Raw genomic sequence first — 144,179 nt, 5'->3', positions numbered from 1 at the left:
TAGCAAAACAAGGGTTAGCTATGAAATATTAATTGTACTTTGATAATATACATTCAGCTGATACTCTGAAGGCTATTGTAACCCCCTTGACACTTAAGCTGCTGCTGCACTGAAATGGGATTCCAAGAGACGAATGGAGAAGGAAGGAGGAATAAAACAGGTTTAATCTAAAAAGAAATAAATCATATCGGCAGGGGGAAAAATGTCAAATGTAGCTGCAAACTTCTGACTATGGTTTAGAACTTCTAAAGTCATTACTGGTATAATGACTCCTTAAAAACCCAGCATGACATCTATGATACACACAGTTTCTCAGACATTTGGCATAATTATTTTGGTACAAACGTTGCTAAAAAAATTGATTCTTGTTATTTGCTGCTTATTGGACACCAGAATGTAAAAAATTACACTGGGATTTATTTATTTTTTACACATCACATGGTGATAAATGGGATATATTCCTTAAAAGTTTTGGTACTTTTTATTTTAAATTTTTTATTTTAAATTACTTTTCTTACCTTTTTTTTTTATTATGATTTGTTTTCACAGTGTCAGATAGTCAATTGACTGTGTCATTTTTAGCTTATTGCTGCTGGTAAAAGGGGGGCGGCAGTGGCTCAGGTGGTAGAGCGCTTGTGGTCTGCAGTTCGAGTCCTGATGGGGACACAATTGTTCTATGAAGGCGGATCTCAAGCCCAAATAAATGCAGAGGGTTGGCTCAGGAAGGGCATCTGGTATAAAACATGCCATTCCACTGTGCAATGATTTGCTGTTGTGACCCCTCCAGAGGGACGAGCCAAAGGGACAACAACAACATGAAGTTGGTAAAAGTGTTTCTAACAGCAGTTTTTAGAGGAAAGGGGTAGTTTGACAGTCTGAACAAGAGCCTGTGATCTTAAAAAAATAAATAAAGAAGCAACTGTAAGTGTTTGGTTATCCATCATTTCTCACCCCGATCTAAAATCTGAAGACAGCCTTGCAGTGTGATTCCTTTTTTAGGGAGTCTTGATGTGATGAAATTCACGTCTGTCTGCCTTTGAAAAGCAAAGATGATTAATTTTCTTGGTTAGTGAGCTTACATCCTTCGCTCTGCTTTTAAGTTCAAACTGTCTGGAGTATTACCATGAGTGGCAGGTAGTCGAAGCAAGCCGCAGCCATTAGTAAGTGATAATGAAGGATAATAGTAGTAATCACGTTAGAGATATTAATCCTGCATTACACAACTGCTGCAGGATAAAACTGCGGGTCAGACTGAGGCTGGAAGCTCCACTTACTGTCAGCAGCTATGAGGACCAGATGCAATGTAAAATTAGATGTACTTAATGTGATTTAAGATCACAATTTGGTCACATTTTTGAACAACTGCAAGCTAAATTTTCATGAATTTAATTTAGTTGATTCCTGCTGATGGTAAAAGGAGCCGAAAAAAAGAAATGTGCAGCTGTGGAGCATCTCTACCTATGATCTATATTCCAGACTCCAGTAATGCTCCAAACCACAGAGCCAGATGTGATAGTGGGATGTGGCGGGGATGTATACAAGCTTTATATAAGCTGTAGAAAATGAGGAAATATCAAAATACAGCTTTGACAGAGAAACAGTTTTCATATAAAACCTTGTTATTGTGTTACTTCTCACAAGTCGTAGCCGCTTCCTCTGCAGAGGTGAGGGGAGACGAACCATGACTGCAGCCTGAGCGCTGCTGTGAATTGAAGATGAAAACCAGCTCTCTCATTTTACATGTAAAACACAGCTCAGATGACTGGACATTTGTTTTTCCTCCAGGATAAGTTGTGTGAAGTACTGATGAGTAGTCAGTGTGTGACCTGCCCCAGACGGTCAGAGCAATCTTAGCTTTGAAAATCAAAGGTTTCCTGACAGGTTAGTTCAGCTAAAAGCTTCTGAATATGAAGCCATGAGAAGAGGGAAGTTTTCACTATGTAATAAAAGAAATACAACTTTTGAGAATTGGTTTGGTGGTGTGAAGAAAGCTACATGGCCTTTCTTCACACCAACATTTCCTTTCCATTTATATGCAGTGCATTGTTTACTCTATCTAGATTCATTATATCTGTTGTGGGGGGAAAAAAAAAAAGTTAATTGTGAGTCTCCATGAGAAAATCAACCCAAAATTTATTCAGACTTATGCGTAAGGAGAGCTGTCACACCGATGCATAAGGCATCATGATGAGGACTCCACAGCAGAGGAGCTCACCCTTTTATAGATTACAGATGTGGATTAGTTACAGAGGTCTTTTGCATACTCACAGGCACAAACAAAGGTCCAGACAAGAAGGAAAATTAATCTAAGAGCTGTCTTGCAGATTTTTTACGTATTCCTGCTCCAACACACCTGACTCAATGGATGTAACAGTCTGTGAACTTCTGCACGACCACCCAGTAATTTAAGTCAGGTGTGGGACGCATCGAAAACCTGCAGAATTGTGATCCTCGAGGACCAGAGCAGGACACCCCTGATGTAAAGACAAAGAATGCTTCAGGTGTGAGGATGCAAATGTGTCTGGGGTCTGCCACATAGTAGCAGCTCCTAGACTGTGGAACAGCCTTCCACTCTCTGTTACGGCCTCAGGCTCCCTAGAGCAGTCCACTACTTCTCCCTGGCATTTAAAACTTAGCTAACATGATATTTTGGCTTTTTTTATTTTTTATTTTTATTTTGTATTTAAATCTCTACTGACTTCTTTTTTTTTTTTCTCTTACTTGGGTTTAATTGTTGTTCTTACCTGTTTTACTGTAATTTATCTGTTGTCCTCATTGTATTTTCTTTTAAACCAAAGATAGTTTTTATTGGTATCATTGGTATGCATACTTTTAACATTATTTTAATTTTGTTCAGCACTTTGGTCAACAGAGGTTGTGTTAAATGTGCTATATAAATAAAATTTGAATTGAATTGAATTGGTGTCTTCGACAACTCTGAGTTGTAAATTAATTTTTGCAGAAACAATGGCTTAAGTTGGTTTTCTCAGACAAAAGCACTTCTCTAAACTGAATACATGTTTCTAATGAAAATTTGAATGAAAGAATTACATTTCCTTCACAATATCTCAGGGGTTTTCACTTGTTTTTGTATTGATATTGCACCACAACACCACAGTAAGTAGGTAACCTTACATGTACAAACACACTTTGGAAATATAGAGAATTCTGACAAACATGATTCTGATTCAAAAGCAGCTCAGTGTGCAAATTCATGAAGAAACTTTTGCTTGAGTCACTGTGATATTTTAGAGGTTTGATTAATAGGTGGTAAAAACATTGTTCTCTTATCTCTAGCTTCAATCCTAAGTCACTTTTCCCTTTGCTCAGATGTGAGGACAAATGTCTGCTTCTCAAAACTTGGAGCATTGTCACTGCTGTCGACTGGAGGTAAAATGCTGACTTCTCTTGAGTACCTCACACAAAAATTCCCCTGAGATGTGGTCAAGTTATTACCACAAAAACCAAAAGTGAAAGGCTAACTGTGAATCTAAAGGCATTTTAAAAAGAGCCAAAGCTTATTGGAATTGAGGGACATCAGGCAGTGTTGGAAATGCACCTTGTAAATTCCTAAATCTCCATTGCTCTTTAAATCCTGCAGCGTTTCATCGTGCTCCACTTTAACAGCCACCGGGGTTGTTGTTATTCATTGTCACAAACCTTTCTAAGGTCATCAAGAAGTCCTTAATATTCAGTTATGTTGGTATTGTAGGTAATTGCTACATAAACAAAATGCATATGTTTCAGGGTACAGTACAAGCTGTGCTGAGCTACACAGTTGTTTCCAGTAAAAAAAAGCTCAGCTTTCACTTTGATTAGCTTCAGAGGCAACAGGAAATTATTTTCTCGAACATTTTAACAGTTTTTGAAATTGAAAACCAGAGTTGCGGCTTCATGGAGAAGAAAAAAAAATAAGAAATTGGTTATCACAATGTTTCCTGCAAACAGTGAGGTTGTAAATATAGCCGGCTCAATCCTAAACTCTAACAGCTGTTTTTTTCTCTCTTCCTTCTAGTAGATCTGTGCAGCTTCTTTGCAGAGTTAAAAACAAAAAGTAAAGACTGATTCTGTCACAAAGGGAGTTTTAATTACATTGATGTTCCTCTGGTTAAGTGGTATGAACTCTTACTGAGATGTAATTAGCTTTCTAGTGGGAGGAGTTGATCATTTCATACATGTCTGTTAACTCAACAGGTGTGCATTACAGTGTAAAACATTTTAGGAATTTTTCAAAAAGCACATCACAACAACAGTTTTCAGAGGTCTTCTCTTTGTTTGACAAGCAGCTCAACATCCAAATGATCATTTTACTCTCAGAGGACGGAAGAAACTGGAAAATGTAAATATTTGCATAACTAGAAGCAGGCAGGCAATTTAGCATCCTCACATAAAAGCATCAGTTGGTTAAATGTTTGCAGATTAATTCAGGTTTTAGCATAATTAAGTTTGCATACGCGGTGTGTGTCGGCATACGCGGTGTGTGTCGGCATGCACAGTGTGTGTTGACTCGCAGCCTGATGTGACAATGGATCATGAAAAGTGCAGCTGCTGAATGTTAATCCACCAGACCAACAGTGTGATACTGTATCACAACTCTGACATGTCACTTTTTAAACTGGGAGAAAAATCTTTAGCTAAATTTTGAAAATTGCTTATAAAACACCAGATATGATTTAATTCATTGTAATGTTGTAGACTTTGATATTTTGGGAGGTCTGACATTGTATTCTGGTGCAGTTTCATTTATACTATATATACCGTATAGCAATGGAGGTTTAACATTTTGTAGTATTTATTTGTTTATTAGATAAGTGAACTCCATGCTTTACATAAACTTAACAGGTTTATCATGAATAACCTTCTGATAGTAAAGGTTTTAGGCACCGAACTGAGGGTTTTTGCTAAAATGAAGGATCTTAATAGAACAGATGAGGAAAAGTACACATACTTTACAGCCTTGCATTTGTATACTTTTCTAATTGCTTCACAGAGATGTTTTGTTCTCAAGTAGTGGATTTAATATCCTGAATGACTGAATTTCTATGTGTTTGTCCCTGAGAATCGTAAATAAGGCGATTCCAGTTTTCACAGTGTTGCTGAAGAAACAAACCTCTGTAAGACTGAACACATTTCACCTCGTTAGTTTAAAGTTTAATTACTTCCCAGTGTATTTTATTTCCACAGCAGTTTAGTTCCATCCATCCATCCATCCATCTTCTGCCGCTTATCCGGGGTCGGGTCGCGGGGGCAGCAGCCTAAGCAGGGAAGCCCAGACTTCCCTCTCCCCAGCCACATTTGCCAACTCTGCGGGGGGGATCCCGAGGCGTTCCCAGGCCAGCCGAGAGATGTAATCCCTCCAGCGTGTCCTGGGTCTTCCCCGGGGTCTCCTCCCCGAGGGACGTGCCTGGAACACCTCACCAGGGAGGCGTCCAGGAGGCATCCTGACCAGATGCCCGAGCCACCTCAACTGGTTCCTCTCGATGCGAAGGAGCAGCGGCTCTACTCTGAGCCCCTCCCGGATGACCAAGCTCCTCACCCTATCTCTAAGGGAGAGCCCGGCCACCCTGCGGAGGAAACTCATTTCAGCCGCCTGTATACGAGATCTCGTTCTTTCGGTCACGACCCACAGCTCATGACCATAGGTGAGGGTAGGAACGTAGATCGACTGATAAATCGAGAGCTTCGCCTTCTGGCTCAGCTCCTTCTTCACCACGACGGACCGGCGCAGAGCCCGCATTACTGCAGACGCCGCACCGATCCGTCTGTCGATCTCACGCTCCATCCTTCCCTCACTCGTGAACAAGACCCCGAGATATTTAAACTCCTCCACTTGAGGCAGGACCTGACTCCCGACCCGGAGAGGGCAATCCACCCTATTCCGGCTGAGGACCATGGTCTCAGATTTTGAGGTGCTGATTCTCATCCCAGCCGCTTCACACTCGGCCGCGAATCGCTCAAGCGAGAGCTGGAGATCACGACCAGACGAAGCCAACAGGACCACGTCATCCGCAAAAAGCAGGGACCCAATCCTGAGGCCACCAAGTCGGATCCCCTCAACCCCTCGGCTGCGCCTAGAAATTCTGTCCATATAAGTTATGAACAGAATCGGTGATAAAGGGCAGCCTTGGCGGAGTCCAACCCTCACCGGAAACGAATCCGACTTACTACCGGCAATACGGACCAAGCTCTGACACCTGTCGTACAGGGACCGGACAGCTCGTACAAGGGGGTCCGGTACCCCATACTCCCGGAGTACCCCCCACAGGAGCCCCCGGGGGACACGGTCGAATGCCTTCTCCAGGTCCACAAAGCACATGTAGACTGGTTGGGCAAACTCCCATGCCCCCTCCAGGACCCCAGAGAGGGTATAGAGCTGGTCCACTGTTCCGCGACCAGGACGAAAACCACACTGCTCCTCCTCAATCCGGGATTCGACTATCCGGCGGACCCTCCTCTCCAGGACCCCTGAATAGACCTTACCAGGGAGGCTGAGGAGTGTGATTCCCCTGTAATTGGAACACACCCTCCGGTCCCCCTTCTTAAAAAGGGGAACCACCACCCCAGTCTGCCAATCCAGCGGTACTGCCCCCGATGTCCACGCGATGCTGCAGAGGCGTGTCAGCCAGGACAGCCCCACAGCATCCAGAGCCTTAAGGAACTCCGGGCGGATCTCATCCACCCCCGGGGCCTTGCCGCCAAGGAGCTTTTTGACCACCTCAGCGACTTCAGCCCCAGAGATAGGAGAGTCCACCCCTGAGTCCACCAGCTCTGCTCCCTCATGGGAAGCCGTGTTGGTAGGATTGAGGAGGTCTTCGAAGTATTCCCTCCACCGACCCACAACGTCCCGAGTTGAGGTCAGCAGCTCCCCATCTCCACTGTACACAGTATTGATGGAGCACTGCTTCCCCCCCCTGAGCCGCCGGATGGTGGACCAGAATCTCCTCGAAGCCGTCCGGAAGTCTTTCTCCATGGCCTCGCCGAACTCCTCCCATGCCCGAGTTTTTGCCTCGGCAACGGCCGAAGCTGCATGCCGCTTAGCCCGTCGGTACCCATCAGCTGCCTCCAGAGTCCCACAGGCCAAAAAGGCCCGATAGGACTCCTTCTTCAGCTTGACAGCATCCCTCACTGCTGGTGTCCACCAACGAGTCCTGGGATTACCGCCACGACAGGCACCAACGACCTTGCAGCCACAGCTCCGGCTGGCCGCCTCAGCAATAGAGGCACGGAACACAGCCCATTCGGACTCAATGTCCCCCGCCTCACCCGGGACATGTTCGAAGCTCTGCTGAAGGTGGGAGTTGAAGCTCGCTCTGACAGGGGACTCAGCCAGACGTTCCCAGCAGACCCTCACAACACGTTTGGGCCTGCCAGCTCTGACCGGCTTCCTCCCCCACCATCTGAGCCAACTCACCACCAGGTGGTGATCAGTTGACAGCTCCGCCCCCCTCTTCACCCGAGTGTCCAAGGCATGTGGCCGCAGGTCCGACGATACGACTACAAAGTCGATCATTGAACTGCGGCCCAGGGAATCCTGATGCCAGGTGTACATATGGACACTCTTATGCTGGAACATGGTGTTCGTTATAGACAATCCATGACGAGCACAGAAGTCCAATAACAAAACACCATTTGGGTTCAGAGGGGGGGGACCATGCCTCCCAATCACTCCCCTCCAGGTCTCACTGTCATTGCCCACGTGAGCATTGAAGTCCCCCAGCAGAATAATGGAGTCCCCAGAAGGAGCACCCTCCAGCACTCCCTCCAAGGACCCCAGAAAGGGTGGGTACTCTGAACTGCTGTTCGGCGCATAATCACAGACAACAGTCAGGACCCGTCCCCCCACCCGGAGGCGGAGGGAAACTACCCTTTCATCCACCGGGGTAAACCCCAACGTGCAGGCACCAAGCTGGGGGCTGATGAGAATGCCCACACCTGCTCGGCGCCTCTCACCATGAGCAACTCCAGAGTGGAAGAAGGTCCAGCCCCTCTCGGGGGTACTGGTTCCAGAGCCCAAGCCATGCGTCGAGGTGAGTCCAACTATATCTAGTCGGAACCGCTCAGGCTCCTTCCCCACCAGAGAGGTGACGTTCCACGTCCCTAGAGCCAGCTTCTGCAGCCGGGGATCGGACCGCCAGGGTCCCCGCCCCTTGCTGCCGCCCAGCTCACATTGCACCCGACCCCTACGGCTCCTCCCGCAGATGGTGAGCCCACGGGAGGTGGGGCCCATGTAACCCTTTCGGGCTGAGCCCGACCGGGCCCCATGGGCGAAGGCCCGGCCACCAGACGCTCGCTCTCGTACCCCACCTCCAGGCCTGGCTCCAGAGGGGGGTCCCGGTAACCCGCGTCCGGGCAAGGGAACATTTATGCCCAGGTTTGTCGTCGTCATAGGGGTCTATGAGCCGTGCTTGGTCTGGTCCCTCCCCTAGACACCTGTTTGCCATGGGTGACCCTACCAGGGGCATAAAGCCCCCGACAACATAGCTGCTAGGATCTTCGGGACGCACAAACCCCTCCACCACGATAAGGTGACGGCTCAGGGAGAGGGCAGTTTAGTTCCACGCGTTATATTTGAACTCTTTGCACTGGTGCACCTTGCTTCTTTGACTTTGATGACCCAGTATACCCATTTTCACAGAGATACTCTTGGAAAATCTTTTTTTTTTTTTTTTTTTTTTTCATTTTAAGAGATGCTTTTTGATCATTACCTTCAGACATTTATGGTTATTTAACCCTTTCATGCATTGTGTTCCTGTAGTGGACACCTATTTACAACCTTTTTTCTCTTGCATATTCATGAACGAGGATGGTATTTTTTGTAAATAAACCACTTCAGTGAATGATAGTGAGTCATCCAATACGTTTCCACTTACTGGAAAATAAATAAATATATGATATAATTGAACATAATGTAAGTACGCAAGTTTGCCTTTGTGATAAATAGGAAAAGAAAATGATACAGCTATATTTTATAGAAGATTTACATAATATTTTTTAAAAATATTTTATAGATTAGATATTAAAATAAATCATAAATCATGATAAATTGTAAATATCACTAATAAACAGGAAAAGTACCATTGCATATGTCTCTAGATACTGTATTTTTAAAATTGTTGCATTGTTTTTTTGTTTTTTTGTTTTTTTTTAATCAATTTATGCATGAAAGGGTTAATGTACAACAATGAACAAGAATGAAGTACAGGAAAATGTTTGTCTTTATTTAAAGCGTGAAGTAGAAAGGTAAACATTGAGCTTGTACTCTCTCCTCTTCTTTTCTCTCCTGCAGGTAAGCCCTGGATGCAAAGCCCACCTCTGTAGAGAACTCATGGTCAGCACGCCAGTAAGTCTCCATAAAGGCGTGCTCTGCACACCAGTCAGGTTGGCTTTAGGAAGAGTGATCAAGGCAGAGATGGGCAGTCGTCTGTGTTGTTGAATAAAACAGAAACTGGGATCAGATTGTTTGCACCACCATGCTGTAATTCTTTCAATCTTAGTTGCCATAACAGAGAATTTTTCCTGTATTAGTAGACCAGGTCGGCACGGTCCAGTCTCTTCAGGCTGGTTGCACCGGGAAAGACTCGAATGCATGCAATGAACATGTGTAACTGCTACAACCTGTTTAACATGTGATTGACTCATCTCAGGGATTTTTGTATGTTTTCCTGTTAGGCTGAACTGGTTTAAGGTTTGTTGCATGTTTATCTTTGTTAATGGTGATGCAGTTTACAGCCTGAGTATCAGTCTACTACTGTGATACTTTATATGAGCAGAAATAAATGTTACTATTACGTGATTAAATGTTGCACTTCTGTGTCACCAAAGTGCTCTACTTCGGTGGATTGGGGTGGAGGGCGGGAGGTGGAGTTGGAGTTCGAGAGGGTGGGCTGCATACTTTGTAATAGAAAGGAATAAAAAAAAAATTGTTTAAACTACAAACCTTGGTCAGTGCTGACTTTGCTGAACTAAAGGAAACAAAACTTTTGAAACTCTGAAGTGGATTTGCTGCTTCTGGTAAATTTCCCTCCTCCAGATTTAAATTTAACATTCTTCATAATAATTATCTACTTGGACATAGATTTTGTGACAAGCAGCTCCTTTTTGGTTATATTATTTGCCATATTTATGACTGACTAAATATCTTTTTTTATTTTCTAAATACAAAGCAGCCTCTTCCATCAGTAGTTCAGTAGACTAGCATTAGATTTTCTCCACTGATCTTCTGCAGGGCAACCTTCAGGTGCAGCTCAAACACAGCTTGTTGAATGCTCTGGCGATTTTTGTCGGCCAGTATAACCTCCGTCTGATGTTTTACCACAAACAAATGCAGCTTGTTCATTTTTTTCAAGACTGCATAGAACAGAATTTGGTCATTTTTCTGCAGACCATTTCTGTGTTTCTGTAGGCCTCTTATCCACTGCAGAACCTGTGGAGGAGACCTGATCCCCAGCTCAGGAGATGTCACACACAGGTATACATTTATTCAACATCCTTCCACCTTTTCTTGTTCATTCGGTTCAGGCACTGTGAAGCCCACTCAGGGGTCCACAGTGGTTCAGATCTGCATTTATATATTCTCATATATTCCATTTCATTTATGCATGGTTGTGCCCGTGCAAAGCTGTGAAACAAATCTAATAGGCCTTCTAGCTTTCGGCAAAAACCACTGCACGCACAAAAGACCTGCTACTTTCCACCACTTGCATTTTCAAATGCAGGCTGTAGTCATGTTTAGCTGGAGGCTACCCCATTCAGCTAGGTGAGAGGAAGGGTCCTTTAGAAGTTACAAGTGCAGAAAGATGGAAAGCCACTCACATGCACTCCTATGGTGAATTTAAAAACAACAATTAATGTTTAAAAGCCGGATTCTGTACTGTGGGCGTACCTGAAGAGAGCACATGCGTGCACTGGGAAAACATGTAAATTCTCCACAGAAAGGCACCAACTGAGCCACAAAAGGCGTGATGAGGAAAACCCACATCTACAAAATAGCTGCAGAAAATATACAATTCTATGCAACTTTAATAGTGCTTGGAGGATGACTATGGGTGAACGATGAGTCTTCATCTGCTTCATTGATCCGTGAATTCAGCCGTTTCCTATTAAAGCATGATGATGCAAAGCTGAATTTTCTTGTTTGAACTACAGGTAATGACCACACAGCACAGCTCTCCGCTTCATGCTCTGCAGAATGGGTCTAATCAGAAGCTCATTCAGAGCCACGTTGGACTTATTCTGACACAAACTCATTGTGTCTTTGCAGGATTACTCCTGTTCTGTGCGTCATTGACAAACTAAATGGCTGCATTTTCTTTAAAAATATTTCAGTTTCTTACAAACTTTGGTTCTGCACCAGAAGCCTCATAGCCTGAGCGCTGTTCTGGATAATGGTAGTCAGGAAATCTATAGACCTGATGCTTTGATTTGTGGGTTAGCAATTCTGCATTGGTGCTGTCACTGTACAAGAGATGGCACATGATTGTTGGTTGGTGACTTTGATAGCAAAAGTAGAGTAAAGAACTGAAGTTACTGCAGTTCATTTAGTCTTCTGTTACTGCTGTAAAATGTGAAAGAAAAGTTAGAGACAATGGCAAAGCAGCCCCAGTGTAATGCTGATATTACTGTGATGGGTAAAATAGTGGAGAGATATAGAGCTACTTGGTAATTTTAGGGGAAAAAATAGTGTTTGGAAAGGAGCAAGAAGTATGCGCTGGATAAAAAAGCACATGGTGTAATAAATCTTACTGAGTAAACGCAGTACTTTGATAAAGCAACTAATATGAGGTGAATATAAAGTGATCACTGTGATGAAACATGTGCAGCTTGAAGGAACATATCCAGCCCAAGAACTAATCAAGCAGGAATTTACATTTTTAATTCATATTCCTGCTACTTATTGCCAGTATTTGCTTTGCATTTTCCTCCAGCACACAGTTGTAAATTACAGATTATGAGTGCAACAGTTTTCAAAATAAACCTCATGCATATCCTGTATATGACTGACACATTAATAGCACATATGATGTGAAATATGATATGTAGTGAAGAGCAGCTCTTTCTTTTGACAAAGTTTTTGGAAACTTGCCAAACTCCTGGAAGATGGGAGTTTGATGAAAATGTTTTACATTTCTATTTTTGAATTATTCATTTCCTTGTCAATAATCTGTTGGCATGGAAACCTTGCTATAAGGGAAAGGACTCCCATGGGAGAGCTCTGTGTGTGTGGCTTCTAAAGTCTCTGGTGGTAAATTCAGCAGTCAGGATGACATGTTTAACAGAAAGAAATAAAGCAAAGTTCATTTGCATGGACAAAACACAAACTGCGTCATGCATAAAAGTTGCTTCCTCCTGGTCTCCACCAGCTACTAAAATAGATACATGTTTTTCTTTGGGCCTCTCGCCATTCAGGCTCTAAACGCTCTGGAAACTGTGCTGCTGCTACTTTGGACCCGTATTTATTTATTTTTTAACTTTACTGTGCACTTTGTTTTAAATGATTTAGACTGAGCATTTTGCACATCTGCCTATACTTTTATTTCTGCTTTATATCCTATGTTTTATATGACATGAATTTTTCTGTCTGCTGCAAACCAAATTGCCATTTTGAGGCATAAATCAATAAAGTGCAGTGACATAGATTTTATTGAATTTTATTGCTATTTCAGTCTCTTCTGCCAACTGATTAGTTGATTGCTGCATTTCATGACCTGCTGGCAACTTGCAGTTAGTGTGTGAGCTGGAGGACATTCAGACAATACTATGAGTACTGATTTCACTCCAGTTAGATTTTCATTGTTAGTACTGACTAGTATCCAGGAGCCCCAGCCTATGCTGCTTTTGACCACTCCATTCATGGTGCCTGGCCAAGGCTTTTATGCCATATATGTTATGGCTCCACAGGGTATTTTGTTTTATTTCATTTCATTGATTTTTTTTTCCATTTATATATAGATGAGGGGTGTCCAGGTCCGGTCCGAGAGTCCCACAATCTTGCAGGTTTTCCATGTATCCCTGTTCCAACACACCTGACTCAAACTAATCACTTATTTTGCAAGCCCTCATGAGTTCTTGGATCCATTTAATGGAAACCAGGTGTGCTGAAACCAGGGCCGGATTATAAGTGTGCAGGCAAATGGGCCCAGAATGTTCCGGATGCCCCCTTCCGCACCACAACATTGTGAAAATTGTGAAGGATACACTGTGAAACAACATTTCTAACATCTCTAAGCCAGTGGTACCAATAGCAATACACTGAACACTGTGGTGTAACTATCTGGCTTTTATGTACATTTTATTTCATGTCCAAAATGCTGGTGTCTGCCCGACATGAGCCCCAAGTGGGCGTGGGCCCCTGGGCCTGTGCCCATGTTGTCCACTGGATAATCCAGCTTTGGCTGGATAGATTGAACACCTGCAGGACATCGGTCATCGAGGACCGACTTTGGGCACCCCTGATATAGACTCTCCAGTGTATTAGTTTTCCCGATGCACAGGTGGGAGTTAGGACAGCGTTTTGAGACATCTTTTTATGTACATGGGCTTGTAAGGGTGTCTGCGTGTGTCTGTTGCATTTGTCCAGGCCTGTTTATGTCCATGTGTGTCTATATAACTATGTTTATGTATATGTTTCAATGATAAATTTATGATCATGTAGATTTGACGATTTTAACGAAAAGCACTTTGAGTTGCTTTTATGTAAGATAAAGTGCTCTATACATAAAGTTTGATTTGATTTTGATTTGACAGCAAATTTGTTGACATTTTTTTCTGTTACTAAGTGTGTGTGTGTGTGTGTGTGTGTGTGTGTGTGTGTGTGTGTGTGTGTGTAAGCATTCTTATTATGATTTGTCTGTGTGTAGTTGTGACCTGATCTGTACCAGGCCATAATTTACTGTCACACTTACATGCATATAATCTTATTCTCACATACATATATTCTTGTATGTATGTGAGAGAAAAACAATATGTACGTAAGAGAAATAATATCTGTATGCGTACGAAGCATCAGTAGCTCTAAATAAATAACAATCACATAACTCTAGATCCTGTTACTTTCTTAGGAACTTTGATTGAGACCATGCAACGTTTCCCCTGCATTATAAATCACAATAAAAAAACAATTTGCTGTTCTGATCAGCGTTTTAGCAACTCAAATCATTCAGAATAAAATCGGTCAATAAGAAAACATGGTTGGCTGGTTGGAGCACACTAAACTTAAACTCAGTATGTATTCAGCCACCGATGAGCCTGAAAACAGCATGGCTGCTGGATTTAAATGTACATATTTGTTTTTGGCTTCTTTGTCAAGCTGTGTTACTTTTGTATCATTGAAGAAACATTTCAAATTGAAATCCATGCAACTCCTGAAAGTTTTTATCATGCATGCTTTGCTAAGCACAAAACAAACTTGTAAACAAGTAGCGAGCACAGTCTATGACTGGATGACAGGGCTAAACTGATGAGTCACTTGTTATCAGACAATTAAATCCAGCAAATAAAGATTAAGCTTTGGTGTTAAAATCAAAATCACTTGATTTGAGTCATATCAGCACAACAGTTACAACCTTTCCAACTTATTATATAGGACTGAAGAAGGTGAAATCCTGCCTGGGTGATTGCATGATTATAGATTTTCTTTTGTTTGATTATTGGCAAAAAATAATTATGATTCAATGATTATCAAAATTATTGTGTGCCAATTGCACAAAACTTATAACATCCTTTATAGGCCTCTAATTTACTTATTTCTGTTGTTTGATGCCAACATGACAAATAAAAACAAAGAGCCAAGAAGTCTCAATGCAACTAAATCCCCTCCATTCTGTGGACAAAAAATAAATCCTACATATTAACTCTGGATTTCTCTCAGAAAAGGTTAAATGCTGGAAGAGTAAAAATAAAGAAACAAAATTGCTGATCTGACATTGAATGCAGTTTCCTCTTCAGACTATAATGTTATGTTTGAGCAGTGAAATCATCTGTTGAAGATGCATTTCAGTTTTTCTCATCTGAATAATGTAAAGTTCAGCAAATTAACTCATCACACTGTAATGTTAAACCAATCAAGCATAATTACAAAATAGCAAATGACACCATAACATTTCATTTCAATGTTCTCGTAGATAAACATTTGCATAATTTAACCAAACCGCAGAGCATTTACTGTTTTACCGCACCATAAAAAGCTGGTGATTACCCTGCAGGAGGTCAAATCTATTCAGTGTGTTTCCTTCTTTCACTGCAGCTTGTGGAGCCATCCTCTACAATGACATGTCTGTTTATTGTTTTTCTTTTTCTTCTTTGTTTGTTCTCTCAAATGTATGTCCAAATAAATTGAAAAAGGATTACTTTTTTATTTATGCTCCATGGAATCCAGATTTTATGCAGAAGTTTTTGGAGAGCTACCTGTATCCTTCTGAACAGGAGTACATTTCCTATTTTATTTTTCCAAACTGATGATAAGACATGCGTGTTTGCTACTGGGGGCTTCTCCGATCAGTGAATACCTAAGTGTGACTCATTATGATTGCTTAGTGAAGATCTGCCATAATGGCTGTCGCGCCGTCAGGTCACAAGAGAGTGCAGTCTCGCAGCTCGCTGTTCTGTCAGTCAACGTAATTATAATCTCTTGTGTCATTTAAAGAGCCTCATCTCCAAAGCACACAAACAGTTAAAAGTTTTCCCACAAGATGTTTGACATACTTTGCTTGGCTATTGTGATGCTTTTGCAGTAGCTATAAATTGGTAACAAAAGAATCTTCTTTACGCAGGAAAAAAATTAAAATGCATTTTTGCTGGGAAATGAATCAGATTTATCCCAAAGGTATTAAACACAAAAAAAAAACTCTTAACATTAAAGCTGCATCGCATTCCAAAAATCCTTTCATTTATGCTTTAGGAAGCATTTCAGATTGTGTAACAATTTGTGTTACATTAACTCAAAAATACTCTTCAGTATCAACCCTCTACACAATATATGTAGCAACATCAAAGCAGACAAAAACATGTTTTCATAAAATTAATTTATTCATTTTATTATTAGAAAATCATTAAACATGAATGCCAAAAATATTCACCTAATTTTAAATCACATCTAGTATGTCATGGTTTAAGAGACCATATTTCTAAAATGCTGATTTCTTATTCAACATCTAAACAGAGTTCTCATCCTTTGATTGGTCCATATATTTCACTGCAGCAGTAAAAGACCACTGGACCATTTTATGTATACAAATTAGTTTCTTTAAAAGGAAAATATGAGGAATTGCCTAATTCGTAGTGATCCATAGTGTTTGTGGTACTTGGTTTTTCAGTCATATCCCCAAGTAAAGTGATAATGCATAGCAGAGCATCGAAGAGCGATATATCTATCATCATTTGACAGCACAATTTTTTCTTGTTCCCAAGTAACTACTATGGTCACGACTAGTGACGGAAAGAACAAGATGCCAAATAAAGACAGCTAAGATGAATTTCCTCCAAAGTGTGGCAGGGCTCTCCCTTAGAGAGGGTGAGCATGCTCTTCCGCATCGAGAGGAGCCACTTGTGATGGTTAGGGCATCTGGTGAGAATGCCTCCTGGACTCCTCCCTGGTGAAATGTTCCGAGCACATCTCTTCATAAGGATAACCCAGGGAACACCCAGGACACGCTGTTGGGATTGTATCTCTCTGCTGGACTGGGAAAGCCTCGGGATCCCTCCAGATGAGCTGGCTGTGGCTGGGGAGAGGGAATTCTGGGCTGTCCTGCTTGGGCTGCTGCCCCTGCGATCTGACCCTGGGTGGGCAGCAGATAATGGATGGATGTATAGTTCCCCTTTCCTTTGTTGATCATTTAAAAAAAATATTTTTTGTTATTTATGTGAATTAACAGTGTGACTCATTTTTGGATGAGGAAGGACGTGGAAATTCAATTATGCTGATTTAAATTTAAGGAGAAGCTTACAGCAACATGACCTTTTATAGAAGCAAAAGTGGTGCAGTCAAATCTGCCCCTGAGCACAGCAGTCTTCTGGACAGCATCTGGACCCTAAATGTCTTTTGTATTGTTTTCATGTGATGCTGCAAATTTGTTTCCTCGTGTCAAGCAGAAAGCAGTAAATTGTTAAATGTGAGAAGTTAGGACAATTAAATAAATCCAAAATAATTTGCAGTCAAACAGTGAACACATAAAAATAGAGGCCCAAGATTGAATATTGAATGAAATATAAAAAGTAAATGAAGTCTGTTGTTGCTGCAACATGTCTCCTCGATCTGTTTCCATCAATGTCACAGCCCCACTTAATTGTCACCCTTCATGCATAACTGCTTCATTTTTTTCTTAGTTGAGTTATTTTCCTTCCGCAAAGACCATTTATTAAATACAGTTTGTTTTGGCACATGTTGCAGCGAAGGGTTGTGCCTGTTTGGACAAAGTTCAGCAGTAGGCAGATGAATGACATGCTTACATCAGGCATTTAAGGAATATTTCAGGGTATTTTTTTGTCAGTTGTGTGTTGTGCTCAAGAGTTCTTAGCTTGTTCTGGGCAAAAGACAGATGTCGCTCCGCTCTGTTTGCACAGTCATTGGTTGTCATCTTTACAGATACAGTTTTAGTATCTTCCTTTACATTGTTTAATTTTCTCCTTGGTTTACTCTCCTTTCTCCCTTCTTCTCTGTTAGGTCCAACATTAATATGTAAATTCAGCAAAGATAAATATAGAAAAATTAAATTAAATCAAATTAAATAGAAAAATAATACCTAAGTTATAAGAAGAACTTTATTTCATTCTGCAGTCATAATGACTGACAGGACAAGGTTAAAAGAAAAAAAGAAAAAAAAAATATACACACACTTTTAAAAAAATGTTTGGTGACTGGATAAACTGATAAGAGTCGAGTTTGCTCTGAACAGACTGAGACAACATGACAGATGTAATGATTTATGTCATTTTTCCAGTGATTTCATCAGGACAGAAGTTACAGCAGCACGACAGTCATTACATTTTTTGTGGACTGGAACAACAGTGAAAATGAGGCTTCCAGACATGCACAAGCTGACTATGAGATATAGCTAATACCCTCTAGATTAGTTTGCAGAGTTAGCATATGGATGCTTGGGCACTCCACACACTCATATCATATATCACTCAGTACACGCAACAAAAGGATGTTGGTTAGAACTGTCCCTGATTCAGAATTTACAGATGTCTGTGCTGATTCACGATAAGTTTATACCGTCACATTACCAGCCTGTAGATCTCTGGGGATTCAGCCAAGCATCAATTTTCTTAACTGCTCAGTCTACTTAAGTGTCATGGGGAAGCTGGAGTCTATCCCAGCAATCACTGGGAAGGAGGACAGGTCACCAGTCAATCACAGGGCCAAAGCATAAAGACAAACCACCATTCATGCTCACATTCATTCCTATTGACAATTTAGAGTGTTTAGTGTCCGGTGTCGGTCTTCAAGGGCAGGTTGTTGATGTATCCATCCTATGTCCCAACACACCTGGCTTCTCCTAAATGGACCCAGCAGCCTACGAAGTTCTGCACAATGACTGATACATTTGAGTCAGATGTTTTGAAGCAGGGATACAAAGAAAACCTGCAGGATTTTGGCTCTTGAGGAGCGGAGCTGGACAAACTCAGATTTAAAGTAACTAGACAAAGCTGGAGAAGACAGAGAACCCACACATACGCGGGGAGAACATGCAACCTTCACACAGAAAGACCACCGGTCAAACCAGCGACCCTGTGAGACCACAGTGCTAGCCACTATGCTACCGTGCAGCCCGCCCAAAAATCCAATTCGGTTTTATTCAAATCTTTTCAGCAACCTGGAGTCTTCAGCTCTAAAATGGTCTGATTTGTAACACGGTGTTGCAGTGTTTTATCTGTCTGATGCAGAAGCCACACAGTGTCAACACATCAGTGTTCACTGTGAAGGTTTTGAGGTTTCAGCAGTTTTACATCAGAGAACAACAAGGTTTTTACCTTGAACAGCTGTTCACTTGAGCTCTTACAGCAGTCGCTCGCAACTTTCCACATAACCTCTCTGTAGTATGATCCACAAAGCTTTGAGGTTGTATCAGTCTGTGCTACTAACAGCTGGTTTTTGTTTTTGTTGTTGTTGGTTTATCTGAACACAATCAATAAATGCATTAAAAATGAGCTGCTAACATATAATTGGGGAACTTCATAATGAGAAGTGAATGCTAGAAAGATCATAAGATGATTTGTTAAAATCTATATTTTAGATTGCTATATGACATATGTTGCCCATTGAATCAGTACAGCAGTAAATCTAAAAATATTTATTATCCATGGATCACAAAAGGGCTACAAAGTGTCGATAAAAACTTGTACAGGAAGCATATCAATTGAGAAACAAAGAAAGCAGAAGGAAAATATAAAAGATAGAAGATTATATAAAGAACTAAAACAATTTTATCGGACAGTTCAAAAAAAAAAAAAAATCTAAGCAATAGTTCTTAATAAGCATGAAGAAACAATGAATTTATCAGTGTGAATGTTTATGTATGTAGGTATTCATAACTGTGTACCAATATGTGTGTGATGTGAGGTCTGTGTATGTAGAATATGTTTAGAAAACAGCAATATGAGTACATTTAACTATGTAGATATAGGTAAACTAGTATATCTGCAATATCTCTATGCAGGCCTTATTTATTCTCAAAATAGATAACTAAATAGTGACATAAGTTATTACTTTTCCTTGTTCTTCTTCAAGGTTTATTTTATTATACTTTTCTAAAATGAATATACACATTTACTCTGATAGTAGAGTGTACTTTTGTTTTTATTGCACATCAATTAATGATAATAATAAATAAAAAGACAGCAATTAAAGAGGTGAGTAACACATGGATGGAGAACACTGAGGTACAGGAGAAAATTGGACTTCACTCTGGGGCACAGCAGCCGTTTGTCATTATTTAGTGACATTAGTGTTGAGGGGGAGTCTAATGACACTTTTAAGAGGTGAGAAAGGGAGCAGTAAAGTATGAAATTACATTTTTCTTGCTTGAATTCCAGTAACTTGAGCAGTCTGTGTAGGAGTGAAGAGTTGTATGTCTTGTTGATGCCTGTTGAGAGGAGTTGAAGGCCAGTTTTTGTACTTTTAACAGCTGTTGACAGCATGGCTTCAAATATTTTCACTTTGAGGGTGTGTGTGTGTGTGTGTGTGTGTGTGTGTGTGTGTGTGTGTGGCTTCATGTGGTCTTGAAGTCCTGACAGATTTATACAGTTGCAGGAAATACTTCTTTGTGAGGTTTTCATGTCACAACTTGTCACATTCAAGGTTCATCTTGCTGGCATCAAAAATTCCACGCATGATTATATCATGTGTGCAGTGGAAAACCATGTAATCATAGTTCACTACCAGATATCCGAGTCCGTCACGTTCTTTTTAACAAGAAAACATCAGTTCTGCAGATGCTACATTCATTTACTTCCAGTGTCAATAATAAAAACAATAGAAAAAAAATGTGCTTGATGTTGCAAAAGATTAATTAATAATTTAACAAGATGAAGTATAAGGCAGGAGATATGTGATTGACTCATTTCCTTTCATTAGTCATCCATAGCCTTAGAGTACAAACTGTTTATAGAAAGCATATGGTAAAGCTTCCACATCTGGGTGTAAAGGAATGTTGTTTTAAAAATCAAACACACACCTTATAGGTAAATTTCAGAAGTTCTGGTCCTTCATCATAAATCTAATCTTAAAACTAAAATGTATGTAGTTACATATATATATATATATGTATGTAGTTACATATATATATATATATATATATATATATATATATATATATATATAAATTGAAAGATCAATGCATATTTTTCCACTTACAATATTTTACTCCTACAGACATGTACAGAGGAGCTTTTATTTGTCTTTAATATTATTTTACCTTTTCATTTTTTTTTTAGCTTGTCTGAGAAATATTTCTGAAATAATATAGTGTCATATTTCTTTAATGGAAATATTCTAAAAACATCTATGACAAGAAAACAATATCCTGTTTATCCTGGAGGTAAACTTTGTAATTATGTGTACATGTGTATATTAAATTTTATACTATATTTGTTTATTCTTCAGTGGTTGCAGTGTGTTGGGTGACTGTCCTAATGTCCACTGAAGTGGGAAAATTTCAAAATCCCATCCTCACTTATGAATATACCAGAAAACAGCTTTTTAAACTGTGTCCACTATCATGGACAAGATGCATCATTAAAACAACAAAGGTATGGAGTAAACTTCTGTTTCTTTTTTTTTTTTTTTTTTTTTTTTTAGTTTGTTCCTATTAAGAGTATAACTTAATGATGATAGAGCCCAAACTTGACCCCAGAAGTCTCTGTGGCTCATATGATGTCAGATTTATATACTCTGGACCAGAACCTTTCAGTGTCTTGAACACCAGCAGTAAAACTTTTACCATCATCTCTTTGGCCTGCAGGAAGCCAGTGTAGAGGTCCTACAACCACAGCAATGCATTTCCTTGTTTCTGGTCTTTGTGAGGACACATGCAGCTGTATTATTGCGGATAAGAGAGCAGAAAAACAACAGGGGAGACTCAACAACGTGGTGTTTCATATCCTGCTGAGTGTGCATGTGCACATTAAGTTAAATGATCACTCTAAACCCTCCCAAGGAGTGATTGTTGTCATGAATGATTGTCTCTCTGTGCTGGCCCTACGATGGCGGCCTGTCTGAGGTGTGCCCTGCCTCTCGCCTGCTAATTGCTGGGATACGTTCCATCTACCCTAAATTGAATTGAGCAGCATAAATGAAATACTATATTGGAGTAGATATATCCTATAATTAACTATAATTTTCTGTAAATTAAACATGAACTAAAGTAATTAGTCTTCAGATATGCTCATAAAACTTACTGCACTTTCACTCCACACATAACTCACACAGAAAAGAGGTTCCATTGCTTTTGTGTGTGTGCAGGTATGTCTCTTATTTAATGTTTATCACTGAAACCTGTTGCGACAAGTGTTTTCAGAATTAAGGTTTTAAAGGTCATCCTCTTTCCAAAACAAATTTGCTTTCACAGCATCTGGGATTTCATTCCCTGCAAAGTGTTTCAGCTGAGATGTTCTCTCATAAATATCTGTTTTACACCTGATATATTTTTAGACTAAACAATTTCTCCTGCGCTCCTCTGGGAGTTAAGAGATTACCTAACACGGTGAGAACTTTAGCGCAGGCAGTTTCTGTGGAGGAAATCATCTGCATGTTGGGCTACCAGAGACAGAACAGGAGAATGTGAAACGATGCCTTTCAGCTGAATGAATTGAGCTTCGAATAAAAAGTAAATGAGATTCTCTGAGGGCTGAAACAGGATTACTCTGGTTGTGGTGAGATTTAAATGATGCCTGTCTGCAGGGGTTTTTGCATGTAAAAAAAATTGCGAGTTTACCAAAGAAAAAGGGGTTTGAAAGCTAAAATCAGCTACATATTGCAATCTAAATGGTTTCTTATTCAGATTTAGAGGGAGTAGCTGAATGTTGCTGTGCATATGTGTGTGTGCATTTGGATCTGAATGCTGATAAAATGCAGGTTGCAGCCTGTAGCACAGAGCTTTGCCAGAGCCATTTCTTTGTAGACAGATGTTGTGCTCACAGTGTTATCTGCAGAGTCGCAAAGGGTGACTGAGGTTTTTCTGGCCACTAGGTTGCCAGATGAGTCACCGTGCATTAAATCCTAAAATCCGTTCATATCCTTCGCTGGTGTTGGGGATATCTGAGAAACTGCAGACGGTCTAGAACCAAAGTGTAACACTGGATATCAAGCAATTTACAAATTATGAGCCAACTTTCTTTTTTTTTTTTTTTTTTTTTTTTAAATTAGGGATGATTTCCAAACCATCACATATAGTTTTCCACAGTCCATCAACATCAACTGGGAGAGAGTTTCACAGCTGAACGTTCCAGGGAAGCCGACAGCAGCTACAGGTGACCTGGTTTTTGTTACGGCGCTTTGAACATGTCATGTGATCAGATCCAAAGATAATATCTACCTTTTCACTCTGCCTGATGTGGAAACAGTGAGACTCTGCTAGAAAGGCTTCTCTTCAACTACTGTCATAAAACATGAAGCAGAAGGAAGTGTGAGGAGTCAAACCTGAGACTAAAAGCTAACATCTATTGGTTCAGACATCACAGACCTGCCTGTGTTTGCAAAAGCAAGAACATCTTTCTCATCACAATCATTGGGAAGTTTCTCCATTTACTAACTGTCCCACTTTTTATTTGATGTTTACTAATCATATAAAACTGGAAATTTATACCATTTATGTCATGCATGTACATGGGGGTGCAGTGGCTCAGGTGGTAGAGATGCTTGTCTTGTGACCTGGCGGTCTGCGGTTTGAATCCAGCTCCCCTACACTGCTCTAAGGGCCGGTCCCAAGCCCAGATAAGTGCAGAAGGCTGCGTCAGGAATGTCATCCGGTGTAAAACATGAGCCAAAAGTTCAACTGTGCAGTGATTTGCCTTCAGAGGGACAAGCCGGTTATCACTTGGCAAGCATAGATAAATAACCCCTCTTGGAATAAAGTATTTGTTTAGTGACTTAGCTGCAGCAGAAATGTTTACTTTCGTACACTAATCTGTTTTTTAAATGAGCAATTACCACAAACAGCTGAGTCTAATCAAACAGCAATTTATTTGCAATTTACCAAGTTAACTTTCCACTGAGTCTCTACTTTTACAGAAAGTATTCTGGCGTCCTCACATCTGAAAACGTAGGCAGAGCGTCCATCAGAAACTCGGTTATCTTTCCTCAGACATCGCACGTTCATTTGATAAACTCCAACCCAGATGAAAAGGGATTCTCACATTGTGTTTGGTGTTGGTCTGTCAGCAGCGGATCCATCTGGGTCTACCCAGTCCCAGACGTGAACTGAGCCGTCAGAGGCGGCAGACAGCAGCGTCCTCGGCCGCTCAGGATGCCAGACATGAGAGGTGACAAAGACGGGGGCGGAGCCATCGGTCTGCTGCGATGAAACCACGTGGCCGCGGTGCTGAAAGAGCGGCTGAGCTTCCTGCGGCTCCGTCCGCCAGACAGACGTGTCGTAGATCTCAACAACTCCACTGAAACCTGCTGAGAGGAGGGCGAGAACTTAAAAAAACAAGCATTTCATCAAACAAATCAGTAACTGTCATCTGTAAAGTCAAAGATGAAAGTTTTTTGTTGTTTTCTTTTTTACCTTACTGCAGTGAATAAGTACAGCAGTTCAGATATCAAAACTAAAAAGGTGTAGAAAAGTAGTTCAAGTATCTTGTTAATGCTACGTTTCCCTTGTGTTTGGGAGTTTTTTTTTCCCCACCCCTGCATTCCCCCCGCTTTAACCTTTACCTGCTACTGAAAACAATGTGGATTTTACAGTAAAAATCTTCTGCTCCACCGCTGGCGGTGGGCGGACACTGAACAGCCTGCAGTGTGTGTACAAGCTCCGTGTCTTATACGGTGCATTTCTATGGCACACAGAAAACTTTATGAACTACATTTGTTCAGTTTCTGTGTAGATGTACTTTGTACTGTTTACTTCTTACTGGATTAACTCCAGATCTAAACACGTCATAGGACTTAAAAACTCACAAAAACAAGAATATCCAGTTGTGTAGTCCCCGGATTTTAGTGTCATCCAACAAACTCTATTTCAGTGTGAACTTGTGCTTCGTGGTCTGGGAGTCTTGACTTATAAACACTTCTGGAAGCGTGTAAAGAAAACTCTGATGGCCGTTTACATCATACTGTGATTTTGTCCAAATCTTGAACTGTGGACTGAATCTTAAAGGGGAATTTAAACAGCAGCTATTTTTTCTTTCTCTGACATTCCTGACTTTGGTAGAAGGATGGATTCCACTCTTTCACCACAACACACTTCATGATTTTGTTTGTTTTTTTCATAAAATTTGACATAAAATGTGCACACGCATCTGGCTCACAGTCGTTACCACTAGTCCAGCACTGAACATGAAGACTGAGGGTGTATCTGGCACTGGATAAAAGGGAAATATGTTAAATTTCTGAACAAACATCTGAGTTGTTGTTTGTCTTTACAGGCTGACCTGACACTGAGATGCAGTCCTGCATCGCTGGAGCCCACGACACTCTGACGTCATCGCGTTGGCTGCGACATGTTTGGACATCCAGCTGAGCCTGGCATACAGCTCCTCCCACATTCCTCATGTCTGAAATCACTGCCTGTCCGCAGGAAGACACTCTGACAACCCTGCAGCTGGACAGCTGTGGACCTGCAGAGGCGTCCATCCACCAGTGGACCGATTCCCCTGAAGATGCTGGAGGAGGTGAAAGCTGAGGAGCAGCAGAAGTCCGAGTGTCTGCCATGTAAACACTCCCGTTACAGCAGCCGGCGATGAAAACTGTGTCACCCACAAACTGTAAGGAGCTCAGAGGAGCTGCTGAGTCAGTCTCTGTTGGAGCAAAACAACATAAAAGCCAAAACATTCAAAAAGATGTTTTCCAATCTGCTTATCTGCTAAAACATCACATTTCTATGAACATTAAGATGATTGTTGAACAGATACCGAGTTTATAGAGAGTTTGTCCTGAAGTCAGCTGAGTCAGCTGGACGTCGCCGCTGTGAGCTCCATGAAGGACTTGAGGTGCCGACGAGAGTCGAGCTGCTATCCTGCTGCCCGTCTCTGAAGCTCTCGTCTTCCCTTCAATTCCTCCCGTTCTCCTGATCACATCTGCCAGTGGACGACAGGAAGCGGCAGACGAAAAGAAAAGGAGTCACTGCTGAGCGTTTTAATGTCACTAGATGGCATTTAGAGGTCCCTCTTGAGACATTTACTGTCAAGTTCATCTTTTTAATGCAACGTGTAAATATTCTCTACAGTTTCAGACATGATTATGTGACATTTATGTCAGAAATCAGTGAGGTTTAAACAAAATCCGCCCCAGGTGACGATCACACACAGCTGCTGAAAACGTCATTTACAAAGGACTTGTTGACGGTTATTCTTGCCTGCAAATCAATAAAGCAGATTTGACTGAAAACAGTTGATTCCTAATGTATGATACTGTTTAAAATTAAAAGTAAGTTAAAACTCCATCCATCCATCCATTCGGCCCAATTCAGGGTCTCGGGAAGCTGGAATCTATCCCAGCAATCATTGGGCGGGAGGCAGGATACACCATTAACAGGTCCACCACAGGACCAACACAGAAAGACAAACATCCACTCATGCTCTACTGGATCCAAGTCATGATTAATGATTGAAATAATTCTTTGTTACCCAAATGGTGTTTCTAGCAGCTGCAAATTTTAAACTACTGAATGCTGCAGGAACTGGTCTCATTCAGCGGTTTCCTCCAACATAAACCTGCAGAGTGGGTTTGCATTTATATGTCAGTTCAAAACAGATATGAGATGCTCAGTGAAGCAATGTCTAATGGTGAAAGATTAAAACTTCAGTCAGTAAAAATTGTTTAAATTTTCCTACTGAATTTTTTTTTTCCACATTCAGACTCACATTAAACATCTTATGACATCACACAGAGTTTTGTGAAAATAAAACTCACCAGTGTCGTCTCCTCCGAGGTCCCAGACCTGCAGGTCGGAGCTCCGTCCATCGTTGGTGACGACGCACCTGACACAACAACTGGATGTTAAATATTTCAATGAGCTACAGCTGCTGAATAAATATGTTTGGCCTTCAAGCTGCCACTCATAACCCAGAGTGATCACCTTCCTGATTAAAGTCGTTGTTGATAGAAAAAAAAAAATCAGAAAACAGTGATTACTTTTGCTCCACATTTTTCATTTGTTTTCTTTGTAAATAAATTCAGGCTTTAATGCATTAAAGGAGTCTGTAAATGACTAACTGAGGTTATCAAGACTGCCCTGAGTAGCCTGCATGGGAATAAATACTATTAAGATCTGATTGGGATGTAACACAACTATGCAGAAAAGGTTTGGTTCACTTTGGTGTGCTTTGCTGAACTTTCATCTCATGGTAGGTTTGCTGTCTGAAGTCATTTTCACACATGCACTGAACTCCTCATGTTTTAGACATCCTGATGCAGCACCATGTGCAAATTGTTGTAGGTTTTCCACTCAGCCCCCCTTATAAAACCTCTGGAATGTTAGTGGGTGAGACGACGTGATTTCTGCAGCATGTCTGGCTAACTGCAGCGTATGCAGGACGTTTGCTGTCAATCAAATCAAATTTTATTTAAAAAGCAATTTCCATGCAAAAAGTGCTTTACGCATTAAATAATAAAAGAAAAAACATTTAACACACGTTTGACCAACCAAAAGGAGAAATGATCTGGACTAAACTGTCAACATTTACTTCTAAAAATGCTGCAATTCATTTGTGAAAATAATGAGATTTTAAAGCCCCTGAACTTATTTTAACACTTTTCAGGTTCAGACACAAAATAAGAGAAAAAAATATTTCCCATTAAACACATGCTGCCTTTTATCTCATCAGAATTCTAATGGTTTTTGGTTTTTTTGCTTTTTTTAAAAAAGATTTTTAACACAAAGTTAAATAACTGACTAAAAAAATAATTTCTGCGATTGATTTGTGCCTTTAACTTGTGTTGTTATACATTAATTTGACTTTTAATTGAACTCATAATTTATCATACATAGCTTTAAGAAATATTTTCTGCTGGACACACATCAGAGTTTAGATATCACAAGAAGACAAGTCGTGTGTGTGTGTGTGTGTGTGTGTGAAATCACCTGGTTCCTGGGATGTGTCTGAGACAGCGAACGGGGCCTTCTGTAAAACCACCGTGGACAACTTTGAAATCCCGTTCTGCGCAGAGACCCTGAACGCATCCACAGACACAGACAAAGCTCAGTGACTTCTGGATCATGACAGTCAAACAGTGGCTGTTCCAGTGGGGAAACTTTTACCTTATTTTCATCAGCAAAAAGCTTCAGCGGCAAACGAAGCTCCAGAATGTCATTTTTAGAGGAAGTGTAGCCCGCAACACACACAGCTGAGAACAACAAACATATGAATGTAGATAATCTGAACAAGGTTTCTTATTTCATGCTGTGTGGGAATGTTTCCTCTCCTGCAATATTGTTTGATATGATGAGTTAACATAGCAAACAAAATGTTGCCTGATTATTTCTCCCCATTCATGATACCAACTACCATATCAGCTGTACACCTTGTTGCACAGAGGTTTTCCAACAGTGCACAATACAACACCAATTGGCATCATTAAAGGGGAAAAATAATCAACCAAACACAAATTTGCCATGTTTATTATGCTGCAGAGTGTGTCTTAATGTAGGCCAGTGATTTACAGATTAATCCTTTTGGTGATGCAAACAAATAAATGTTGAACACTAGACGTGGGAAATAGAATCGAAATAAATCGAATATGGGGATTTTCTGCCTAACAATTTTAAAATTGATTTTTGTTTTTGTTAAAAAAAATCTTTTTTTTTTTTTTTTTTCCAAATATATAAATATAATGCATTATGACATTTTTGCCATTTTTATTGTTTTAAATTATGTTTTTACTTGTCTTCTTTGGCTTTATAGCAGCAAAACGATGGTCCGGCTATTGTGTTGTTTTTTTCTAATTGAAATAAGAAAAAATTAAAATCAAATTTGCACCAAAGAAAATAGTAATCAGATCGAATCAGGACATAAGCATATCGTCACAGCCCTGTTGAATGCACACAAACAACTCATCAAATAATGAAGAAAACCACTTAGCCTGTGGCTGGTGTCACTGTAAATGCACTCACTCTTCTCCGACGTCCACTCAATGACCTGGGTGGGATGTTCCAGCTGATACACATGAAGATCTTTATACCTACAAGAATCAGACAGTTTTGTTTTGTTTTATTATTTCTAAATATTTACCAGTCCAGTAGACTGATACATGACTGTCCCATTTCAAGAAAAGACAACTTTATATCATTAATAGAGTAACTGTGAAACTATATATTGTACATATTTAATCATTTCTAACAACAAAAAATGACAAGTTACATGTTTTTGGTTGTTACTTTAACTATAACTCGGTTTGGTGATAAAAGTTATCATACAGATTTATTTCTGAGCCCAATTTAACTCGACAGGGGATGAATAGTTTTTCCTTTATGTGTCAGGTAAAACATCTCTTCTGGGTGTTTGGTACTAAGTATATGTGCCTTTTTTATTTTTAGATCCACATTCTGGAGGGTGGCCTCTTTTCAATGTGATTCAAGCTACAGAACATGTTTTATCAGTCAGTTGTTGCCAGCATAAATAATGATAAGCAGAGGCTGAACAGGCTTATCTGGAGAGCAGGCTCTCTGGCTGGAGTCCCGACTCAGTGATGGAGCACAGGACCTGTCAGGGTCAGAGTAAACCTGGATAATACCAGCCACCCTTCAAACATTACCCTCACACAGCATATTACAGTGTGATTACAAGTTATTTTATATCTATATACTGTGCTTTTTAGCATTTATTCACCTGTGCTTTTCGGTGGGTTTGCTCTTTTTTTGTAGGGGAGTGTGATGTGATGCATGTAACTCAGTAGCAGACCACATTATATTTCCATCAATATTTATAAAGAGCTATCCATTATACAGTTAAGATTTACAGTTTTATCTCACCATAACACCTTTTAAAGTTGAAATCAAGCCATTTTTCCGGCTCACAAAACAACATATGAACGACACACGAGTGAACAGACTTGTTTATATAAATAAATAACTTTTTAGTTTGAGATGAACAGCGACCCGAGCAGTTAACGTGAAAAAAATAACTGTTTAACTAAAATAAGAAAGCTTCCTCACGTTTTCAGGGACTCAATAAACCAGTCGTCTAAAATATCATCAAACTCCGTGTCCTCCATCTCTTGACCAAGGTACGTTTTAATCTTTATCTTGGTCTCTCTCCCATCACATCTAACTGCAGGCATGATGGATCTGCTCCGCTTCCTTAGCTTTGAACGGCTGCTCATTTACTCATTGGCTGACATGCGACAGCGCCACCTGCTGGTGCGGATGTCAAAGTGGTTCAATTTCCTGCACTCACTTCTGGCGTAATTCAGGTTTTAGATGTAGAGATTTAACAGATAGTTTAGACTATAATACAGTAAGCACATAAAAGAACATAGAAACATAAAAACAAGGAGAAGAAAGAAAAAAACAGTTGTGAAAATAATATTAAAAAAAGTTAAGTGCTAAAAGCACAACAAAATGAAGGAGTTTTCAGAACCAAGGAGGAAAAGAAATTAGAATTCCCTTCATTTTATTTAGCAGACCAGGAGTTACATGTGGTGAACAAGTAAAATATTTAGGCCATATAATCAGAAATTATTTATGTGATGATGATGATGATGTCCACCTGCAGTGCCGTAAACTGTATGCACAAGGAAATATCCTGGCTCGCAAGTTTAATATGTGTACAGATTATGTGAAAATAGCCCTTTTTAGAGCATATTGTACTCCATTTTATGATGCTCATTTATGGTGCGCTAAAATGAAAAAGCTTCATGACGCTTTTAGATTATAGTTGTTACTTCCAGGATGGACGAGTGCAAGTCAGATGCTTGTCTCAAATAACGTTCCTACCTTTCATGCTGTGCTGAGGAATTTCATGTATAGATTTATGCGTCTATTAATGGAGTCAAAAATTTTAATTGTAATGGTTATGACTGAGCCAAATTTAGGGGACACAAGGTATTTCTCCCGTTTTAGGAAGTACTGGAATGAATGTCTTTATGGATGTTTTTAGAATTATGTGTGTGTATATAGGCTATGTGTCTATACATGAATGTGTGTTGTTTTTTTCTTATTAATTGCTGATATGGACCGATGTGTCTGGAATAAAGAATGAGGTAAGTCAATCTTTGAGTTCATACTTGAATGTATATGAACTCAAAAATTTGAGTTCATGTGCATTCCCACAATATATCTGAAACACATCTCTGGTGTTTCAGATATATTGTAGGAGGGAGCTGCGATGGACTGGTGAGCTGTACAGGGTGTACCCTGCCTTTCGCCCAAAAGACTGCTGGGATATGTTCCTGCTTCCCCACCACCCCTTAATCAGACTAAGTGGTTAGGATAATGAATGAATGAATGTGGGAGGGAGTTCCAGAGGGTTGGTGCAGAAAAGACCTTATCCACCAGGGTCATGTTGGTCCTGCGGATGATCAGAAGGTTTGCATGTGTTGAGCAGAGGGTGCATAAAAGGATATAAAGGTGGAGCATGTCTTCCAGGTATAAGGGAGCTTGGTTGTGAAGCTCCTTATGGGTTAACAGGAGAGTTTTGAATATGATGTAGTATGGGATAGGGAATTATAGAAGGTTTTGGAGAACAGGGGTGATGTGATCTCGGCAACGTGTGAGTCTAATGCCTGTAGAAGAGGTTAGTGGTTGTGCCATAAAGGACACTAAAGCAATAGTAAGTGGGATGTTGTAAAGGAGTGACTGAAAGTTTCAGCAGCGGGGAAGGAGAGAATCTACATTAGATTGATTTATTTACTTATAACTTTATTCAGTTTAATTGTTTATTTGAGTGGGATTGTGCATATAAATGAATGGACAATATGTTGCAGTAAATATGTCGGCTCTGGCAAGATGCTAATTTCTATCCAGTCCGAGACTGCAATGTCTATCAATTTATTTGTGTAAAGAACAAAATAGCACTTTCCTGAATATTACTGCTTACATTTAAATACAATACATCTTTTTGTTGCAAAGTTATTGTCATAAAAGTCAGTCATTTAAAGTGAAAAGTGATGAATGCGACTGCAATTTGATTCACCGACTCTGTTTTTCTTTTTTTTTTTTCCCCTTTCTGGATGAGTTAACTCTGCTGTTGTAACATTTCCAAACCTCATAAGATAACCTGGGGAAAGTAAAGTCACATTTTCAGACACAAAAATTCAAACAAAAACAAAAAGGGAGACTTTTTCATTTTCATTATTTTTTCACATGAAAGTCATTCCCAGTATGAAATTCCGACAGACATTTTGAGACAACTGATAACATCCCTGTGCAATATTCATATAATGCAAAATGAATAAGACTTTACATCATTTTACAGCATTGACAGAGTGGTTCATTTGATCTTCTCTCATCCTGACAATGATATCACTGACTGAAAGCCAAATGCGTAAAATCGGAAGCCAATTCATACATCATTCATGGATGTATAAATCCACAAAATTTCTATTTTGTATATAAATGTAACTTATGGTGCAAAACATAGATGTCACCATAAGTTATTACACATTTGCTTTTCTTTTTTTGTTTTTTAAACCTGGGATCACAAAAACTACAGAAAGGGAAAGATCATTAACTCTGAGAATCACATGTGGCTGCATCAACTCACAGACACTACCTAAGAAAAGGCTCATTGGAACTTATGAGTTTCTCCATCATCTAACATTCTGTTGAATGCAGCAGATCCTGCTATATCCATATTAACAATAAGAGCTGGACTAGAATGCTAATCACAAAATAGCATAATGGACCAATTAAAGGGGGGAAAAAGGGTTTTCTCAAGCCTTTATATCTTAATCAGTCTGCAGCTTTCCAGCATGGTTTGTAGTGCTTGTTATTAGTATGTTTCTGCACTTTCATAAAGAGTAAATCAAAATGCTGAAAAAAAGACCTCTTGACCTGTGGTAGTAGGTATCTATTATCGCCACAGCAACAAGCAGTTAGGCATCCTAACTAAGCAGTCTGATTTGTGTGGAGGTGTGTGGTTACGATGGTGTCATCTGAACGAGCTTTAATGAAGCTAAAAACAGTTCATGTTGAGGCTATTGTGTCCTGAACAGTTCATATGCGTTATATGCTGTGTGTCTTGCTGCTGCACAGACTTAATGAACTGACAGAGAATGCACAGATTCACTTCTTGTTTTCACTGGATGGAAACTTTACCTGTGTTTGGAGCCACAAAACCACATTAAAAGTTAAACTGAGCTACCATTCACACCAAGGACAGCTTTGGATGCATTGCCTTTTAAAAACATGTTATGTGGGTCACATTAGAAACACAGTGGTCAGTCTGTTTGGAAATGTTTGTAAGCATGCAGGAATAAAAGCATGTTATGTTTAATGACCTCAAGTAAATGTGCTAATATTATGCAAATATTCATTAAATTTGACTGCATTTGCTCAGCTTCATAATGCATAATTAAATTAATCTTAGACTCATTTGAAAATCTGAACCCTCTTGGCATCAGCTTCACCTCCATCACTTGAATTGAAGAATGAAACACAAACATTCAATGCAGCTCTTCTTGGCCCTGGGTCGTCTTCCGGACAGATTGGTGATAATATCCTGCCCACGCCATGCAGGGCTCCATCACTGCAGCTGTTGTTTTCCTCTTCTTCCTCCTCCTCTTCAGCAACCCTGTCATTCTGTTCTTCCTGCTGTCGGACAGGCGAGAATCTGAGTCAGATTCGTGTCACTCCGTCTTCCTTCAGAAACAGAATCCATCTGAGTCAGGATGACAACATGGAAATGTGCCTGGACGTACACAGTCCTGCTTTATTGCACGTACAGCGATTTCAGATTTTAAAGACTTCAGGCTTTCATGTCTGAGTCTTACATAAAATTCTGATAAATACACTTTCTTGTCCAGATGGAGCTAAAATAACAGGACTGTAAATGAAACTTTAAAACTTAAAATATGCTTAAATTCTTTGTTGATGAATCAAACAATTTCAAAAGTACATAAAGTAAATAAAATCTGATTTCTAACCCACAGACCCATAATGTTTCTTAATTTGTATATAATTGCCTTTTGTTTTGCCAAATTAAATTAAACCTCACGAGTACTTAAGTAAATAAATAGCAGTCAGTGTGTGTGCTTCTGCCACGCCAGATTTACAGTCTAGAGACGTACAGTTAATGTGACACACATGACTCATCTGACCTTTGCTGCAACGCTACTGCAAGTTCGCACATTGAGGAGCAGCTGCAGCCAAACACATCTGTGCACAAGATGTATAGCCATTCTAATGAGTTTGAAGGCAGCAAGTGTGATCTTGCTAAATGTCTTGAAGATGGTTAATGTGAAAACAAAGGATAAACAGCACAGCGTTGTAAAGAAAAGGTGCTATGCTGTAAATGTTTACATATGATGAATGAACGTTCTCCATGAATGGATCTTATTTAGGATAAACTGAGGGTTTACAAGGTTTAACAGAGTTAAAGTCTTAATTAGCTTCGGTAACAGTGGTGTAAGAGTATTAGAGGTGGTCTATGTAGTGACACACTTGTGTCTTTATCTGTGTAGTGGGTTTATAGCTACAGCACGCAGATTATTAATGTCCATCACGTTCATCAATACAAACAGACGTACTTGACAGAGCTCATTTTCAAGACTTGGTTATTTTCTGTGAGGGCCCACAAGCAGGAAAACTCTGCAGAGCAGCTGAATGAGAATTGTGAATAAAAAATTTACAGAGGGTACAAGATAAAAGAAGCTGCAGGGCAGGGACTCTGTAAAAACATACAGTAAATATAAAAATTAAAATAAAAAAATCAAACTGACAGAACAGGACTGGAATAAGCAGGTGGTGAAACAATGATCTGGCAAAGAACAAAAGAATCTGGGTAGTACAGATGTATAGATGAATAGAAAGCAGGTGTGAAGTCTGCAAACCACAACCTTCTGTGATACAAGGACAGGCGGTAAAAATACCTGAGTGAGGGAAGTATAGAAAAACAAGAGGAAGTCAGACTCATAGGAAATGAGGCATGAGCTTAGCAAATGCAATAAATAGAATAAATCTGAATGATCACAATAAGAGAAAACACTCCACAAACCCCAACACGTACATGTGAAGTGTTTCATGTGTTTCCGTCAAGGAATTTTTAATGCAGATTAGATGGAGATCAAACAGACAAAATTAGAAAAACCTTGTGAATTTTGGAAGGAAAAAAAATGTACATTTAATTGAGGCAGTCTGAACAAAGCTGAAAACGGCTCTGCTGTGCTATAAAAAGCAGCATTCAGGTTTGAATGAAAGCACCAGTGATCCTGCTCCTTATTCACTGCATGAATCAGACAACACTGAATGAAATTCTGATACTATTGTGCAGCTTGCAGGGGAAAGTTAAGAGTTTCTGTTTCTTTGTATTTTACTTTTCAAGTGATTGAACGGGCACTGGCTAATTTATTTGACTGAATAATTGCTGATCTTATGTCACGACAGATTCTTCAGATATGAACATCAGACCCACGCACTCATGTTGCACAGTTTGTAGGTCCTTTGCACATGCAGCTTGACAAATACTCATGCAGCTTGTGTAGCATTCTCCTCTGGACAGTCAGCACCAGAAGTTCCAGAGTTATCCTCAGCACAAAACCAGCCTTCTTAATCAGGGGCATTCTTTGCTGTATGAAGACTATACAAATGCATGGGCCTCCGTAAGCCAAACTAGAGCCCCAGAGTACTTTGTTATATCCAAGAGAACAATAATAATTGTGATCCCTCTCCCTGAGCCGTCACCTTATCGTGGTGGAGGGGTTTGTGCGTCCCGAAGATCCTAGCAGCTATGTTGTCGGGGGCTTTATGCCCCTGGTAGGGTCACCCATGGCAAACAGGTGTCTAGGGGAGGGACCAGACCAAGCACGGCTCATAGACCCCTATGACGACGACAAACCTGGGCATAAATGTTCCCTTGCCCGGACGCGGGTTACCGGGACCCCCCTCTGGAGCCAGGCCTGGAGGTGGGGTACGAGAGCGAGCGTCTGGTGGCCGGGCCTTCGCCCATGGGGCCCGGTCGGGCTCAGCCCGAAAGGGTTACATGGGCCCCACCTCCCGTGGGCTCACCATCTGCGGGAGGAGCCGTAGGGGTCGGGTGCAATGTGAGCTGGGCGGCAGCAAGGGGCGGGGACCCTGGCGGTCCGATCCCCGGCTGCAGAAGCTGGCTCTAGGGACGTGGAACGTCACCTCTCTGGTGGGGAAGGAGCCTGAGCTTGTGCGCGAGGTTGAGCGGTTCCGACTAGATATAGTTGGACTCACCTCGACGCATGGCTTGGGCTCTGGAACCAGTACCCTCGAGAGGGGCTGGACCTTCTTCCACTCTGGAGTTGCTCATGGTGAGAGGCGCCGAGCAGGTGTGGGCATTCTCATCAGCCCCCAGCTTGGTGCCTGCACGTTGGGGTTTACCCCGGTGGATGAAAGGGTAGTTTCCCTCCGCCTCCGGGTGGGGGGACGGGTCCTGACTGTTGTCTGTGCTTATGCGCCGAACAGCAGTTCAGAGTACCCACCCTTTCTGGGGTCCTTGGAGGGAGTGCTGGAGGGTGCTCCTTCTGGGGACTCCATTATTCTGCTGGGGGACTTCAATGCTCACGTGGGCAATGACAGTGAGACCTGGAGGGGAGTGATTGGGAGGCATGGTCCCCCCCCTCTGAACCCAAATGGTGTTTTGTTATTGGACTTCTGTGCTCGTCATGGATTGTCTATAACGAACACCATGTTCCAGCATAAGAGTGTCCATATGTACACCTGGCATCAGGATTCCCTGGGCCGCAGTTCAATGATCGACTTTGTAGTCGTATCGTCGGACCTGCGGCCACATGCCTTGGACACTCGGGTGAAGAGGGGGGCGGAGCTGTCAACTGATCACCACCTGGTGGTGAGTTGGCTCAGATGGTGGGGGAGGAAGCCGGTCAGAGCTGGCAGGCCCAAACGTGTTGTGAGGGTCTGCTGGGAACGTCTGGCTGAGTCCCCTGTCAGAGCGAGCTTCAACTCCCACCTTCAGCAGAGCTTCGAACATGTCCCGGGTGAGGCGGGGGACATTGAGTCCGAATGGGCTGTGTTCCGTGCCTCTATTGCTGAGGCGGCCAGCCGGAGCTGTGGCTGCAGGGTCGTTGGTGCCTGTCGTGGCGGTAATCCCAGGACTCGTTGGTGGACACCAGCAGTGAGGGATGCTGTCAAGCTGAAGAAGGAGTCCTATCGGGCCTTTTTGGCCTGTGGGACTCTGGAGGCAGCTGATGGGTACCGACGGGCTAAGCGGCATGCGGCTTCGGCCGTTGCCGAGGCAAAAACTCGGGCATGGGAGGAGTTCGGCGAGGCCATGGAGAAAGACTTCCGGACGGCTTCGAGGAGATTCTGGTCCACCATCCGGCGGCTCAGGGGGGGGAAGCAGTGCTCCATCAATACTGTGTACAGTGGAGATGGGGAGCTGCTGACCTCAACTCGGGACGTTGTGGGTCGGTGGAGGGAATACTTCGAAGACCTCCTCAATCCTACCAACACGGCTTCCCATGAGGGAGCAGAGCTGGTGGACTCAGGGGTGGACTCTCCTATCTCTGGGGCTGAAGTCGCTGAGGTGGTCAAAAAGCTCCTTGGCGGCAAGGCCCCGGGGGTGGATGAGATCCGCCCGGAGTTCCTTAAGGCTCTGGATGCTGTGGGGCTGTCCTGGCTGACACGCCTCTGCAGCATCGCGTGGACATCGGGGGCAGTACCGCTGGATTGGCAGACTGGGGTGGTGGTTCCCCTTTTTAAGAAGGGGGACCGGAGGGTGTGTTCCAATTACAGGGGAATCACACTCCTCAGCCTCCCTGGTAAGGTCTATTCAGGGGTCCTGGAGAGGAGGGTCCGCCGGATAGTCGAATCCCGGATTGAGGAGGAGCAGTGTGGTTTTCGTCCTGGTCGCGGAACAGTGGACCAGCTCTATACCCTCTCTGGGGTCCTGGAGGGGGCATGGGAGTTTGCCCAACCAGTCTACATGTGCTTTGTGGACCTGGAGAAGGCATTCGACCGTGTCCCCCGGGGGCTCCTGTGGGGGGTACTCCGGGAGTATGGGGTACCGGACCCCCTTGTACGAGCTGTCCGGTCCCTGTACGACAGGTGTCAGAGCTTGGTCCGTATTGCCGGTAGTAAGTCGGATTCGTTTCCGGTGAGGGTTGGACTCCGCCAAGGCTGCCCTTTATCACCGATTCTGTTCATAACTTATATGGACAGAATTTCTAGGCGCAGCCGAGGGGTTGAGGGGATCCGACTTGGTGGCCTCAGGATTGGGTCCCTGCTTTTTGCGGATGACGTGGTCCTGTTGGCTTCGTCTGGTCGTGATCTCCAGCTCTCGCTTGAGCGATTCGCGGCCGAGTGTGAAGCGGCTGGGATGAGAATCAGCACCTCAAAATCTGAAACCATGGTCCTCAGCCGGAATAGGGTGGATTGCCCTCTCCGGGTCGGGAGTCAGGTCCTGCCTCAAGTGGAGGAGTTTAAATATCTCGGGGTCTTGTTCACGAGTGAGGGAAGGATGGAGCGTGAGATCGACAGACGGATCGGTGCGGCGTCTGCAGTAATGCGGGCTCTGCGCCGGTCCGTCGTGGTGAAGAAGGAGCTGAGCCAGAAGGCGAAGCTCTCGATTTATCAGTCGATCTACGTTCCTACCCTCACCTATGGTCATGAGCTGTGGGTCGTGACCGAAAGAACGAGATCTCGTATACAGGCGGCTGAAATGAGTTTCCTCCGCAGGGTGGCCGGGCTCTCCCTTAGAGATAGGGTGAGGAGCTCGGTCATCCGGGAGGGGCTCAGAGTAGAGCCGCTGCTCCTTCGCATCGAGAGGAACCAGTTGAGGTGGCTCGGGCATCTGGTCAGGATGCCTCCTGGACGCCTCCCTGGTGAGGTGTTCCAGGCACGTCCCTCGGGGAGGAGACCCCGGGGAAGACCCAGGACACGCTGGAGGGATTACATCTCTCGGCTGGCCTGGGAACGCCTCGGGATCCCCCCCGCAGAGTTGGCAAATGTGGCTGGGGAGAGGGAAGTCTGGGCTTCCCTGCTTAGGCTGCTGCCCCCGCGACCCGACCCCGGATAAGCGGCAGAAGATGGATGGATGGATGGACAATAATAATCACAAACTAAAGTTGTCAGAAATAATGACTGAAAAATCTTCCATAAGGATTCTGTCATTCCCAGCCACAAAGTATTTCCAGAGTGTTGCTCTACTCTGATAAAAAATCCTGACTTTATAAGTGATAAAATCCCAATATAAGTAATTGAAAGACAGTTTATTCCACAGCGAGCTATAGTTAGACCTATGAAAGTCATTAAAAAGCTTATCACTTCACAATAAAGGGTCAAGTGACCATGGGCTCTCCAATGCATGCCTGCGCCCACATTCCAAACTAATTTCAGATCACGGCATTCCTGCTTTATCATTTGCATTCACTTCAATACATTAAGGCATGCAAGCATAAAAACAGACTGAACATTTACAAGAATCGAATTAAAAAGAGGACATGCTGCTGCAGATGAAAACGACTGACATCAGTGTCACAGATGTTGGATCCCTGTTGTGAAGAAATCTATTGAAGTCTGATTATTTCACCTTCAAAGAAACGCAGCCAGAAATCCCAAAGCAGCAGCTTCTGAGCCCATTGAAACTGTTAAAACCAACAGTACTGAAGCAATGAGTTGCATCAACGTTTGTTGTTTGGACACAGACACAGGTAAAGAGACACAATCCTGGATGAAGTGATATATATTTACTAAACATATGTTTTACATGCATACCTTTAATTCTTTTTTTTCCCATCAGACCATCCTTCTAGTTATGTTTGCTGGAAACCCGCAGTGCAGAAATGGACAATGACTTCAGAAGCTATTAAATACATAAACCTTCTGAGGAGGACATTTATTACTTATTTATAGGATTGTGGGGGAAAAAGAAGAGCGTAAAATGAACCTTGTAGATGAAAAACATGGAAAAAGCTCAGTTTTATTGCAATCACTCATGTAAAAGAAAAGTCATAGTTATTTTAGTAATTATACTTAATTACTTAATCATAAAATCTCAAAACTACCCCAAAATTGTTTAGATTTACTAGTTTTATTACAAATAATTTCACTGTATGAACCTGGCAGCTGTGTAAAAACAGACCTGCTGGAGTTGCAGAATACACATAATTCTGTCTTACATTTATAAATCTGCACATTATTCCGTTTAACTGACTAATTAGCTTTGAGCAACAACAACAAAAAACAAACTAGTGATAAAAATAACAGCAAGTGTATTTTTGATTGTGCAAAGTGTTGAATTAATGTAAGAACAAGATATAAAGGTGCAACATGTAACATTACCAAAGGTCAATTGGCAGCTGTCATACACATGTGAAACAACTTTGCTTCCTCTGGTCCATGTTGTGTGTGCGTGCATGCATGCATGCATGCATGCATGTATGTGTGTGTGTGTGTGTGTGTGTGTGTGTGTGTGTGTGTGTGCGTGCGTGCGTGCGTGCGTGCGTGCGTGCGTGCATGTGTTACACACCATATCACCACACAGCACAGTCGGTCTGTAGCCTTATGTATAGACCCACTGACTGATTACAAGATTGTAGACACCTGTGATGCAAATTAGTGGACACACCTTGAATAAACATGTTCCTCTGGTAACGTTATTTTCAGTCTTTTCCAGGGGTTACCATCGCTTTTGTCTCTGACCTGTTTCATTAGCTTTTTTTTTTTTTTTTTTTTTATGTAATTCAGTTGACGTATGGTAGAAAAGCAATGTCTGACTTTCATTAGTAAAATGTAATAGAATTTTTATTTATTATTGTTTTTGTCAGATTCAAGTTATTTCTGTGACCATTGTGAGTTTTTCTTTCATTGACCAAAGGGTACCAACAATTTGTCCATGTGTGTATGTGTGCCAGTACTATGGTGTCTGTGAATGGAAAAACACGTTTATGTCTGAACGACTTTTGGCGACTAACAGCTACTGCCCATTCACAATTGTGCTTGACATTTAAAGTCAAAATTCAAGATTAACTTTATTGTCTCACTAGAGGAAATTTTTCTTGGACTTTCAACTGAGCTGCTACCACAGCACTGTGATGGTAGATCATAAAATCCAGTAAATAGTCATTTCTACAGCCATTTTTACCACTGCTTGTGAGTATATATTACACACTGCACCTTTAAAGTGGAACTATTATGTGCATTTCAGGCTAATTTATTTTTATTTCTGAGACCAGAAGGGCTAGGATTGATCGAGTTATTGCCCCAAATGGCTTTATTTACTTCAGACCGACCCTCTCCATAGGCTGTCAGATCAGCCTGTGGGCAAAACGAGTGGATTGAGACTCTTCCGCATTAAACCCTGCCTCCCGCCACTGCACTACATCGGGAGCGCGCACCGCAGCTGCTTTCACCGTCATTGTAACATCTCATAAACAGAAGGATTAGGCTAATATGAACTCAATAAAAAACACAAAATACAATGTCAACACATAGCATACAGCCCTACATGTTGGAACCTGAATCAGACCCTGAAAACGAAGTGGAAAACAGCAACCCACAGCAACGAATGCAGCAGGATGTCTCTCTTTGGTAAACTCACCAGCCATCGTTGGAAATAACTTTATCCCACGTTTTCCACCCGCCTGATGTATTTGTACATGCCCTTGTTAACCAGTAGTAGGTAACCAATTACCGAACCTTATCCCCCGGGACGTCACAAGGATTTCCAAGTAGAAAAAAACTCTCTAAAACGACACGTTTTTCGTTGCCATGGAAACCGAACGGAGAGTGTGCTGGAATTCAGACTCAAACTCAAACGTGCGTTTAGGTGATAAAAAACGGTGCCGTTCACATGTCTGATGAAGATTCAACACTGTAACACTGTAGAAAGCTCAGAAAACTCCAAATACCATAATAGCACCCCTTTAAGGCACGCCATTCATGCCTCTTGTAAGTTATTCACCCACGCCATCCTGTGCTTCATGTTAATTACATTAAGCAGTCACCTGAGATTTTTTTTAATAAAAGATTTATGCTTTTGTATACAGTTTATGAAGGATTTTGTTTAGGAATAAATCTGCTTTCTTACAGTTTCTTGAAAAATATTTGGCCAAATTGATCCACTATTGCATGCTGTAATTACACACCCACACAGACAAGCACACACACTTTTGACTCCTTGTTTCTAAAATGAATCTGCCATGCTTGGTTCCACCTCTGCAGAGTGAATCAGTTGAGACCGGGGAAATGCTCCCAACATATTAAAAACATTTGAATGAAGAAAGAAAAAAAAAAAAAAAAAAAAAAAAAAAAAAAAGCAAATTAAATTCACCCAAGCATTGACATTTCCTATTTTGATTATTAATCTGAAAACTTTGTCATATCAATAGCTGCTTCTACATGTGCACAGGAGTCCTAAAACAGTTTAAAGATGAAACAGTGGCAAGTGATCCATGTGAAGTTTATGGATCATCAGCACGTCAGTAGATATTCCAGTTTTCCACCAACTCTGCAGATGTATGCACAGTTGTACACCTGTGAACTTAAAGGACAAAAGTCACAAACTGCAGTAGTCGTAGAGAAGATGAAGCCAAAAATCACTTCTTTTTCTTTACTATAAGTGTCATGTGACTTTTCAGTTAACTCATAGCCACCGTGTGTAACAACATAAAAATATCAGTGATGAAAACTACATATTTAAAACTGTGTTTTTATTTGTATCTAATCACTTTACTAAAATTACTATTACTTTTTTACTCCCTCAGTATGAGTTGTATAAATCTATTTGCCGTGGGACCATATACGTGGCAGCTGCCATATTTGTGCCGCTCTTTTTACTACGGTGCCTCTGAATGGACAAACAACTCTGTGTGTGAAGTGAGGAAAAACTTCTGAGCTTTAAAACTGAGTCACAAGACCACTGGATGTAGTCACAGATGGAAACATGTTTATAGCTGGAATAAATGTGGCCTCTCACAGCAGTCATCCATCACACCTGTGCTTGATATGGAGATTTAATGTCTCACAATGATCTTTTCACATTATTGTGACTTTGGTGTCACACCTTGTTTTATGAATCCTTTATTTATTGCAAATATGTCTGCAGCATCAATCTCTTTACCTTTGAAAGCATGTCTCAATAACTCCACGAGGGATATTAAAGAAGCACTTCTGAACTTTGAAAGATCTCAACAACAGCTAATTCCGTATCCATCTTCAGTCCCATATGTACTGAGAACTTGACAGTCACGTCTTGACTCTTGTTTCATCTCACTTTGTCCATTTCACACTTTCTTTGCCCCTAATGTCCTCTTGCATTTCTTTGATGAATCGGCTATGGTGCTCGTTCAAAACATCCAGTGCGTTGATGTCTTTCTGCTATTGCTCGAGGCGCTGCATGAAATGGAAGTCAGCTGTGAGGCAGAGAGAAAAAGTTTAGTGGTTTCTCAGCTTCGGCTTGTTGCTGGGCAACAATTACTTCAGGGGTGTACATAAAATCTGTCACTGTGCCATCAAAATGAGTCACAAACACATTAAGACCACAAACACACAGTTCAATCTTCAAGTGAACAATATCTAAAATAACATTCACCAGATCATGTCTGTTCATATCCAATGCTGAAAGGTTCATTTTAAACACATGATCTTCCATCACTGCCTAAATAAAAGCTCCTTTCATAAAACTCATGTTTTTTCTATTAATCTCTTCCAGAATAATAATAAAAAAGCTTGTTTGCTCAACAAAGCAAACAAGCTTTGTTGAGCAAGCAGCATTTTTCCATTTCTCAGATTAATAAATCAGAAAAAAAAAAAGGTTTCCAGTCAGGATGAGCTCATTTTCTGACTCATTCTGTCTGAATGGATGATAAGTATGACACAGCAGCAGCCACTTGTGCAACACCCTGTTAGCATCGTGCTATGCATAAAAAATAAGTTAATGCAAAATCAGACATCCGCTCCTGAATGCTAATGCTGGGAGACAGAGCATCTTTTAATGAGATGATGCACATCACACACTAATGGTGTGAGCACTTACATACAACAGGTGGGATGTAGATAATTTAGCACCACTGTTCATCTCTCCCCACAGCTCAGGCATCACTTATAAATGCTGATTAAAGCTTTATTTCTCTGGAAGAAAAAAGTAAAAACTGAATGAGTAAGTACTCGCCAGCGGGTTTGTTTGTTCAAACCACAGTATGTGTTCAGCACTGCAAACAGACACATGCTGGCTCTGATGCACTTCTGTTGTTTTCTGGAAAAGACAAACTCGCTCAGTAAAGGTCTCTAATGTCTATAAATGATGTATGATTTGTTTTACATAGAAAACAAGAATGCACTCTCCTGTGACACTTCATGTGCAGCATGAGGGATCCATAAAATAGACTGAAGGTTTCAATATTCACAGCTTTAAGTTGCTCAGATTAATTTCATCCTGCCAATTCACTGTGAAAGAAGAACATGAACACATTTGATTTTATTTGCAATGTAACATCACAAAGCTTTTTATTCAATTTTAAGGCTCAAAAATATGTTTTCACCTTAATAAATCCAAATTTAACACCAAATGTGTCTGAACCAAAGACCTCAACTGTTTTCCTCTGCCAGTACTAACTGCGTAAGTATATAGAGCAGCAGTGGCTCAGTGGAAGAGCGGTCGTCTGTCATTTGGAAGGTTGGTGGTTCAATCCCAGACTAAATGTTGTAGAATCCTTTGGCAAGATACTAAAATAAAATACACATTAAATGTGTGGTAATTAAATGCAAAGAGCTTTAAGTGGTCAAAAATACCAGAGTACAGTCCAACTACTTTATATAAATATTTTAATTTTTCAGTGCCTTTTTGTCTACATCTGTTATGCACACGTAATGCACATTCATTAGCCTTCACAAGAAAATAAAACCCCTCAGATAAAGGTATTTTACACATTGTTGATAAAAGAAAATAATGCAATGAATCAGATTAAATCTGTCTTAAAGTTGCCGGTAACACGGAGTAATGTCCACCATGTTTCAGGCCTGAGAGCGGTGAGTTTAACCAACATTACTGCCACAACTCACCATGATGTGATGACTGCGTTTTGTTTTACGGCATCATGTCACACACCAGCAACGTGGCTGATTCAGCAACGAAACCCAAGAGGACATTACTGGGGGGGGGGTAAGGGAAGGAGTGGAAGCGATAGAACAGGAGAAACGACTAGATTCCACAGTAGACTAGGTTTATTGGTTGGAGAGAGGTCAGGGAAGATATGGGATCCAGGATGGAGGCCAAATTAGCTTTTGTTAGGGAACACTAGAGTGGGAAATGTACCAAAGGTCAGTATTGACCAGACACACATGTCAACATGTTTAATTCATGTTAAAAAAAAAAAAATAGACTTAGACTTTATTGTCCCCAAAGGGAAATTCTTTTTCACGTACACAGCACATGTTTGACAACAAAAAGGACAATGACAACAGACCACAGAAACAACATACAAATACATACTGAAATAATAAAAAAATAGAAAGAAAAAGCCAGAAGCCGGCCCGGTACAAGTTTTTATATACACTGATCAGCGTGCAGCAATTCATCTCCTGATAAACTGTCAGTTGTTTTTGTATGTAACACCATAGATCAACCTGTATCAAACTGCATGTCAAAACTTATAAAAGCAGTTTCTGACAAACTCCTGTGCCTGCATACATGAACAACGGACCAGTAGTCTAATTACAAGACGTCACGTTACATTTGTTTGACTTCATTTTGCATGGAAACATAATCGCTGATAACTCGACATGCTCCGATTTACACCCTTATTGGATCATTTCACTGCTGCCATTTACTCCATGGTGGTTCTTGTTTGTGCCCTTCAGGATGAGTTGCCTGATTAATACTAAAACTTATATTTTTTATATTAGATAGTATATGATTTCATACAATTACCACGGGGAACATGCACGCTACTAGTGGCATCTGCATATAGGATATTCTTCAAAGGAAAACATGAAGACATACTCCATTACTATAAATAAATATTAAGATTTGGCTTGTTTTTAAAACAAATGCTGATAAGAAACACAAAAGAGTTTTAATTTCACCTGATTCAACCGTCTGTTTATTTAGTGTTTTTACCGTATGCACACTGCTGTAAATGTGTTGTTTTCAGCCTCTGCATGAAGCTTTTTCAGACAAGAACTTCCAGAAAAACCAGAGCAGACCGCCTGCCTCACCACCAGGCACCAGACAGACACACGAAGTGGACAAACGGTGAACAGACTGGAACATTTAGCTGCTGAAAAGTCCCATTTTTCTGTTCAGAGCTGATAGGAACAAACAAAAGAAAAGAAAAAAAAAAACAAGAATAAACACAAAGTTTAATCTTATATTACTTTCTTTCTTTCAAAATGATGCTGCCGTTTGTTTTCTGAAACCAAACTGATTGCTCCAGGATTTTGGAGCTTCAGCAAACTTAAAGTGGCATGAAGTTCAGCAATAAGGGATAACAATGTTTTGTTTGAGATAAGACGCATCTTCAAGGAATCCGAGTGATAGAAAATGAAGAGCTGAAAAAAAAAGCAAAGAAAATATTGGCCTGTACGCCTCCCTTAAGCCGGAACTGATGCACCTGCAATGAGTCTCTAAACCATGTGTGAAAGTAATTCTCGCTGCTGTAACCAACAGTGCTGCATCACTCCGCCGATGCGCCAGCTTGATGTGTGTCAGGACACGGATGCAGGACTGAGCCATCTCCGTTTGGCATGTGTGAATTACAGGAAGAAACCGGCAAGTTAATGAAGACATCTTTTTTTTCTACTGTTAAAGTGCAACCAATATGCGAGCTAGGCTTGTGACTAAGTAATCTGACAAACAGTGGAAATTGAACTGAAATGAGTTTCCCTCACATCCCCTAGCTCACTGAGATGAAGAACGTAACAATAACGATGAAATACTGACAGAGCTCACATCAGCATCCTCATTCTGTCTCAGTTTTTCCAGAACTCCTCCTCCTCCGACCGTCCAGCCATTTCAGGCTGTTGACACTTAAAATACTTCATAATAAACCGTTCTTGACAAATGTGAGGCTGTGGACTCAAAACTTCTACTATAAAACTGTAGAGATATACAGACATGACATCCACAGTAGCAGGGTTATTATATAGATCAGTTATTAATCCAACATACACACGTCATAAAGAGCTCAGAGGAAAGAGGAAAAAACAACAATTTGCTACATACTCCGTGAGCAGCAAGAATTTTTCCCTTGTTCTCCAGGAACAGAAGGAAGAAAAGAAAATGACGTCATTTTGTTCTCGCGGACGTGGCTGAAGACAGTTCTCGACACATCGAGTTGTTGTTCCATCAGTTTGGCATGCAGTACAGTACAGTAGCATGCCTTCGCTTAACACTTTTCTTGTGTATCTCTGAGAAATATTGTGTGATTGGTTGGACATCTGAGGTGGGCGTGGTTAACGCGGAGAAAGCATGAAGTGGACGGTTGCCGATTTCGGCATTTTGCTGATGCCGGTTAAACAAATTCTTTTAACAAAACAATGTTGATTCATGTCGATCAAAGTGGGGAGAAGGTAACACAATTTTTATATGTGGCGTTTAAGCACACGGACCCAGCCAGGTGCACAAACCCCACCCTACCGTGGATTATATTCTTATTAAATATAAAAAACTAGGTTCATTGCACATAAAAGCATAGAAATCGCCCCCTCGCAGTGATCCCCGCCCCGTTGCAGATGAAGCTTCTTGTGGAGTTTGTTCAAATTAACTAAACAAAAAAACTTTTTTCCCCTTGTTCTTGCAACTTCAAGAGCAAGAACAACGTTCTTGCTTCTCGTGGAGTATGTACCAAGCCAATGTGTCAGTCATCAAGTCTCATTGATCACTCTCCAGTACCACCGTGGCGTCCAAACGCCTTCCCTTCTGCTTCACAAACTAGTGGATGATGTCAACTGTTAGATTTACTTTTCAGGAATCCAACAACTTCCATCATATAAACGTCTCTATAAATCTGATGCTTTCGTGGATATATGGGACACTAGTTTCCCACTTTTTTTCCCCCCTTTCATTTCATTTCACTGATATAAAACATGAAACCTGATTTATCACTTTCTGATAAAATACTAAAACCATTCAATAAGTATTTGGATCAGTTCCACAGAAAAATCATCTTCAGGATGTCTCGGTTGGATTCAAAGTGGAAAAAAAGTCCCAAAACAAACAAAACCAAAGAGAAAAATGAGCAACGCTGTTGGTTTTAGACCATCAGTGAAGGGTGTGTTGGTAGCTGTGAGGAGTCAACATCCGTCCTGGTGTTTGCCACAGACCCATCTGAGCTGAGGTTGATCCCTGAGGTCAGTGGGCTCTGATGTGGACAACCAGCTGCACTGGCAGGCGTACGCCCGCGATCCTCTCCTCTTCTTCAGCTTTGTCCTGAGCTTCTGCCGGTCTGGCATGTTGTTCCTGCCAACAAGAGACAGAATAAGGCAAAATGTTTAATCATTACGGAGGACATGACCTTAGCATTCTCAACTTGCAGAGAAAAACTCCTTACTGGGAGACACTAAATTAATTCTTTCATTTCAAATTCAATAAGAGATTTAATAATGTGTGCTGGCTGCTAATTAAAATTCTGCTGAAAGGAGAAGTTTCCGAGCTGCGGAGGGAAAAGAAACAGTCTTGTCCTGTGATAACCTTCATTGTGAATGGAAAATTTCATTATTAAAAATGCAGTTTGTCCACATCAATCAGAAACAAATTGTTCATGTACCATTACACAGCAGACCATTTAGATTACTGATAGAATACGGATTTAGCAATTAAATGAAAACTGTTTGGGATGTGAACATTTTGGGGTATTTTTCTGACATTCATAACCAGTTATCAAGGTCAGATTCTCAAATGCCAACCATTTAAACCAGGATATATAAATGATGACAGAGGAAACATGTTTCCATCTGGAATTCCAAAGGTAATGTGCATTTTAACAAGTCGCCAAGACATTTCATCTATAAATATTCCATTAAACCTGCAATAATCTAAACAATTAGAGCATCTTCTCTCAGCTTCTTTCCCTTTGTGCTTTGTTTTTGCAACACGCTTGGTCAATCACACCATTTTGAAGGTACAGATATTGTTTTTTTTTTAATAAAGTGTTTATTCTTTCAAAAGCTAAGTTTGGCAAGCTAAGCTCTAATAAGCTTTAATAAATTCAATCTGCAGCATTAAAAATAAAACTGAACAAAAGAATAGAGTCTGGTGTCCAGAAAATAGTCCCTTCACGGTAGCACCACAACTTGTCAGTCCAGCTGATTAAACTTGGATTAATTCTCACAATGCTCTACTCTGAACCCAACACTTGCAGCCTTGGGGCACCTTGTCAAACATTTGCTGAGGCTCCTGACCTTTATCTGTTGGATTTGATGCACTGCCCTGCTTCAACATGATTGGTTGATTCGATAACTGCATAAATGAGCAGGTGCACAGGTTTTCTCAATAAAGTACCAAGCGTAAGTAGGCTTCTTATTCCTAAAATCCTTAATTTCGCTTTTTTATATATATTACCAAAACACAGTACTTGTAATTAAGCCAGTTATGAGTTAAAAATCAAATACTATGAACTAATACAGGTCTTACTATTATTATTACTATTATCTATTAACTATTAGTAATCCCACAGCCAAAAGCTCAATGTCCGGTGAGCAGACACGCTACTGTGAAGGAGCGTGTCTGCTCACCGGACATTGAGCTTTTGGCTGTGGGATTACGTCCTTATTATTTACCAAGGGAATTCACATCTGTGCAGTTCATTGGAGTCTACATTCCGCCCTCAGCGGACGAGGCTGCTGCGTGTGACACTTTACACTCCACTGTAGCAGGACTACAGGCTAAACATCCGGAGGCCCTCGTCCTTATTTCTGGGGATTTTAATCATGTTTCTCTTGACTCTGTCCTGCCCACCTTTAATCAGTTTGTGAACTGTGTCACACGGGACAATAAAACTTTGGACCTGCTGTATGCTAATTCCAAGGATGCATACAGCTCCACTGCCCTGCCCCCCCTCGGCCGATCGGATCATAACCTTATCTGGATGTCACCGGAGTATGTCCCTGTTGTGAAGAGGCTTCCTGTTTCCACTAGAACTGTGAGGAAGTGGAGCCAGGGGGCCACTGAGGCGCTGCAGGACTGCTTTGGCACTACAGACTGGGATGTGCTCTGTCAGGACCATGGGGAGGACATCAACAGTTTAACGGACTGCATCACGTACTACATCAACTTCTGTGAGGATGTAGCTGTGCCTACTCAGACTGTCAGCTGTTATCCGAACAACAAGCCCTGGATCACCAGTCAGCTGAAGGGTCTTCTTAATCAGAAGAAGAGGGCTTTTGCGTCTGGTGATAAGGACAAGTTGAAAGAGATACAGGGACAGATCAAGGTCAGACTAAGGGAGTGTAGGAGTGTTTATGGGAGGAAGCTGGAGGCCAAGCTCCAACAGAACAACACCAGAGAGGTTTGGAGGGGTGTAAAGTCCATCACTGGCTTCAACACCAAAGCCAAACAACAGGATGGTGGAGAGGACATGGCTGAACGACTCAATCTGCATTTCAACAGATTTAGCCTCTCACCTCCTGTTGCCCCCTCCTCCTCCCCTCCTGTACTCACACTTCCTGGACCGTCTACACACACCTCCCCACAGAGCACTCAGACGGACAAACAACCCTCACCTTCAGCCCCCTTGTCCCAGCTCAACACCCCTGCCCCCCTACCTGCCCCCCTGTCGCAGCTCAACACCTCTACCCCCCTACCTGCCCCCACCCCCACAGAGGAAACGTCCCCTCTGACATTGACAGCCAGCCAGGTGAGGAAGCAGCTGGAAAAGGTTCGTCAGAACAAGTCTCCTGGACCAGACCAAGTCAACCCATGGGTCCTGAAGACTTGTGCTGCTCAGCTGACTGGAGTCCTGCACCTCATCTTCAACCTGAGTCTGAAGCTGGAGAAGATACCGGTGCTATGGAAGACCTCCTGTATAGTACCAGTACCAAAGAGGCCCGTCCCATCTGGCCTCAATGACTTCAGACCGGCTGCACTGACATCTCACGTGATGAAGGTGTTTGAGAGACTCGTCCTGGCCCAGCTGAGACCCCTCGTGTCATCTGCCCTTTACTGGACCCTTTACATTTTGCATATCAGGCTCAACTTAGTGTGGGTGATGCTGTCATCTATCTTCTGCAGCGTGCTCACTCACACCTGGATAGTGTTAAAGGCTCGGTGAGAATCATGTTTTTTGATTTCTCGAGTGCCTTTAACACTATTCAGCCTGTTTTGATGAGTGACAAGCTGCTCGGGATGGGTGTCAGCTCCTCCACTGTCTCCTGGATTGCTGACTACCTGTCTGGCAGGCCTCAGTATGTGTGGCTGGGGAACACCCTGTCTGATACTGTGGTCAGTAATGTAGGAGCTCCGCAGGGCACTGTCCTGTCTCCTTTCCTGTTCACTCTGTACACCTCTGATTTCCAGTACAGCTCCGGGTCCTGCCACCTGCAGAAGTTCTCTGATGACTCTGTGGTGGTGGGGTGTATCGGGGATGGACAGGAGATGGAGTACAGGACACTGATTGCAGACTTTGTGAAGTGGTCCCAGGCTAACCATCTGCTCCTGAATGTGGACAAGACAAAGGAGCTGGTCATCGACTTCAGGAGAAAGAGGACACCAGTGGAGCCCATCACCATCCAGGGCTCAGAGGTGGAGATAGTGGACTGCTACAAATATCTCGGAGTCCATGTGAACAGCAGACTAGACTGGAGGGACAACTGTAATGCTGTTTACAAGAAGGGCATGAGCAGACTGTACTTCCTGAGGAAGCTCAGGTCTTTCAATGTGTGCAGTAAACTGCTGGAGATCTTTTACCAGTCTGTGGTCTCCAGCGCCCTGTACTTCGCTGTGGCCTGCTGGGGCAGTACATCCAAAAGGGACATCTCTCGGATTGACAAACTGATCTGCAAAGCTGGACAGGTGGTTGGCTGTCAACTGGAGACATTTGTGACAGTGAGGGACAGGGGGACTCTGGACAAACTGCTCTCTATTATGGAAAATCCTGCTCATCCACTCCACCGGACTGTAGAGGGGCAAAGGAGCTCCTTCTCCAATAGACTTTTACAGCTGCGCTGTCACAGTGAGCGCTACAAGAACACATTCTTACCATTCTCTATACAGATGTACAATAACTCCCCACTTTGTGACAGATAACTAACATTCATTTCAAAGCCCCTGTGTAAACTGGCACTGCTTTTAGTCACATGTTGTATATATTGTAAATTTCTAAATTTCCATATTCTATATTGCCAATTTTACTTTAGATAGTTTTATTTATCTTTTATCTTTGTAAAAGTGTACATATTCCATATTGCTTTATGGATAGTACCTATTCTATTTTATTATTTACTTTTTTTTTTCTTACCTACTATTGCTGTTCTATTTCTTCCTCTATTGCTGTTCTGAGCTACTGTGACAACAGAATTTCCCTTGTGGATGAATAAAGTCTGTCTAAGTCTAAGTCTATCTTATTATATTCTTATTATTAAATGCTACTTTCGATATTTACCAGGACCTGGACAGCAAATCTACCACAGCAAGCATAATGAGCAGGCTGAAACCACTGCAACTCACTGACCAGATGCTTTTCCAACATTTCACAGCTGCCAAACAAACATTTTCATCCTTGATTTAAATGATAGATCTTATACAGTGTTTGAGGAAGCAGCGGTATCAGACTGAACTTTGCATCAGTAGAACGACTGACTTGAAGTTAAGAAGTTAGTATTAGCTCTGAAGATGTTAGATCCGTGCACCCCCACTGAAATCATGGTGCAGCTCAATATTCCAGCATTAAATAGTGGACGAACATAAGCAAAATCCACACGTAAAGAATTAGTCATTAATGAAATATTCTGACATATTTACTATTTACTGACAAAACAAAAACCTTTATGACTTAAGTTTTAAAATATATATAGATTTTTCAGTACAATTTACTTCTGTAACTTAGCCTAAACAAGAAACATTTGTACAAATGTCCACAGCTTAAATAATGAAAATGTACACTGCTGAAAGGAAAATAAAAATACATGTTAACGCCAACAGTTTTTTCACAAAATCAATTCCTGACTTTTTTTTATTTTTTTATTCTAAGCATATTCATTTCTGCTTTCCAAAGATGCAACAAATCTAACATGCTGTCATTGCATAAGTTGTCATGTAAGCCTCAGGTGTAGGTAGCAACAGATCACAATAAGATATGACTTGCATGTAATATAATACAGAGTATTAAGAGGAAGCAGATGGGGAATACTTACAAATATTCCTCAGTGATAAAATAAAAACTACGAAATCTGACATTTGTGTAAAAAAAAAAAAAAAAAAAAAAAAAAAAAGAATCAACTGAGAGGTCTTAAATTACAGCTTAGCAGCTTGACCTTTAGCCAAGTCTGTATCATGAGATTTAATCATAGATTTCCCTTAAATAGAGGAAGCAGCCATTAAAGGGTGCAATCTCTGTCAGATTTCTGTACCAGTAAACACATTTTTAGCATCTTCCACCAAGTTCCTTTATTTGTTTCAATATTTCAAGCAGGAGTGTTGGAGCTCTACTGCCAGAGAACCGCAGCTTTCTGGGTGATGTAGCTGGCGCAACATGAAGGGCAAACTCATCAACTTGAGTGCTCCTGAGTGTTTCAAAGTGCTGTGAACTTCAAGTCACATTAAAAGTAAATTGCACGCTTGCAGAGGAAAAATGCTAAGTGATAAAATGTCAACGGTCCAGATGTACATGTTTTTAGTTTGTGGGAAAAAGTTGAATTGTGGCCAAGTTATTCTGAATGTCTGGTAGCCTTTAAGTATTTTGTCAGGACTTCTGAAAAGAAAAAAAAAAAAAAGAAATAACTAATTGAATTTTGTCAAACTGTTTTTTTATGCACTCCAGCCAGAGCTATAATTCATTGTAACTCGTGAAACCGGCTGCACAATTCCTACAATAGTAGCTTTCAAAAAGCGATGATGCTGTGAAAACAATAATATAAACAGAACGCGGTGATTTTTCTTCTTTTATAAACATAGGAGAGATATTAAGATATTGTACTATTTCATTAGTGAAGTTCTGTGGGCCCCGGTGTGCCTGATTTGGGTATTGGGGTGGTGGCTGACCCACGTTGAGTGGCTATCCAGAAGGTCTGGGAAAATTTAATCAAAAAAATTGAATATCTAGATTTTTTTGCTTCACAAATTTAAAATAGATTTTTTTAAATAAGTACAAATAATCCATTATAAAATGGTTGTCATTTTTATTGTTTCTCTTGAGCTTTTTACTTGTTCTTCTTGGGCAATATAACAGCAGAATGATGATCTGGCCACTGTGCTGTTTCTTCCCAATTGAAATCTAGAAAAAATACAAGCAAAAAAAGTTTTGTACAGATTTTTTTGGTTTTAGCCTACAAAAATCAGCAATATTGAGGAGTTGTGAGAATTGCATTTTAAATCGAATCGGCACCCAAAAAAGTCTGTATTGAATTGGGACTAAAGCATATCATCACAGCCCTAAATGCCTGTGACGATATACGATATAAGAGGTCACTCTTGGTCTCCTGAGGCCCTGGGCCCTACACCCTGTCCGCTGCTGTGGGATCATTGCCTGGGTTGTTCTGGCAGCTGCTGTCCTTGGCCTCCAGGGGCATGTGCTTCACGGCTACAGGGCGCTCTGACTGGGGCCTTTCTATGCAACTTTCCAAAGGGTGTGTGGTTGTCTCTGTGGTGGGCTGGCTGGGATACGTGTTCTGAGATGTCAGCTGGTTTTCCAGGTCCTGAGGGTCACATGGTCTGCCATATGACCTTTGCAGGGAACCTGGTCACATTTGAACAATCACTGACACTACTGACAGTTTGCCCCCACAGCTACCAACCTGCTGAGACAGTCACTGTGTCGTCCTGTGGGCTGAAACACCAACAACCACAGTTATGGTTATGTTGTTTATTTGTGTTGCTAATGCTTTTGTTGTTGTGATTCATGATTTTTTTTTCCAACTTGTCTTTTTATAGGTGCTCCTGATGATTGTCAGCTTTTTCTTTTTTTTTTTTTTTTTTTTTAAGACATTGCAGGTGGTTTTCTGTCTCTTTACAGGTTTAGTCTGGTTTTCTTTTCCTGTTTAATTTGAACATCTTATTCTGTTACTTGTCTTTTTTCTTCCCTCTCTTTTCTCTCTGTTTTCTGTTTTACTTTTGCAAAAGACTGATTAAAAACTAAGGAATAACACTTAAATTATCAAGAGTGGGCACCATTCTGCTTACTTTAATGCTGGACAGGACAAGTTATGAAAAAAAGGCTTGATCTATAGTACATGAGATCACCAAAGGATCAAGTAATCTGAAAACTGTGTGGATGGGACATGGCTGACAATCAGTAATGTTGCCACTGATATTTGGGATTACTGGCAGCACTGCATTAAAAACAAGGATGATTCTGTCATAGAAATAATTGCATGAGCTCATTAAATCATCGTTGCTGATCGTCAGTGATTCACACATGCCAAGCAAAGAGGTTTAGCCTCATATCAGTGTGCTCTACACACACAAACACCAGTCATTAGTGATGTGCTAAGTGATTCCAGTTTGATGTGTAAGCAAGCGCACATCAAAGTGGGTATATTTCAAACCTGTCACTATTCCTTTTACTGGCCTCCAAGGTGCATCCCTCCTGGCTTAAAAAGCGATTTGTAAAAATATCTTAAGAAAACTCAGGTCTTTTCAGGAGAATCTTATTTCAGTCAAGAATGTGACAACATTCATCTTACAAAGGCTCAGCAACTGGTTTCCTTAGTTCCCAGATGTTTCTAGACTGTTGGCGCCAAAGTCCCAACAAGCACCAGGTCACATTTCCAGAAAGAGAGCTTGACCCTTTTACCACTTTCCACCACAACATGGAGGACATGCGATGCTTCAACGTAACAGGCAAGGAGGCGGGGAAGGATGTCAGCAGCAGAGGTCCAAACAGCACCATAAATATCCATGATGATGGCTGGGTGTATTTGAAAAATGAGGAAGTGCACCACAGATGGATCAGACATTTAAAGACACAACTGGATATTCATGAAGATCTGATTAATACTAAACTAAACCACTGATCAACATGTTCACTGTGAAACCAATGGAAATAATGGCCGCCAACCAGTAATGTCACAATACAAAATTAGATGAGTGATTTCACTCCCATCATAAACTAGTTTACTTGTAACACTTTTCCATTCACAATATGCCTTAAAAACTGAAAACTCTGCACCTAAATAGTTAAAAGATCAAGCAATTGCAACAAAGTAAAACTAAATACAGTATAATATGTCACACTCAACCTAATATTTGTTCTGTTGGATGTAAAATATGGTTTTGTGAGTTTAGCATATTATGGTATGCCGTTTTTATCCAGATGTGACAGAATCCGCATCCCAACTTTTTTTTGCCACACAATTTGTGTATCAGTTGAAAACATTGACAGCTCATTTTAAACTGTTTTCATCTGTTAAGACAATTTTAATCCCTTTTCCTTGCAAATTCAAAGCACATTTCCATCTTATTTTCATCTCTTTTATATATGACAGCAGATGTGTTTTGTGCATACTTTTGGAAGGCAACCCTTTGGGTGTCTCTAAGTCCCACAGAGCAGTAATGACTGCCCTTTTTTCCCCTCAGACAATGATTTGATTGCAATGTAGACTAGCATGAGATGCAATCAATCCACCATTTAAAACTTGTTTTTCTGTCTGGCCACAGAAACGGGAAAGTAAAAAGAGAAGTAGTTTAATGTGAGAGCTGCTGTAGAAAAAGAAATTGAGTGGCAGTGTACTTCCTCTGAATTACTTTTAGCTGTCAAACAGCCTTGGGGTTCATTTCTGCGTCATATCTGTTCTGTCACTTTCAGAGAAGGAGGATCTGCTGTGTGGAGGTACATATGGTCATTTCTACAGAGCAGAATTGGCCTCTATCTAAAATATTTTACTCTAACCACATCTCTGTAATGGCCAACTTTTCCTTTTGCTTTGAGATAAATTTGGTTAAAGCACAACTTGACCCTTGGAAATGCTGAGTGTGGAAAGTTTGCGAGGTGTTTAACTGCACACTGACTGTGATGCAGTTATGATTTGAAAGTTTTTAGACAAAGACATATGGAAGGCCGAACCTGCCATAACCATAAATAAATCTATTTATTTATTAATTGATTAATTAATTAAGTGTAATTTTTTCTTTTTTGATTTGTTTATTTATTCTTTTATCTATTATTCCCACTTTATTAATTTTCATCTATTTAATCTTATACATTGTTTTTTGTTGTTTTTTCACATTTCTCTTTTATTTCCATTTATTGTTATTTTTTTTAGCAACAATAAAATCTTTATCAGACTGTTTATCAAAATCAAGATCAGTATTAACATTAGAATAAACACATCAGCCAACGTTGAATTAAAAGAAAAACTAAAATGAAAATAAAATGTGATAAATAAAACAGTGGCGACCGCCTGCAGCTGGACAGAAATGAGCAGTTAAAACATGCTCCTAAAGCCAAGACCAAAAGGTGCTGCAGAGCTGGTGAAAACAAAACAAAATGATTGGCTGCTTTCCCATCACTAGAAGCAGCGCAGTAACCACTCACTCATAGAGAAAACCCTCCAGATAACTACAACAGGAAAAGATGGCATCTGATGATTCATTCGCATTATTTTTGACCAGACTGAGAGGGCCAGCCAAACTCAGCGGGGCTGAGAGCGAGTTGGCAGCCTCCGTGCAGGCTGATAGAATGGGTCCATCATGTCTCTTTGTACCAGCAGGTGGTTCCTCCTGCCAGTTTTTCTGTATGAGAAGCTTTGGTTATTTAAATGTGTGCGTTTTTTTTTTTTTTTAAACTTAATTTGGGTCTGTGTTCGCTCCAGTTGATAAGTGACAAGAGTCATGTTTCCATTACTGCTAAACGACACTGAGGGACATGAATAACTGTGAAAGGAAGAAAACAGGAGATTTTTTTACTGCTTCTTTAATAACATTAGAGCACTGTTGTTCCACATGAAAAAGGTTTCTTGTCCGATTCTCCGCTGGGGCCTTCCTGTTTGCATGTTTTTCCAGTGCATGAGTGGATTCTCTCCAGGTACTTCCTCTCACACTCCAAAAGTGAAAATGTGCATGTTAGGTTGATTAGTGATATTTAATTCACTCAAACAGAGAGAGCATGAGTGGACATCCATCCATGTATTGGCCCTGTGACGGACTGATAACCTGTCCAGGATGTAAACCCGCATCTGCTGCTGGAACAGGCTCCACAATAACATCCATGCTGCTGTGATAGATCCAGCATGCAATTAAATAATGTGTCGCTGACGTAAGTAAGGCTTCCTCTGAAAAGATGGGAGCGTGTTTCTCTAAAACCTGAATTTTTATATCAGCAGTGATGGTGCCTTTCCGCAGGCATTACCACGCATCACAGATGCATATCTTCTCATTAGTCCAGAGGACAAAGCGTCCATAATTCCCAATCCAAAAATGTCAAATTTCACTTTATCTGACTACAGAACAGTTTTCCACTTGACTCTTTTGAAAATTCACAATTTTACTTTTGGGAAAGATACTGCAGAAGAGACTTCACCTCTTAAGGAGTCAAGTTTTTATATTCAATGACATCTGACTTGTGGGAAAGATACTGCAGAAGAGAGGTCAATTGATTACTCTAAATTGCCCATAAGAATGAGTGTGAGCGTGAGTGGTTGTGTATCTCTGTGTGGCCCTGCGATGGACTGGCGAGCTGTCCAGGGTGTACCCTGCCTGTCGCCCAAAGCCAGCTGGGATAGGCTCCAGCTTCCCCGCGACCCTGAATTGGATTAAGCGGTTCAGAAAATGAATGAATGAATGAATGAATGACATCTGACTTGTTGAAAATGAACCTGATGAGCTTTAAGATGCTTCTCCAGATTTTTTTTTTTTCCTCGAGATTTTAGTTAGCCTTTCTCAACTTTATTAAAACTTGCTGCTAGCTGAAATTTACACATTTTTCATGAAAGTCAAGCTTCTCACTTTCAGCGTTTGACGTTTTCTGTGTTCAACGGTAAATAACATCTTGTTTTACCTAATATGTGCACCACCACATTTTCTCTCTATTTACAAATCTCCTTGGTATTGCTTTTGCAAAAGTATGTAAATTTTCTTATTTCTTATGAACAAATTCCAAATGAACTGTGTTTAAAAGTTTCACCACAGTGCTTTCGAACTGAATAAATAACGCTGACATGAAGGTCCACTAAACCTCTGCGACATGTGTGAGTCCTTTGTGGCAGTAAATCAGTAGTTGTGTTGACAAGCACAAAGTGAATGACTCTCTCAGAGGAAGACATAAGACAAAGCCCAGACTGAGTGTTCAATCGAAGTGTCGACGCACCTGCACAAGCCATCATCTTCCGTGTGTTTGTGTTCGGCTGTGGCTTGTCAGGCACAGTAACGGTAATAAATGAAGCAGCTGTTTTTTTTTTCTCCCTCCAGCTGCTGCACATGAGCACAAAATGAGGCTATTATCAGCGTAATTGGAAAGTGAAATGAGAGTCATCACGATAAGTTTGTGCAGTGATCTCTGGGTGATTTTATACAGCTCAAGTAATCAAATTATGCAGAGCTAATTTCTCACATTATCATAATCGGATGAAAACGTGAGGCTGGACGGGGAACATCAATACTCTTTCAGGGTTGACTTAACTCTGCTCAAAGGATCAATCTTTGATAATATCAAGAGCTGTAAAGTGGCATCAAAAAAAGACCTCCTTAGTCTGAAAAGGGAGATTTTTAGTAAACTGCTTACAGAGTTATAGCTCTCACATCACAGAACTTTAGTTAAAATAATCAAAGCGGTCCAACTCAATATTTCTTTGCAAGCTCAAAGAATATTCAGGATGTTAAGTGATGTGTGGATTTCATTACTTTTTGTCATTGTTTATCATTTATTAAACATGTTGACTTTTTTCCTAAAATCTCATTGTTGAAAAGCTGTTTACTTTACAGACTTTTAGTGGCATGTTTTGGTTTGGTGTAAAAGAATGGAAGGACTAGATAACCAACATAACCTCAGAGGTTAGCATTGTCAGGAAAAGATAAAAAGAAAGCAATGAAGAAAAGGAAAAATGCAATATTATGTAAAGATTTACATTTCAGAGAGGAAGAAAATCAAAGTATCTATCCGACGTGTCTCAAGTTTAGACTCTTAAATTGGATTTGAGCGAGGAAGTAGATGCAAGATAAAACAACAATTATTCTGCTTATTTATATTCAAGTCACGCTGATCTGCAGATGCAGAATTGTTACCATTGGGAGGAAAATCTCACTGCTGCCATGGTTTGGCCTGGACGCGGGCGGATGAGGTTCTTGAATGATTAACAAACATGGTCACCTCATTCTTACAGTTTATACTGGTTTATGATTCTGTAGGTGGCTGAATATTGGGGAAAAGAAAGAACTGTGAAGATGAACACAGTAACAGCTCCATAGTTTAATACTGCCATCTTCTGGCCTAAAAAAATCATAAATAAGAAAACAGAACCTGAAACAGCTTATGGATTTTCATTATTAAACTATTTCTGTCAGTGTGTATCATTTGATATAGTTTATTGAAAAGCAGAATTTCTGCTGAGATATTAAGAGGCTTCAGCAACATAGCAGAGGACATAAAAGGCTTTTATACCTATTTTATGTTGAGAAATATTGATATCTTCTCAGTGAAAACCCAGCGAGAACCCTGTCTTTTAGAAGAGACTTATTCAGATCAACAGATTGCATGAGGACACGCAGATATAGGTTGGCATTTAGTTTTTCTTTTTTTTTATTATTAAAGTGTAGCTTAAAACACACAGTCACATTGGTAATGTAGTCAGAAACTGAAATGTATTATGACATCCGCCTTATGAAACAACCACTCAACATTGTAACATTGCAAGACAAGACCACAAAATATAAGTTATTTTTAGTCAAAATGTTTGAGAAATAGCCATATTAAAGAAAATATGTCTTTCTTTTTTAGAAATAAAAAAAGCACCATATCAGATGTGATTGCATCACGTTTAACAGCCAGGAGCAGTTTTTTTTCTCCAAATTGCTGACCTCACTGGATCAACAGTGACCTCATTCAGTTTCACACACTGCTGGTTCCTGTCAAAACACAGCCTAACACCTGGCAGATTGTGTCAAACGTCTGGCCTCCACAGTAACAGGAAAGATGTTGACCACACATTTTGGGGTTTTTTTTTGTTTGTTTTTAATCACCGCTTCCGGATACTGTGGGGACTTGAGATGAACTGAATCAAAACTGAATGTGATTATAAAGAAAGCTTAAAAGCCAGAGAGTGGAAAGAATCTCTTTTAGCAAGTCATGTAGCCTTAGTATATTACATCAAATAAAATTTTCTTCATGAAGTATATGTTGCTTTTATGTTCTGTGTAAATGAGTTTCGCTTTTGTGAAAACAGTGTTACAGGACATCGTTAAACTCACCTGAGGAACAGGTAATCACAGGACGCATCCCACTCATAATCATCAAACATCAGCACCCGGAAGTCACAAGATAAACACCTCAACTGGTCGCATGTCCTATTGATACACATGGTCAGTCAGTTTTATTATACAAAACAAACAAAAAGATGGTTTTCTGACATAAAATCCATCTGTACTTTACAAAACCTGCACGATCCAAACAACAAATAAATCAAAAAGTTAAGAATACTAAAGTTCTGTATCTTATCAAACCAAAACATACATGAAACGGCAGATTTTATCAGCATGAACATATGTTTCCCACCTCTTGGATGTGGCTGTTCCAATGCCGTTTGGGACTGAACTCCCGCCAATAAAAACAGGACAGCACCTGGATGCAGAGCAGAGGGTGCAGATCGTCTCCCAGCTCAAAACAGTGCAAGAAAATCGGTTTCCATAGGAACAGGAATGATGCCAATTTCGTGTTGTAATTTGAGAGAAATTACAAAAAAAAAGCACAGTTTCTACTTATAGCTGTTCAGCAACAATGTTAGTTAATTAATTTGTCAGGGACCATGTGTAAAAACATTATCAAAAGATCCCTTATACCAGATTTAACCTTTGCTAGTTTCCATCTCCAGTCTCTGACTTTTCTTTTGATTATAACTATCCAGCCATAAATAAGTGGGCTGAATGTTTCTTAAAGGGGGCAAAGATACAACAAAGGGCTAATAATGACTCTTCCCTCTGATTTTACTCTGTAATTATAAAAATCCATTAATATTTTCTACTCATAAACTGTAAGCAGACAGAATAACTTACTTTCTCCCTCCAGACTGAAATGAGAGCTTCTTCTCCACTTCTGGTTCTTTACTAAACCTTTCAGTCTGAAATGAACAATAAGGGTTTAACTACATTGAAATATAAAGTATAAAACCTGCATATTTATCTTATTGTTTAGCACTTAACTGAGCAGTACACTCAAAGAAATTTAGTCAAATAAACAAACCTGGATGCTGCCAGTGTATTATTTTAATCTTGTATATTTTTCTTATTAATATTCACGGGTAGATTAAGATTAGAAGGCGATTAGGCAGCTGCTTCACAATGATGTCAATCTCAGAATTTATAAAAGAAAATTAAATTTGTTTATGAAAATTACAGCTTTGTGCTACTGCCATAAGACTCTGTGTGGGTCTCATTTCAAACCCTACATCTTCCCTGATTCTGCTTGGTACTGTGTAAACCTGTCCACAGATGGCAGAATCACAAACCTCCACTACTTTACTGGACAAAATCTGTTTTAAAAAATAAATAAATAAATAAAAAAAAATCAGAAAATTGATTCTTGTAAAAATACCAACATAAATTGATTTTTCACCTAAAGAAAACTATTTCTGAAAGAAATGTCAGATTATTTTCCCTAATTTGGCACGCCAGTGGATTTACTAATGTTTATCTTCTAAAAACAGTCACAAAATTCAATTAAATTAAATTCAGCTTTATTTGTATAGCACCACTTCACAACAATGCTGTCTCAAGGCACTTTACAGACATCAATTCCAGCAAATTCATAAATAGGCTTGCTAGTAGAACACCTACACCTCATCGAGAGCTTTGTCATGGTTTAAGGTGTTCTATATGAAAAAAATAAATAAAATGCTGAATTGTTAAAGATACATCCGTACTTTTTCTTTAAAAAAAAAAAAAAAAAAAAAAAAAAGTCATGTAAATTAACTATATGCAAGGTATTTTTACACTGTAGTTATCCAAAGTTATCGTGTATTTAAAGTTTTGATGTACTATATTACCCATGAGTGGCTTATAAAGCTTTACTTTTATGCTTGTATGCTTTATTCTTCATGTGAACCTCAAATCTCTCTGCAGTATTGCAGCAGAGTGCTGTAACTTGTGCAACTTCACCTTAGGTTGAGAGGAATCCCTGTAATCATCTTCTAGCAAGTCTTCCAGTAATGCATCAATGTCCTCAGAGATGCTCCTGTTTGGCTGCTCGGGTTTTGTGGCACTGGGTGAGATTAAAAAATTAGAGAAATTTGCAACCACCTTTGGCTAATTTGTAGCATAACTCGGAACTTATTAATGCTCGAAAACCTTAAAGCTCGAAAACCTAAGTAATTTTTACTAGCTCGTAGCTAATTCACTAGCCAAAACACCTTTACCTGTGTTGTCTCTGTTCGTCTTTATCGCTTTTCATTGCCTCGGTCGAGTCTGCGCGAGTTGAACATGCCACGGAAACGTTGCGACAAAACTTTTTCTCAACTTCATCCAACAGATTGTCCAGATCTTCATCGGCCATCACAAAGTGTTTGTGTTGTTCCCGCTAGCTCTGTGGCTAGCAGGCTAACAAGCAATCTTCCATAGCCGTGTTCTGAGCGTTCACGGTTGCTAAGTAGCAAGTCGGAAATGACGCAAAATGACGCGAAACGTCGCAAAATGTTCTCCAGCGCAGTGACCTTTTTTTATTTAGTCTATGATAGTGACACATTATTCAAAATAATTTAGGCAAATCTATGAATCGTTCCTTTTTATTACTAAATTCATTACTGATTTTAACTCCTATTGCAATACAGTAATCTTTTGTAAATGTGTCGCGGTGATCATAAAATAGAAAAATCTCCCGGTTATTTTGTTTGTTTGTTTGTTTGTTTTTGGGGGGGGCTGGTTAATTTTTGTCTTCCCAATTCATTAAATTTATTAAATTAGCAAAACTCCATATTTTGTGGAAATATTATGAAAAAACAAACAAACATACTACCTAAACATATGTGACACACTTACATAAATTCAGTCATTTATTCATTAGCAGGTAAATTTAGTTCTGACGATATATATATATATATATATATATATATATATATATATATATATATATATATATATATATATATTTTTTTTTTTTTTTTTTTTTTTTTTTTTATTTATTTATTTTTTTTAAATAAACAGATGGAGAAAATACATTTTCTCTCAATTAAGTGCTGCAAGCTTTACTATGAAAATGAGACAGGCGTTATGGTGTTAAAATGTTTGACCCACATGCAATTGAAGCAATCCTAGAAAGTTAGAAAATGTTTTATTGAGGAATGTGGTTTCCAGGAAATCCATAGGCTGGTTTCACTTTAACAACAGCTATATGAGAGGAGGTATGATAGAGGAGAGTTCTTTGAAAGTGATGAATTTCCTACTTGTTGATGAATGGAATCTGGGTGATGACAGGAGATTCGGGTGGAATGATGCCGATGGTTTGAACCAGTGATGGTTCCCCGTTGGAGGGCAGACAGGCTGCACAGTGTAGTAGTTTCTAGGAGGGCTGCCTGGGAAGATTTGCAGGTGGATGATACGATGGAGATGATTTAAAGAGACAACGACCACTGGAGAAACATGTGGAGCACCGGAGAATTCACTAGGGAATTTTCTGCAAAACACACAGATTCTGAAAATTTGCACAAATAGTCTCAAGGGTATCTGGAAGAGAACACTGGAGGGCTTGGGGTTATCAAAAGGCTCTACGCTCAAGTGGCAAGATATAGTTCTGGGGGAATATCACTAATATCACTAGGATATCACTAGGGAATATCACTAATCCTAGGTCCTAGGCGAGTATGAAGAACCCTTACAGGATGAAGTATTGTTTTGATTAGCAAAGAACACACTCTTGCCAGGACTTGCACCTGGAATCTTCCATCCATGAGGATGGATGTGTTGCTATTACACCACAAGAGTTGTGTGTCTTTTTGTTTTTTGTTTTTTTGTTTTGTTTTTTTTTGTTTGTTTGTTTTTTTTTTTAATATGGAAATGGTGAACAGAACACGTTTTCAATAAAATAAACTGTGGGAGGGATCCAGCTGGTTTAAAATGTCAATACTCCACGGACAAACAGGAATCATGCACTTGCTGCATCTTGGGTAGTCCAATTAGATAATATCTAGAGTCTATGTCAATTACCTCCTTGACTTTAGTGTATACGCCGGAGTGGTGCATCTTCATTTTACATTGAGCGCATTTAAGAGGAATATCGGAATATCGGAAATAGAAATCTTACTAGGACAAACTAATTGTGGATATTGTAAAAGTTATTTTGAATAGGAGGAATTGAATAGTGGAATTGTTAGGACTTGTTAGGACTTTGTTATGAATTATTAGGACTTTGTTATGAATTATTAGGACTTTGTTAGGAATTGTTAGGACTTTGTTAGGAACTGTTTTAATCAACAAATAACCCAATTTTTTTCCAGAACTTGTATCTGAAAACAAAGTATGAAGAACCCACACAGGATAAAGTATTGTTTTGATTAACAAAGAACACACTCTTGCCAGGACTTGCACCGGGAATTTTCAATCCCTGAGGATGGATGTGTTGCTATAACACCACAAGAGTTGTGTGGGTTTTTGTTTGTTTGGTTGGTTTTTTTTTTGTTTGTTTGTTTGTTTGTTTTTTGTTTAATATGTAAAACAGTGAAGATTACACGTTTTCAATAAAATAATTACACTGAAAACAATTTACAGGATGATGTGTTTTTATTACACCACAAGAGTTGTGTTTTTTTGTTTTGTTTTTTAAAAATGGAAAACAGTGAACAGAACACATTTTACATTAAATAATTACAATAAAAACAATTTACATTCACAATGAAATATTCACACACACAGTTTTTCTATACATAACATCTGTGGTTATTGAGTCAGTTTTTATTCAGGTTACTTTTCCATTCTTGTACAGTCTGCCCAGATGCAGGACAGTACCATTTCCCTCGTACCTGAATGTGGCCAGTCATTTTATTTTTTGACTGACCGCATGTGCTACACTGGTACTGATAGCTCACTTTATGATGCCGTTTTCTTGGGGCCTAGCCTCATTTTACTCTTTCCTCATCCTCAAAAGCTGCCTTGCGCAATGGCCATTCATAGAGACGATTATGGGTGTCTTGCTCTTGTGATGGGTGGTGTCCAGCCTGGTTCTGAGGCTGTGGAGTTGGAGATTGCTGGTACCCGACCCAGTTCTGAGGCTGTGGAGCTGGGGATTGCTGGTACCCATCCCAGTTCTGAGGTTGAGGAGCTGGGGATTGCTGGTACCAGGCCCAGTTTTGCAATAATTGACTTAAAAACATAGCAGGATAACTACCTGTTCCTGCAGCTTTTGTTCTTGCACTGTGACGCCGGCGAATCACTGCCTCTCCTTCATGGTTCTTGGATTCCTGGAACTCCATTGTGGTATGACCATGTGTTTCAGGTACAGATGGAAGTTCCCGTGCTTCAAGGAGGGAATCTTTTGCCAAATGGACCTGAGAGGGGAGCTTTACACCTTGAAGCAGAGAATCCAAATCTGTTCTCTTCTGCCGGTCCAGCAACCTGAAGAAAGTGTAACCTGAAAAAACACCTCACAGCAACAACCCAGACCCACGACAGCAGGAAATACTGTCATTTAATATTATTTTTCACGTCAGTTTAACATGTAGAAATCACCATAATCACTGTAATGATGACATTATGGTGGTAATAATAAAAAAAAAAATAAAAAAATACTAAATACATTGACCTGAAGAAAAACAAATAATTGAATTCGTTGTCGGCAGGATTCGAACCTGCGCGGGGAGACCCCAATGGATTTCTAGTCCATCGCCTTAACCACTCGGCCACGACAACCGATAAACATCAAAGCCTCAAAATGCAGAATTTGAAGAACAAATGCACGAATTCGAAAATAAATTTACATGGACTACACTCAAACTGCTTTACGTTAAGACAGGCTTTTGATAAAGTAACGTTTTCAAATTAATATAAAGTGTGACGCTAAACGCGGAGAAAATTAAACAAAAACTCTAGATAAATAAAAAGATCTAGATAAGCAAGGTATCATTTACTCATCAACAAGGGGGAAATTAAGTTTAGTTACCTACCAGTTACACGCAGGTAGTTTCCCAGCAGGCCAAAATGCGTCTCATGCAATACACAAAAAGCGTGCAAGGATGCTCACTCATTTTGAAAAAAAACTCACAGATGTTTCTGTTCTAAAATCTGCAAGAGACTAAAATTAAAATACATTTTAAAAAAAAGAAAGAAAAAAAAAACAAGAACAAATGGAGTTTTTTGGTTTGTTTGTTTGTTGTTGTTTTTCAAATGCAAGATGTAGGCCTATAAGTACACATAGTTAATCCAAATGCAACGTTCAAACCAGAGGTTGAAACGCCGTCATGCATCATGGGAAATGTAGGACTCTTACTACATTGCAGGATTTTAAATCCTTGAGAGTTCATTATTGACAATATACTGGACCTTTTCAAAATCACTGATTGAATTTGGACGGGCAAGAGCCATCTCTATTTTTCAGAGGGGTCAGATGATGCTTAGATATTTTATAAGTCTAAGGTGGCTTGTATGAACAGACTTAGACTCATCCATAAAGCCAGTAATGGTGTGGTTATGACCTGGACTCTGATAGTGGTGTCAGAGAGGAGGATGTCGTCCAATAGGACTGAAAACCCTTCATACTTTGTCCAAGACAACTTCAACCTTTATTTTTCCATTACATCTTAACTATATTTCAGTTAAGATTTACTGTATGTTCAGTTGTTTTAATGTGCACTGACAGCACCACTAGCAGCTGTATCTCCAGAAGAAAACCTGTTGTTCAACTCTTTTTTTCCCCCTGGTTGTCTAAAGCTTGTCCTTCTGGGCTACTGTCCCACAGGATTATATTGCGTCCCTGCTTCAGTATACCTGACTCAAACGAAATGGAGGCGATGAAGTCCTGCACAATAAGTCATTAATGTGAGTCAAATGTGTTGGAGCAAGGAAACATATAAAACCTGCAGGATTGTGGCCCTCGAGAACCGGAGCTGGACACCCCTGGGCTACAATGTTGTAAAGAAATAAACTTTTGATGTCAACAAACTACAGTATAATTGAGCCTAGGACACAAATCTGTATTCATTTAAAGGTGTTAAATTTATTTAATAGCATTACACACTATTTAAAAAAAACTCTCACTCATTTGTCAGACAAATAGATAGAAATATATATACATTATTCATCCACAAAGTCTCCAGTACAACCCATCCAAGATTAGACATAAACATAACAACAATTCAGGATCAGGCAGACAAGAAATTAACTGACAGATGACTGGAGGTTAGTTTGCTAACAGTTTATACATCCTGATCTGTTTGCAAGTTTCAAAACTTATACAAGTCTGGTTGCAATTTCATTTTTATTTTATTTTATTTTATTTAACCTTTGTTTGCCTATGTTCTCAAATGATCTCTTATGAGAGGACGCTCCGAAATACAACACAAATACATAACACCTAACAATATTTTTAAAAAACACACATAAGACATAACAATATTTTTTAAAAACACAATATTACATTAAAGCAACATTAAAACAAGTAAAATTCAGTTCAAAGCAAATAATGAAGCAAAACACTTGAATGATGACCCCAAATCTCTTCTCTATATATATGTGTGAGATAAGCATTTTGAAGTTAAGAAGGTTAAAAAGGGCTTGAATCTTGGTTATATTTCTTCTTAAGTCCGTTCAAAATAAAGAGAATGGGAACAAATCAGCTGCCGAAGCTTTCAACAAAACTTCCTTTTGCTACTTAGTTTCACAGAATGGAAACCATAGCTACTCACATGTCGTATAATACGCCTTAGCTTCCTCCTCATTCAGTTCTTTACACTTAAATGATTTGTTTTCTCAGACATTTAGCAAAAGAGATCCAACTAAAAGCTGAATACACAAATGTACACTTCTGCTTGGTTTCTAAAAGCAAAAAACAAAAAAAGATTGCAACATGTGACAAAATTTTGTCATTATTTTAAACAGAGAAGTGTTCAGCGCAAAAAAAAAAAAAAAAAACCACCCAGACCTCAAAAACCCACCACCATAACTTTCCTAGATTCAAGTCAAGGTCAGAAATGTACACAGAGCAGAGGCGTATGCATCGATCATCATTTCTCAGTTCCTGTTTTTAAAGGGCAACGGGTGTTTTCCCCATGTCTGTTCATTATTTCACTTTTACTCGTTAGATAAATCAATTGAGATCTACATTTTAAAGTCTTCTGCTAATTGAGGTAGATCAGATTAGTACAAATCTTAGAAGCACAGCAGACCAGTTTATTGACATGGTCTCATTAAGTTCCCTTAAAAAAGGAAAGACACAACTTGAGAACATAAAATGTGTAAAAATATTCATCTGTTGCTTACAGTCTGTTGGAGCATATCCAAGCAGGTACCAGCAAAAAGCCAGAATAAACTCTGGACAGGTTTTCAGAGTGCTTAAAATCTAAATTTAGTTCAAATAGCTGATAACACAAGTCTTAGTCAGAAACCCTGCCTGTTAAGGGTACAGTATTGTAATTCCATGACTCAAACTTTATCATTTAGTCAGCGTAGCATAATATGCATTTGCCTTCTCATGCTATAGTTACCCATCCAGTTTTCTAAAGAAAAGCCTTAGTTCCTGATAAAACTAAAGAAATAAAGTGCTATGGGAACTTTGAAAGTGCAAAACAGGAGCAGACAGACCAAGGTATCTCAGTTAATCAGCCTTTCACAGTCTAAATTAAATGTAGTCACTGACTAAAGAGTCACAAACTGATGTTCATATATCTCAGGGTCTTTTACCATGAGCACCTTCAACCCGTTGCCCAGTGAAGCCAGGGGCCAGGGGCCGGTAGCGAGTTGGAGCAGAGTACAAGCTCTTTATAGCGGGAGACTTTCTTTTCCTCTTAAGACTGTCTTCACACAATGATCTGCTTCACTGTGGATGTCTTTGGACCCAAAGTGTAGATCAACTTCAAGTCCTTCTTCTGAAGTGGTTTAAGTGGAGCATCCAATAAAATCTCTTTTTTTATTGTCTGCTGTTGTTGTTTAATGTCTTTGACAGTATTTTTGGTGCAGCTCTGTGATGGAGATACAGAAAACCTTCTAGATTAGAAACAAACTTATTATACAACCAAAATCTTTTTCGGTATAATCATAAATCCACACACATTTTCATGTGATAAATAAAATTACCATTACTTACATGGATAATGACACATAAGAAGAGTGCCACGATTAAACATATTGCCGCAAGGATAACCAGGTTAGTTTCTGTGCGCTGACGTTCTGTGGGGTCTTCAGGGAAATCAGAGGGATCATCTTTGGTTTCAATGAGAAGATCTGTGGGGTTAGCCGGACAATCTGTAGATGGAAACAGAGATCAGTGTTAGTCATGTGATTTATCACACTAAGTAGCACAGTGCTGCACATGCCTTATTCATGGGTGTTCTCATTCTTTTAATGCAATCAATATTAATGTATTGTTGTTCCCCAGACAGTCAGTCAGTCATGCATATAGAAGAAAGCATGTAGATGCTTCAGGTCTGTTTATTTTGCAGAATTATAACTATATCCGAATGAGTTCGACAACTCCCTGATTTTATTTCTAGCACTCACTGAGATTGATATTTGATGTTCCCAATTAAAAGTTGATCTGATTCTTGATGGTTCAAAAGCACACCATCATGACAGATCTCACAAGTCATGTTTTGTGCCAAAGACTGATTTTCTTCTAAAGTCAATCCTCAAATTATGCTTATTTTATTCAAATTAAACCACAGATGCTTTAGAGAGCAAGTTAGAAAAACATCTGCTTGATGAATGTCAATGAGAGCTGATCAGAGATGAGCATTTACCTGCCAAAGTGAGGCGAATCCATCCGTCCCGGTTCTGCTCGCCTACAGGTGCAGCAAGGTGACACATGTACACACCGCTGTCGCTGCAGGTCACATTCGGCAGGAAGATGCTATGAGAATCGTCCAGCAGTTCCATCTCTCTGTCCACACCGAAGTACCTGAGAGTTGTGCCATTCAGGTCGCTACGTAAAAGGCCGCTGCGACGATGTGATGAATTCCCTCTGAGCTGCAGAACCATCAGTAGAGATGAACAGTTTAAATAACTGAGGTGGACATCATGTTGACAGCACATACAAAAAATTTTACATTAGTTATTACTACATCATCTATTGCCATTATCTTTTATATCCAACTTAGTTGATATTCTGTGCATTTTTAACCAATATATAACAGATTAAATGTGTATTCTTTCATTTTATTGCACAAATAAATGACCTACTTTGGAAAGAGATGAATAGATTAAGAAACTTCCATCAATTAGATAAATATTGACAGTTTGGATTGCAGGATCATTTTCAAGATAGGCAAAAAATGTAATTATTATACTGAGCAAGTCTTTGCAGATTGAAGACATTTTTAAAGCTCCAGCACTAATAAGTAAAGGTTGGGTTCTATTTAATGAGAAGGATACAGATTCAGACACTTTTAAGGCATTGTGGTAATAACATATGGCTTCTTTGAAATCAATGCCATTCAAACCACTGCTGATCTTAACAGGAAAGACAAGTCTAATTCTGAGGTGCTGATCTTTCTCTTTTTATACTTTAATATTACAAACTACTTCATAAAGACCTTTTTATTTTGTATTAAAATCTCAATCATCTATCTGAATCATTAAACACACGTTGTCTTTAGAAAGAGATCCAGCAAGCAGAAAGTGATTGCTGTCAGTCAAGGACACAGAAAGTAAAGTGTTTTTACCTTGTACCAGCTGATTGCAGAGTACTGGACTCCGGGCTTGGATTTAGCGGTGCATTTCAGGGTACAGTTCCAGCCTGAGAGGGCTTCAACCTGCTCCAGGTCCCCGCTGACAGTCCTGCCCAGCGCGACACACACACCTGAGAGACACGACGATCTGTTAGGCTTTCAGTGGGAATCGTATTTGCTAAAGAAAAGCCGAAATGACAGAAACACAAGCAGATCCGCGTGTATTAAACGTTTCAAACAACAAACGAGAGGTAACTTACTGAGTGAAAACAGCAAAGCGACACTGAACAGATCAGGAGTCATCATCATGCTGAAGGACGAGATGGAGCACAGAGAGTCTCACAGAAACCAACAGTGATGTAGAAACACTTTGGGGACGGGAATTTATACGTCGCCTACATGAGGAAATGAAAGTACGGGGCATTTGGTTTTGTTTTTGTTTTTCCACTTGCTGCAGAGGTGATGTCCGGGGAAGGCGGGACAGGGGCTGGTCCAAGTGTTTTTTTTGTTGTTGTTGTTTTTTTTTCCTTTTCCAGCAGGATTTCCAATTGTTCACCAAGAGGTCCTGCCTGCAGACCTCCACTGTGAGGTCGCTTCCGGTGCAGGCTCCACTGTCAGTACGCGCCTCTCATTGTTCAACCTGAATGGCAACAGCCGCTAAGCAGACAGCAGGCATGCTTTTAAATGCCAGAACATTTTGGGCAGCTCTAAGTGAGTATTATTACGGTTAAAGTTGTGGCATATGTTTAAGGAACTATATTATTATTATTATTGTTTTTTTTTTTTTTTAATTTATTTAAAAATCTTTCCATTGCGGTATTTTGTGCTGACTCATTGTCGCTTAAAAATAGGCTACTGTAACGATCCTCGTTCTATTTTGTACTAAGTGATTTATTAGTCTTCTTGAAACTATCATGAAGCCATTAATTTGTATTCATGGCTTCATGATACTCAGTTTAGTTAGAGTTGCGTATTTAAAGTGCATCATAGATTATAATGTGTAATGTTGCATAGCATAGCTAACGTTGTTTGCTGATTTGCCGAAGGTGAAAGCAGGGATTCCCCGAGCTTCACCGATGAGGTAATTTCCAAAGTCAGAAAGGGAAGAGGCTTATTTATGTGAAACCGGAGAGGAAATTCCCCACGAGCACGTGTAAATACTATGTATGAGTAGACTACATGTGGTTAGCTGTTAAATCTCTAGATAAATGGGGTAATTGTCTCAGTCTGGAGTCTGTCATTTCTATTTGGTGCCAGGAACAATAAACGTCTCCTTCCCTTTTAGCGTTGTCCCTTTCTTAAAGGGTCGCCAATGTCCTGCCCACCTACTGGTATAGTGGGAGCAGGAAAAGTATATTAATAATTTATTATGTTATCTTTGCGAATACGTGCATTCATGCAAATGTAGTAAAAACACTTTTTTTATATAACATTTTACATAAAACCAAACCCTTTCCAAGAAGATGAAAGGAAAATAAAACATTTCAGAAGACTTATAAGCCACTTTTTCCAGACCATACTGTGCTTACATGGTCCAGCTTTTTTGTCTTTTTGCCAAATAAAGCTATTATTAACTATTAATGTTATATCTTTTTGTAGTTGTCATGTTGAATGTTGTCTGACACTGAGGTTAGGCCAATATATTATGTGCATCCCTAAAAAACAATACTATATTATTATGGTAAAATATTATTTAAACCAGTATGTGTTTGAGAGAAATATAAAATGTGTTGCTCACATTTCCCCCCAACAAAATTACCAATAATGATAATAAAAAGAAGCAGGCAAAGGGTGGATTCGAAGAAAGCACAAGTTTTTTGCATTTCTTCTTCTTTTTTGTATCTTCAGTCTTCCTGGGAGTTGGGAGTTGCAACTCTGAGGTGAGAGAGGAGACCAGACCCTTTTCCTGCTGTGGCAGTCTGAGGATAAAGTTTGAGCCAAAATGCGAACACACTTGGAGCCAACATGACATGGTATGTTTTACACCGTCATGCACTCTATTTTGCCTTCAGAGCACTTTGATGTCTGAGTTTGTTTTTTTTAAATGTTGTGAAATTAGATGAACAGGTTACATAGCTGGTGCATTAAGTTAAGGAAAAACAAAATATCTGAACAACTGTTCGATGGATTGTTATGAATTTTTGCACAGATACCCCTCCAGAGGATAAAGGATGAAGGTAAAAACTTGCTGATGGCCAGTGCATCTGGTTTGTTATTGTGGGCTCGTCATGCATGCATTAACATTCAGACTGCACCTTAAAACCCTCCTTATTTATTACAGTTTCTAATTCAGTACATATAATCCTCTAAAAGTCTGGTGAAAGGAAGTTACTAACTAAACATTCATCATACATGATGCATGTATTAACAGAATGTGAATCTTAACTTTCTTTAATGGATTGTGAATGAACAATATGATTACTAAATGTAAGTGCAAATAGAGTTACTTTTTTTTTTTTTTGTAGCAGTCATTTAGAAAAAATACAACCTTGCACCATTTTCTTAGCAGTGAGACTTTCCTGTTTTCAAATCAAATCAAACTTTATTTCCTGAGCACTTTTCATGCCTCAGCCAACACAAAGTGCTTTACAGGATAAAACCAAGTCATAAGGATTAAAACAAACAGTGGATAAAAAGGCATTTAAAAATAATAGACACAAGCTCTTTCCACACACACACACACACAAGGACATAAAGCAAAGAACCCCCCCACACCCACCAACATTCCCCGAAAAACATCATTCCTTGAATACTGTCTCTTTAACTGAATTCTAGTTAATAAAACAACTAAAAACATTAAGAAGTGATAAAAATTCTGACTTGATGCTGATGTGAGGAAACAATACCTCGGGATCCATCCACACCAGGATCCAGTCCCCCGCATGCTCATAGGGGCCGCTGCCACAGGAACCGCACAACTCCCAGGCAGCAAAGGGGCCACCCCACAGCCGTGAAGCTGCAGTGCTGGACCCCGCGCCACCCAAACAGCAGCGGTCATCATAACAACAGCCCCCAGACCAAACAGGCAGGGCCCCCAGCGTGCAGGATCCCCATAAGGAAAACACTGGAGTTAAAACCAGAAGATGAATAACCTTAAAAAGCAGTAAGAAATAAGAGCAACAATAAAAGAAAATATACATATATACATAGAAGGATTTCACAATAATGGATTAAAAATAAGAAATCTAATAAAACAATTTAAAAATAAATAAATTAATAAATGAAGTAAATTAAGATAAGTAAATAAAGTAAAATAAAATTCAGTTAAATGCTAAGCTAAAAAGGTGTGTCTTGAGCCTCTTCTTAAAAACATCAACAGTCTCCGCGGCCCTGAGGCCCTCTGGCAGGCTGTTCCACAGTCGAGGACCATAACAATGGAAAGTGGTCTCACCGTATGTCTTAGTTCTGACTTTAGGAACCACTAAAAGGCCAGTACCAGAGGACCTCAGGGTCCGCGAAGGCTCATAATTAAAAAGAAGGTCAGATAAATAAGAAGGCCCAAGACCATTAAGACATTTATAAACAAGTAAAAGAATCTTAAAATCTGGATCATTTGAAAGAACAACTTAGTTTAAGCTATTCTTCAACCTTTTTATGTAATAGAATTCAGAACATTTTCAGTCTTTCTTATTCCTGCAATTTGAACCATATCTGAACCTTTTGAGGGAAATAATACTGATATGGTTTGTTGTCAATTGACTGCGACTTGAGAAAGAGCAGCTGAAGTTAGTGCGAGATGTTCTCTGACAATCTGCATGCTTTAGGACCTGGAATAATTGGACAACTCCAGGTATTGATCTTTTTTTTGGTGTGTATGAAAATGGGCTCAATAATCGTTAAGTCTGAGTCTAACAAAGGTTACTTTATTTACCTCATTTGGTGCGAATAGCCAATATTTTGCATGCACAGTGACCCATTCTCACTCCAACAAGGATACCTGAATGCTGTTTTCAAGAAACCAAGAGTGACTGGCTAAATGAGTAAACACTGCCATCCTGTTAATGTCTCTGTTAAATACATCCACTGTTAAAGCAGGAAGCTGTTAATGCTAGTGTATGTATATCATGCCTGATGCTGACAAAGAAATATTTTGCAGCCACATGAGACCCCATGTAGGTCTAGAATGACTTGTATTAGACCAGCAGTGCATTTTATTAACTGTTTAAAAAATGAGTATTTTGTGATTTCGATTTTTGCAGACGTTTGCACACACTAACGGAGACATAGAAGAGTGTGTGTTTCCTTGTGAGGAGATCAAGGATGGGTGGATTGTCCTAGTTTCTTGCCAGTCCGTTAATGTGACCATGACATGCAAGGTATGCCTCCTCTATACACAGTCTGTGGTATGTCTTCTACTTTCTTATGAAGTCAATCTAAAATTTATGACATATTACACAGGAACATACTTTATGAAACATTTTCACTGCAGTGGTTCATTGGCAGTTGGTTTGGTTTACTTATACTTAATGAGAAACTTTATCTGGTGGGGGGGTGGGGGGGTTACTTGTGGCAGTATCCTTGTCTTTATATGCCATTTGGGTTGCTTGATTTTCATACTTTCTCACCATATTGATCAGGTTTTCCTTAAAATTATCCGTTCCACCTTGTTCAGTCTGTTCAGGTTTCTTTTTTTTTTTTTTTTGCATGAACATAAACCACGCCCACTTTCTGATTTTACATGAAAAAAAAACCTCTGCTTGGCTGATGCGTCCAAAACAGGTTGCAAGAACAAAACAACTTCATTTGCCACTTAAAAACAAGAACAAATTCTCTGTTTTTGCTGAATATGTAACGACCTTTAGTCCTTTTATAAAGGAGTTGTAAGTCATGTAGCAGAAACTGTCGGGTTTGATCTAAAAGACGTTACTCTCTGTAACAGGAAAATAATGTCCCAAAAGAGACATTAATCAACTACATCAGGAGTGAGTGCCAGCACTCTGGGATGAAACCTGCTAGCCAATGTGAGTTAAGTTACTTTTCTTTAACGGATCTTTGACTGTGTTTCAACAGTATTGTTGCACTGCATGCAGCCCAGTAACACACAATTTTGTCTGTTGTCATTAGAATAAGAGAAACTGCATGTTGATTACACCTAGACTGTAATGTCAGAGGATGTTTACTTTAAAATGTTCTGACTCCACTTGATCATGATTTATAACCTAAAAATTTGAAGCAGTAGCAGTAATGACAGAGGCAATCCCCCTTTTATTGAGGTGTTTTAAAAATTATGCTTTCAGATAAGCGTAAGTCAAACACATGGAGGTCATCGCAACCTAACAATGTTCATGTTCATATTTAACATTTCACTCCCACTATGCAGAGGAATCACTAAAATTTCATGGCTGTGCCGTACTTAGTGGTTTTGAAGGGAAAAGCTGACATAATTCAGACAATAATTTCATGATTGACACATCAGAACTGCTCTGATTGGACTTGGTTGTTTTGTTTTGTTTTTTTCCGCTGCAGGTTTCATTGGACTGCAGGTGCTGGGTACCTTCCTTGGACAACTTTTGAAGTGGATGATGCGCTGACTTATCTGCTATGCAAAAAGTTTATGGTACTGTAAGAAAGCATCATAGGTAGTAGGGATAGTAGTGAAAAACTGGATTTCTTTTCTTGCTGTTCTTTGCACTTTTTAACAAAAAAAGAGTATGGGTTGCCTTTCACCCCACCTGCATCCAACCTGACTCGCAGCAGTCGAACTTATCTATGATTTCCCATTTTATTTGATTTCTTGCTTTTTTTGTTCTCATTCCCAGATACAGCTTGCTGTGGAGAAAAGTGCCTGCTAAATGACAATAGAATAGAATAGAACTTCCTTAATGAAGAAGCTCTGTGCATATACCGGTTTTATATTAGATTTGAGCCAGTTAATATTGATCTTAAAATGGTTTCTGCTATCTTTTTTCTGTGCTTGCTGCATTATGCATATCCCTGATATCAGCAACACAGAGAAAATGTGATCAACTCTTATGTCAGTTTGATCACAAATTTTTATTCCATTATGCACAGTGACACAGTTGTAATAAAATGCACATTAGGGATGTTAATTAGCGAAGTTTTGTTTACGACACTTTAGTTTTAAAGCCACGTAGATTAGGGGAATGGTTTGTAACCTGTTACAGATCGCCCCAAGGGAGTCTCAAACATTCAGAGCCATTGTGACTCATGTCCACATATCGCACCATTTTAAGAAAAAGAAGATAAATCTGATGAGGTTAGTTTAACTTGGGCTTTATTTATGGTGAGATTTTCACTTTTGAGACCATACGGGTTGGAACAGGTGGTCCATGGCTTTTAGTATTTTCATGAAGGGGGTCCTCAAGGCAAATAGGTAGGGAACCACTGGATCAGGGAACCAAGTATTACATTTAACCAGACAGACAAGGCTGTCAGTAGGAGTTAGGAAAGAAAACAAACATAGGTTGTACAAAAGTACTGTATATTTGCACTGAAAGTGCCTTGTTGCCATAAACATTTAATTTCAGTGTGATTGTTTATGTGGGTGTGGGAGAAAATGGAGGAAACTGTATTCTCATGGTGCAATTGTTCTTTTTTTTTTTTTTGGAGCAAGAAGAGAGATAGTCGGAGCAATAAAGAGCATTTGATTTCAAGCCTGGAACTAAAATCAAACGATCAATCTATTAGGGGTGTAACGGTACGCCAAAATCCCAATTTGATACGTTCGTTGGTTTTAAGATCGTGGTTTGGTACTTTTTCACTACAGTACAGAAACAAATTTAAAACATAAAACTGCTTTACTTTGGCATAAACAAAACCATGTTTAATGACATACAAAATTCACCAAAAAACAAAAAAGTAAATAGCTTCCAGTAATATCTCCAATAAAATAAAATAAATCAATTAATTAAAACATAAAATAAATAAAGAAATGCACCCTCTATTTTAATGGACAGTATTTCCATTTACTAGGTATGTTTCAAAAGAAAACAGTAAAAATATTAATTTAGTCCACAGTTCAGTGCTTTCTATTAGAACTAAAACCAATTAGCACGTATGCTGTCATATAGTAATATTTTTTAAAAAGTAATTAAAACGTGTAAAATGGTTACAGTGTTTTACAGACTTTATCTGAAAATGTGCTGCTTCTAATAATTGTTTTATTAACCAAAGACTTCATAGTCTTTCAATAAATCATATGTTGCTTTATCTAAGAAACTCCATTTTTAGGCTCTTTAAAATAGAAACTATTTAAACGACGTATAAGGAAATAAAGGCTTCATGCTCTCCATGTTGATTTTGTGGTTTGAGCACAGTTCATCCAGAATGAGTTGCAGCAACAGCACAGTATCATCCACATGTAAAGAGAGTGGTCCTCTCTTTACATTACATATACACCTTCATACTTCATTTGTCTTTTCCACTTCCATTTGTCCATTTACATACTTGGAAGCCGAAGTCATCTCAAACCTCAAACAGGACATTTTAACGACAGAAGAGGGTCTTTAAGATGTGTTTTTTTCCTTAAATCTGTTGCGAGCCATAACGTCTGCTAACCACAGGCTCAGTGTTGTTGTTAACAGAGGAAGAAGCATGTCCGAGGCATTTGCTCTTTCGTGTGGGAACTCAGTATTCTGTACTGATAAGGTCCAAATGCAGATACATTTACCGTTACACCCCTACAAACCATAGAGAAAAACTACTTTAATGCTGCTAAAACACATCATGTTTTAAATAGCTGAATCTGACTTGATAGATTTCAACAATCCATAAAAAAAAGGACTCCAAGTCAAGCTTAAGTTTAAAAAACGAAATTTTTAAAGATATAACTTTTATTATAAGGTGGACTATTAGTGGAATTAAATTTCTGCCATTTTAACTGGAAAAAACGAGCTATATACAGACGTTTGTCACATAATCCACTGGCTGTGTTTCACATGGTACTCCTGAGGATCAAAATGAGCTGCTTTTATGAAGACTTGATCAATCATGGTTCTCACAAGAAAAAAAACTGACTGAATGTTAATCAACGTTAAAAATGTTCATTTTCTCAACCACTTAACTTGCTGCTTTTTCTTCTCTGATTGTAAATATCACTCGCCTTACAGTAAGTAGGCTGGCAAATAAGCTGTTGAAAATTTGTTTTTATTTGGGAAAATATCAGGTTTCTGTTCAATAAACATTCTTTTTAGACATTGATAAAAAACAAAATGTCTAATTTACCAACAGAATATTGGCTAATGATGGAATTATGAAAGCATCAATAATGGAACGTTTTTAATGCCAAAAACAGCACTAAATGGAAATCAGGGGAAGTCAAGCTTGTCTCTGCTACGCTGCTATAAAATCAAAGAAAACTACATTTCATATAAATTATTTTATACCTTATTTATACACCCTTGTTCCACAGCTCAGTGCAAGTTTAATGCATTTTTGTGTAGTACATATAGTTTCTTTTTCTTCTGCATATCATCATTGTGGTTGACTGAGTGCAAAGGGACAAATACAGGTGAAAATAATTTTCCAAGCTGACAACTTTTGTTACATAAAGTGTAATAAAAACTTCCCTTATGATAATTAATCTTTACAAGTCTAAAACCAGACACATCAGATGTTATAATCCATTTTCTAATGTCTATTTACATTACTAACGCACTTTCAGCCAACTCCAAGGTAATTCTTTATTTATGTGTGTCTCTAAAACTTTATTTATTATTCTATTTATTTGTTCTTACGTTTGTATATTTTGTCTATATATTTCAATAATTACTAAAGAGTTTATTATAAGAAAGAGAAAAATTAGGACGTAGCATTGTACTTTCTTCCAACAAGCCATCTGTGGTAATGTTTACATTCTTCCCTCTATTTTACTAACATTAAAAAAAATCATGAGTAACATTAAAACATTACAAACTTTTTTTTCCCACTGAACAATATAGATTATATGGAGAAAAAAAACCCTACAATCCTTTAATAAACAAACAAGCAGAGGCTCTGATTACTGACAGTTCCACAGTCTTTACTGTAACCAAGACACTTTGCAACAAATCAAGTTTATGAGCAGCTTCAGAATCAAAAACATTTTTTTAAATGACTTTAGTGATTTATGTTGTCATTGTTCTCAAACTAAATCTTTAAAAATATCTATCAAGGTGTCATAAGCTCTCCCAGTGAAATCTCAGCTGAAGCTCTTTATTGCTCCAAGACTATCTCTGTTCTAATTCATGATCAAACCACTAAAATCCTCATAATTTATTAATAAACCTGTACTGTTAAAGTTACTCAGCATTACTCTATTTGTAAAGTTTTAACTTTACTCAGAAATCTGTGAAGGGACCAAAGGGATGTACACAAAACTGCCAAGTAGCCAACATGTGCAAAAATAGTTGAAAAAAGGTGATTTTGTTCTTTTTTTTTTTTTACTGGATTGTTTGTTTTTATCCCTGTTTTAAAATTTCTTTTAGTTATTTGGTATTTTACACCTTTAGCCAGAAGCGTTGTGAATGTGAATCAAAAGCTGAAACACAACTGTGAAAGTACCTGTTGATTTATCGTCACCTTTTTGCAAAACAAAAAATAAGGTGAAGAACACTGAAAAGTTTCATGCTTTAAAATTATGCAAACTTTCCTCATGTTGCTGTCTTTCTACCTTCTCTGTGAAACAAAAAACATTGGAAAGGGGAGTGTCTTGTTTCATAAGAGTCATGATGATTAGTTTTCTGATTAATTTTACTTTATAACTTTCAACTTTTAACGTTAACTTTTAAAGGAAGTGTCCTTTTTAAAATTAGACTTAAAAAGTTTCAATTTAAAATTAAATTAAATGAAAAATACTTTATTAATCCCCAAAGGGAAATTCAACATTGCAGTAGATAATTGTTAATTAGAAGAGGTCCTGTTCTGGAGGCTGATGGCAGGAATGATCTTCTGTATCTTCATAGTCTTACATCGGACCTGAAGAAGCCTCTCACTGAACACACTTTGTTGTTTCATCACTGTTGTGGAGAGGGTGTGAAGAATCCTCCATCATCTTCATCAGCTTGTGCAGCATTCTTCTTTGGACAATCAGCTCCAGCGGCTCCAGAGTTACTCCAAGCACAGAAGCAGCTTTCTTAATCAGTTTGTTGATTCTCTTCAAGTCTCTGGTTCTGATGCTACTACCCCAGCAGATGGCTGCAAAGCTGACTGCACTCTCCACAACAGACTTATAGAAGATATGCAACATCTTGGTGCAGACATTAAACCATCTCAGCTTCCTTAAGAAGTACAGTCTGCTCTGACCTTTCTTGTAGATGTAGTCAGTGTTGCATTTCCAGTCCAGTTTGTTGTCCAGCTGAACTCCAAGATATTTGTATTCCTCCACCACCTCCACCTCCTCTCCCAGGATGAAAACAGTGCTTTTTTTATCCTTGTTCCTCCTGAAGTCAACAATCATCTCTTTTGTTTTGCTGGTATTTAATATGATTGTCACTGCACCCACTGACCAGTTCTCTGTACTCTGCTTCTTGTCCATCCCTGATACACCCCACAACTGCAGAGTCATCAGAGTATTTCTGCAGATGACAGGACTCAGAGTTGTACTGGAAGTCTGAGGTGTACAGTGTGAAGAGGAATAGCGAGAGGACATAAATGAACTAAAGCACTCAGGGAGCGCAAACCTCTGCCAAGAATCCTTTAAAAATTGAACACAAACAAACAGACAAACAGATAAATGCCAGTAAAAACATAACCTCCTTGTGGAGGTAATAAAATTAATGTATTTATTATTTATTTATAAAATCATCACAACAGTTTGTAATGTGTTAATGTTAATTAATTGTTTATTTATATATATATATATATATATATATATATATATATATATATATATATATATATATATATATATATATAAAATTTGAATGAAATTCAAATTGCATTTTAAAATGACAAAATATAATGGAGTCAGGTAAGTCAGTAATTTAATTTTATTACTTGGAGGGAGCCTTTTCCCTTTTTTTTTTCTTTTTTTTTTTTTTTAGTCAATTTGAACTTTTTTCCCAATAAACCTGATAAGCAGTTTGAACTTTCCTTTACTTCTTCAATTTACACAAAACCATTAGGACTGTTGAACTGGATTTACTGATCGGAAAGCAGGCCACTCCTGGGATCATCTTCTACATTAAGATTTGTCACAGAGTAAACAACCAAATCTTAAAAATGTGACGACTGACAAACGGGAGACTCAGGTTAAAAAAAACACAGTTTATCTGAAACATTTTTCAGAGCACAGTAGATTCTTTACATAATATTTACATAGCATTATTTATTTATTCTATGTTTACCAGAGAAAACAAAAAAATAATCAATAAGAAGGAATAATTTACTTTTATTTCATCAAATCTCAAGATATTAGACTGTATTTTATGAAACTTTGGTTTCAGATGATGTCAGTGTTCATTTGAGGCCATTTCTCGCTCAGCTGGAAGGTTCTTTCCCCCATTATTCTGTGGATGTTTTTACTGAAATAAAGCATGATGCCACCAGAAACTGTGTGGCCGCGTCGTCGTCCTCCATGTTCACGCTCAGGTTCAGATTTTTGTACTTGTGGGTCCTTTCACCAGACCCTGCTCCTTGCGCATCACTGGTGCGTGAATGCTGCAGTCTCGCGCCTCACAAAACCCTGGAACACCTGCGATGCCAACCATTCCCAGTACACCCACCGGACCAGGGAAGCCACGGGGCCCGCGGGCGCCCTCCATGCCATTTTTGGGTTCGGCTGGGTGACCCGGCAAACCTGGAAATGGCATTATAAGAATGAACAAGTAGGCTCAGTTATGTTCTTTAGAAAAATAAATAAACTAATTTAAAAGAAAATGAAAAAAACTTGCATAGAATTTTATAGAGATTTTGTTCTACAGAATTTAGTTGTGTGTGGAGCAGACAAGTATCACACCTCTGAGTCCCTGTGGTCCGTCAGGTCCCTGCAGGCCTTTACCTGGATCACCGGTGATGCCTTTAGGTCCCTTCTGACCTGTTCAGAATAAGAGATAAGTTGCATGTAGGAAAGGTGAAGACTGGTAACACCAAACCACACAAATGTAGCTGTAAGATTATAAATGTGCTTCTGACTCCTGAGTTTGTTTTTCTGAATCGTTAGTTTTACTTTATGTCTTTAAATTGCTGAATTAATCTAAGTGTTTACTCTGTATTTAAACACCACCTCCTGATAACTTGCAGTTTGTTCATGCCAAAAGACATGAAGGAAAAACTGGAATGAAAGCTGAGGATTTTAGGTAATGAGAGAAGTTGTTTCAGAAACCAATTTCATCTGTCAGACACAGGAGTTGCTCATTTTAGAAGACAAACAAATAAATTTACATAATTTAAACAAACAAATCTCAAAACAACACAAAGAAAACATGAAGCCCAGGATAAGAAAAATGAATTATTTAAAAGAATTATTGGTCTGAACTGACTTAAAAATAAACTAATCCACCTGGAAGCTTATTTACATTTACAGATGTATTCAGAGCACGTGTAACAATTGAAAAGTGAGACTAAAACCACAACATTCACGAAAGAGCTGCTTAATGCTCATATACATGTCAACTAAAGCCCATGTTGGCTGTGATGATTAGCTCTATGTGGACAGAAAAGTCTCAAAACTGTGATGTTAAAATACTTTCAGAAGCTGGAAATAAATCAGAATAAGTGTTTGTTGTTTTATTTAAGTATGAAAATCTGAATCACTGATCGGGGGGGCTCATTTTACGTCCTTTAGTTCAGCCGGATCAGCTGATCTTACCTCTTTCTCCCTGAGCTCCCTTCTGTCCCTCCAGCCCTCTGTCACCCTGAACACCTTTGCCTCCTTTTGCTCCAGCTTTTCCTGCTTTGCCCTGACAGATGGAGGCAGGAACAGTGTTACTGTTACTGTTTAGTGTAAATGTGACATGTTTACAAATCTGCCAACATGATCAGGATTCTGTCATGTGACATGCAGCGTTAGATAATGTTCAGTTTTAACCAACACGATAGTTCATTTACCTACAAGAACAATTTACTGTATCAGAGCATGTTCATTTAGTAAAATCATAGACAACTTAGATTAAACAATGCAAATCTTTATCGGATCATTAATGTGCTTAAACAACTTAGAGCTCATCTGATATGTGTTGTAAATGCAATGCAACTTTGTTTATAACAATCTTTAAAAACAACAAAGTTGACTGAAGTGCCACAATGTGCAAAGTTAAAACTGAGTAACGTAAATAATTTGCTGCAAAAGAAACTGCAGAAGAGGATGAAGGTTGAAAATCTGCAGATATTAAACCAGTTTTATGAGTTCATTTGTAAAAACCGATCAGAAAATTTGGCAAAACTTACAGCCTTGCCTGATGGTCCCGGTGGTCCTCGGGCTCCCGGTGGTCCAATCAATGTCCGGTTGTTGACAGGGCAACCCTCCGAGCACTTGGCTCGGATTGACTGGGCGTACTGGGAGAGCTGGGCTGTGACCACACCTCTGCAGAGCTGCAGGACCTGTTCGTCAGTCAGACCGGGACCCTGCAGGAACACACACCAACTTCAAAGCGTTCAACTCGTACAATTCTTACAAACTATTTCAACATTTTCCGACATTTTAGAGACTCAAAGGAAAATATAAGTAAGGAATTGAATAAATATTTGATTAATCCATTGTTTAAACAATAATTATATAGGGTTAGGGTTGATGAAGAAGACAGCTGTATATTTTATAGCATCCTGAAGTCGGTAATGGCTTTTTAGTTTCCGCCATAATGCAGATGTTACTCACAGATGGGCCTTGAACTCCTTTTGGTCCTGCTTGGCCGATAACACCTGGGTCACCGATCGGACCACGCTCTCCTCTGGTCCCTGGGATGCCGGGAGGCCCAACAGGGCCGGGGACACCAGCACGACCGACCCCTCCCTTAGGCCCTTTCTTTACAAGAAGATGAATGAAATAAAGTGTGAAAGTTAAAAGTTATCACCTGCTAATATTAATACCATGCTTTTTTCTTGTTTTTTTTTTTTTGTTTGTTTGTTTGTTTTTGTTTTGAATTTGGTGCATCAAAACCCAGAAAGGACAAATAAAGAAGAAAATTGACCATTTCTTAATAACAACATGCTGTAAAGTTTCATTTGTGGTGTAAGTTCATTATGATTTTACCATAAATTACAAAAACATGTTTGGTACATTTGCAGTCTTTATCATCTTGATGTTTTGTGCAAGTGTGTGTTTTCTGTTACAAAAACTCTCCTTCTGCATCAGATGTGTGGTCATTTCTATGTCATCATTGCAAAAAGAACATAGACTATATTATCACCTGTCCTTTGTCTCCACGATTTCCCCTGCTTCCCTGAAAAAAAAAAAAGGTACAAAGCAATCAGCAGTGAATCCCAGCGGGTGTGAAAAGAGGAATTGGATGGATTACACATTACATGAAAAAGAAGTTTCATCAACCTGTGAAGTTACCTTTTGTCCTCTTTCCCCTTTACTGCCCTTCCTTCCTGCTGCACCCTGCAGCAGATAACATGTCAGGTTGAGAAAGAGGAAGTGGTAAAAATATGCCACAAGTTTCTAACAAAACAAAACAGATGACTGGTTCATCGACTTACAAGCAGATTAGAGTAAAAGAGTTGACAAACAGGAAGAACGAGGTCAGACTAAAAACATCAACAGACAGCGGGGAAATCCCGTTCGCTGTTTATCAAAGTTAAGGGAGATTTCCATGGACTGGTTGGCTTTGATAGTGACCTTTACTAAAACCGCTTACTACAAATGCCATGTTATCTCAAGAAGGAGTGGTCATCATTCAGTCTAGAGGTTGCTGGGTTCATCGCCAGCTCCCTGGTTCATATGTTGAAATGTACCTGCAAGATAGTGAACGCCTGAATTTCCCTCTTAAAGGGCAGTTTCGTTAAGCTGTCAGCCACATTATTGTTTTAAGATTGATAAGGCTGAAACTGGATTAGGGCTGGATTCTTAAGTATGGTGTAAAATGTTTGTATGTGTGAATTTACAAGAGCTTTTTGGTGTTTTTCACCACAGCGATACAAAATAGTCCCACGTTGCTAAAACACTGAATTTGATCATTTTAATGTACACTCATGTCCATCAGAAATTCCAGTCATGCAAGACTCGTGAAAAAGTGAAACAAATATTTCAGCAAAATGAGAAAATTTATGCTTGCTACTAGTTTCTGAAATAGGATCAAGTTTGCTGGTTTTACCAGAACAGAGCTGCAATTTTTATTAAAGATCACAAGCTCCAGAAACTCCACTGCCATCTTAAAGGTCAACATTTTAGTTTCAATTCCCTTTTTACGTCTCAATTTTCATGGTGTTTTCACAGAATTCACCTTCTCTCCATCAGGTCCCGTCTCACCTTTGGCCCCCTAGAAGATAAAACATTAGTTAAAGCACAACCAAGAAATACATATTTTAAGATTTTACAGATTTTCTCATGTAAAAATGTGGCGATGAAGTTTGAACTGTAAGGTTTGTATTACTTATAGTACTGTAGTCACAGACACATCGACTCTATGCATCTGTAGGTCAGAATATGTTATATTGCTATACTATAGCCATGTATTTTGACTCTCACTGCTACATTAAGTTTTAAATCTTAATATAGATCAATATTTGCTATTGATTTTGTTCCCAAGAGAAATTGCAAATAAAGACAGTTACATAAATTGAGGGTTTCCAGCATAAAGTGCTTTTCACAGTCTAAACATACTTTAATTTTGGGATAAAATAAAAAAGACAGAATAAAAAAAAGAAAACCTGTGTATCTATGTGCAATATATATTTGTAATGACATGACGATGCCCTGTGCTGGAGTGGTGACCTGTCCAAGGTGTACCCTGACTCTCTCGGCCAAAGATTGCTGGTATAGGCTTCAACTTCCCGCGACCCTGAATTGGACTAAGTGGTTAAGAAAATGGATGGATGGAGGGGCATGATGAATTACATATACATACATATAGTATAGTAATAATAATACAATGTCTGGCATTTAATGAGTGAGAGGTTCTCTGGTGTTGTTGTTTGTATTGTTTATAGTGTGTAAGCTTGTGTACACACTGTTGGTCCTAGGAGGCCCTTTGGTCCTGGTTTTCCTGGTACTCCAGCATCTCCTTGCTCTCCTTGAGCTCCCTGTAAGACGAAAATATAGTAAGGTTATTATGTTTCCAATAGGCTTTGCCAATAGTCTAATTTAGAGGGACTTTAAAACATAAACTTACACAAATTCATGTTTAATTAAAAAAAACAACAACTTCATACCGTGCTGCATTTAGCACTATACATATATATATATATATATATATATATACATATATATATATATATATATATATATATATATATATATATATATAGATATAGATATAGATATAGATATATATATTTACATATATATATATATATATATATATATATATATATATATATATATATATATATATGTATATATATATATATATATATATATATATATATATATATGTATATATGTATATATATATATATATATATATATATATATATATATATATATATATATATATATATATATATATATATATATATATATATGTGTGTCAAAATATAGAAGATAAGAAAATAAACAAATAAAAATAATGTGTGATAACAATCACTTGGCAGTAGCTTAGGAAAGATGGATAAAGAGTTAAACTCGGGGTTTCACTCTGACAATGTTGACAACCACAATCTCCACACACTGCAGGCAGGAGATCTGTTTTTACTTCACAGTGTGAAGTTTTACTCTGAATAGTCATTAAGATGTTGAATCAACTGTTAGAGTGGGAAAGTTAAACAGGCTGCCAGAGAAATTTGTAACTTTTGACTAGACAGTGTCCTATAAAGTGTTAAATAAATTAGCATTATTATTCATATTGGTGCTGCCACTCAAAAAGAAAGCATTTGATTCATTTGTAAGAATTATCTTGGTGGTTTGACATTTTGACTGAAGCAAATGTTACATTTGAGAAATATTGTTTTGACTATTTCTGATTAATACAAGCATGAGAGAAAAAAAAAACTATGCACATCTGTATAACTGTTAATAACTTGGGGAATACAACAAGGTTCTATACTGGGCCCAGTTAAAGTTGTTCTATATGCCCTTCCAATGATTTCATTACATTTTTGTTTGGGTGCAATACTTAATTTCTCCTGGGACATTGCATTACTTAACAATATCTTAACAATGTAAAATATTGAAATACTGAAGGCAAAAAACCTAAATGAAAATCCAGTTTTAACGTCTAGACTTATCACTGAGACACTTATGCCAATCTTTTGGAAGATTTGGTGACTTTTGTATGTAACTTACTAACCTAATCTTTTTAAAATTATTATAGAGTTTAAAATCTACACTTACGTTTGAGTCACAATGACAAACTCTTCACCAGAAGAATCAGGGGAGCTTTCCTTGTTCATTGGAAATGAACTGAACCAACACATTTTTATTATTGTTTTGTTTTCATTTGTCTTCCTTGGGAAGATCCCTTTTCTGTTTCCATTTAATAACCAAACTGAAAATGTATAAAAACTTCCAAGTTATTTAATATTCCTCATCAAGGAGGTAAACAAAAAACATGGCAGTGTCTGCAAAAAATAAATAGTTTTCCTTCCCTTGTGGCTTCAGAGTGACTGCTGTACTTATAAACACACTTAAAACAGTAGATGAAAAAAGTTACTGTTTTGAATGAAGTTATTTAACATATGTATAAATCCTGTGATAGTAATCAAACATACAGCCTAGGTAGAAATAAAGAGTAAAGAATTCAGTACAACCCAGCAGGTTCCACAGAAGATTTAGAGGTTAAATGTCAGTCAGGTGATCCTAATCAATTGAAGTGATAATTAACAAGCGTTGCCATTTCTATAAAAGCCTGAGCTTTAGCGGTGAACTGATGTAAAGTATTAAGGTGTGTGTTAACATAATACCAAGGAGGAAAGATATCAGTAGGTTTCTCAAAGAAGAAATACTTGCTACTCATTAATTTGGGCAGGGTTTCAATGCCAATTAGTCTACAATTTCCCAGTTACAAAGATTATTCACAAGTGAGTAATATCACTGACAGATGTCAAACTTCTTAAAAGTGCAATGTCAAGAGAAGCTACAAAACCAAAAAATGCAAGCTTTAGGCTTCAGGCAGCATATTAAGTAAGGATTAAACAACGAGGAGCCATGCATTAGACGGCTATATTGCATGACACGGAGTCTAGAACACCATGACGCGCAGCTACATGTCTAAAAAGCATGTAGTATTATGTTTGTGGGGGGGGGGGTCAATGATTAAGGACCGTTGCTCTGTTCCTTACCTTTATTCCACTGACTTCCACAAAACACGACCTTGCCTAAAACAACACCTGCTATCCTTAAAGGCACAGTAACCTCACTGTCACCGTGTACAACCAAGGGAATAACAACAGGCTCCATTAAGCTAGGCAAACGGCCTGTTTTAGAACATAACATGTAGGTTTACAGCGCTGTAGCTAACTAAATCATAAAACTGGTGGAGCAATATGGACATATAAGACTCAAAATGGAGATGTCTAATGCACGGTGTCACATTGGTGTCTTACAAACAATTTTCCAACTATTAAGCATAGCGGTGGAGCGAAGTGAGGATTTGGGCTTGTTTTGTCACAGGATCGGCACACTTTTTCAGTCACTAAGTTTGCTATGAATTCCTAAAGTATGCCGAATCATTTGAGACCATCAACCCAATAACAAAAGCTTGACTGAACTAGGTCATGTGACAGGACACTAAAGTTACCATTTCCACTCATAAACGCTTCAGGTTTTCCAAAATAAAAAGCTGCCACATTAATGAAATATCTCATTTGTTTATATTAACTAAAAACGGCAGGGTTTAGGCATGGTTTTTCTTTTCAATCTTAAGTGGGCAACATATCTGATTTTAAATTAACAAAAATAACATCACGAGTGTAGCTGCTTTTAATTCACATGTCATGTAAAAGATACTGTCTCTTATGGTTTCTCACTTCCCCTTGGTAAGTCCACATAACTGAGACTAGAAAATGTCAGAACTTCCCCAAACTTGTGAAAACTCTTAGATTAAAAATAACATTTAAGTAGGTGGCTTGACAGACATGGACACGAAAGCACATACTTGTGTCATTTGGACAATGTGCCTTTTCTTTTAAAGCAGCGACACAGTGAGACACATTAAGTTACAATATATAGAGTTGCTCCATAAACAGCTTAAAATATAAACTGAGACTGATTTTAAAAACCATCTAAATCTGTAAACACTGAATTATTTCACAGTAATTTTTAACTTTTTGTATTGTCTTATGGGGCTGAATAAATGTGTGTTTGTATCTGGGTTAGCTGGAGAGTATAACCACATGGTATTTTATGTGGGTTTTAGTGTGCTCTGCCAGGTGACTGCAGATGCAAATTACAGTATGATTGAAACTCTACACAGTCTCTTATAAATAAAGAAAAAAATCAGCATGGGTAAAATGAGGGCTGGTATCCTGCAGGTTTTTGTTGTGTCCATGCTCCAACACACCTGATCAAAATTCATAAATAGGTTAACAAGAAGCTGCTGCATCCATTTGATTTGAATCAGCCGTGTTGCTCGAAGGAAACGACAAAAACCTGCCGGATACCAACCCTCAGGGACTGGAATTTGACTTAGAGGATTTTCAGGAAGCAAATTACCTTTTTCCTTAAATATCTGATACTATTGGCATGTGATATTTGAGTTGCTAGTAGCTAATTTGATCAATTATTCATAAAAAAAATCCAGAAAATCTTCAAACATCACCATGAAATGAATGCTACAGTTTTGACTCATTCAGACTAGAAGGAGCCCCTTCTCTGTTTTCATTCTGCTCTTCTCGAAAAGTCATTACATTTACAGGTAAAGGTTGTTCTAGAGATATGTTTATAAGTCAAGAAGTGCTTCATGACTCATGTGTTGCATGATTTGCAGCTCAGAATGGTTTTGTGCAGGCAGTCCAACCCACACACATACACAATAAAGGGTTCCCTTATGTTACCAATAATCATCAGGCTAAATCTCGATGAGACAAATGTGGAAAAATCCTAATTAAACCAACATTTGTTATATAAACAGATTAAATTCAAAACTCTGTATCACACACAAGGAAAGCATGCAGCACACAGACATAGAGTAGCTGCAGATGTATGATAATAAGGATCTGATGTCGTCTACAGCTGAAAGCCTGTGAAAATGTTAAATGTTCCTTTAAGGCATTTGGCTTCATCTAGTGAAGTGTTTGGCTCGAACCTGTGTGAGCATTTTGCTGTGTCTGGTTGTCCTAGTGAATCTTAAATGTTCTCTTAGCTGTTGAAAAGACACTTAGCCTTGTGCCACCCACTCACCACTCGGCCCACTCTGCCTCGGCGCCCTCTGACACCACGATCCCCTTTACTGCCCTGAAAATGAGAAAGAGGAAATAACAGATTAGAGAAGGGATAAGTATCACATGCATTCTTATATCACTTAATAATAAAACATATTTTTTTTATAGTGGTATCCTAATCTGATTAATTTATTGGAATGTATATGTGAGGACTAGAGCTTTATAAGTCAGTGACTGGCAACATGCAGAGGTCTTGCTGCATGGTGTCACATTTTGCATCATCTTAAGACTTGACTAAAGCAAACGGCAGGGCTCCTAAAGGGCAGGATGGGATTCCAGTGGGTGCTGCTGATCAGTGTTTACATAATTTCCCAAACCTACGCTGATCTCTATCTGTATTCAGAAGATAACAGTTGTCGGAAAGGGTAAGAACATCCCGAGTTCCTACCATCCTTATCTTTATTGGGAAGTAGAGAATGACTCATGGTTAAGTCGTACTCGTGCTTTTCTAAGATCTTTATCATCAAAGATTGAGTTCAAATTTGAGACTTTCAAAATTACTTATATCTTCAAAGGTTTTTGTGTAATTACCATTGGAGGCATTTTGTTTTTGGTTTCTTTATTATAAGCCTGAATTGTCATCATGGTATTTTCCTCTGAGATGACTCAGAGTATTGCAGTGTTCAGTGCAACTTTAACACTGCAGAAAGATTAAAGCATCACAGGATGGTACAGTAACGAAAATAAAATAAAACTAGACTTTGTGTAGAGTCCTTGTCAATGTTTGCAAGCAAGACTAAGGTAAAATAATGAGGTTAACATATTATTATATAACATATAGTTACCTTGACACCAAATGGTCCAGGTTCTCCCATCAAACCTGGGACTCCTAAAGGTCCCTGAAGAATAAAAAGTTGTAGCATTTGCATAAACACGGATGATTGCACAACTGCAACAGAGTTGTTGCTCTGATTTTAATCCACTCACATCTTCTCCAGGTTCTCCGTCGCTGCCCGGAAGGCCACTGGGACCTTTAGCTCCCTGAGAGACAGAAGAAGGAAAAGCACAGACCATTTAGACTTTATGTGGCTTCATATTTATGATCAATACTGCATTTTGAATATTTAGCTCAATAATTAATTGTCTGAATGTTTAAACCATTTAAATAATGCATGCAATTAATTTCAGTGAGTTGAAATCAGAATCAAACTTTTCAAGACTGAAAGGCTGTTTGTCAAGTTCTTCCTTACTTTAAGTTATTTTTCAGCAAAATGTTCCTTTATTGTGGATTCTCAAGATTTAAGACAACTTTATTGATCCAAAAAGAGATCTTTTTTTATTACCTCCCCCTCACACACACACACACATATAAATATATACATGTCAACTGTCAACCATCAGAACAATGAAAAGGGTTTATATCAGCACCCTCAGTTCAGATATTAAAAAAGAACCAGAATATGTGAAAACAGGAAATACTTTAAAAAAAAGCAGTGAAACAATAATAAATACCATAAATCTATGTAAAAGTCTCAAGTAAAACATCACTTGATGAAAAGACTACTGTCTGCAGCCTAAGGGTTAACCCGTTAAGGCCTGACCCATGAAAAAAAATGTAATATGAGGTCTTTATTTGTCAACAACCAATTTCAACTTAGAGTCAAAAACAGATCATAGATTTTTTTTCCTCCAACTCGTCCAGCATCATAGCAAGCAAAACAGAGCATATACATTAACACGACTCATCAACCTGGATGAGTCCTTGAACTATCTGAGTTTGTATAGTTGAAAATTAAAAGGTGATTTATCTCCACAGTAAATATTTTGAGGGGTTTATCTGAATTTTAACCAATTTTCTGCACCCTGGGGTGTAATAAAGCTGTGGCTTAAAAGGAGCAGGAGGTGCAGGAGGTGCAAGGACCACTCTCACCTTGAAATGTCTTTGGGGAAAATACCGAACCCTTCTTCGGGTTCGTCAGTTTGTGGCAGAAAATGTAAATATCTTAAACTCTTTGAGTAGAACAGCAATGAAACAGAAAACTGTTGTGACTGATGATGAGAGTGTGAAACCACAAGTAAGACATGATTCAATCATCTCTACTTTGTTTGATTTCTGCCCAACAAAACTTAAATTTGTTTATTCTCATTTATCTGCACTTTATAAGAGTAGACATAATCTGTGCATTGCTGCAGTTGTGGGTTCTCTTTCAGTTTTACTGTCCTTCTCATTCTGGGGAAACTACAGTGCTGAAACCCTTATCCCCAGGACATCCTGACAAAGTCCTGCATTTACATTGTAAACTAATGACTACAAAAGTGAAAGTGTATCTCACACAAATGTCCCTGCTGTGTTTTGTCAAACCAACCGAAAATACTTGGGGAAAAATTCAGAAATCCAAGCACCTAGACTGGGTGTTTCATTAATTACCACAATGTTTACAGCTTTGGCATTACTTCCAAGAACTACTTTGGGTTGATTTGATCTCAGTCTGACATCCTCTTTTATGTTTTTCAGAGCACAGCTTGACTCACATTTAATACAAAATAAAATCAAACTAAATTTAAGAAAAAAAAAAGTAAGGAAAATGTTGTGTTTGGTTTAATAATACCAACGGATGTTGTATTTTACATGGTTTGATTAGTCACCTTAACAACGAGGTGTAACTTCAAAGGATTGTGCTGCTGCAGAATAAGCAACATAGCTACACATGCGGGTATAACTCCACAGAAATGTACTAAAAATGTACCTGCAGTTTCTCCTTTATGCATTAACTCTTGTTTTGATATGATTATGCTTCCAGGTGTGTTCAAGCCATGAATGTATGCTTGGCACCCAGCTGACAGAAAAATCAAACCGATTGTGGACTCATTGGTGATCCAACATCTCCAGACTCTGGGAAACAAACATCATCCTCCAGGATAACTACGCTCTCTGCCTCACAGCCAGGATCATCAGAATACTTCCAGGATTTAGGAGTGAAGAGGACTGAATGGCTGATGCTCAGACCTGAACCCCAGTGAACATCCATGTGATCAGCCTGGTGACATGAATGTGCAAAAATAGCCAACATAACCACGATGGTTGACCTTCAACAACTCCTGATTGAAGACTGGGATGCCATCCTGCACAGCAAAATGGTGACCAGGCTGGTGACCAGCAGGAGGAGGAGGTACCAGGCTGTTGTGGCTACATGTGGATGCTCCACATATACTGACGTCTCTGACAGTGTAAAATGAGTAAAGGGTAAAAGAAATTCTTTTCTTATTACTGTAAGAGAGCAAGCCACGGCACACCTCAAAAAGAGTGAATACCGAAAGGAGAATATTACTGGAAATTTTGGAACATTTTTAGAAGTACTCCCCATGTTTAACTGTATTTCTCATTAAACACAATCCTTACAAGTTAAAATCTGTTATAAGTGTGATACATCAGGTTTTCTAGTGGTGTATAATAAAACTCTAGTATTAAGAAGCAGAATTAACTGATCAAACCTAAACTTACTAACTTGTTGTTCTAAGTTTACAGAAGAAAAAAAATCTGATGAGTAATTGTGGTCAAAGCTCAACTCTACATGAACAATTCAGCTGCAACATGGTGTAATTTAAACCTGAGAAAAAACTTTGCAAAAGTTTAAAACATCCAGAAGATAGAAATGTTCTTTCCAAATGGAGAAACTGGCATTGGCAAATAAAACAAAGCGCCTTGTGATCTGCTGTGTGTTTGTCACTTGCACTATTAGACTAAATAAAAGTCTTTTTTTCTGACAGTCACATTTCAAGTCACTCAGTTCAGCTGTTCAGCTCAGATTATGCTGTAAAGATGATTTCTCTTCATGTGACTATTTGAGTCACATGGTAGTCTTTCAAACCAAGCTTGTTTTGTGATCATAAATCAATTTTGTGAGGATTAAGTGTTGCCATAAATAAATATATCATAAATGCAGTATGTCACAGTTTAGGCAATGTACTGCCAGAAATGCAAAAGAGCATAACATCATTTTAACTACTAAACCCTTTACATACTATTAAATTTTATATTAAAAATCACCTGCCTGGCTTTGGCCATGTGTTATTACCATTTTACTACTGTAGCTCAGAACTTCACACTGGCCCTGTTGGAGCAATTCATGACATCACAGTCTGTTTTACACATGTAGATATAAATAAGGTGTTTAAATGTTTTTGGACTGTGAGACGAAGCCAGACGACTCCTACACCACTACATCTCCATGTGGCCCACATCCAACTCTATTGTGTCAAAATTACATGATTATTTATTGATCACAAAGACAAAACATATTTTATTTCATGTATATTATATATGTATATATATATGTATATTATTCACCTCTGAGCCTCCATCACACGACAATGTCAGAGACGTGACTTAAATGTTCTTCATGATTTTGGTGTCACACCTTATTTAATCAATGAGATCATTTCAGCCAACATCAGATTTCATATACTGGTCCGATGTTTTGCTGCTTATTACAAAATAATCCCTAAAAATCTCTTTTATTCTCAATTAATGACGGCTGATTAATTAAGCACGTTAACTGCTGAGTACTAAGGCACTAACAAATGGGTTTAAATAGATCTGGGCAGGTCCAAACCAGCTGTTTTTAGAGATTATTCTGACCACACCCTGTCCACCCCTCTTGGAAAGATCAGTCCACATTTCCTCCCACAGTCCCAAGTCCCAAGTCAGTCCTCGAGGGCCGCTGTCCTGCATGTTTTTGATGTATCTCTTTTCCAACACACCTGGCTGTTGGAGCCATTGAAATAAATCCAACAGCCAATAAGTTCTGCACAATGTCTGATTAATTTGAGTCAGGCATGTTGGAGCAGGGATACATGGAAAACCTGCAGGATTGTGGCCTTAGAGGACCAGAGCTGGACACCTCTGCTCTCATTTTACACGTGGGTGCAGAAAAACTGCTGTTCTTTGTTTATCTGTCATTAAAGACTCTAGCTTTCCTGCATCATCCAAATTCCTCTGTAGCAGAATCATCCCCTGTATTATCCGCCATGTAACCTCATGCATATTTCATCACAGTAAGTCATTTAACCCACAGTTCTGAAGCAAAAGGAATATTTTGTCTAGATTTTGCTTGAGAAAAATAAGCAGATGGATTTAATTAAACCAACTCAGGTGCATTTGACCAGTAAGTGTACAAGGCTGGTATACACTGTTGGATCATGACATAATGCATGAATTTGACTAAATGTGGCAACACTGATAGAAGAAGTGTAAAGACTAAGCTGAAATTATTTGAACCTCAGTTGAACTGATCTAGGACCTGTCTATCAGTTTTGTGGTGGATACACCCCCAAAATGCCTTACCAAATGTGGGTAAAAAGCATAAAAAATCCTAAATTATGCAAAAGCTATCTCAAAGAACAGATTGTGGCATTTATCATCTGGTATTTTCATCCTGGGGGGGAGTCTGACTGATTCACTATCAGTAAATCTTCCTTTTCCTTTCTGGATTTAGCTGCACAAAGGCCATCTAGACTGATAAAGCTTTATCATAAACAACACATACATACACTCTCACACTGATGTGACAACACACAAAAAGGAAAATACGGTTGTTGTGTGGGTGTACCTTTGGTCCACCTGGTCCGAGGGCTCCTGGCTGTCCTGGATAACCCTGAGGACAGTAAAGAAATATTCAGTCCACACTGTCACATACAAATGTGTGTACAATGCTATTCCTTTCAAAGATAATCCAAAAGTGCAAAGTGCTGTTCATGCTACTTTTAAACGCCTTTGGAAACTCATCAGAAAGAGTTCAAAATAACTATTAAATAATGTGGGAAGTTCTAAAAGATTGCCTGTCGCTTTAAGAGTTTATGTGGTTGATGTGATCTGCTGCTACGTAGATGGAGCAAGTTTGAACCACAACGAAAGCAGCAGCGTGTCACATGCTTATTTCAGTGACTGTCGTAATGGAGACTGCAACTAGAGGAGAAATGCACCCAACAAGTATTTTACGTTACATGACATCAACTGTGGCTGTCTCGTCACCTGAGCAGCTTATGTCTCAGATCTGCTCAGTGAGACCATTTAAAGACAGAAAAATGTTACTTTAAGACTTTAAAGAAGCTTATAAGCTCACATGTGATATTCAATGATAATGCTAACACTGTGCTTATGGAGACAAAATATTTGAATGGATCAAAGATTGACTCATGGTGTTGCGGCACCAAGCAGAAACAAAGCAAAATGAATAAAACTAAATCGTATTCATGTGGATAAAAGCAAACTAGACATAGGCGTAGATTTCTTTCTTTTTTTTTTAAAAAAAAAAAAAAAACCAATTGCATCCTCAGAATAGTGCCGTATTTATGACAGCATGAGGATCTCAGAGCTGGCTTTTAAATTGAAATGCATCATTACTGCAGGTGTGTTTGCAAGTTTGCAGACTGCATCAGACTACAAAGTTTCATTAGTACAAGTCATATCTTTAAGTTGTTTTCCATCCTCAGAAATGATAGAATATTAAATAAATCTAAATCAGGTATTAGTTGCAGAGTTCAGGTTATTTCTGCAGCAGCAGGTGAAGACTGAGGATCTGTCTTACATTGTAGCCTCTCTCTCCGACGTCCCCTGGAAACCCAGGCGCTCCTGTCTGACCCTGAAAGAGGAAATAAGATGATCACAATCGACCTCTGCTGGTCACAAAGTGGAAGTGCAAGAACAGAAATGTATAGAACGTTTTTTTTCCCCCCAAAATATCTGTAAATAAAACTTTGTTTCTTTCCTTTTTATAAGTTTTTAACAATTTTTATGCCAAAGCAGTACATACACACAACACAATTTAAAAGCACTATAGCCGTGTATGCTTGTGTGGATGTATGAAAAATGTGTCACCTTATTATTTATTACAGTACTACCATTTACCTTAAGGGATTACCTCTTTCAATTTTGTTGTGCTTGTACAATGACAATAAAGTGATTCTGATTCTGATTAAATTTAGTGACTTTGACTCTTTAGGTCTCACTGTCCACGTTAACATCTGAAAGGCCAGATGCAGGAAGAAACCCTTCTTCACAGCAAGACACTGTTACCATCCAGTTCTTGGACTGTCTGATCTTCTTCCATCTGGCATCAGACTATTGCCAGACTGGGCAACACTGTCCTCCCACAAGACTGGTAAATAGAATTTAGATATTCTGCTCCCTGCATACACAACATACAACACAGTATCTGCATCATTTATATAGATTTTATACTTTTATTTAATATTCTTATTAACTATTTTGCTGTGCTTTGTTTGAGATGTTGGTCTCCTTTAATTGCTGCTTCAATGTTGTTTGTCTATTGTGTGTGTTTTATGGTATATCAGTTTAATTATCCATTTAGTCTTTTTATGCATATGATAAAGGTGTGAAATTTTTTTTTTGGTTATTTAAGTGTATTTTATATAAGTTAAATGACAATTACTTCATGATAAATTCCCATAAAATGTCACAAATAATCTGAAAAAACAACAAGAAATAAATCCAATTTTAGTAGTGAACCTTTTTTTTTTTCCCTTAGATTTTAACATTTAACCCATTAACCTTCACACACTGTTTTCTAGTTGGACAAGAATAAACAGAATAAATATTTCTTAGCAAATGGTTGAGATGTTAAAAAGAACTAATTAATAACAGTGAAAGACATTTATCAATATCACTGCAAATTTGCCTCTACCAAATAGTGGACCAGGACATTAAAGGGTTAATGCCCCATTTACCTTCAGCTAAAAGTCAGGATATCAACTGTGTATTTTAAAAATGTCTTCAAATTTTGTTGCTTTACCTTCTGTCCATCTTTTCCCTGAGGACCAAGTTTGCCTTGGTCACCACGAGACCCCTGATCAAAAAACCAACAAGAGACAAAACAAATCCTTTAGACTGAACAGAACATTTATTTTTAGAAAATTATTTAGAAACAAAAGTCTAAACAAGCATCAGATGACAAGTAGTCTGGAGATATTTGTTGGAAGTATTAAGCACCAAGTTGTTCAGCATCTTTGTTCCATGAGTTCAAACTTTTAGTGTTAAGACCTTCTTTATGTCTACTGTACATGTACTTAAACACATATTCTGGGGACTAATATGATGATAGAACTGTTACCTTGATACCTTTACCAGCTTTAGAGCCAGGAGCACCTGGGTCACCACGAGGCCCCTGTGATAAACAAACATGTTTCAATTGATTAAAACAAAAACAAAAAAAATGTATTCATAGAAAAAAGAAATCAATGAAGCTGTAATGCTTAAAGTGAAAGTAAAAATATAATTTTTCTTTTGTTCAGATCAAGTTTATGCATTTAAAATATATTTTAAAAAAAAGAATCTGCAGGCTTCTGTAAAAACCACAAAAAGCTTCTGTTGATGTTGAAAGTGAAAGTAAATTGGGAAAAATTACCAAATAAAACAGTTCAATACAGCAGTTTAGTTCTAATTCAGGTGTACCAGTTAGTACCAGCTGGGTGGTAAACCCCCAAATTCACAGCAAGTCTCTTTTACCGCGTCATCTGGCTGTTGATGCTGTGAAGGCTGCAACAACACAGCAGGTGGTGAAGAAAAAATCTCGGTAGTTCCCAATCACCTGCTGAAGACCATCTGGCTCACTTCACTGGCTGATAGGTGGTTTTAATAACACGTAATACTCCTTTTATTCACTTGCATCAGTCTGCACGGCATCTCTACCATTGTAGCAAAACTCAATTAAAGACAAAACTGTCTGTTTTTCATTTACTTATCCTGAGCTAGGGGCAGAAAAAATCTCTTTTATATATCTTCATCTATATCTGTGAAGTCAGCAGGCATCAGTGCTGAACTTTTTCTGTCAACAGATTGTATAAGAAAAACAAGATACCAGATTTCCCCTGGTTTCGTTCCTTAAAATAAAGAGTTTCTGTTCATTTCCATCTACAGGTGAGAAGGTGGATATGTGATCACAGAGAGGCTGAGTGGCAGCTGTGTGTCCTTACAGTCTCACCAGGAGCTCCAACTCCTCCGCGGGGTCCGGTCATACCGCCGTCACCCTGTGGACAGCAAGAAACGCCACATTTATTACATCTGATTGAGCTTATTTCTGCACAGCTAATGGGGTAAATAGTGCATTATAACAGATGAGGAGGAAATAAAAAAATCTAACCCTGTTAAAACTGACCAAGTGAATAAAAATCTGCTCATTTGGAATAAATAAATATAACTGTACAACTTTTTGCACTAATAAACATCCTCAAAGTGCTTCCTTTCCAGTATGTTTCAGAAAACCTTCTCTTTCTGTGGAATTTTAGAAATTTAGTCACTGAAGCATCTGATAAAATTTTAATCAAGACTGGCTAAAGACTTGAAAATTATATATAACATGTGATGAAACATATAAAAAAAAACATATTCTAAAGCAAAATATAACTTACTTTTTATTCTTAAAAAATGAATTGGACTTTACTTTGTAAAACTGACTGATGAGGTTGTGTGTGAGTACTTATTACATGTGTGTTTACCTTCAGACCAGCACCTCCAGACACTCCTGGGTCACCTTGAAGTCCAGGTTCTCCCTTAAAGAAGCAGTTAATGAGCTATTTATGCAAAGCACTGCAGTGAAAACATTTCTGGAGGGTCATCTTCAGTTTTACAGTCAAACAGTGTCTTTACTTTAACTTTGGTGCAAACTTTAACTGAAGGCCATGATTGTGATCTGGACTCATAAACTCACCATCCCTCCAGAGAAACCAGAACCTCCATCCTCCCCTTCAGGTCCAGCATTGCCCTGAAAGCACAGAGATCAAAAGTCAAAACTGAGGATATCTTTAAATGAAAAAATAAGAACTGGCAGCTTTCAGTAAAAGTGTTCAGTGTGAGATATCTAGAATTGTGTTTTAGATGTGTTTGAACATCCATCACATAAACTTGAGCTTTTTATAAATGTAGACCTTTCAAATGTCTGATATCTAAAAGAAACAGGAAAAATACTCATTTTTGTTTCTCTTCAAAGCCAATAGAGTATAGTTGACTGTTTCTATTCCACATGCTTCTTTTACTTTCACTGTTTCTTTAATGCCTGTTTTACTTTCCCTTTCAAATGAAAGACTGATATATTTGGTTTCATTTTCACTTGAAGCTTTTTGTTGTCGTTTTTCTTTCATTTTGTTTTACTTTTAGTTTTAGTTCATGCTTGCTTTAATGTCATAGTTTCTTACACTTGTTATGGAAGGTAACTATTATTATTATAATGATGAGCCATGTCTGATGCTTTTATTTACTCACAACCGGCCCAGGGTCTCCTCTTCTTCCTTGAACCCCTTTGGTTCCTTTATAACCCTAAAACACCATGCAACAAATAATATGAAGTAAAAGAGAACATAATAATAATTGCTGAGTAAATTGCAGTGCTGTTTAAGACTTAGACCTCTCTGCCTTGAATTCCTGGACGGCCGGTTTGACCCTGCAGACCTCTGGATCCCTGACAGGAAGACAAAAAAAATCAGATTAAGAAAAGCGCAAATTATAAATCAAGATAAACCTCTTCTACTTAAATTAAAATTAAAATTTTGTCTCATAAAGAGATAAAATCTGAATCACACAATGCAGTTAGATTTCTCAGGACTAAAATTGTGTTATCAGATGCAAGCAGATGAAGCTCTACAACAAACTGATCAGATGATCAGTTGTATCATTTTTTAACAATGTGAACATACAGAGAACCACAGATCTGGTTCTGTTGCTAAATTATAAAATGCCCAAAAAATGTTCTCACCAATAAACAATAACAATTGGAGTAATGCATGAGAAAACCTTGATGCAAACTAATGAAAGCTATTTAGTGGAAACATCTTTGTGGTGTTAATCTTTCTGTTTATCAGAGAACTCCAGAAGATTTTATCTAAGAAGCTTTGATATTGGAAGATCTGCTGAATGGTTTGGTCTAAAGTTATGTCATCGTTTAAAGAAATCGCCTCCAACAGATTTCCAGGATTTAATTTTCACAAAAAGGCTTATAACAAATGACAGTGAAAAGATGCAAAGAATCAATACCTTTGGTCCGGCAAAACCAGCAAATCCAGGCTCCCCTGGTTCACAGTTGCACTCAGTCGGCGCTTCCTCCTTATCAAGCCCCAACTCTTCTGAGGACCCAGTGTCAGGTCCTTCTGGAGGATACACATACGGCACCTAAAACACACCATTATTACTCCATCTGGATCCTACTTTCAAAGTTTGTCCACTTATTGTTGAAATATTTGCATCTTTATGACATAAAAACAATAAAAAGATGTTGGGCTTTGTAGCTTTTCTCATGTAATATCTGTTATTTACATCAGCAACTATTTCATTTCATAAAGCACTTTATTATCTTGATTTTGAAAGTGAAAGAGAAACAGACTTCAAGATGCAACAGTTTTTTAGCCTCCTGAAAATAAAACATGTCATTGTTGTACTTGAAAGTTATATTTTTAGTTTTAAAAGGAAATTTATTTTATATTCTGCTGCAAGAATTCTACTTTACTTGGTAGAACCACTGCCTTATTATACTACAGGGTTAGCTGTATAACTGCAGATTTATTCATTGTCTTTGTGACGCTTCCCAACTCACCCTATTGCTACACAGGATCTTTGACCTGACATTCTTTACACTGAAGGCAAAAAGTGTTGCTATAAATGTTCATAAATGTGTCTTATATCAAGCCTTGTATACCTTTAAAGCAGATTTTAAGCTGTAAGCAGTCACATAAAATGCACCTACTGAACTTGGGCAGATTTTTTCCACATTTTATTTTTTAGTGCCTTCTAATAAAAGCTAATTCAGCATCAGTCTTGTATCCTGTCTCTTGTCTGAGCTCTCCATGCCATTAAATGTCAGCCTGATGTCGACTTTTTCTTATTGCTTTGTCACTTTCTCTCTTTCTTTTCCTCCAAAAATGTCCTCAGCTTTTGTTTAGCTTCTGTTATAATCATATCTCCTTTATAAGTAAAATTTGTCTCAGTTGCAACAGATTTTTAGATGTTTTATATTACTTTTGTTCCATGTGTGTACTGCAAAGAAAAACTGAAAACTTAACTTTAAATTATCTGATGTAATAAGATGGACATGTCTATTGATTTATCAACCACCCAACCTGCATGGTCTCTTTGTCTTCCTTTGCATAGTGGGACTCTGTGGTGGTGGCAAATGGAAAGGCATCCTCAGTTACCATGGTGACCTGAGGCTTTTCATAGTCATCCTCCTCTATTAGTTCATCCTCATAGTTTTCAGTTGGCTCCGGCTCATAATCTGAAGAATTAGAACAATAAATAGTTTCTACACCAAGTTTGCACAGCATATTTAAATTCAGTGACCCTTATCTGGTTTGTCAGAAAGGTAAAGTTTGTACTTTGTTGCAATTTATACTTCCAAGTTATTAAAAATAAAAAGGTCTCAATGGTCTCACCTGGCTGACCAGAAGCTATGTTGTCATAGTGGTCAACAATGGACGGCTCTTCATAGGTGTCTTCCTCACCTGTACTGACAGGAAGGACAGACGACATTTCAGAACCAGTTTTGATTGTCTGATCTGCTGGAGCTCATCTTATTGGTCTACTGCAGCGTCAAGTGTCAATGTTGTGTCAATATTTTATTGTCATTCTCCCAGGTGATGCTGCAACTTGTTTGGCTTCATACTCCAAGATGCTAATTTTGATACAAGTGCAAAAGCTAAAATATACTTATATATATATTATTACAAGCGGTGAGGCATGTGATAGCAATCAGTAAGAAAGATAGTACTCTGAGATTTAGTGTTGAGCAGGTCTGACCTGAGTATCCAGAATAATCTTCTTGACAGAGAGAAGAGAAGACACACAGCACGAGCACAAGGAGCCCTGAAATGAGAGACATCTGCAAAAAATATGGCTTAAATTTAATATTATTGTTATGTACAACATCACATGTAAATGAATAAAGATATTAGGATCAATGTGGCATTGGCTCATGTACTGATAAATGATATCAGTTGCCACTGAGTCTTACACGCTCAGAAATTTAGATGACAAAAATAATCTCATCAACAAGTGTTTGAAGACAAAATCCATAAAGGTTTTCCTATAAAAGAATCAAAGAATGCATCTGCACTCGTCTCATTATTATATGCTTCTCATCCAGCTGCCAAATCATTGTGATACAGATAAATAAAAAACGAATGCTGTGCTTTATAAATCTAATAGACCCTTATGATAATCTCAATAGAACATAAAAATACATGTCAGATGTTGGAACTGAAACATTAGAGCATTTTATAGAAAATATACGCCCATTTTGAATTTGATGGCCGCAACATATCTAAACAAGAATATTGAAACAGATCAACAAAAAGCCAGAAAGATAAGTCGCACAAAACAAAAACAACTGTAAGAGCATTTGACAATCTAATTAGGTTAACTAGTAGCAGGTTAGTAATAAGACTATGTATCACAAAATGAACATTTCAGAGAGGCAGAGTCTCTAAAAATAAAGATGGACAGAAGTTCGCCAAACTACTGCAAAATGAGGCAAAAAATTGTGGAACAAATTTAAAAAAAAAAATTTAAAAAAAAAAAAAAAAAAAAAGGATTTTGTATTTTAAATGTCTGCATGTGTAATTCTTAAAAACAACAAAAGATTCAGAAAAAAAAGAAGTCCCTGTACGCTTTGGGGTAGGGTCGATGTTCAAAACCAGAAATTATAATCTGCATATAATTTGTCCAAAAAAATACAAACTTTCTGACTTTAAAAGTCCCCATTTTTACATGTCTGATGGCAGAATCCCATTTATTATGAACATTTCTGAAGCCACCACCGTCCAGCAGCATCCAGAGGTTGAGGAAGCACACTTTAGACCTTTTCCTTTTGGGATGCTACGTGACATCACAGCTGAGTTTTGCTATATGCATCACATCACATGCTAACAAGCAGGTATTAACACACCGGCTGTTTTAAACATGCACAATGGCTGATTCAGTAAAGAAACGTAATAAGACATTATCAGAGAACAAGAGAAAGAAAGATGGAGTGACAGAACAGGGAATAAGACAGGAGTACAGAGTAGTCCATTTTATCAGTCTTCAGTACAGGTAGGATGAAAGATGGATACCAAATTATAGCAGCCTTCCCTCGTCAATGTGCCTGCTAAAATCAAATCACACTCCTTTCTTCTTGGTGTTGTCCCAGTACAGCCTCCACACACTGAAGGTTCATATCCTTTGAGTACCTTCACACTAATGTGGAAATCATTTATATCACAATTTTTTAGGAAATGTGTTGCTCACTAATGTGCTTCACATTTCCTCTAGTCTACACATACATCTGCTAGCCCAGTCTAGATGTAATAATTAAATAAAGTTATCATACTCATTTCATAAGCTTCACTTCCACCATAATCCATCAGCTTTTTCAAAAAACAGCTGCAACTTGTTCTATCTGGTTTAACATTTGAAGCTCTGCTTGAATACGAAGGTACAGTAGCTAAGCCTCAGCCTGCAGTTCATCTTTAAGCAATGACGAAACATAGATTAAAAATGACATCACCTTTAAAACAATCAACCAAACAATCTCAGTTGCTATGGTGACATCAGTCACTGTATGGTAACAACTAAAACCAAGAGCTGGTGAATCAGCTGTTCAAGAAGCACAAAGCTTATTACTATGTTTATGATTACTGTATAGTAGTTAGTGTATGTGTGTGTGTATAAAACAATATATGTTTTGGTCAGTTCAGCACTTTATATGATTCAGACCTAAAGACATGAACATCATCCACATGCTCCTACAACACCATGCCTTCTATCATCAGGTCAGTAGTAGAAAACATCTGCTGTCGCGTAGATTCCTAGACTTTCTTAGCTAATGCCAGGACAACTGGAGAAATAAAAGCAGGAAACCTTTGCTGATGGCATCAGATCTGAGAAATGATAAATAAAAAAAAAAAGCAGATCCATTTTTCCGGCCTGCAGATCTCTGGTTGTCATGCGGCTTCAGTCCTGCAGGCCGAGCTGCTCTGATGTGTCTGCTGGTGTTTGGGTGAGACTTCAACAGACTGAGGTTTCTTTGTCAGAATGAAAACCACCGAGCTCTTCTCAGACTCCTCTGACATTCCTCAAGCCGCACAGGGAACACCGACTGAAGAACAACCCGCACGTTTGACCAGGCGAGTGTATAACACACACATGGTCAGTAGATGAAAGGTTGAGGAGGATAAAATCGTAACCATAACCACAATTTCCCTCTGTAAATCTCAGACTGAGCTTGTCATAAAGTGGATTTTGTGAAATGTTGTGAGCAGATACATTTGAGCTTTTAATAGTCAAATAAATTCTCTCAACCTTTATTTAAACAGGAAGTTTAAGTTTACGAATTATTTTGATTTATAACTTCAATTCAATTTTATTTGTATCGCACCACTTCATAACAATGTAATCTCAGGCCACTTTACAGACATACTGAAACTTAACATTTATTTTACCATGTAGTTTGAAAACAAATCCAACAGGTTCAGAATATAGTTGCAGCAAGCAGAACATGCAAAGTGAGGATGAAATGACAATCCTGAAAAGCAGGACCTGTTGGGTGCTGAGGTGAAATGTGTCCTTCCTGACTGATCTTCGTTTCATTTCATATAAGAGTCTTTTCTTTGACACCTCTTTTTAAAGTATATATAAAAAGAACAATCTTACAAATACCTGCACTGCAAGAGAAAATTATCATTGTTTTTTTAAATTGTCAAAAAAGTTGATAATGTAGCTAATTATCTTCTTGTGTAACTGGTCTTATTTTATTTGCAATCTACTTTGTCAATAAAACAAAGACAGGAATGTGACTAAACAAAGACACTCACCTCAATAATTGAGAAAAGCAGTTAAGATATCTTCAGGGTTGCCCTCTTCGCAATAAAAATAAAACATTTCTCAACCTCCTCAGTGCAAAAAGGAAATGGTTTGAAAGCCAGAATATGTACAGAAAGCAAGATCTTATCTTCAGTAAGAGTTTAAATATAAGTACTTTTAAAACATTTCTTTGAAAAATGAAAATATGTTTGTATTCTGTTTATATATTATGTTTCTTCTGACTTCTCGCTGCAGATCTGTGTCACGATATTTCCTCACATTAAGGAGTTAGTAGAAATGAAATGTTACATCAGTGTGTTTTGCGGATAATTCTGATTTTACAGCTCAAAGCATTTGGACTCTAAAAAAAAAGTTGGATTCATTGTGTATCTTTAAAGTTTGGTGGTATTTTGAAGCTTAATGGTTAGAACAAACTAAGGACAAACTAGAATGTGGCTTTGATTATTTCTACAAGCAGCACATTCCCTTTTGCCTTATCTCGTCTTTTACAGTAACCTGCAAAACATCACAATGATATTAACTGTATCCGAAACATGTTATTAATGGTAATTAGTTCATTAATCCCATCCTTTAAACCTTGCACAAAGGGAAATGAAACTGAGCCAACATGGCTAGAGGCTAACCCAGACCATCACCTCTTACCTTATTACCGGAGGCTCCCATGGTGCTGCAGTCTCCTCACACCCAACCAGATCCTGAACAGGATGGTCTCAGGCTACAGATGAGAAAAATCCCAACCTGATCAAGCTTTCCTTGAGCAGTTCCCCTCACAACATTATCAGTCCAGCAGCTATCCCTGTCCTAACTGCCTCCTCAGGATCCCTCAGGTTCCCAGGCGCTGATGGGATCCTTTCCGTCTATTTTGCTCGTCTTGTCGTCTATCTCTGCTTGTCAGCAGTGTGAGAAATACCTGCGCCAGAATCCAGCATCAGCAGAGAAAGATGGAGAGGAAGAGATGCATGAATTCATGCAAATGATTTGTGTTGACCAACAGCTTGAATCAAGTCATTGTGAACATGAATTGTGTTCAGGAAGTGAATACAAAACATAAAATTGTGATGTACTTGAAATTAAAATGTTTTACATGGAATTAAAAATAGAAAGCATTGAAAATTACTTACTGAAGCTTAATTTAAATTCAATATATGCTGATTTGGAATGCGAAAAAAACTTCAAACAATTCTGTCTGCAGGAAGTTTATTCGAGTTGAGCACTAACTAAAAAAACATTTGCAACATTTGGACATTTGCAACATAAATCTGTATGTGGCTTATTGGTTGTGCAGCAGGAGCAGCCAAGATGCAGAGTAGGTAGTGAAGGTTGTAATAACATGTACTGCTGACATGAAACTTTCATCAGGCTTGAAAAGTTTTTTTAATCTTACAAAATACCACATCAGTCCTATAGCATGTCCTACAGAGTCCCACTTTCCAGGGTTTCCTCAATAACTAGAAATATATGTAAGCAGATAACAGTAAGATTTATGACCAAACAAAGTGACCTCTGACCCCGCGGTGAAGGTGTGTCAGTTATGGCACGTCCGTCCAACATTCCACGTCGTCTTTAGCTTTAGGCAGGTGTGGCCTGTTCGACGTTAGCTGACACTTTCACAACGTAAAGCACCACTTGGAGATTGTTTGAAAATGTTTATTTAACCATTCGATTCTCAAACTTTATAAACATTTATGTTTTCTAAATCACTTAGTCTGCAAACTAAATGTCATGATGCCGGTCATCTTGAGACTCGTAAAGGTCAAGACGAGCTTTGACCTCGCCTGAGATGACTTCTGTTAATCCAGCACTCTCACTTCTCTTTCTCCCTGTCATCTCTCTTCTTCTTCTTCTTTTTCTTATGGTCATGGTGATAATCTGGGGAAGGGGAATCCCTGGAGAAGCAAAGAGAAAATAAAAAAAAGTCATTGTCAAAATGAAAAGGGGCTTTTCGACTTCAAAAACAAAAAAGCCAATGAGATGTTACAATTCTGTTGTAGTATGAAAGAGGTAACATACAGACACAAACACTGACCATTTTTAATTGGTCACATCACAAATGCTGCTCTAGTCATCCTCACCTCTCCTTCCTTTTCTTCTTCTTCTTGCTCTCTTTGTTGTGGCTTCGTTCTTGGCTTCGTTCTCGGCTTCGTTCTCGGCTGCGTTCTCGGCTGCGACGGCGTTTGCTGTGTGAATGGCGGGATTCGGAGGACGCCGACCGTCTTTTATCCACCCAACGACTGACAGACAAATAAAATCATGTCTTTAACATGGGACCTCCTCTTTAGTTTATACCCCTATGTGATTTTTATCTGCTTTCTTCATTAACAACAGGCCACAGATGAGCACCAGGAGTCTTTCCGTAACCCTACCTGTGGGAGGACTGTTCAGATCTCATTGACTCCTTCTCATCCTCTTCCTCTTTCCATTGTCTGGCAAGTTCATCTGAATGGACACTGATCACCTCTCTGATAACCTGCAGGGTTTTTTGTCACACATTAGTTTTTCTTAAGTGTAATTTAAATAGGAAAAGCTTTCACTGACAGCTTTGTGCACTGAGACCAACATGGTCCTGCACTATTACCTTTTTATAGCACATTTCGAACAACCCCATTTGGCCAAAGTGCTTTACAATGAAACAGCAAAAACAAATATGACAATAAAAGATACATTAATTAAATAAATAAGTGACATAAATAACATGAAGTTCTTTTCATGCTGTTTGTGGGCCTGGTGGACCATTGTGGCGTTATGAGAGGAATCTCTTGGCTTTGTACAAAATTGTCACTTTGAAATCAATATATTCTATATTTAACTAAAGAAAATGTGAGCACTTTAATTAAGTTTAATCTTAACAATCCCAATATCATTTCCTACACCACTAGAGTCTAACAGCCACAGTGACTGGATTTGCAAGCAATTTTTTCTGAATTGATATTTGTCAGCATTTTTAATGCGGAATTCTTTATTTTCAGCTTTAAAGTGCTCCCCTTTCTGACGAAGATACAAAGTTAAATTTCTTAAATACTACTGAACTTTGGACCCCCCCCCCCCCCCCCCCCCCCCGCCCCCCCCCCACACACACACACACACACACACAACCCAAACAAATGGTAATTCAGCCTCTGTCTTGCATCCTGCCTCTTCTCTAAGCTCTCTCCTGCCAGTAAAAGTCAGTCCGATGCTGACTCTAGTCTTATCTCTTGCTCTGTCCTTTTTTTCTTTCTCTCCCTCGCTTCCTCTGATAATGTCTTCCTCCAGTTCTTTGATAAATCAGCCAAGATGAACGTTTAGAAGGGACAATTTGTCAATATCCCGTTGTTGGTGCCGTAAGGTGCAGATGTTACATGTTACTCTGGACTGTTGTCTCTCTGAAGGACAATGATGACTCTAGCAATGTACACACTAATAATAAATATCAGCAAACTATCAAAACAAGACAGAAGCACAAAGTTTTAAGGGGAGAAAGTTCTGTAATTTTGCTTTAAATGCCAAGTTATATCAGAATATAAAAGAAATAATAAGGTTAGTGACACTGATCCAATTCAACTCAAAGATTCAGGTGAAAAGTTACACCAGCAACGTATTTACCTCAGTGTAGGACTTCTTGGTGATGTGAACATTCTTGGCTCTGTAGGACTGACGTCGCCTCTTGTAGTCCCTCATCTCTGCCATCAGCTCCAAGTGGCTCTTAGGTTCATTTTGCTCTTCATCTGCACATAGAGGATTTACTGTACCACAGGACTGCACTGAGGGAGGATTCAAACTCTTTCTTTCACCAATCAACAGAACAACACTGACTTTCAAGATATTTTCCAAACATTATGTGACTCTTACTTTTTTGTAGTTTTGACACAAGATCTACGTAGAGATCGTCGTTACTCGACGATGCTGCTTCCTTCTGTTGGCTGAAAACGCTGACCACATGATCATAAAGAGCCAATCGGTCAGCCACAGTGAGGTCACACACGGCTCGTTTATGGTTCTGCGGTACATCAACAGGTTGGCCGGAGTACTGACCTGATGGAGGACCAGAGAGGTTTTACACACTGACACATTACACATCTTCTCAGAGTATGTTGTTTACTCATTTATCCAATCACAGCACGGCATATTTAAAGAACATGCATATTTGATGCAATGGCTTTTAATCCTAAGAAGTTCTGTAAATGCTCCCAACAGGATCTTAATTTATCAGCTAAGCTTGATAAGAAAAACAACAGGTATTACTAAACAGACAAATCAAAGCATGCAGATCCTTGACTTTATTTGGATTCATAAAGCCTAATTTTCAGAATTTCTGTGTCTTCTGGAATACACCCACAATATTTCTGTCTTCCAGTAAAGCCATTGTTCAGCTCAAATACTGTCTGTCAGCCAGTCTACCAAGGCTGAAAATGCTCTTCATTTTGATAGAGATAAAGTTAAGTAAATATCCCTCAACAGACTCTCATTTCTTTGTGCTCCAATAGTCTGACATTTATGGTTTGCTTTAGTGACACCATCCCAGGTTCTCTTAGTGTCAGTCACGTGGGGAAAAATCAACCACTTCAAAAAAAAGCATTTTTGTTGGACAAATTTAGTATTTTCTTTGTAAATCTAACACTCTGAATATTGAATTTGACTTTTCCCAACACGTAAAGGGAAAAGTGTGCTTGTGTAAACAGACACAAGAGTCCCATAGCCCAGCTCTGTGCTTTAAAAGGATACGATATTAAAAGGATACTGCACGTAATCAGGCAAGCCTGAACCAGAGCAGCAGAACTTTTTAGAGCCCATCTCCTCTCTAATACTCACCCCTGTTGCTGTAAACAAAACACACAACATACAGATTACACACCCGTATCAGAAGAAAAATCACGTCAAATATAGACGCCAATCCCAAATAAAAGGAAGGTCTAAAAGTAAAAGTCCTGAGATGAATGTTTGGTCATGGCGGCTGAGAAAGTCCATAATGCTCTGACAAGTTAACCAGTATAACACAAGAGGGACATCTAGTGGAGTTAGTGGGCTCAGTAGAAAAGCAAAGATCTGAATTATTAAAATTTAGAATCTTGGTTAGGGAACGACAGCTGATAAATTATTCTATTATAACCCTATTAAGATGAGGTGATACCTTGCCAGAAGACTCCTTCCATCTTCATCAGTGGTGCTGCAGATCTCGCCTGTAAGATCACCTGGTTTTGGGTGGATTTGTCTGTATGAGGGAGACGACATAAGGGCAGATGAAAACAATTCTGCTCCTCACAAAGACAGTTTTAGTTTCAAACAGGCAGCATTTTAGACAACTGAAGAGTGTAATTCAAAATTCCAAACAAAAGGTTAAACATTTCCAGAAATTATTTTTTCCCCCAATTTTTATAACGTTCATAGCCAAATGTGTAAACATCTGAAAGATTACTAATTAAACTATACAAAAAGGATATATTTAGAAATAAAAATGTCAAAATGTTAAATTAAAAATCTGTTTTAGGGGAACACCTGACTTTAACTGACTAAATTTCAGATGATAAAGGACAGACATTTATCAAAACTATTACCTCTGTGTGACTCACCCATTATAAAGCTTCTGACGTTGGTGTTCTCATAGCAGACAGAGGGATCGTACATCTCTGCCTGCAAAATAGTTAGAAATGTTTAATTTTCTGTAAATATTTCTGTGCTTTTTCATATCAGTGGAGATTACAGTTAAAAACAGAAAAAAATCAAACATTAACTTAATGATGACAGTCCTTTTCAGTTAGTTTCCCTCACTGCTTTGTAAAAAAAATTAATAGAAAAGCTGTACAAACATCAACATTTATATCTTGGCTGTAGTGTCTCAGTCTGAAACTTCTCTGCTTTTGTTTACATTAGACTGCAGTCATGAGCATTACCTGTTCATCTGCTGTGTAGCCCATTTGTCGAAGGTGACAAGAGGCTTTGTGTTTCTCCATAGACCTGACTGGGACTCTGTGGTTTGGGTCATAGGGGCACTGCTCCATTGGCTCCTGAGAATTCATCAAAACCAAGACGTACACACACACACACACACACACACACACACACACACAAAGAGGAAATTAAAGAAAAGAAAAGACACACATACACAATTTAGAGCAAATTCTACTCCCATGGCAAAAAAAAAATCATGAATGAATACGCTTTGTAAACTCTTTGGAAGATTCCAGGGTCTGTATCAATTAGGACTGTGACGATATGCTTTTGTCCCAATTCGATTCGATCCAGATTTTTTTGAGTGTCGATTCGATTTAAATTGCAATTCTCACAATTCTTTTATATGGCTGATTTTTGTAGATTAAAAACCAAAAAAAAATGTACAAAACTTTTTCTTTTTTTTGCTAGTCATTTTTCTTGATTCCAATGAGGAATCAAGAAAAATGACACAGTAGCCAGATGATTATTCTGCTGCTATAATGCCCAAGAAAAAGAGTAAAAAGATCAATAAAAATAATGAATTATTTTTATTTATTTGAGTTTAAAATTGTGAAGCAAAATAAGATCCAGAGTTTCGATTTGATTTTCCCACCCCTAGTATGGATCACGGCTAAAATTTACAAAAACTATTATTGTTATTATTAATCCTACTAAATTTAAAGGTACAGTTTTATCAACAGACCTTTAAATGGGTATAAACAATCATTGAGAACTGTAGGACTGATTATCTACTTAGATGTTACAGATAGGATTAGTGTGTTTTGTTGTTGTTTTAATCATCGATGTTCCTTCTTCAGATCAGATTAGATGAAAATAGGTAACTTAATTTAGTTTAATTGCACTTTTACATAAAACAATACTCTTACATTAAAATAAACAGCTTAGGTTATTGTATATTTAGTTGTGAGAACAAAAGCTAACCTAACAAAACATGTTAGTAAAGATCTTCAGGCTACCTGGTCGGAGGCTTTGTAATCAGGCGACCATCCAAGCGTTTCAAATATGTCGTGTAGTTGTTTTTTGCACTTCTCAGTAAACTCTGTCAGCTCCTGTAGACGGTCCAGGCGATCCTGGAGAGTCTTTGATTGTGATGAATCCGACATTTGATCGTTTTACAATCTAAATCAATGAAAAGTTTTCCTTGAAATTTAATTTCCTTCACATTGCACTAAAGTAGTCGTTTTCTGCGCAGAATGATGACGTAACATATAGCTGTCGGGAGTTGACTTGCAATGCATGCTGGTAGTTGAAGTTCATGCTGTGATCATAGACTCTGGTCGTGACAGCATGGTTTTCACAATTTATATTATATTATATTATATTATATTATATTATATTATATTATATTATATTATATTATATTATATTATATTATATTATATTATATTATACCATATCATATTATATTATATCATACCATAGCATATCATATTATGATATATTGAAATATACAAACAATTGAAGATGTTTATTTTTATTGAACAAAGAATACAATGGCCTTTTGTATTAGAAACACACGAAGACAAAAAGAAATCTAGCATTAATGTATCACATTAAAAAAAACAAAATTAGATGAATATGTACAATTTGTTTTTCATCAAACAATTAAGTTAGTGATGCTTTATGTGGGGTAGAGTTCATCTTCCAATACTTCAAGATCCATCTGAGCATCAGCATATATGTCCTCTGTTCTGCAAAGAGAAAGACAGCAAAATTGTTTTTCTTTTTTCTTCATCTTCTTCTTCTTCTTTTTTTTTTTTTTTTTTTTTTTTTAATTACGATTAAGGCAAATTTTTATGTTACTTACATTATTTCTAGAGTGTCTTCAATAGCTACTTCCTCAATCACCTCCACTCCTACCACTACATTCCTCATTGCTGGATGAATCAAATACAAGGATGTTATTGGTTTTGTCCTTAAACATTTTCCCATGAATGAAACATGCCACACGATAACTCAAACGATTTAAAATTACTCGTAGTTTTGCCCATGCACAATAACGGTTTGTGATAAACTGTGATTGATGTGTAGAAGGAAACAAAAAACCTCAGAGTTTATGATTTAAAGTGTGAGTGGCTCCAAGGTAAGTTTAACCTTTTATTAGCAATCTCAGACAGAGCAGAGCACTTGAAAACATTGAAAACAATGTTGAAAAAATATATGTCTTAACAAAGCCCCAATTTAATAGAGTTCACAAAGTGTATAGGAAAAACAATAAATATAACACATTTTTATTTTACTATATATATATATATATATATATATATATATATATATATATATATATATATATATATATATATATATATATATATATATATATATATATATAAATCTATCTTTGACAGAAGTGGACTGAAAGCCCTCCTGTTACTGGATGGATAGATTTAACTGCCTTGATTTAACATGCTAAATCATTATTTACACTGTATAATTAGTATTCTTTAAAATCCGTAAGATAAAATATTGTAATACTTGAAAACACAACACTTACACAGAATTTACTATTTTACACAACTTGAAACATCAGGTGTAATCTCACCTCCATAGTAAACGAATGGAGACTGTGTCCAGCATGGTTCCAAATCTTCTTGTTCCCTTTGTCCACAAACACCTACACAGCTGTGGGCTTCAATTCTTGGACTTTCCCAGCAACAACCTCCAATTAAATGTTGGGATATTTCTCCCTGATCAGCTTCTATCCCTGTTACTGGAAGCTGCGATGAATGAGCACTTGGATCGCATTCAGTCAGGTCTGATGTGGTTGGGATCTGTAAGTGAACTGGAGGTTCGTAGGTGGACCACTGAGGATCAGCAACCTCACTGATCATGTCATCACAACCTGAAAGTAAAGGTGAGACAATAAAAGTAATAACAACAGATGAATTTCATACATAATTCTAAACAAGCCAAACACACATGGCTAGTTGATGCAGGGGGATTGCTTAGAGCTGTTCATCGCTGCTGAGTCATATGTCTGACCCATCTGTTTCTTGTGCCTGCAGAACAGACCTGCTGTGTCTCTGGACAAAAACCATGGGCAGCAGTCACCACCTTTAATTGGCAGGCATGCACACACAGAGTACACATGCGTCCACAGCAGGGAATGAGAGGTATTCATGGTGCAAACTAAAATACCAAAATAAACACAAGCAGTATTAGTATCAGAATCACTTTTATTCACCAAGATTGTGCAAACAAAAAAGGAATTTGACTCTGGTGGTAAGTTGCTCTCAATTGTTCTTACATTTAAAATAAGCAAATAAAAAGGAAAAAAGAGAGAAAGAGTTAGATAAATAAACAAGAATATAAGGTAGAAACAAAAGAAAGCAGTAATATGACTACAAGCAACAATGAACATCTGTTATTTTCCCATCATTTACATGGTATCAACACAGTATTTGACAGTAGTTGCATGTTTCATGGATCTGTGCAAATGTGCATCAGCATGCATTTGTTTGCATCTTGCATATTCAAGATATGAATAATTGAATTTATCTATTGTCTTCAGATTTATATTTCTGTGATGATCAGTGACATGAGAAAAAACTTGATTTATCCCAGAAGGAAATGTCAATGTTGTTGGCTTTTTTTTAAATTATATTTTTATATAAATTATTATATCCCACATTTATTCCACTATGAACATTCTTGTTCAAGCATTTTCTTAACTCTGTTTATTTACACTGAGATCAAATTTTACATCCACACATTAAAAATTCATGTCATGTCATGTCATGTCATGTCATGTCATGTCATGTCATGTCATGTCATGTCATGTTGTGCCTACCTGTGGTGTGGTGACAAACAGAAGAAAAATTGTCTGCCTCTTTCTCCTGTTCTTCTCCATCTAGGTTACTCAGCGCACCTGGAGCGATGTTGCCTGGATGTTGAGGAAGGTGACACAAATGGGGACCAGGACACCAAACCCAACAGTCAGATTTAAGTCTGTACATGATACAGCCTAAATGTTGTTTCCAGAATCTTCTGAATATCTGAAAGGAAATCCAGGATCTCGTCCTTTCAACTCTTCCTCTGAAAGAGATGATAGAGCTTCTAGCTGAGTTCTTTTGGACTAAAGAGACAGAAGGAGTGTCTGCATGTGTCATCTCAGCGAATAAGCTGATTGGACAAGTATTCCCTGGTACTGATGTAATGCCTTCCTGTTTGTCCATCTCTACTACAGCCATGTGATGAGATCATTGTTAAAAGACACGATCTTACACTGAACACAAGACAACAGAGAAGTTATTTTTGTCAATTCTAAAAAATAAGTAAATTACTATTTTACATCTCCAACCTTTTTATCATATTCCAAATGTAGTCTAATGGCAAGCTGTAAGAAAGAGAAACATTTAAAAAATCTGTAAAATGCATTCAGGGAATTGATTTAACTGTCATTTGAGTGCACTTTTTAGGCCTTAAACTTAGAGATATACATTGTATACATTATAAACATGATTATCAATTATAATAATCATTGTTACCAACAATTATTATTCTATTGTTATTGTTGTTGTTTTCTCGGTACCTGCCAGTTTCTTGCACCCTGCTGTGAGGTCCTGGATTGTTTCATGGGATCCTTTGCATCATCTGCACCTGAGATCTTGCCTGGTATGGTAGATCTGGGCCTCGATCACTCTGGTGCTCAGGGCCTGCTCCTGTGCTGCCATGATTAGTGTCTCTGTGCTTTCCTTCAGTCCAGCCCTCTCCATTCATTGACAGGACTTGTTTATATCGGCCACTTCTATGATCTGCCAGTGGTACATCCCATGCAGGGGCTTTTCCTCCCATGACGGTTCTTCCATCTCGTGTTCCTCCAGACTCCATCATCTGAAACATTCACTAAATGCTTCATCCCTTGGTGCCCTCTTCCTGATGTATTCATGGAGCTTGAATGTTTCATCTTGGATAATTCAATTAAATTCAATTCAACTTTATTCATATAGCGTCAAATCACGGCAATGCCATCTCTAGACGCTTTACAGACAGGAAAAAAAAAAAAACATAATGAAAGCCAATTCATAATAGCATATATAAGGAAACCAACAGATTGAGTTGGAGTTATAGTGGCCTTGATGCTCACTAGTCCCCGGCACCCTTCTTTGCGCTTAGTGTATAGTTGCTGGACACTGGACTTGGGGTGGAACCCTCCATGCATGGTGAGCAGCTTCTGTGTTTTGACATCCATGGTCACTGGGCTTCCACCTTTGGCCAGCTTATTATCCCAGCAGAGTATCTGATCACTGGCAGGGCGTAGCTGTTAATTGTCTTGATCTCGTTCTTTCCATTATTATTATTATTATTATTATTATTATTATTATTATTATTATTAATAATAATAATAATAATAATAATAGTTAATAGTTGTATTGTCTGCGTCAAAGAGTAAAAAGAACTTGCCACTTATTAACCCTAGCTGTCCAAGGGTCGAAAAATCGTCTAGATCTGATAAAGTGTTCTTTAGTAAATGTGTAATCTGGTTTTATAGATTAAACGTGTGGTGTGGATTGCCATCACACCGTCAGGAATCCCACTTACGGTATTACCAATTTTTTCTCTTAGTTCACCTGTATGTGTTAAAAACTAAATGAAATGCATTACACACTGAGAAATACTAGCGTTAGCAATCATGCATCGCTCCAGCGCTACTTTCTTGACCAAAGCCTGCGTGAAGCGCTTTAAAATATGAAGTCACGTGGTCATTTTCTACCAATCAGGATGTAGTAGGTGTGCTACCTCCTTAGGAAACGGGATATTTGAGAGGGTCCTGGGTTACACCCACCCTTAAGGACGATTTTTACACCGGATACTGTTTACTTCGACTTTATTAACACGTAAGACCACCTCTCTCACTTTGATCCGTCCTGAAATAAGATAAAAGTTACCTCTGTAACTTAGCTACTGTCGCTTTTTGTGCTTCCCGGTAGGCCCAACCTTAAGTCGAGGAAAATATTGATTAAAATTTCTCGTTTAATCAGTTTTGATCCAGCGGTGAAATGGCCTACCCAGGATACGGTGCACCAGCTGCAGGATTTCCAGGAATGGTAAGAACTTGCACAAACATGAATGAACACTGGCTTAAGAGTTGAACAAGTGATTATTTCCTGAGATGAACGTCTTGTCCAAAGGGCGGAAGTTAACGTGGGTTGGAAATGAAAGTTTAAACCGCACCGGAAGAATTAAATTAATCTCTAAAACCTTTCGCTAACTCGCTCACTTTTTATAATGATAATCTAGATTTAAGATACAGTTTTTTTTTTTCTTGTCTGTGTTTTCAAGCCGAGAAGCCATGAAGAAATTGTATACCTAAAAAGTACTGCTATTACACACGCAAATACATGGAAAAAGTCTCGTATGCAAGTTTAAAAGACAAAAAGTAAAGGAGAACAAGATCATCTGCAAACATGTTTGTATTTTAACCTTAAAACTAGCGAGTAAATGGTGTAGCTAGTTATTAGGTTGGATTCTAAAACATTGACTGTGTTATATTTCTAACTTGATCACAGATTTAAACATAAATTAATAATAAGTAATAAGCAAAAGGTTTATCTAACAGTAGAAGTACGTAGGGGTAAATTAATCAGATCCATTTAGAAAAATTCCTGAGTAAATTGGTAAATTCCACTAGATACCATTTCATTTGATTTTACATACATTAGAACACATTCTGACTAACTCAAAACATGCTCTCTGATGCTTGTAGATATGTATCTATATTCACACACAGGGTGTGTTATCATCATGTTACAATAGCTTTGGGACTGAGGTGGGTGGAAATTCACTTTATGAAGCATATCTACTGCTCATAACTGATAAACAAGCTGAATCACTTCATTTCTCAACAGGTTCATTGAATAACTGGTGAGATTTAGTATTTTTCTTTGTAAATAAGGGCTTTATATTTTCCCAATTTCTTTTATAAAATGTGTTTGAAGCTTTTAACTTTGTCCAAGGTAATGATGGATTTTGCCCTTCATAAATGAATGGATGTTTGTAAAATATATGATTTTACAGTAATAATTTGTCATCTACAGTTTTAAGTAGTTAGTTGGACGCTTCCTAGTTATTTCAAGGGAATAAATGAAAACTGCAACTATAAGGGTTACGTTTCTCCACTTCTTTTAATATTTATTTTGTCGTTATTCATATATAAATGTGGAAAAAATGAAGATGACTACATAAATAATATAATAATATGCAGTCTGCCTTTATTAATGTTTGTCTCAAATAAAACTTTATTGATGAGATCTTTCAAGCTTACATTTTTCTTTTTCTTTGACCCTTTAGCAACAAGATCCTCTCTTTGGATACTTTTCAGCCGTTGCTGGACAGGTAGGTCACATGTACATTAAAACATTAAAGCTACAAATTATATGCAGCTTGCAGCTTTTACCATATGCAGCTTTTAACTGCTCAACAGATGAGTATTTATGCTTCTCTAAACCTTTGTGCAATAACTGGCAGTTATTTAACGAACAGTGTTGTGTTTTGTCCTTCTTTCTGTTTTCTGAAACTGTCAGGATGGACAGATCTCAGCAGATGAGCTGCAGCGCTGCCTCACACAGTCGGGCATCTCTGGCTCCTACCAACGTAAGAAGTAGTTTCTTTTTTTTTGCAGCGATTTAAAAACAGATTGTTGATTTGATTAAATTTTCAGTTTGTTAATAATACAACTTTTACCCAAAGCAAATTTGTTGCCCTTTGGGAAATAGGCAACTTCTTTTTTTATACCTCCAGTCAAACTAGGTTATTCACTAAGTTGATAAAGTTCACATCTGACATAGAGGTTGAAGTCCTCCCAGCAGCAGGCCTGAGTTTGACTGAACCTTGATCATTTATTCCATGCCACTCCACCCATTTAATTTGGTTGTTGCTCATGTTTTGTTCTTTTTTTCTTCTGCAGCCTTCAGCCTGGAGACATGCAAACTGATGATCAGCATGCTGGATGTATCCTTCTGTAATCTCTTAACAAAATAACTGATTTGATTGTGTGCAATACACACCTTTTCCTTGCTGAAATGTTAAAACAACATACTTTTTTCAGTGTCAGAACCAAAGCAGTGCAGAGGTACAGTAATCTGAGTTCTTGCTGCTTGTAATACACATTTCTCCTTTATGGAAGCATTTTAAAGTTGGAAATATATATATAAAAAAAATCTCTTAAAAACAAGTCCATGCAAAAGGTACAACAATAAGCTGGTTGTCCACCATGGGAGACTGCTACATTCACATATGAGGACATTTACGGCCTATTTTATTTCTTCAAAGTTGGTTTGTGGGAAGTTTTATAAGAAATCTATTCTTTGCATGCAGTAGGCAGAGGTTAATGACCTTCTGTGATTTGTGATGTATAAAACTAAAAACCACCAGAGAGCAACATATTCACTGTAATTCTAACTTACAAAAGACATTCTTGACTGAAATATTTCAGTAAACTTGGACAGGTACCATGGTAAGACCTGACACAATAACAGAAGAATAGGTCTGACAAGTTTAATGTTTCACAGAGACAAGAAAGTACAGACTTGCATGTGATGCAATGTAAACAGTTTTGTTATTTCAGTTATAACTGTAGTAACAACAGCTTAAGGTACTACAAATGTTTTAATGGCTAAATGTAACTAGTATAACTACAATTTTAAACTATAAAGAAAGGTCAACCCTCTGACAAGCAGAGTAAATAAATGATGGCCAATCAGGTGAAATCTCAAAGTGTTGATGCTGAAATGAAATTAATACATTTCATTAGTCCCCTTTTGATAGACTGGTTGAAGTTACAATTAAACAAAAACATGTTTTTAACTCATTAAAGAACAAGTTCACATGGATAATTTGTTAAAAAAAAAAAAGAAAAAAAAAGGCATATTTTAGTCCTGTTTCAGCGCCTATGCAGATCGATGCTTGCAGTTAGGATCATTTGAAGAATCATTAATAAGAAATTAAGTACAACACTACCTCATCATGTTAGAGTCAGTAATATCTGAGCCAAAGTGAGAAGTCCTTGACTGGCGGTGCTTTCTCAGAGAGACATGTCTGGCACCATGGGCTTCAACGAGTTCAAGGATCTGTGGCAGGCTCTCAACGGCTGGAAGTCAACTTTTGCGTCCTTCGACCGAGACCACAGTGGGACTGTGGAGGGTCCCGAGCTGCAGCAGGCTATTACAACGATGGGTATGGACAAACAAAGTGCTTTCCAGGTTTCTGTGCGAAAGATTGAGCTTATTTAAAGAAACATATTGTTTGAACAGCATGTGTTTGATGCATAAACCTGTTTTCTGAAATAATTTTGGCCTAACCTCATCCAGAGTCTGATGTTTGATAATGAACTTATATAAAATCTATTTTATTTATTTTCTATGCTATGTGTGTGTTCTTGCAGGTTACCATCTGAGTCCTCAGGCTATGAACTGCATCATGAAGCGCTATAGTATTCACGGCAGAATCCCCTTTGATGATTTTGTGAGTTGTTGTGTGCGACTTCGTGCCCTGACTGGTGAGTGGGTCAAGAAATGTAGAAGAGCTGACTAAACTGTGCTATGAAAAACAATGAGAGTTTTTAGTCTGTAAATGATCTGTTTCAGCTTGTTTTTCGTTTTTTTCTGACGTGTCGCCTGCAACTCTGCTTGTTTACTTAGGGCACATTCACATCAGCCTTTTTGATAGAATCCGAGTCCGTTTGCTCGGAAAGTCCGCTTTGATTGGGGAGATGTGAACGCGCCAAACAAATTCTTATTTGGACTAATAAGACGGACTCGGTCCGCCTACAAACTATGGTCTCGGCCCGTTTCAAGCGGACCAAATACAGGAAGCAGACTAAAAAAAAGGTCCCTTCTTGCATTTGATGTAGCATTGCATTGTGGGTAAATATATCGTGATGACGTTAAGGTCCTTTGACTCATCTGTTGTTCATATGGCGGTCATTGTTGCAGTGTGTTTCTGCAGGATACTTGCATGAGACAAAATAAAAAACCCAAAACAGTGATAGTTTCATCTCCATGTTTAACTAGCAACCGAGTTTTCGTCTTCATGTGCATTTTTCCCTCTCTTTGCCAAAAAACTAGTGCAGCGGCACCTTTGGTGGGAATGAGGATATATTAAGTAAAGCTTGGACGCGTTTGACCAAAGTGCAGCGTGAACGGATCTCAGTGCGCATGGATACACCCCCCTACAACTTAGCCGAGTCCCCCAGTCAAACAGAGTCTAGTGGATTATGCTGATGTAAATGCATTCTTAGTATCGGCCTTTGTTTTAGATTGAGAACCTTTCTTGCTTATTTATTAACTCTTTAAATAAAATATTTGTGTGTTAAAGTGGAAGACAAATAAGAAAGCTACTTAACAATCTTTGGATTTGTTTTACAGATCATCAAATGAACTGTTTTTCATTTTGTTTATAGATAATTTCCGAAGGAGGGACACAAGCCAAAATGGAAATGCCTCGTTTCACTATGATGATGTAAGTTGTCACAACAGAGATCATTTTAAAATTGATTTATTTGTTTTCTGCAACTTGAATGTTGCTGAAAACTACACTGGCTGCACTTTCTGCCTCAAACCACAGAATTGGATAACAAACCAACAGGGGGAGCAAGTGCTAAACTCATGTGATAAACACTAATTATTATGTAATTCTTCTCAATACTGTCAGATGCATGTCATTTTTTCAAATGATGGATTTATTGACTCCATAGAGTCAAATGAACCATAAAAACTGAAAAGCACAGACTACAAAATAACAAGCTCACAGAAAAATAGACAGTGAACAAAACTACATTTACAAAATAATCAGACAAAACAATACCACATTGGCTGAGTACTCAGAGAGGATTTCTCCTCGATTTCCTTTTTCTTTTTCTTGTTTATACAAGTTTTTCTTAAACTTTTAGGTTAATGGCCATACTTTTATTTGTGCTTTCCTTCTTCCTCCTGAGATGATCACTTTTCCTAAGATATTTATCTGCTACTCTGCATGCAAAGCTGGCGCCACACTGCCCTCTGGTGGCCATCAACCATAATAACTAAAAATATAGATAAAACAGATGGAAAGCAAATGTTGCAGTTACAGTTTAGTTTATTACATCAGAGAATTAAGTTAAATCCATCTGTTAGTTTAGTAAAAATGTGGCCTTAGGTCAAAACTGTAGTTTGTATAAAACAAAAATATTATACATACTGTACAATAGAGACTTGAGACTTCACATTTCATCATGATTTTGTTTTTATATTTGTGTCAATATGAAATCTCAGTAGTTTTAAATGATTTGATGAAAATATTTAATTTCTGAGCTGAAGATTTCTACTACACTTATCTCAGTGTGTATCTCAGTCATATGAGAGCTTTTCTAGTAAACCTGTTTCCTCGTAGATTGGTTGATACCTTCATCTTAACAGGGCATCTCCAGTTTTTTTTTTTTTTTTTTTTTTTTAACAGTTTTACTTACACAAAGTTGTTGCTTTGTCCACCTTTTACAACACCATATGGTTAGTGTCAGCCAGATGATAACAACATATTAGTATTTCTTTGGTGTTATGTTTGTGTCCAAATTTCCAATTTTTTTTTTTACATATGATTGGTTGAATGTTTTGATACAAAGGCAAGATGTTTAATGATCAAATTTGTAAACTTTAGGTTTTTTGTTTTTTTTACTGCAAATATTCCCCCATTTTGGATTTGATGCCTGCAACATATTCCAACACAGTGGCAACATAGTGGCATGGCACTGTGTTACATCACCTTTCCAATTCTAAAACACTTAAGTGTTTTAGAACTGACAACAGTAATTGTTGAAGCGTTCAAGGAGGAATTTTTCTCCATTCTTGGTTGATATACAACGTACAACACACTAACAGAATACCCCCCCTCTATATTTGCTAAAACCCTCTTTTTGTAAATCAACTGGTCTTTAACTGGGAAAATACAGAAGTTTTACACAGCTCTGAACTGCAATAATAATGACAGTAATTTTTTACGCCTGATGATTGAGAATTGCAAAGTAACACTGGTTGTATCTTCTCTCTCTCTAGTTTATCCAGGTCACCATGAGTGTATGAAAAGGACAAAACCAAACAGTGGTACAACACCAACCTTTTACATCTTTTTTCATTAACAAAATGTTAGATTTTTACTTTTACGCATTGTTGTACAAACCATGTCCAAATGTCACATTCCAGTTTATCAGGACTTTTTTTTTGTTTATTTTCAGGGTAATTCTTATTATAATAGACTTACAAGAACCTACTGACTATACCACTAACAAACACTTAAGTGCTTGTCGACTGGAAAATTATTATCACTCCAGCATGTTATCACACAAGTTATGTTATTTTGTTATACTCTCAAGCTCATGTCTGCATTTACATAAATAAAACATAAAATAATTTAATGATAAATGGCTCTTATTTTTCTTTGAAAGAAATGGTTATTTTTGTCTTCATTGTGGTTAAGACAGATGCTGAATTATAAAATTCTATTAATGAAATTTTATAATAGCATTCTACTTGACTCCACTGTCATGCTTTCTTTTTTGAGAAAATAATTAATTTAATAAAATTACAGCAAACGCAAAATGTTCTCTTACTTCTCCAGGAACATGCAGGAAGACAACTAAGCCAATCACAACATGATTCCAAAAACAGCTTTATTGTGTCTTGACTTTACGGGTCTGTGAAGGTCACCTGGAGCATTGGGACACTGTTTCTTTAAAAAACAACAACAACAACAAAAAAAAAAACAGATTATGCATACTGTCGTTTTAATTATGCTGACTGAAACTTGTTTAAGACATTGGTCCAAAATTTTTTATATCCTTATGCATGGAAGACACAAAAATATCTAGAAAATTTGCAGGATGCAGGTAGAGGCAGTGGAAATAGAAAGCTTTAATGAAACTAACTGCATGGCAGCAGGTGTTTATTTCAAGAATAAAATAAAAGTGGTCCATTAGTGAATTCATCAAAACCACAAAACCTTGGGTTTAATTACAATTTAATTCAAAATAACAAACAAAAGGAGGCACAAACACACAAAGTGCTTCTAGAAACATAATGGGATAAATATTTCCTTAGGTTGTGATCTGATAAAAATGAAAGCCATTGTTACATTTGCATTATATAATTTAGAGGGTTTTTGTGTTCTGAAAAAGTGCACTTCCATCAGTTTAGATGTTTTTCAGTTCAGATTAAAAATATATGTTTCTCAGCGAATATCAGAGCCATCACCTCGCACTGTAGCAAGTTCAGGAGTTTCTTTATGATTTGATCAAAATAAAAAATAGCTTAGAAAATAAAGAAAAATGTTCTTCTTGAGAAAGCAAAAAAGAAAGACATAAGTAGTTGAAAAAAATAGGGCAGTATAATAAAATGTACCAACTAATTTCACATTTAAGGTTCAGTGAAAGTTGGATTAAAAGAAAACTGCTGTCACCCAAGTCTGATATGGGCCTCTGTCACTTCAATACTGAAACTCGAATGAAAATGTAATTGTACACTTTGACATGGAACCACTCGATTAACTTTTGCTCAGCCTGTTATAAATTATGTGTTTTTACTCAGTGCAACTCTGGATCCACCCCTTAAAAAATGTTCCAACTTTTTTTTTTTTTTTTTTTTTAGAATGTTTTCTATTTAAACAGTAAAATATTTCAGTTTCAACGTCTGATATCTTGTTATTTTACTTTTAGGATTAGAGTAAGAGTTCATGAGATTTTTTCTTTTTCTTTTTTTACTGATGTGACAAATATGTTTCCATAACAGGCCTACCATTTGGTAAACCAGATGAGTTAAATTTGTTTTAAATATAACTACAACCAAAAGTGAAGTATGAAGTGGTTAAAGATAAAACACCAGTGGAAAAAGTTAAACCATGCACATCCCAACATGATATAGATTTTTTCTTAAGCTTTGCTGTAGATTTTTTATTATCTTATATCAAATGTGGTATATCCATCTTTAATTCACACTCTTGTATTTTATCAGTTTACACCTGCTGCTTTTGGCATACAATATTAAATAATTTGTGTATGTATAATTGTGTCAATAATTATATTTTCATTTGTGCATTAGGATTATTTGATAGTTGTCATATTTTCTTGCTCACATAAATATAATTGTGTTGATGATGCCCTTTCCTATTGATCAGGCGATCAGACAGATGATTTAAGCAGGTGCATTACTGTAGTCTGAGGAAGAACTACTAATGTACGTAAATAGAAACCACATCTGAGTCCAGTGATGTTAAATTATTCTTTTCATTGTCTACAGATGAAACCCCGCCTTTCTGGCTCTGAAATCTGCTTTATTTTCACTTTCTCTTTGAGCGGTGCGGACACAGATAAGGTAATGCGACATTTTTGTAATGTAATTGTACTAAATATAATAGTCTAATTCGATTTCGGTAGAGCTAGCTAACTTATATTAAGCTATAACATGTCGATGTGGCTCACCCTTTTAGTCTTTATCCTTTAGTCTCCCCAAACGCGAAGCAGGCGCTTCCTGACTTTCGACTCTGTCAAACATTAATGGCGACGGGAGTGCTTTGTTGGAGACATATCCCACATTACAGAATTTGTTTTATTCAGTTCAGTTAAGTGAAGAAAAATATTTAGTTTAAAAAAACAAAAACAAAACAAAACAAAACAAAAAAACATTATAGGGCTCTCCGTATCACAAACTAAATGACATTTTCTAAATTTGCAGGAAAGAAAGAGAAACTAACTTTAGCACCGTTTCCAAATTAATTTTAAGTGCGTGTTCACGTTCAACTTTATGGTAAAGCCAACCGCTACCAACTATGACTTCGGGTTTTCAAAATAAAGCGACTCATTTTTTTATTTTATTTTATTTTATTTATTTTTTTTTAAAATTCTTGTCTACCAGCCTTTTTGAGTAGAGCAATAACATAATTTTGTCAAAGTAAGATGATAATAATAAAAACTAAAAAACAATTTCTTGTTCAAAACGTGCTAAGTACAATAAAACGAGTTTATTCTTATTCTTTTTGTTTCTTTATTGAAACAAGAAAAAGACTGACTTAATACATAACTAATTCAAAGACATTTTGATATAAAAAAAAAAAAAGAGCTTAATATACATCCAAAAACAGAGGGCTTAGGTTTGAAAATAATGCATAAATTAAATCAATAAACAGTATAATTCCTTTTTTTTTCTTCTTTTTTTTTAAAAAAAAAAACAAAAAAAAAACCGAATTTGTGTCTTGTCCAGCATTTAAGCAAGCAGAATGATGGTCTGGATGCTGTTTTCTGCTGAGCAAATTTACTTTGCCAAGGGGAGCATTACTGGTATGATGATCCCCTTGATTTTCTAGATTCTTATTTTATATCTATTTATTTTGTATAATTTTAATACAGAGTTTCTACTGCTGGACCAGACTGAAGATAGCAGAGAGACAGAAAGACAAATGGAAAGAGAAAAAAACGCCTCATAGAGAGAGAGGAAAAGAGAGAGAAAGAAAGACAAAAAAGAAGAAAAAAAACAGACATTTGCATGAACATTTGCATATACACCCATACGTATTCACCTATATATACTTATGTACATACACATTCACAAAAATATACACAAACAGGCCAATCTTAGATACATGCTCCCCATGCAGTGGACGAGGCTATCAAGTGACAGGAGCACCAAAAACTGTCGGGTTAAATATTAATGGAAGACAAAGAAAACTAGCTGCTGTTAGTGAATAAACCTGCAGGGGCCACTGCTGCAAAGGCTCTGTCACCTTTTGTTTTGAACTGCGTATGTAAAACAGCCATCAGACCCTGGTCAGCAGATCTGAGACCTGCTAGGAACACATGGCCTTAAAATGTCTCTAATATAGCCAGGCGATTAGTTATGTAGGGCTTTATAAGTTAAAACCAGGATTTTGAATTGTACTCTATAAAGTCAGTGCAGCTGTATTAATAGCGTAGTGACGGTTGTGAATTTTGATGATCTAATAAGTAGCCTTGCAGCAGCATTCTGTACAACCTGAATAAAAATTAGAAATAAATACAGGCATAAAATAAAGGAGGAAAGAAAAGACAAAATAAAAGACCAAATAAAAGAAAAACACAAATTTAAGCAGTGGAACAGTCAAATGTGTGAAAGGGGTTTGGACTTTTGAATGTGATTCTGTGAATTTTAATTTGTTATTTATGATTGAATATTTCGGTATTAATTTAATAAGTATTAAATATTTAATATTATTAAATATTTCAGTCTCAAGTTATTTGAGTGCATATTGTGTGAATTTTCTCCTTTCTTGAATGGAAGGTAAGTAAATTTGATTACAACGATAAAACCAGCTGTTTTTCAGGGGTAGACTTTTTCTGTTTACCACAATAAATGTTATTTTTATTACAGTTCTTTGGCTTAAAACATGGCCCAATAGTCTATTGAATAGACAATAGAACAAACAAATACTGTAAGTAGTATTTTAAGTAGTAGTGCTGTAAGCAAATACTATCCCGCATTTTTGCAGTGACACTTATCTTTTATCTTTAACATGACATTCTTATGAGAACTGCAACATTTATTTGCTAGATACTGCTCATTGGTTAACAATGTCAAGGAAGTCTGGGAGGACATGCACAGTTCTTAGTTATTCTAGGAGCAGCAGGAAAACGTCAGCTATCGAAAAATGTTAAATGTCAATAAAAACCTGCTGAAGTTGTACTTCATGCTAGGCTGAGATGTGGAGAGATTCTGCTGTTACACTTTGGGTGACATGATGATAAAGTTAATGGTGGACTCTTAATCAGATATGTTGATAACTTTATTCTCACAGTGGTTCATAATAACTTTTTTTCTAGTGTATAAAAGACAGCTATGAAGTTGGCGTAACAAATGGTACATGCTAAAGTGTAATACATTTCATGCATGTATTGTTTCAGTGTGTGCAGGCACGGGACGTATGTTGCTCACAATTTTCCTACAATACATTAACAATACTTTCACTGTACAGTATAACCTAGGTGTCTCCAACTCCAGTCCTCTTGAGCTATCATCATGCAGGTTTTAGTGTTTCCCCGTAGTGACACACCTGACCTAAATCAATGGTTCACTAATAGGTGTCACGGTGGTGGTGGGGATGTGGACCCAAATGCAGGAGTCGGGAAGCCAGGATGCAGAAATCAGATGTAATTTAATGCCATGAATATAGCAAGAGCAAAACTAACAAAAGCGAGAGCAAGACTAACAAAATGAACCAGCAACTGACAACGCAAACCAAGGGGTATAAATACACAGAAACTAGACCCAGGTGATCAAATGAAATCAAAATGAAATCAACCCACTTGATTTCATTTGAATCAAGTGGATTGTAACAGGAAAACTCCAAAACTGCTGCATGGTAGCTCACAGGAGACCCCTGGTCTAACCTCTGCCAAACTAACATGAAAAACAGATTAATTTCAAGACGTCATCAGTCCAGATATTCATTCTGCTGTCAGTGTCTGCAGATGAGAGCAAATACCAGTTTGCTACTGCAACAATGGCTCTGCCGCAACATGGTACCGCACACAAAATGGCTGTCGGATTAGTCTACATAAAGCAGAAATGAATGCATCCATAAGTTTTTTTATTATATTGTTAGGCTGCACAAATATATGTTTTACACAGTAATTTGAAATACCCTTGTCATTTTTTTTAACATAACACGACATTTTTACTATTCAAAGTAATTCTTGTTTTTCATATGAAATTAGTGTTATGGCTCCATTAATGTGACGTATGTACAAATGCAGCATTTATGTATATAAATGTCTGTTTGTGACCATAAATTTATAAGTAGATAAGTCTGCCATTGCACTGAAACAAAGTAATCTAATACATCCTGTTGGGTGTACTTTTAACAGTAAAAAAACATGAGTCAGTGTGAAGGGAAAGATGAGGAAGACTCTACCTCAAATGACAGTTTGTCTCCAGCAAATGATGACTGGAGAACACCGGAGAGGTAAGATGAAGATCTGTCTCTGTTTGCAGCTTAATGTCCCACAACAATGTATTGGGAAAAGTCTGTTTTGTACTTTCACAAGACCTTTGATATCACATAATCCCTTTCAGGACTGAGCCAGAAGGAGCAACCTCTTCTGCACAGAGTGTCGTGTCTCTGAAGAGTGACCTATCCATGGACCCTCCTCTTAATTTTAAGAATGCAGAGTCATCGACAAAGTAAATCAGCACAGTTCTGTAGCTCTTTTTTTCTGCAGTGATTCCTTCTAAAGTATAATGACAGTTATAGACAAAGCAATGTTGGAACTAAAACCACATGGTGATTACTTTCATCTTATTTACATTGCACTTATGTAACTTAAATGCTACAAAGCTCTTCATACAGACAGAAATTCAGTAATCAGGTAAATGAGAAAAAAAAATTCAGTGTCAGATAAATAGAAGCTGAACATTATAAGCATTCTTTAAAACGTAATTTAATATTAAACACTAACTACTATACTGATATCTGTACTGAAATGCATTTTGTTCCAGAGTTTGGAGGCTTTAACCACAGTGCTGTCACTGCTGGTCTAAAAACCATGTCTCTGAAAACTTAATTTCTTTTTAGGAATAAGCAAGAAGGAGCAACCTCTTCTGCACAGAGTGGCGTGTCTCTGAAGAGTGACCTATCCATGGACCCTCCTCTTGTTTTTAAGAATGCAGAGTCATCGACAAAGTAAGTCAGCACAGTTCTGTAGCTCTTTTTTTCTGCAGTGATTCCTTCTAAAGTATAATGACAGTTATAGACAAAGCAATGTTGGAACTAAAACCACATGGTGATTACTTTCATCTTATTTACATTGCACTTATGTAACTTAAATGCTACAAAGCTCTTCATACAGACAGAAATTCAGTAATCAGGTAAATGAGAAAAAAAAATTCAGTGTCAGATAAATAGAAGCTGAACATTATAAGCATTCTTTAAAACGTAATTTAATATTAAACACTAACTACTATACTGATATCTGTACTGAAATGCATTTTGTTCCAGAGTTTGGAGGCTTTAACCACAGTGCTGTCACTGCTGGTCTAAAAACCATGTCTCTGAAAACTTAATTTCTTTTTAGGACTAAGCAAGAGGGAGCAACCTTTTCTGCACAGAGTGGCGTGTCTCTGAAGAGTGACCTATCCATGGACCCTCCTCTTGTTTTCAAATTGCCAAAGTAAGTCATCGCTATTGTAATACCTCAAGATGGAACTCAAAAATGAATCAGAAACCTCTAGATCAGGTAGAATATTTTACTAACATTGACTGGAGCCCAGGAAGCAGCTAGCTGGCTCTTTAGTGGAATGCAAGAGATCCTTCCTTGAAGACTTTTACAATAAGAATATTGCTGATGACAAGGGTGACAAGGGTTAGCAGAGTGGCACACAGGGTGTTTGACTCCAACTAAAAAAAAGTCCAGGAGGTACAATAATTTTTATCTCACCAAAGATAAACAGGGTAAGTCTGAAATCCATAAATCCAATTTCAAGACCAAACCAAGATCCAAAACACCGGGAAGAGCCACAAGGATGGGAAATCAGGAAAAATACTGGAACAGGCAGGTAGTGGAAACTAAGAGGGAAAAGAGGACAGGATACATTGAGCACAGGTACCCAGCTTATCAGAGAAACTCTGACCATCTGGCAAGCAGCTGTCCTGAGCCTGCTGCTTAAGTAGAGTGTGGTACAGGTGGAAAGCATCGGCAAATCAGTGCTGAGGACCGATGCCTTCAGAGGCGGCTGGGAAAAACCATCCACAGACAAAAAACCATGACAGCTTTGGGCTCAGTATTAAGTCATAAAGACCTTGCATCTGTAAATGATTGTATCTTTGGACTGGACATTTTTATAAAGAACTTTTTAACTAATTTGAATAATATCTAATTATGTGGACTTTTTATTATTTTCAATTTTAAGCAAAAACATGAAGACTCTTTACCAAATTAGTATTTTAATATTTATACTCAGTCTCTTTTAGATCAGTTGTGTTATAATTATTTATTCATGCATTCATTCATGTGATTCATCATAACAAGTGTTCTTAAAACTTTTCAGCGAATGTTAATATTTTCTTCTTCATGATAGATGCATGTATCCTTACGGCTTAATGGCAGCATTTGAAACTCAGTTATTGCAAATTTATGAGAGCACAACAAAACCAGGAAACTGTGTTCTTGTCTTACCTTTTCAATGTTAGGAGACAGATAACAGCGGCCCTGTTGTTAACGACAGTGCATTATTTTTCTTCACAGAACCAGCCAGAAGATGTCACAGGATACCTCTGGTTCTCAAACAGACCTGAATACTATAATTATGGTTAGCAACTTTTTATTTTTTTTATTGCACATTAGAGCTCGCAAAAGCATTCACAAATAAAAAAAAACAAAACATCTAAGCATTTTGTAAGGTTATTTTGACATTTATTTGTACTTCTTACAATTCGTATAAACAACACATTGTATAAACAAGACATTCTGATTTAAGGAAATGTACAATGAATCAGTTTTGCAGTTACATACTGAAAAGACCAAGTTGGCTTAGATATCTAATAACAATCACAATTATCTAACTATCTAATACTGGTCCTTAATGCCATTCTTTTAATACATCCCAATAAATTCCAGCTGAAAACAGGTGGTGAAGAACTTGTTTATGTTTCATCTTGGTTTTTGTACGATGGTAACAGTGCTTGAACCTGCAATACTAATTTCCCCTTATGCAATTAACATGGTGTTATAGCATCATATCCTGATATGAGACTGATGCAATGCAGCGCTCTAAGTTTAAAGGTTTTTTAAGTTGGCAGAAAATAGAAAGGTCTCATCTATTATGTTTTTATCAGCATTCATTGACTTTTCTCATGAAAATGTCGCTTAATTTTTTGTTTTCCGATAAAAGTTAGAACTTAAATTATTTTGTTTTACTACAGATTCTCGAGGAGAACATTCTTACATTCATGAAGAGAGAGTTGAAGAAGATCTCTTGGTTTCTGAACCCAGAAAACAAAGATGTCTTTGAGTCCAACGAGGAGGATGAGGAGCTGAGTAATTGTGAAGAAGCACAGAAGAGGAGATGCAAAGAGGCTTTTCTGAATATAGCTGTGGAGTTTTTGAGGTCAATGAAGCAAGACAATCTGGCTGATACTTTGCAGACCAGTAAGAGGCTTTTAATATTGTTGATGTTGTTCTCATTCTACTTTTGTCCAGCTCCGAAAGTAACACTTTCTGACTTTAATAATACATTTTCTGACTTGTTTTGGCTGCATAGATTATTTTGTGCAGCCCTGCAGCATCCTGAGACTGAGAAACCTTATTTCCAACATCTTTTCTTAGGTTTTCTGAGTTTTGCTTTTCACTCACACCAGTAAATTGATGTCATCACACCAGTGGTTTTGAACACACAAGCATGCATTCATCAAAGAAACATAAAAGGACATGAGAGAAAGGGACACAGAGAGAGCAGGTGATGAGATAAGACAAGAGTTAATATAGGACTGACTTTTACTGGCGGGAGAGAGCCGGGTGTAGGGGGAGAAATTTCAATATTAGGAAATTCAAGAAATTCCTCTATTTTTTTAAATCTCCATTTGGAGAAGAAGTCACTCTGACACTGCCTCTTGTCTGATTGTATAATCTGTTTCTTTTCCTTTCCATCTCTTCCTCAGATAATGCCCTCTTATATTTCTCAGCTAAATCATCCATGGCTCATGTTGAAAATGGCCAATGTGTTAATATCTAGTTGCTGGTGTGTGATGCAGTGTCATAAGGGAAAACACAGCAGTCACATGATGCAGTTTTCCTTCCCTGTATGCTGCTGGACATGACAACTCAAGAAATACCTATATGCCAGTGTACCGTTAATAAAAGTCAGAACACAGAGTTTTAAGGTCATAATATTTTGTAGTGTTGAAACCTCTTTTAGTGTTGCTGACATCTGAGTTTTTAGTGTGTTAGCTGGTTGTTGAAAGATTAAAATGACTGTAAGATGTGTAATCTGTTGCCATTTCTAATTCACTCTTGTAGAAACTCTTATGGCAACGTCTTCTCATAACCTGAAGTCAAATCTGAAGAAAAAGTTTGAGCACACGTTTGAAGGAATTGCAAAAGCAGGAAATCCAACTTTTCTAAATCAGATCTACACAGAGCTCTACGTCACTGAAAGAAGTACGACAAAGGTCAGCACTGTACATGAATACAGACTGATTGAAAAAGCATTCAAGAAGCCAGAGAGATATAAATCAGAAATAAAAATCAGTGTTGAAGACATGTTCAAACCTGTTCCTGAAAGAAACAAGCCAAACAGAACAGTGATGACAAATGGAGTGGCTGGCATCGGTAAAACAGTCTTAACACGGAAGTTCACGTTGGACTGGGCAGAAGGCAAAGCCAACCAGGACATACAGTTCACATTCCCATTTTCTTTCAGAGAGCTGAATCTACTGCAGGAGAAGAAGTTTAGTTTGGTAGAACTAATTCATCACTTCTTTTCTGAAACCAAAGAAATCTCCACATTTGAAGAATTCAAGATTTTGTTCATCTTTGATGGTCTGGACGAGTGTCGACTTCCTCTGAACATGAACAGCACTGAGACCCTGACCGATGTCACAGAGTCCTCCTGCTGACAAACCTCATCAGAGGGAACCTGCTTCCCTCGGCTCACATCTGGATCACTACTCGACCTGCAGCTGCCGGTCAAATCCCTCCGGAGTGTGTTGACGTGGTTACAGAGGTGAAAGGGTTCACTGACCCTCAGAAAGAAGAGTACTTCAAGAAGAGAATCAGAGAAGAAGAGCAGGCCAGACGGATCATCTCCCACATCCAGTCATCACGAAGCCTCCACACCATGTGCCACATCCCCGTCTTCTGCTGGATCTCTGCTACAGTTCTGGAGGAGGAATTAAAACAAACAGAAGGAGGTGAGATGCCAAAGTCCCTGACTGACATGTACGTCCACTTCCTGGTGGTTCAGTGTAAAATAAAGAAGGTCAAGTTTGATGGAGGAGCTGAGTCAGATCCACACTTCAGCCCAGACACAAAGAAGATGATTGAGTCTTTGGGAAAACTGGCTTTTGAGCAGCTGCTGAAAAGAAACCTTTATTTCTATGAAACTGACCTGATAGATTGTGGTATCGATGTCAGAGAAGCTTCAGTGTACTCAGGAGTGTTCACACAGATCTTTCATAAGGAAGGTGGTCTCAACCAGGACAAGATGTTCTCCTTTATCCATCTGACTGTTCAGGAGTTTCTGGCTGCTCTTCATGTTCATCTGACGTTCATCAACACTGGAGTCAATGTTCTGGCAGACAAATCTACATCCATCTGGTTCAGGCTGGTTAGAAACAAGTCTGATCTCTACCAGAGTGCAGTGGACATGACCTTAAACAGTCCAAATGGACATCTGGACCTGTTCCTCCGCTTCCTCCTGGGCCTTTCACTGGAGACCAATCAGACTCTCCTTCGAGGACTGGTTACACGCACAGGAAGAAGTTGTGATCAGACCATAGCTGAGTACATTAAAGCAAAGATCAGCGAGAATGTGGATCCTGAGAGAACTATCAACTTATTTCACTGTCTTAGTGAGCTGAAGGACTGCTCCCTTGTGGATGAGATCCAAGATAACCTGAGATCAGGAAGTCTGTCTATAGATGAGCTGTCTCATTCTCAGTGGTCAGCTCTGGTCTTCATCTTACTCACATCAGAAGAAGGTTTGGATGAGTTTGATCTGAAGAAATACTCTGCATCAGAGGAAGCTCTGGTCAGGTTGCTTCCTGTGATCAAAGCTTCTACTAAAGCTGTGTAAGTTAACAGTGAGTGAATAGATCACATTAATTCACTAGACAGAATTTTTTAAAAACTTTTCTATTCCTGTTATCACAGGCTGATTTGCTGTAACCTGTCAGAGAAGAGCTGTGAAGCTCTGGCCACAGTTCTTGCTTCCGAGTCCACCAAGTTGAGGGATCTTGACCTGAGTAACAACGACTTGCGGGATGCAGGAGTGAAGCTGCTGTGTGAAGGACTGCAGAATCCACACTGCATGCTGGAAACTCTTCGGTCAGGTTTATTTGAGAATAGAAAACCATTTAAATTTGGCAAAAAACTCCAAATTAATTACATTGCCTTGCCCAAAAAAAGTCCCACAGCTTTAAATTGTCGTACCCATTTGCCGGGGCATCATTTGTATAAGCTATGTTTCTCTTTTTTTACACTACAAACTTAGTAGACACAAACTAGATTGGAAATAAATTCAGTGAAGACAACAATGGACTACATATAGGAAAAGTCTTATTTAAATCGGAAATGTAAAGGTCTTCTGTAAACTGTATGATCTTTTGGAAAAAGGGTTACTTGATCATTGCTGCAAAAATTTCTTGAGAAAAGTCCATTTGGAACGTATGATTAGTTGCATGATTCGACCAAACTCCTAAACCAATGGTGATTTCACAAGCTAAAGTGTGTAAATTAAAATGTAGACAGTGTGACAATGAGGTATGTGAGCCAAAAGTACAAGAAAGACAAACATTCATTGGTTCTCCAGACAAGGGAAGAATTTGAAGCCAAATTATTGTAAAAGGCTGCCATATAGTTTCAAATAGTCACATCGAAATTAACATTTAAATTGTTTTCAGTTCAATGTAAAGTCATTAAAATGAATGCTAATGTGTTTTTGATGTGTATATGTGTGCAGGCTGTCAGGCTGTCTTGTCACTAAGGAAGGCTGCGCTGCTCTGGCTTCAGCTGTGAGAGCCAACCCGTCCCATCTGACAATGTTAGACCTCAGTTACAACCATCTAGAAGACCAGGAAGTGGATCAACTCTCCTCTGCTGACTATGGACCGAAAGAACTCAAGTATGTCTGTCAAAGCTTGTGGTTTTTATAGAGTAAATTAGCCTTACATAGATGTCAAACAGTGGTCATTTGATAAAGTCAAGTCAAGTCAAGTCAAGTAGAAAGTAAAACAACTTACTTCATTGTCAGCAGCATCTACAAGTTAACTAAACCCCCCCCCCCACCTGAACTTTTCCCACAGAGTGGACCACAGCGAAGAAAAGATGCTGATTCCTGGTCTGAGAAAATGTAAGTGTGCATTTTTATTCAAGATGTCACATTAAAACAGATCTACTGTATATCTAGTATCTGACATTAAAGCCACATGTCTAAACTTTTTCTAAATGTAATTCAGCATGTGTCTTGTGTCCTGATGGTACTCTGGTTGCTTTCCAGCCGGTAAAAGTCAGTCCAATGTTGACTCTTATTTTATTTCTTGCTCTGTCACTTACGTTTATTCTCTTCCTTTTATAAAGTCCTCTTTTGCTTTTTTAACAAATCAGACATAGTGTGTGCTCAAAAACAGTCAGTATGTTGTTATCCATTTGCTGGCATATGATGTGGTGCTGTAAAGAAAAATGCTTCCATGAATTGATAAAATGTTCTGGAAAAAAAAAAAAAGCCTTGGGATGCTGCTGGGCAACAGCAGCTCCAGGAGCATACATAATAAACATCCCTGTGTCATCAAAACAAGTCAGAAAGACACACTTCTAAGGTCAGAAAGTTACAAAATGCTGCTTTAAAGAAGGAAATGTCCCTGAGAAAGAAGAATGAATGAATTCTGAATTGGAAACTGCCGTTTGTATTAATTTGATTGATCTTGTATTGAATGTTTGACAGCTGGTTTGTTGTGGTCCATCTGAGTTTTGCCAAAAATTGCTGACTCAGTAATGTTTGAGGCATCTTTAAAATATTACCATGCCATCTATGCAGTGCTATTTATTCTTGGTTTAACTGTCATTAATGTGTTTATATAAGTTTAGTTCTGTGTTTTGTTACAGATGCGTGTGAACTTGAACTGGATCCAAACACAGCTCACAGAGAACTCAAACTATCAGAAAACAACCAAAAAGTCACACTGGTGGAAGATGAACAGCCATATCCTGATCTCCCTGAGAGATTTAGCCACTGGAACCAGGTAATGTCTAAAGATGGCCTGTCCACAACTGAACGCTGTTACTGGGAAGTTGAACTGGAAGGAACGGTTCATGTAGCAGTGGCTTACAAAAGAATGAGAAGGAAGAAAGATTTTGATGACAGCAAACTTGGAGGAAACAGTCAGTCCTGGAGTCTGAAGTATTCAGAACGAAGCTGGGATTTAATGCACAATAACATGATAAAAACATTCTATATTCCTTCTTCTCGCAGAGTGGGAGTGTATCTGGACTATCCTGCTTCCACTCTGTCATTTTACAGTGTGTCTTCAGGCAAGTTGGCTCACCTCCACACCGTCCATACCACATTCACTGAACCGCTCTACCCCACATTCAGGCTGAAACCTAAGCAGCTACACTGCTCAGTAACTCTATGCCAGATATGAAAAAAAAAGGCAAACAGAAAAAAATCAAGCAGGGAAAATACTGTTTTGGTTTTGAAGTAGTATTACTTATTTAATATCCAGGGAGGGTAATTTGGTTGTGGGGATCTGAACAATCTCAGCTAAGATTATGACCCCCCAAAAGAAACAAAAGATCAAAAGTTGTGAAAGTTTTACATTCAAACATAAAATCTTTACTATTTCTTACGTTTATGATCATTGAAACAAAGAACCCTCATGTTAATTTAAATGTTCTTCTTACATAGCCTATAGCTAACATGTTATGCAAGTGTATAAATGTACAAGTGTGTCTCTTCTTATATTGTTTATTATTATTTTTATTTTATTCTATCTAATTTTATTTTGTTTTGTTTTATTTTATTTTTGTCAGCATAAACTTTTTGAAACAAAATGTTAAAACAATGGTAACAATGTATAATGTAATATACATTAATTAACCATTGCTTAAATAACTCCTGATATGTATTAGATTCCATGATTCAGTGTACAAGACTTAAGGTAAAAGGTAGACAAGTGTGACCCTATAAACCCGCAGTCCTCAGATGTTTCCCTGCTCCAACATAACTCCACATGAAATAGCTCCAACAGCTTGTCAAGGTCAGCTCAGTGACTCATTCATTTGAATTAAGTGTTTAAAGGTTGGACGACATGCAAACAGCCAGGACCAGTTCTGAGAGGAAAGTCACAAAGGAGACAAATCATTTACTCACACCCAGAGTGTTTATAGTCTTAGGGTTCAGCTTTCCTGAAGCTCAGGGTGAGGACAACCCACAGTTCTTTTGCAAACAGCATTCAGCACTCTTTAGGTGGATACAAACTACTTCTAAATGGTTACACAAGCATGAATGCAGCTGCTCAGATATGATTGAAAATTTGAATGAAAATGAAAATCTCTTTTACATATTCTTCTGTGGTGGAAAATATTCTGGTTTTGAGAAGTTGTAATATTTTAACCACTGAGCATGTCTGCTTTAATTCAAAATAATGAGTTCTGATTAGGGATGAAACACCAAGCTGTCAGCAAATAAAACACGGAGATTGTTGTACCTGTGTTGCATTCACTGAAGTCGGGAAATTACAAAGCTACCTTCTTATTTAATGTCATATAGCGGCTTATTTTTTTTCTCGTGTTTTTGTTTTCTCTTGACATCTATTCTGTCTCAAACATTAAAAACTTAGTATTCATCACTTTTTTTTTTTTTTTTTTTTAAAGGGGGCAGAATTTGACACTTTTTTTTTTTTTTAAGGCACAGCATGCCAGAAGTTAACTTGTCTGTATGATTATGAGGCTATGATCTTTATTTGGAGAAGACCAAATGGTTCAGTCTCAAAAGCTCATCTGCTGTATGGTGTTGGACACATTGCAGCGTTCCCTTCTAAACCCTTGTCAGCATGCAGCTTGGTCCACAGGGTCCTAAAATTGTCTATCCTGCCTGAGGGGGATTCAGAGGAGGGGCTGGGGGAGAGTGAGTTCTTGATCCAGGTCACTGCAGAGTTCTGGGTGTCATACATGTGGTCACATCAGGAAACTGGAGCTGAAACGGTCCCTACAACCTACAGCATCATTCCACCTCCCTTCTGTGACAGCTCTGAGTCCTGGAGCAGGACCTGATATACAGATGTGGCTGCAGGGACCCGGCCGCTGCTGATGGCCTGGGGATCCCAGAACCAGAGGGTCTGGCAGAGCCCTGTTGGTTGTGACTGTGAACAGTGTGGATATGGCTTCTATGGTGGACATGTGAGCTGGATTTTCACCTTTGACCTCTGGAGGTGATGGAGCCTCCTTGTCCTCAGACTGACTGTGGGATTTTCTGGAAGTAAAAGTCTAACGGATGTGGCCGGCAGGCAGCACGAATCCCACCCCGACTGCAGAGTCAGATGATATTTTCTGGAATAAGCTGCACCCTGATTCTGTCAGAAAGACTGTTGGGTTCACTCAGTTCTCTGTGGAAAACCTGGATCTCATTCCTTGAACTTTTGCCCACTCTCTGATCTTTTACATGTTACTATTAATTAATTACACATATGAACCTGATTTATCTACCAGGAAGCTTTGATGAACATGTGTCGGGCACTTCCTGGCATGAATTTCTGATTGTATGCTGATTGGTGGGGAGCATGGTGGCTGTAGCGCGTCTGACTCCTGAGCAGATCGAGTGATACGAGCTGAATGATTATCCACAAGACCAGGCCAAGAAATTAGGCCCTACAACCAAACATTTACTCACTGTTTCTGCTTAGCTTTATACCACATTTATGAGCATGCATAAAATTTTGCACTCCTGCAGACTTCTGCAACTGAACAATGTCACAGACATCTCTGCTCTGCTGCAGGGAAGCTGAACAGTATTACCTTTAACCTTTAGACAACTGGTCAACCAAGCAGCTGACAAAAACAGATGCCCTGCAGGAAACTCTTCCTGTCTCAGACTTTGTCTGCACATTCCAGACAAGGATCATATAACTTAAAGAAAGCTTTGTGCATAGACACAAAACACAGCAGGATCACAGCAAATCAATGCATATATGTCTAATACTTAATTCAAACCAAAACCCATAATAATTTCTCCAACACTCCTTTTTGTAACACTTGTTTTTATTTTAATCAACCTCAACAAAAATAAAATAAATCATCCTGAAACATCAGTAGCAGAAATTCAGAGATTAAGGCACGATATTGAAAACACCTTTCAGCTTCAGCTTATATCCTGTTATTTTGCTTTCCCATTATATAAATATTGATCATTTATCTGTGTAGTAAGGGAGGATTTGATTTACAATGTTGACATAATCATGAAATTGCTGATATTTTGACATCAGGTATGATCATATATAGACAGCAAACCAATGAGATAAATGGAAACTATTTAAATGGTTACTTATCATTTCTATACTTCATGTACACATGACTGGATTATGTAACCATTTATCTGGAAAATACCTGATCAATAAAGAAAACTATACCAAAGATCTACATTCTTTTGGGTAAAATTAATTCTTCCACATACTTTCAGACACTTTTTTAGGAAAATCAGACATGTTGATGAAAATGATGCATCTTCCTCAATCTGACATTTTCTGATTGCATCTGTTGCTAGCTCAAGAGTACACAGGCATCCCAGCACAGTACAACTCTGTACTGGGATGCCCCTTGGACCCTGCTGACATGGCAGAAGAGAGGAGGATTATGTAAAAACTGTTATCCATTTTTAAGAATAGCCCCCTTCCCACCATTCCTCACTTTATCTTAAGTGTCTGAAGTCATGACTTAGCACAGTTGGAGGAGTCAAAAGCTAATCCAAGGCAAAAACAGTTAACTATATAATAAATGATGCAAAAAAACAAAGTCGAGGAAAGAAGGCAGAGCCAGAACCCTGGAGGATGACCTGGATGCTGGGCAGATGCTGGTGAGGCAATACCCCATACTGGCCAACAAGGGAAAGACCCCACAGGCAGATGGCTGGACTCAGGGGCAAAGGAGTTGGGTACATCTCTGGGGAACTAAAAAACAATATCAAAATACAAAACACAGTAATGGTAATCTCAGGCACCTAAAAGAGAGCTGATGAAAGGACCCCAGCAGGGCTCACATGATGACGGATGATGAACTTGAGTCACAAGCAAAGGAGGAACATCCCTTTGTGGGACCCCCTCTAACCAACAGTAACCAGAGTAGATGGAGCCTCATGGAAGCAGGAGCAGGAGCAGAAGCAGGAGCAAGGTTGCTTGGACTAGGGCTGAGACATAAGTGCTGAATGATGACGCTCCGGCCAGGAAAC

At 38.4% G+C, this 144,179-nt stretch overlaps 7 protein-coding genes across 10 annotated transcripts; 2 read left to right on the top strand and 5 right to left on the bottom strand.

Moving 5' to 3' along the window:
• Positions 1–23,718: 23,718 nt before the first annotated feature.
• wdr73 (WD repeat domain 73) lies at positions 23,719–29,938 on the bottom strand. Of its 2 annotated transcripts, none has more exons than XM_079240400.1 (8): positions 29,808–29,938; positions 28,767–28,834; positions 27,915–28,000; positions 27,738–27,826; positions 26,567–26,634; positions 25,567–25,731; positions 25,087–25,452; positions 23,719–24,115 (listed from the first exon to the last, which is right to left on the bottom strand). In XM_079240400.1, the coding sequence occupies exons 1-8, from the start codon at positions 29,930–29,932 to the stop codon at positions 23,847–23,849; spliced, it is 1,236 nt and encodes a 411-aa protein (XP_079096526.1). In that variant the 5' UTR covers positions 29,933–29,938; the 3' UTR covers positions 23,719–23,846. The 2 variants fall into 2 exon arrangements, with proteins under 2 accessions (XP_079096526.1, XP_079096527.1); XM_079240401.1 differs by having other exon boundaries at positions 23,719–24,112.
• A 14,930-nt stretch (positions 29,939–44,868) lies between these two features.
• Positions 44,869–63,616, bottom strand: cfap418 (cilia and flagella associated protein 418). Its single transcript, XM_079240611.1, has 6 exons — positions 63,444–63,616; positions 63,187–63,289; positions 62,086–62,150; positions 61,589–61,654; positions 61,285–61,380; positions 44,869–48,192 (listed from the first exon to the last, which is right to left on the bottom strand). Exons 1-6 carry the CDS (start codon positions 63,578–63,580, stop codon positions 48,027–48,029), a joined length of 633 nt encoding a protein of 210 aa, XP_079096737.1. The 5' UTR covers positions 63,581–63,616; the 3' UTR covers positions 44,869–48,026.
• A 6,409-nt stretch (positions 63,617–70,025) lies between these two features.
• cd83 (CD83 molecule) lies at positions 70,026–72,194 on the bottom strand (the record flags this gene model as incomplete). Its single annotated transcript, XM_079241010.1, has 5 exons — positions 70,026–70,187; positions 70,313–70,470; positions 70,965–71,190; positions 71,886–72,022; positions 72,152–72,194. 5 exons carry the CDS (start codon positions 72,192–72,194, stop codon positions 70,026–70,028), a joined length of 726 nt encoding a protein of 241 aa, XP_079097136.1.
• Positions 72,195–83,422: 11,228 nt separating this feature from the next.
• On the bottom strand, positions 83,423–105,127 carry LOC306756283 (uncharacterized protein; the record flags this gene model as incomplete). Its single annotated transcript, XM_079241009.1, has 26 exons — positions 83,423–83,628; positions 83,788–83,865; positions 84,640–84,730; positions 85,218–85,394; positions 85,645–85,791; positions 86,177–86,209; positions 86,326–86,370; positions 87,212–87,247; positions 87,939–88,010; positions 92,266–92,319; positions 93,092–93,145; positions 93,234–93,287; positions 95,102–95,284; positions 97,856–97,900; positions 98,834–98,887; positions 100,058–100,111; positions 100,376–100,429; positions 101,238–101,291; positions 101,760–101,813; positions 101,972–102,025; positions 102,523–102,576; positions 102,665–102,718; positions 103,291–103,425; positions 104,370–104,524; positions 104,682–104,750; positions 105,046–105,127. The coding sequence occupies 26 exons, from the start codon at positions 105,125–105,127 to the stop codon at positions 83,423–83,425; spliced, it is 2,148 nt and encodes a 715-aa protein (XP_079097135.1).
• Positions 105,128–109,419: 4,292 nt separating this feature from the next.
• On the bottom strand, positions 109,420–115,210 carry snrnp48 (small nuclear ribonucleoprotein 48 (U11/U12)). The gene is made up of 9 exons (XM_079239958.1): positions 114,993–115,210; positions 113,976–114,089; positions 113,655–113,715; positions 113,216–113,296; positions 111,937–112,119; positions 111,691–111,812; positions 110,472–110,575; positions 110,181–110,339; positions 109,420–109,994 (listed from the first exon to the last, which is right to left on the bottom strand). The coding sequence occupies exons 1-9, from the start codon at positions 115,137–115,139 to the stop codon at positions 109,913–109,915; spliced, it is 1,053 nt and encodes a 350-aa protein (XP_079096084.1). The 5' UTR covers positions 115,140–115,210; the 3' UTR covers positions 109,420–109,912.
• Positions 115,211–119,816: 4,606 nt separating this feature from the next.
• Positions 119,817–126,272, top strand: sri (sorcin). Of its 3 annotated transcripts, none has more exons than XM_079240265.1 (9): positions 119,817–119,873; positions 119,967–120,083; positions 121,327–121,371; positions 121,560–121,629; positions 121,943–121,986; positions 123,063–123,210; positions 123,419–123,532; positions 124,436–124,494; positions 126,063–126,272. In XM_079240265.1, exons 2-9 carry the CDS (start codon positions 120,036–120,038, stop codon positions 126,087–126,089), a joined length of 555 nt encoding a protein of 184 aa, XP_079096391.1. In that variant the 5' UTR covers positions 119,817–119,873; positions 119,967–120,035; the 3' UTR covers positions 126,090–126,272. The 3 variants fall into 3 exon arrangements, with proteins under 3 accessions (XP_079096391.1, XP_079096393.1, XP_079096392.1); XM_079240267.1 differs by having other exon boundaries at positions 119,818–119,873; positions 120,018–120,083; XM_079240266.1 differs by lacking the exon at positions 119,817–119,873 and having other exon boundaries at positions 119,899–120,083.
• Positions 126,273–131,902: 5,630 nt separating this feature from the next.
• LOC306755991 (NACHT, LRR and PYD domains-containing protein 3-like) lies at positions 131,903–140,382 on the top strand (the record flags this gene model as incomplete). Its single annotated transcript, XM_079240584.1, is given in 12 exon segments — positions 131,903–131,991; positions 132,102–132,209; positions 132,601–132,708; positions 133,100–133,195; positions 134,270–134,333; positions 134,947–135,172; positions 136,040–136,627; positions 136,630–137,812; positions 137,894–138,067; positions 138,702–138,863; positions 139,045–139,091; positions 139,844–140,382. Coding segments are annotated over 12 exon segments (3,384 nt in total).
• Positions 140,383–144,179: the final 3,797 nt, after the last annotated feature.

The sequence above is a fragment of the Telmatherina bonti genome, assembly GCF_933228915.1.
Source record: "Telmatherina bonti genome assembly, chromosome: 5".
Classification (NCBI taxonomy): Eukaryota; Metazoa; Chordata; class Actinopteri; order Atheriniformes; family Telmatherinidae; genus Telmatherina; species Telmatherina bonti.
This window is presented reverse-complemented; position numbering and strand designations above follow the sequence as displayed.

Excerpts from the sequence above, each read along its gene's own strand:
- wdr73 (XM_079240400.1), bottom strand. The coding sequence starts at position 29,932 with ATGCCTGCAGTTAGATGTGATGGGAGAGAGACCAAGATAAAGATTAAA. Across the intron at positions 28,835-29,807 it reads TTTATTGAGTCCCTGAAAAC|GTATAAAGATCTTCATGTGT; the intron begins GTGAGGAAGCTT and ends TGATTCTTGTAG. Across the intron at positions 25,453-25,566 it reads ACAAACTCTCTATAAACTCG|AGACTGACTCAGCAGCTCCT; the intron begins GTATCTGTTCAA and ends TTGCTCCAACAG.
- cfap418 (XM_079240611.1), bottom strand. The coding sequence starts at position 63,580 with ATGGCCGATGAAGATCTGGACAATCTGTTGGATGAAGTTGAGAAAAAG. Across the intron at positions 63,290-63,443 it reads GACGAACAGAGACAACACAG|TGCCACAAAACCCGAGCAGC; the intron begins GTAAAGGTGTTT and ends AATCTCACCCAG. Across the intron at positions 48,193-61,284 it reads TGTGATTACCTGTTCCTCAG|GAACAACATGCCAGACCGGC; the intron begins GTGAGTTTAACG and ends TCTTGTTGGCAG.
- snrnp48 (XM_079239958.1), bottom strand. The coding sequence starts at position 115,139 with ATGTCGGATTCATCACAATCAAAGACTCTCCAGGATCGCCTGGACCGT. Across the intron at positions 110,576-111,690 it reads CCAAGAAGTCCTACACTGAG|GTTATCAGAGAGGTGATCAG; the intron begins GTAAATACGTTG and ends AAAACCCTGCAG. Across the intron at positions 109,995-110,180 it reads AAGAAGAAAAGGAAGGAGAG|GGATTCCCCTTCCCCAGATT; the intron begins GTGAGGATGACT and ends TTGCTTCTCCAG.
- sri (XM_079240265.1), top strand. The coding sequence starts at position 120,036 with ATGGCCTACCCAGGATACGGTGCACCAGCTGCAGGATTTCCAGGAATG. Across the intron at positions 121,372-121,559 it reads TTTCAGCCGTTGCTGGACAG|GATGGACAGATCTCAGCAGA; the intron begins GTAGGTCACATG and ends TGAAACTGTCAG. Across the intron at positions 121,987-123,062 it reads TGATGATCAGCATGCTGGAT|AGAGACATGTCTGGCACCAT; the intron begins GTATCCTTCTGT and ends GTGCTTTCTCAG.